Source organism: Canis aureus, chromosome 13 (genome assembly GCF_053574225.1).
Source record: "Canis aureus isolate CA01 chromosome 13, VMU_Caureus_v.1.0, whole genome shotgun sequence".
Lineage (NCBI taxonomy): Eukaryota > Metazoa > Chordata > Mammalia > Carnivora > Canidae > Canis > Canis aureus.
Window position 1 is genome coordinate 15,192,615 of NC_135623.1, and position 144,179 is coordinate 15,336,793.

The following is a 144,179-nucleotide window of genomic DNA, read 5'->3' on the forward strand; positions in this document are numbered from 1 at the left end:
CGAAGACGCAAGGGCTTGGTGGCTCTCCTGTGGGGGCCCCTGCAGACAGGGGGGCGGGATGCTCAGCCCCAGCCCCAGAGCCAGAGAACCCAGCGCCCCCACCCGCATCCCGCCCGTCAGGCCGAGTCGTCGGGGAGCAGCACAGCGCCGCCTGGTGGACGCCGGAGGCGATGACACCGATCCCGCCTCTGACCCCGCAGGTGCATCTCTATCTGCGAGTTGAGCTCACCCGCGGTCCCTCGCAGCTCCACACAGCCTGCCAATGGAGTTTCGAAAATCCTCACTAGAGACGTTTGTCAGAAGCTCCTGGGAGGCAAGTGGCAAGCGGCAGGCGTGGAAGACTTTTTTATTAAAAAAAAAATCAACTAAATTTATTTAAACTCACTAGGAAAAATTTCTGAATATAAAACACCATTTTCCTCAATCATAATAGCTAAAATTTATTTTATTTATTTATTTTCTTTGCTGGGCTATTAATTCACTTTTATTTTTTAAATACTATTATTATTATTTTTAAAAAATTTATTTTTTATTGGTCCAGGGCAGGTCTATTTTTAACTCTTTGAGGAACCTCCACACAGTTTTCCAGAGTGGCTGCACCAGTTCACATTCCCACCAACAGTGTAAGAGGGTTCCCCTTTCTCCGCATCCTCTCCAACATTTGTGGTTTCCTGCCTTGTTAATTTTCCCCATTCTCACTGCTGTGAGGTGGGATCTCACGGTGGTTTTGATTTGTATTTCCCTGATGGCCAGTGATGCGGAGCATTTTCTCATGTGCATGTTGGCCATGTCTATGTCTTCCTCTGTGAGATTTCTCTTCATGTCTTTTGCCCATTTCATGATTGGATTGTTTGTTTCTTTGCTGTTAAGTTTAATACGTTCTTTATAGATCTTGGAAACTAGCCCTTTATCTGACACATCATTTGCAAATATCTTCTCCCATTCTGTAGGTTGTCTTTGAGTTTTGTTGACTGTATCCTTTGCTGTGCAAAAGCTTCTTATCTTGATGAAGTCCCAATAGTTCATTTTTGCTTTTGTTTCTTTTGCCTTCGTGGATGTATCTTGCAAGAAGTTACTGTGGCCGAGTTCAAAAGGGGTGTTGCCTGTGTTCTCCTCTAGGATTTTGATGGAATCTTGTCTCACATTTAGATCTTTCATCCATTTTGAGTTTATCTTTGTGTATGGTGAAAGAGAGTGGTCTAGTTTCATTCTTCTGCATGTGGATGTCCAATTTTCCCAGCACCATCTATTGAAGAGACTGTCTTTCTTCCAGTGGAGAGTTTTTCCTCCTTTATCGAATATTAGTTGACCATAAAGTTCAGGGTCCACTTCTGGGTTCTCTATTCTGTTCCATTGATCTATGTGTCTGTTTTTGTGCCAGTACCATAGTGTCTTGATGACCACAGCTTTGTAGTATAACCTGAAATCTGGCATTGTGATGCCCCCAGATATGGTTTTCTTTTCTAAAATTCCCCTGGCTATTCGGGGTCTTTTCTGATTCCACACAAATCTTAAAATAATTTGTTCTAACTCTCTGAAGAAAGTCCATGGTATTTTGATAGGGATTGCATTAAACATGTAAATTGCCCTGGGTAACATTGACATTTTCACAATATTAATTCTTCCACTCCATGAGCATGGAATATTTTTCCATCTCTTTGTGTCTTCCTCAATTTCTTTCAGAAGTGTTCTACATAGTTTTTAGGGTATAGATCCTTTACCTCTTTGGTTAGGTTTATTCCTAGGTATCTTATGCTTTTGGGTGCAATTGTAAATGGGATTGACTCCTTAATTTCTCTTTCTTCAGTCTCATTGTTAGTGTATAGAAATGCCATTGATTTCTGGGCATTGATTTTGTATCCTGCTACACTACGAAATGCAGTTCTAGCAATCTTGGGGTGGAGGCTTTTGGGTTTTCTATGTAGAGAATCATGTCATCGGCGAAGAGGGAGAGTTTGACTTCTTCTTTGCCAATTCGATTGCCTTTAATGTCCTTTTGTTGTCTGATTGCTGAGGCTAGGACTTCCAGTACTATGTTGAACAGCAGTGGTGAGAGTGGACATCCCTGTCTTGTTCCTGATCTTAGGGGAAAGGCTCCCAGTGCTTCCCCATTGAGAATGATATTTGCTGTGGGCTTTTCATAGATGGCTTTTAAGATGTCGAGGAATGTTCCCTCTATCCCTACGCTCTGAAGAGTTTTGATCAGGAATGGATGCTGTATTTTGTCAAATGCTTTCTCTGCATCTAATGAGAGGATCATATGGTTCTTGGTTTTTCTCTTGCTGATATGATGAATCACATTGAGTGTTTTACGAGTGTTGAACCAGCCTTGTGTCCCGGGGATAAATCCTACTTGGTCATGGTGAATAATCTTCTCAATGTACTGTTGGATCCTATTGGCTAGTATCTTGTTGAGAATTTTTGCATCCATGTTCATCAGGGATATTGGTCTGTAATTCTCCTTTTTGGTGGGGTCTTTGTCTGGTTTTGGAATTAAGGAGATGCTGGCCTCATAGAACGAATTTGGAAGTACTCCATCTCTTTCTATCTTTCCAAACAGCTTTAGTAGGATAGGTATGGTTTCTTCTTTAAACGTTTGATAGAATTCCCCTGGGAAGCCATCTGGCCCTGGACTTTTGTGTCTTGGGAGGTTTTGGATGACTGCTTCAATTTCCTCCCTGGTTATTGGCCTGTTCAGGTTTTCTATTTCTTCCTGTTCCAGTTTTGGTAGTTTGTGGCTTTCCAGGAATGCGTCCATTTCTTCTAGATTGCCTAATTTATTGGCGTATAGCTGTTCATAATATGTTTTTAAAATCGTTTGTATTTCCTTGGTGTTGGTAGTGATCTCTCCTTTCTCATTCATGATTTTATTAATTTGAGTCTTCTCTCTCTTCTTTTTAATAAGGCTGGCTAGTGGTTTATCCATCTTATTAATTCTTTCAAAGAACCAACTCCTGGTTCTGTTGATCTGTTCCACAGTTCTTCTGGTCTCAATTTCGTTGAGTTCTGTCGAATCTTAATTACCTCTCTTCTTCTGCTGGGTGTAGGATCTATCTGCTGTTTTTTCTCTAGCTCCTTTATGTGTAAGATTAGCTTTTGTATTTGAGTTCTTTCCAGTGTTTGAATGGATGCTTGTATTGCGATGTATTCCCCCTTATGACTGCTTTTGCTGCATCCCAAAGATTTTGAATGGTTGTATCTTCATTCTCATTAGTTTCCATGAATCTTTTTAATTCTTCCTTAATTTCCTGGTTGACCCTTTCATGTTTTAGCAGGATGGTCCTTAACCTCCACGTGTTTGTGGTCCTTCCAAACTTCTTGTTGTGATTTAGTTCTAATTTCAAGGCATTATGGTCTGAGAATATTCAGGGGACGATCCCAATCTTTTGGTATCGGTTCAGACCCGATTTGTGACCCAGTATGTGGTCTATTCTGGAGAAAGTTCCATGTGCACTTGAGAAGAATGTGTATTCCGTTGAGTTTGTATGTAAACTTCTGTAGATATCTGTGAAATCCATCTGGTCCAGTGTATCAGTTAAAGCTCTCGTTTCTTTGGAGATGTTGTGTTTAGAAGACCTATCGAGGGTAGAAAGCGCTAGATTGAAGTCACCAAGTATAAGTGTATTATTATCTAAGTATATCTTAACTTTGGTTATTAAGTCATTGATATATTTGGCAGCTCCCACATTTGGGGCATATATATTGAGGATTGTTAAGTCCTCTTGTTGGATAGATCCTTTAAGTATGAGATAGTGTCCCTCTTCATCTCTCACTACAGTCTTCGGGGTAAATTTTAGTTTATCTGATATGAGGATGGCTACCCCTGCTTTCTTTTGAGGACCATTTGAATGGTAAATGGTTCTCCAACCTTTTATTTTCAGGCTGTAGGTGTCCTTCTGTCTAAAATGAGTCTCTTGTAGACAGCAAATAGATGGGTCCTGCTTTTTTACCCAGTCTGACAGCCTGCGCGTTTTGATGGGGTCATTAAGCCCGTTCACGTTCCAAGTTACTATTGAAAGATATGAGTTTAGTGTCATCATGATATCTATTCAGGCCTTGTTTTTGTGGATTGTTCCACTGAACTTCTTCTTAAAGGGGAATTTGAAGAGTCCCCCTTAAAATTTCTTGCAGAGCTCGTTTGGAGGTCACATATTCTTTCAGTTCCTGCCTGTCTTGAAAGCTCTTTATCTCTCCTTCCATTTTGAATGAGAGCCTTGCTGGGTAAAGTATTCTTGGTTGCATGTTCTTCTCATTTAGGTCCCTGAATATATCCTGCCAGCCCTTTCTGGCCCGCCAGGTCTCTGTGGAGAGGTCTGCTGTTACCCTAATACTCCTCCCCATAAAAGTCAGGGATTTCTTGTCTCTTGCTGCTTTAAGGATCTTCTCATTATCTTTGGAATTTGCAAGCTTAACTATTAGATGTCAAGGTGTTGAATGGCTTTTATTGATTTTAGGGGGGGGGACCTATTTCCTGGATCTGAATGCCTGTGTCCCTTCCCAGATTAGGAAAGTTTTCAGCTATGATTTGTTCAAATACATATTCTGGCCCTCTGTCCCTTTCGGCGCCCTCGAGAACCCCAATTAAACGTAGGTTTTTCTTCCTCAGGCTGTCGTTTATTTCCCTTAATCTATCTTCATGGTCTTTTAATTGTTTGTCTCTTTTTTCCTCAGTTTCCCTCTTTGCCATCAACTTGTCTTCTATGTCACTCACTCGTTCTTCCACCTCGTTAACCCTCGTCGTTAGGACTTCTAGTTTGGATTGCATCTCATTCAATTGATATTTAATTTCTGCCTGATTAGATCTAAATTCTGCAGTCATGAAGTCTCTTGAGTCCTTTATGCTTTTTTCCAGAGCCACCAGTAGCTGTATAATAGTGCTTCTGAATTGGCTTTCTGACATTGAATTGTAATCCAGATTTTGTAGCTCTGTGGGAGAGAGGACTGTTTCTGATTCTTTCTTTTGAGGTGAGGTTTTCCTTCTAGTCATTTTGCTCAGTGCAGAGTGGTCAAAAACAAGTTGTAAAAGGAAAAGGAGAAAAAGAGAGGAGAGAAAGAAGGAAAGAAAAGAGAAAAAGAAAAAAGAGAAAGAAAAAGAAAGGAGAAAAGGGTGGGGGAAGCAAACAGAAATCAAAAAGCAAATAAAAAACAAAACAAAACAAAACAACACGGGGAAGCATCTTCTGATTCTGTATACTTTAAGTTCCTTGACTTCCCCTGGAAGTTGTCCTTCTAGCTGGTCTTCTGGGGGAGGGGCCTGTTGTGCTGATTTTCAGGTGTTAGCCCTTGGGGGAGCTGCTCTGCCCCGGCCTGGTTCAGGGCTCAGTGGGGGGTGTTTACCCCGTGAGGCCCCAGGAGGAACCACAGTGGTGGGGCCAGCTCTGGAGCCCTGACTTCAGCCCTCGCAGTAACTCCAGAGCTCTCGGTCTGCATGGCCTGGAGGCTCCGGGGCGGGGCCGCTGATCTGCTCAGCTCCGAGCAGGAGCGTCCTTGCGGTCCTGGGCCCTCCCGGCCTCTGCCTGTCCCGGGGTGAGGCCGGATCCTGGGCTGTGACCCGGCGCCCTGTGCTCTGGGGCCTGCGCTGTTGGATTCGCTCCCGGGCGCGCAGCCCCCTCCGCGGAGCCGCCGCCGGAGCCCACCCGAGCTGCTCCGGGTCCCGCCGTGCGCGCTGCAGCCCTTAGGGAGCTCGGCGCACTCTCCCGGGGCGCAGGTGTCTGTTACTGTCCCAGGGAGCCTGAGGTCATCCCCGCCCTCCTGGGGTCCTGCTCTAACTCCCTGGGAGCCCCTTTCCCCCCGGGAAGGTCGGTGCAGCTCCTGCTTCTCCGGGACGGGGCTCTCCTGTCCTGGGGACACTCGCCCCGGCCTCAGCCCGGCTCCTCGGGGGGGCCCCTCCCCCTTGGAGGCCTTTTGTTTCTTTTTCCCCGTCTCCTACCTTGATAGAAGCACGAACTCTTCTCACTGTAGCATTCCAGCTGGTCTCTCTTTAAATCTCAGGCCGAATTCGTAGATTTTCAGGATGACTTGAAGGTATCTAGGTAATTTGGTGGGGACAGGTGATTTGGGGAACCTACTCTTCCGCCATCTTGCCCCTCCCCTCTCTTTTAAGATTTGTTTATTTATTTATTCAGAGAGAGAGAGAGAGAGAGGCAGAGACACAGGCAGAGGGAGAAGCAGGCTCCATGCAGGAAGCCTTATGTGGGACTCGATCCCAGGTCTCCAGCATCACACCCTGGGCTGCAGGCGGCGCTAAACCGCAGCGCCACTGGAGCTGCCCCCCCCCCTTTTTTTTTTCTGCTTTTTCCATTACAACTCGTTTTTATATCAGACTAAAAATTTCCAATATTTTTTTTCTTTTACCATCTTAACTACAAGATTTTACCACCTCTTCATTGTGAAGTTTCTTCCTTTTTGAATTTCATATTTCTACAATTACATGTCTTAGATATAGTTTTCCCTTTTGGATTCGTTTTCAATGTATTCAATTTAATTTTGGGAGATAGTTGAGATAGGGGTTTTCTTTTTGTTTTTTGTTTTTTTTCTCTACCTCATTTTGTTCTACAATGGTGGAAATTAATGCCTTATAAAACATGACCATCATGCATCTAGAACCAAGTGGTACACAGTGTTGGTTCATTCTGTGAGATTATATTCTCTCTTCCTTCCCACTCTGCCCCTCTTTTACCTTATGTTTTGGTGGTCAATGGTAGGGCCTTCAAGTATTGCTGGTTTATATAAATTTGGTACTGAGCAGCTTCCAACATACAGAACTTAATACAATCAAAACCAAAAAGATCACCCTCTACGACCCCTCAGGTAGATAATGTTCTCTCCACTACAACTTCTTCACCACCACCTATCCCCCAATTTTTCTCTTTTTCCCCTTTTCTTCACTTTCTTTATCTTTATTCTTCTTTATTTGTGGTATTTGCCTCTTTATTTTTACTAATTTGTTTTAAAATTTGTTTTCCACTTTAGTGGTCCTTTTGTTTTATTTTGTTCTGTTCTTTTTTTATTTTATTTTCTGGTCTCTGATGCAAAAATTCTCAACAAGATGCTAGCAAATAGGATCCAAAAGTATGTAAAGAAGATTATTCACCACGACCAAGTGGGATTTATCCCTGGGATGCAAGGCTGGCTCCACACCCATAAAACAATCAAGGTGAAGGATCACATTAACAACATAGAAAAAAAAAAAAGAACCATATGATCTTCTCAACAGATGTAGAGAAAGCATTTGACAAAATACAGCATCCATTCCTTATCAAAACTCTTCAGAGTGCAGGGATAGAGAGAACATTCCTCAGCATCTTAAAAGTTATCTGTGAAAAGTCCACAGCAAATATTCTCAATAGGGAAACACTGGGAGCTTTTCCCCTAAGATCAGGAACACCACAGGGATGTCCACTCTCACCACTGCTATTCAACATAGTCCTAGAAGTCAGCCTCAGCAATCAGACAACAGAAAGAAATAAAAGGCATTCAAATGGGTGTAGAAGAAGTTAAAATCTCCCTCTTCGCAGATGACATGATACTGTACATAGAAAACCCAAAAGACTCCACTCCAAGATTACCAGAACTCATACAGCAATTTGGCAGTGTGGCAGGATACAAAATCAATGCCCAGAAATCAATGGCACATCTATACACTAACAATGAGACTGAAGAAAGAGAAGTTAATTAGGGAGTCAATCCCATTTACAATTCCACCCAAAAGCATAAGATACCTAAGAATAAACCTAACCAAAGAGGTAAAGGATCTATACCCTAAAAACTACAGAACACTTATGAAAGAAATTGAGGAAGACACAGAGATGGAAAAATACTCCATGCTCATGGAGTGGAAGAATTAATATTGTGAAAATGTCAATGCTACCCAGGGCAAGTTACACGTTCAATACAATCCCTATCAAAATACCATGGGCTATCTTCAGAGAGTTTGAACAAGTCATCTTAAGATACTGTGGAATCAGAAAAGACCCCAAATAGCCAGGGGAATATTGCAAAAGAAAACCAGAGCTGGGGGCATCAAAATGCCAGATTTCAGGTTGTACTACAAAGCTGCGGTCATCAAGACAGTGTGGTACTGGCACAAAAACAGTCACATAGATCAAAGGCACAGAACAGAGAACCCAGAAATGGGCATTCAATTCTATGGTCAACTAATATTTGACAAAGCAGGAAAGACTATGCACTGGAAAAAGGACAGTCTCTTCAATAAATGGTGCTGGGAATATTGGACAGCCACATACAGAAGAATGAAACTGGACCATTCTCTTTTACAAGACAAAAAGATACACTCAAAATGGATGAAAGATCTAAATGTGAGACAAGACTGCATCAATATCCTAGAGGAGGACACAGGCAACAACCTTTTTGAACTTGGCCACAGTAACTTCTTGCAAGATACATCCATGAAGGCAAGGGAAACAAAAGCAAAAATGAACTATTTGGACTTCATCAGGATAAGAAGCTTTTGCACAGCAAAGGATACAGTCAACAAAACTAAAAGACGACCTACAGAATGGGAGAAGATATTTGCAAATGACCTATCAGATAAAGGGCTAGTTTCCAAGATCTATAAAGAACTTATTAAACTCAACACCAAAGAAACAAACAGTCCAAACATGAAATGGGCAAAAGACATGAACAGAAATCTCACAGAGGAAGACATAGACATGGCCAACAAGCACATGAGAAAATGCTCTGCCTCACTGGCCATCAGGGAAATACAAATCAAAACCACAATGAGATACCACCTCACACCAGTGAGAATGGGGAAAATTAACAAGGCAGGAAACCACAAGTGTTGGAGAGGATGTGGAGAAAGGGGAACCCTCCTGCACTGTTGGTGGGAATGTGAACTGGTGCAGCCACTCTGGAAAACTGTGTGGAGGTTCCTCAGAGTTAAAAATAGATCTGCCCTATGACCCAGCAATTGCACTGCTGGGGATTTACCCCAAAGATACAGATGCAATGAAACGCCGGGACACCTGCACCCCGATGTTTATAGGAGCAATGTCCACAATAGCCAAACTGTGGAAGGAGCCCAGTGTCCTCGGATAAAGAAGATGTGGTTTATGTATACAATGAAATATTACTCAGCCGTTAGAAACAACAAATGCAGGGGATCCCTGGGTGGCTCAGCAGTTTCGCGCCTGCCTTTGGCCCAGGGTGCGATCCTGCGGTACCGGGATCAAGGCTCGCGTCGGACTCCCAGCATGGAGCCTGCTTCTCCCTCTGCCTGTGTCTCTGCCTCTACATTAATAAATAAAAATAAATCTTTAAAACAAACAAAAAAGAAACGACAAATGCCCACCATTTACTTCAATCTGGATGGAACTGGAGTGTATTATGCTGAGTGAAATAAGTCAATCGGAGAAGGACAAACATTATATGGTTTCATTCATATGGGAATATAAAAAATACTGAAAGGGAATAAGGGGAATGGAGAGAAAATGAGTGGAAAATATCAGAGAGTGAGACAGAACATGAGAGACTCCTAACTCTGGGAAACAAAAAAGGGGTAGTGGAAAGGGAGGTGGGCAGAGGGTTGGGGTGACTGGGTGACGGGCACTGAGGGGGGCACTTGATGGCATGAGCATGGGGTGTTATGCTATATGATGGTAGATCAAACTCCAATTTAAAAAAATACCAAAAAGAAAACAAATTTTTGTGTTTGAGTTCTAGTTTCAAAGTGTTTCAAAGTGTTGTGGTCCCCTGAAACTATGCTGAGGACAATCCCAGTCTTTTGGTATCCGTTGAGACCTGATTTGTGACCCAGTATGTGGTTTATTCTGGAGAAAGTTCCATGTGAATTTGAGAAGTTGTATATTCAGTTATGTTTGGATGGAAAGTTCTGTGTATATCTGTGAAATCTATTTGGTCCAGTGTATCATTCAAGGCCCTGGTTTCTTTGGTGATGTTCTGCTTAGAAGGTCTGTCATTGGCTGAGATTGCCGTGTTGAAGACTCCTACTATTAGTGTATTATTATCTAGTTATCTTTTTACTTTGTTATTAATTGATTGACATACTGGTGGCTCCCACTTTATGGACAATTCGGCAGTTTGGCAGGATACAAAATCAATGCACAGAAATCAGTGGCATTTCTATACACTAACAATGAGACTGAAGAAAGAGAAATTAAGGAGTCAATCCTTTACAACTGCACCCAAAGCATAAGATACCTAGGAATAAACCTAACCAAAGATGTAAAGGATCTATACCCTAAAAACTATAGAACACTTATGAAAGAAATTGAGGAAGACACAAAGAGATGGAAAAATATTCCATGCTCATGGAGTGGAAGAATTAATATTGTGAAAATGTCAATGCTACCCAGGGCAAGTTACACGTTCAATACAAATCCCTATCAAGATACTATGGACTATCTTCAGAGAGTTGGAACAAATAATCTTAAGATTTGTGTGGAATCAGAAAAGACCCCAAATAGCCAGAGGCACTTTGAAAGATAAAACCCATGCCTGAGGGCATCACAATGCCAGATTTCAAGCTGTATGACAAAGCTGGGATCATGAAGACAGTGTGTACTGGCACAGAAACAGACACAGATCAATGGAACAGAATATAGAACCCAGAAATCGGTCCTTAAATCTATGGTCAACTCACATTCAACAAAGCAGGAAAGACTATCCACTGGAAAATGGACAGTCTCTTCAATAAATGGTGCTGGGAAAATTGGACAGCCACATGCAGAAGAATGAAAGTAGAGCATTCTCTTACACCAGACACAAAGATACACTCAAAATGGATGAAAGATCTAAATGTGAGACAAGAGAGGAGCCCTGCGTGGTTTAGGGCCTGCCTTCAGCCCAGGGCCTGATCCTGCAGTCCCAGGATGGAGTCCCACATGAGGCTCCCTATATGGAGCCTGCTTCTCCCTCTGCCTGTGTCTGCCTCTTTCTCTCTGTGCCTCTCACGAATAAATAAATAAAATCTGAAAAAAAAGAAACATAATGAGATACCACCTCACACCAGTGAGAATGGCGAAAATTAACAAGAAACTAGACGATGTGGAGCAAGGGGAACCCTCTTGCACTGTTGGTGGGAATCTGAACTGGTACAGCCACTCTGGAAAACAGTGTGGAGGTTCCTCAAGACATTAAGGACAGAACTACCCTACAACCCAGCAATTGCACTACTGGGTATTTACCACAAGGATACAGACAGAGTGAAACGCCTGAATGCCTGCACCCCAATGTTTATAGCAGCAATGTCCACAATAGCCAAACTGTGGAAGGAGCCTCGGTGTCCATCGAAAGATGAATGGATAAAGAAGATGTGGTCTATGAATACAGTGGAATATTACTCAGCCATCAAAATAGACGAAAACCTACCATTTGCTTCAATGTGGCTGGACCTGGAGGTTATTATGCTGAACAAGTCAATCTTAGAAGGACATTCATCATATGGTTTCACTCATACGTGGAATATAACAAATGTAAAAGGGATTATAAGGAAAAGGAGGGTAACTGAGTGGGAAAAATTAGAGAGGGTGACAAAACATGAGACACTCCTAACTTTGGGAAACAAGCAAAGGGTTGTGCAAGTGGTGTTTCGTGGGGGGATGGGGTAACTGGGTGATGGGCAATTAGGAGGGTACTTGATGGTTTGAGCACTTGCTGTTATACACTATGTTGGCAAATTTAATTTAAATTAAAAAGTGTAAAAAGAAAAATAGTTAAGAAATAAAAGCTTGTTTCTCACATTTAAGTACAGTGCATTTCCAAAGTCCCTCCATACCTACTTTTGAGAGATGTCCTAACTCCCGTATGTGAGAGGCTAGGCTACTTGAAAGCTGCATTCAAGGAAAGCTCAGAGTTAAGTATATCCAATATCCACTGCACCTCCACATCTACTGTTGAAATAGGTTTTATCTCCTTTAAGTGAGAGGATAATGAAAGCTGCATTCTAGGAATGCTTGTTTCTCAGAGTTAAGTACATTGCATTTCCATTGTGCCTCCATTGTGCCTCCGCAGCTACTGTTGAAAACGATCTAACTCCCTTATATGAGAGGCTAGGTAAAAGCTTCACTCAAGAAAAGATTGTTTCACAGAGTTAAGTACAGCTCATTTCCATTGCACCTTCGAGATACTTTATTTTTGCTTTAATTTCAGACCATTCTTGTTTTACTCAATGATACCAACATGCATCATTATACTCTAAAAAAAATGTAATTCCATTTCCTTTGGTAGATCTAAACCTTGCTGCTGCTTGTGGACTGGAGTAACATTTTACCATATCTGAATGTACCAATGATTTGAGCAATGAGTGGTTCAACCCTACTCTTAAATTGTGCTTGAAACAGCACCTCTAAACCACTGCAGAGGTAACCTTGAAGGCACCAAGTACTGTTACATTCCAGTATACTCATGTAAAAGGGAGGCCTAATAGATTCTAACTGTGGACACAGGTCAATTATGCCTCATAATTTTAATATACACATCTACTATATTTTAGCCAGATTCAAGACCTTACAGATGATTCTGTGCCTTAAGTAAGATACATAATTTTAAGAACTATCCCAACCACAAAGGCACTACAATTTTTCTATATGGGATGTGATCAATTATTTTGCTTTTAAGAAATATTCCACCATTACCAATGCTCAAAGTAGTAAATTTAAAATTAATTTTAAGTATTTTTGAGTCTTCATCTATCAAGTTATTCTGAATAATGAAGGGAGTTATTATTTTCTGTATCTTTTTAGCTAATTCAAAACAATTTGTAAAGATAAAAACCTAAGATTAGCCTATAGGGAACATGCATTTTTGTCTTGAACAGGATATAAGAGAAACTTCAAGCCAAACTTCTCAAACAGGTTTTCCCTTAACTATACAAGCTAAGAGACCTGGAGATAGTTAACATAGCTAGCAATTCCAAGCTAGTGTAGGCCATCCTATTTTCTAAATTTTGCCTTAGACATTAAAATCTGGAAAAAAGGGGGAAAGTTAGAAGAATTTTCCACTTCCCCTGAAATAGACAATCTGTGAAAATTTCTTGTGCCTATAAAAATTCCTTAAACCAATTAAGTCAGAAGTAATCCAGAATATGGTTTTTAATGGTTCTAAATACCTGTTTTCTTTTAGTTTAAGTTTTCATCCCTGTGAAGGAGTATGAAATAATTCAAGTATGATTTCTGTGACAGTGGTTTGAAATACATATATCAAAAATGTTATCAGCGTACTAATAAGCCAGCTCCTCTCTAAATAAAAATGCTTCTGAATAATCACCATCATTTTAAACATACCATTTAAATCTCTATTGAAAACATTTTGGCCATCTATGAAGAAAACAGTCATCGGAAATTGTCACTAACCTTATTCACAAACTAAAATTTTAAATGGAAATTAAGTTTCTTGGTGACTTGCTGCCTCCCAGCTGTCATTATTAATATAATGAGAACTGATTCTTTACTATGCTGTAACAAGTATCATAAAGGAAAGGCAACTGTCTAAAAAATAACTCATTAAAAAATATTTCCTCTTATGCACCACAACTAGAATCATTACATTTAACAATAGCCTAGTGCTTCTCATTCAATTTTGGCAGTGAGATATGGACATCTTTCTCTAACATGAGAACGTTAAGATACAGGTATTTTGAAACAAAAGAAAAATTTAACTTCTTGTGACAGAATTTACTGTTGTTAACTGTATTTTAACTGAGCAAGTAATACCATGTGTAATCTCTATTTCACTGAACAAAATGACTTTGAAATAGAGGGAAAAGAAAGGTCAGTTTTAACAAGAGACAATTTTATAAAAATTCACATTTTCACAACAGTATGATGTATAGAGATTCAGACAGTTAATCTTTAACACAGAATGCTGTAATATTTTACACTGTGATGCCTGGGGAAATATTTCTAGAGTAACCAGCAGTCTGTGTAGGAAGCAGCAGCCCATGCTCCCAGGAGTAAATGTGAAGAACAAGCTACTGCTCACTACCTCAGGAGAGGCAGGCTCTGGAAGGATAGCTTGTCCCAGTTTAAAAACTATACTATAAGAGCAGACCTTTCTCCAGTTCCTAATCTCCCCTTACTAGTTTTCTTTCTAATATATTTTTCCTGCCAGCTACCCAGGCTCCAGTCAGTGAGTAGCTTTCAAAGAGGACTCAGATTTCTGTTCTTTCATACTAAGAAGGACATCTTATAAAAGGTACACAGACACAGAATAAAGGCATTTTATACAGAAGCAGTATAAAACTTACAACTGAAGCAGTGCCAGAAATCAGGTTAACAGCTTATCTGAAGCTGCAAATTGACTGGAAGGGACCTTAAGATCAGAAAAGTCTGGCCTAAGGGTTCATGCAAACTTTATCATAAAACTGTAGAATTCCAAGCACAGATAAGTTGAAACACAGAGAGATGTGGGAAATTTCCTAAAAGGCAATGATGAAGGAAGAGATCCTTCTTGCCCCAGAAGTTAAAAATCACAAGACAAATTAGAGACTGTTCACATGGGCAGTACTGTACACCATCAATCCCAAAATGATCTTATGACTCTTGTCATAGAAACCCCTAAAACATCACAGAGGATAAGATATTGCAAATGAACCTATCACAAAAAGGATTCCTGTGATTCAATTATCCAATTACCTATGGCTATCAATTTAGTCTAGCCTGGGGCTGCTTTTTACAGGGAGGAGGTCTCCCATGGCGCACAATGTGTTTTTCTAAGCTGTCCAGAATGGCCACAGCAATCTGTTGGACATGGGGATCAGTCTGTTCATGTTCTTTGATGTTGTATAAATGCTGCAATCCTCCTTCCTCAATCAGCATGCTGCAATACCTTGAGGCTGAAAAAGAGGAGAGACACTTAAAAATTATCCCACATGCAAAAAAGCTTTTTTCATTTAAATTTTAGATATTTTGTTATTTACTACTAACATATGCTACAGCTTGATAAATACTTTTGTAATGATGTTATGTCTATATTGTGAGGCTCCACAAATAATAAAGATTTTCTCATTCCTATATATATGTGTGTGATTCTCATATTCATATATATATGGTTCTCTTATCAAGGCTACCATAACTGGGGCAGGGGCTGTTGGTCCCTCACATCCACAAGTCTCTATTTGGTAAGAAAGGAGAGCAGAAAACTGCTTAGAGAGCTGTTTTAACCAAATCTCCTCCTCCGTATCCTGGGATGAGGAATACAACTGGGATGGAGGAAATAATGGAGGTATGTGCAAATTTAAAGCAGTTATATGGAAAAGCGTAGGCAATTACTTTAGACATGGTAAAAGAAGCATTTCGATGTTCTTAAAATCAGTTTGATAAAAGTACCTTTCCATGGGGCAGGTAGTATGTTGATTGGTTAGGTTGGATAGATTTCTACCATGTATTTTACACAAAAATGGAATTGATAAACCATTTTTTATCAAAAAAATAAATAAAAATCATAACCTTAAAGTGCAGACAATCCAGAAAAGAAGATTTCTTTGATCTCAAATCACAGGTAAGATAGGTACTGTTACACTTTTATGCATTTCCTATATGTTTTTCTTTTAATTTAATGGTATTCATATTACACATGCAGTACCCTTTATTTTTAAATATATTCTTTGCCTTGTTTTCAAGTATTACTTCTTCTTCCATACATGACTTTTTGAAGTTTTTTAATTTTGGGGTGCCTAGGTGGCTCATCTAGGCAGTGAACCATCTGCCTTCAGCTCAGGTCATAATCCTAGGGTCCTGGGATTGAGCTCCTGTCTCTCCTCGGGCTCCCTGCTCAGCAGGGAGGCAGCGTCTGCCTCCCCCTCTGCTCATGATCTCTTTCTCTCAAATAAAATCTTAAAAAAGATTTTTTTTAGTTTTAGTCATATTTATAAAGCATGATTTATATACAATATACCCAATTTAACATATAACTTGATGACTTTTGGCAAATGTATACATTTGGGTAACCACCACCACAATCAGAATATAGGATATTAAAAAAAAAAAAAAAAAAAAAGTTTCCTTGTGTACCTTTGAGGTCAATCTCTTCTGCAGCCTTACCCGGGCAATGACTTTTCTAATTTCTATGATATAGACTATTTTTTGCCTGGTAAATAAAATCATACACTAAACATTCTTTTGAGTTTACTTTTGCTCAGCATGATGTTTTTGAGATGCATCCATATTGTTACATATATATGTAATAGTTTTAGGGTTTTTTTTAAAGTATTTTTAAAAATTTACGTATTAAGTACAAGTATTTTAAGTATTCCAATGCATTAAATATGCTACACGCTTTTTATGTTATTGTACAAATGAATATTTGTTGCATTCTTATCCCCCAGTGTTTCGTTACAATGAGTAAATATTAATTATAATTATCCTTGCACAAGGTTTTGCAGGCTTTTCAATGATCTTGAGGAAATATTTAGAATGCAGGGCAAATGCTAAACATATGCTTAACTTTATGGGAAATCACCAAACTGTTTTCTAAAATGGCTGTATAAGGGAGGAGGGACAAGATGGCTGAAGAGTAGGGTCCCCAAATCACCTGTCCGCACCAAATTACCTAGATAACCTTCAAATCATCCTGAAAATCTAAGAATTCGGCCTGAGATTTAAAGAGAGAACAGCTGGAATGCTACAGTGAGAAGAGTTCGTGCTTCTATCAAGGTAGGAAGGGGGGGGGGGGATAAAGATACTAAAGGCATCCAGGGGGGAGGGGGCCCGCGAGGAGCCAGGCTAAGGCCTGGGGAGTGTCCCCAGGACAGGAAAACTCTGTCCAGAGAAGCGGGAGTTTCCCCAAGCTTCCCGGGCGAAAAGGCACTTGCAGGGAGTTAGAGCAGAACCCCAGGAAGGACGGGGATGCCCTCAGGCTCCCTGGGACACTTACAGAGCAACTGTGAACCGGGGAGAGTGCACCAGGCTCCCTAAAGGACTGCAGCGCGCGCACGCATCGACCCGGGAACAGCTCGGAGGGGCTCGCCCGGTGGAGAGGGGGCTGCGTGCCCCGGGACGAGCTCGGATGCGGCTCCGGCAGAGGAAGATGCTCGGTGGAGGGGGCTGCGCGGCTGGGAGCGCGAATCCAACAGCTCAGGCCCGGGAGCACAGGGCGCTGGGGCACAGCCCAGGATCCGACCTCCCCCCGGGACAGGCAGAGGCTGGGAGGGCCCAGGACATCAAGGACGCTCCTGCCGGGGGCTGAGCAGATCAACGGCCCGTCCCTGGAGCCTCCAGGCCCTGCAGGCTGAGAGCTCCGTTGTTCCTGCGGGGTCTGAATCCAGGGATCAAGAGCTGGCCCCGCCACTGTGGTTGTTCCTCCTGGGGCCTCACGGGGTAAACAACCCCCACTGAGCCCTGCACCAGGCCGGGGCAGAGTAGCTCCCCCAAGGGCTAACACCTGAAAATCAGCACAACAGGCCCCTCCCCCAGAAGACCAGCTAGAAGGACAAGATCCACGGGAAGTCAAGGAACTCAAAGTATACAGAATCAGAAGATGCTCCCCCGTGTTGTTTTGTTTTGTTTTGTTTTTTATTTGCTTTTTGATTTCTGTTTGCTTCCCCCACCCTTTTCTCCTTTCTTTCTTATTCTTTCTCTTCGTTTTTCATCCTTTTTTTTCTTTTTCTCTTTTCTTTCCTTCTTTCTCTCCTCTCTTTTTCTCCTTTTCCCTTTACAACTTGTTTTTGACCACTCTGCACTGAGCAAAATGACTAGAAGGAAAACCTCACCTCAAAAGAAAGAATCAGAAACAGTCCTCTCTCCCACAGAGCTACAAAATCTGGATTACAATTCAATGTCAGAAAGCCAATTCAGAAGCACTATTATACAGCTACTGGTGGCTCTGGAAAAAAGCATAAAGGACTCAAGAGACTTCATGACTGCAGAATTTAGATCTAATCAGGCAGAAATTAAATATCAATTGAATGAGATGCAATCCAAACTAGAAGTCCTAACGACGAGGGTTAACGAGGTGGAAGAACGAGTGAGTGACATAGAAGACAAGTTGATGGCAAAGAGGGAAACTGAGGAAAAAAGAGACAAACAATTAAAAGACCATGAAGATAGATTAAGGGAAATAAACGACAGCCTGAGGAAGAAAAACCTACGTTTAATTGGGGTTCTCGAGGGCGCCGAAAGGGACAGAGGGCCAGAATATGTATTTGAACAAATCATAGCTGAAAACTTTCCTAATCTGGGAAGGGACACAGGCATTCAGATCCAGGAAATAGGTCCCCCCCCCTAAAATCAATAAAAGCCATTCAACACCTTGACATCTAATAGTTAAGCTTGCAAATTCCAAAGATAATGAGAAGATCCTTAAAGCAGCAAGAGACAAGAAATCCCTGACTTTTATGGGGAGGAGTATTAGGGTAACAGCAGACCTCTCCACAGAGACCTGGCGGGCCAGAAAGGGCTGGCAGGATATATTCAGGGACCTAAATGAGAAGAACATGCAACCAAGAATACTTTACCCAGCAAGGCTCTCATTCAAAATGGAAGGAGAGATAAAGAGCTTTCAAGACAGGCAGGAACTGAAAGAATATGTGACCTCCAAACGAGCTCTGCAAGAAATTTTAAGGGGGACTCTTCAAATTCCCCTTTAAGAAGAAGTTCAGTGGAACAATCCACAAAAACAAGGCCTGAATAGATATCATGATGACACTAAACTCATATCTTTCAATAGTAACTTGGAACGTGAACGGGCTTAATGACCCCATCAAAACGCGCAGGCTGTCAGACTGGGTAAAAAAGCAGGACCCATCTATTTGCTGTCTACAAGAGACTCATTTTAGACAGAAGGACACCTACAGCCTGAAAATAAAAGGTTGGAGAACCATTTACCATTCAAATGGTCCTCAAAAGAAAGCAGGGGTAGCCATCCTCATATCAGATAAACTAAAATTTACCCCGAAGACTGTAGTGAGAGATGAAGAGGGACACTATCTCATACTTAAAGGATCTATCCAACAAGAGGACTTAACAATCCTCAATATATATGCCCCAAATGTGGGAGCTGCCAAATATATCAATGACTTAATAACCAAAGTTAAGATATACTTAGATAATAATACACTTATACTTGGTGACTTCAATCTAGCGCTTTCTACCCTCGATAGGTCTTCTAAACACAACATCTCCAAAGAAACGAGAGCTTTAACTGATACACTGGACCAGATGGATTTCACAGATATCTACAGAAGTTTACATACAAACTCAACGGAATACACATTCTTCTCAAGTGCACATGGAACTTTCTCCAGAATAGACCACATACTGGGTCACAAATCGGGTCTGAACCGATACCAAAAGATTGGGATCGTCCCCTGAATATTCTCAGACCATAATGCCTTGAAATTAGAACTAAATCACAACAAGAAGTTTGGAAGGACCACAAACACGTGGAGGTTAAGGACCATCCTGCTAAAACATGAAAGGGTCAACCAGGAAATTAAGGAAGAATTAAAAAGATTCATGGAAACTAATGAGAATGAAGATACAACCATTCAAAATCTTTGGGATGCAGCAAAAGCAGTCATAAGGGGGAATACATCGCAATACAAGCATCCATTCAAACACTGGAAAGAACTCAAATACAAAAGCTAATCTTACACATAAAGGAGCTAGAGAAAAAACAGCAGATAGATCCTACACCCAGCAGAAGAAGAGAGGTAATTAAGATTCGACAGAACTCAACGAAATTGAGACCAGAAGAACTGTGGAACAGATCAACAGAACCAGGAGTTGGTTCTTTGAAAGAATTAATAAGATGGATAAACCACTAGCCAGCCTTATTAAAAAGAAGAGAGAGAAGACTCAAATTAATAAAATCATGAATGAGAAAGGAGAGATCACTACCAACACCAAGGAAATACAAACGATTTTAAAAACATATTATGAACAGCTATACGCCAATAAATTAGGCAATCTAGAAGAAATGGACGCATTCCTGGAAAGCCACAAACTACCAAAACTGGAACAGGAAGAAATAGAAAACCTGAACAGGCCAATAACCAGGGAGGAAATTGAAGCAGTCATCCAAAACCTCCCAAGACACAAAAGTCCAGGGCCAGATGGCTTCCCAGGGGAATTCTATCAAACGTTTAAAGAAGAAACCATACCTATCCTACTAAAGCTGTTTGGAAAGATAGAAAGAGATGGAGTACTTCCAAATTCGTTCTATGAGGCCAGCATCTCCTTAATTCCAAAACCAGACAAAGACCCCACCAAAAAGGAGAATTACAGACCAATATCCCTGATGAACATGGATGCAAAAATTCTCAACAAGATACTAGCCAATAGGATCCAACAGTACATTGAGAAGATTATTCACCATGACCAAGTAGGATTTATCCCCGGGACACAAGGCTGGTTCAACACTCGTAAAACACTCAATGTGATTCATCATATCAGCAAGAGAAAAACCAAGAACCATATGATCCTCTCATTAGATGCAGAGAAAGCATTTGACAAAATACAGCATCCATTCCTGATCAAAACTCTTCAGAGCGTAGGGATAGAGGGAACATTCCTCGACATCTTAAAAGCCATCTATGAAAAGCCCACAGCAAATATCATTCTCAATGGGGAAGCACTGGGAGCCTTTCCCCTAAGATCAGGAACAAGACAGGGATGTCCACTCTCACCACTGCTATTCAACATAGTACTGGAAGTCCTAGCCTCAGCAATCAGACAACAAAAAGACATTAAAGGCATTCAAATAGGCAAAGAAGAAGTCAAACTCTCTCTCTTCGCCGATGACATGATACTCTACATAGAAAACCCAAAAGCGGGGCAGCCCTGGTGGCGCAGCGGTTTGGTGCCGCCTGCGGCCTGGGGTGTGATCCTGGAGACCCGGGATCGAGTCCCACTTCGGGCTCCCTGCGTGGAGCCTGCTTCTCCCTCTGTCTGGGTCTCTGCCCCTCTTTCTCTGTGTCTATGAATAAATAAATAAAGTCTTAAAAAAAATAAAGAAAACCCAAAAGCCTCCACCCCAAGATTGCTAGAACTCATACAGCAATTAGTAGCGTGGCAGGATACAAAATAAATGCCCAGAAATCAGTGGCATTTCTATACACTAACAATGAGACTGAAGAAAGAGAATTTAAGGAGTCAATCCCATTTACAATTGCACCCAAAAGCATAAGATACCTAGGAATAAACCTAACCAAAGAGGTAAAGGATCTATACCCTAAAAACTACAGAACACTTCTGAAGGAAATTGAGGAAGACACAAAGAGATGGAAAAATATTCCATGCTCATGGAGTGGAAGAATTAATATTGTGAAAATGTCAATGTTACCCGGGGCAAGTTACACGTTTAATGCAATCCCTATCAAAATATCATGGACTTTCTTCAGAGAGTTAGAACAAATTATGTTAAGATTTGTGTGGAATCAGAAAAGACCCCGAATAGCCGGGGGAATTTTAAAAAAGAAAACCAAATCTGCGGGCATACCAATGCCAGATTTCAGGTTGTACAACAAAGCTGTGGTCATCAAGACAGTGTGGTACTGGCACAAAAACAGTCACATAGATCAATGGAACAGAATAGAGAACCCAGAAGTGGACCCTGAACTTTATGTTCAACTAATATTTGATAAAGGAGGAAAGACTATTCATTGGAAGAAAGACAGTCTCTTCAATAAATGGTGCTGGGAATATTGGACATCCACATGCAGAAGAATGAAACTAGACCACTCTCTTGCACCATACAAAGATAAACTCAAAATGGATGAAAGATCTAAATGTGAGACAAGATTCCATCAAAATCCTAGAGGAGAACACAGGCAACACCCTTTTTGAACTCGGCCACAGTAACTTCTTGCAAGATACATCCACGAAGGCAAAAGAAACAAAAGCAAAAATGAACTATTGGGACTTCATCAAGATAAGAAGCTTTTGCACAGAGAAGGACACAGTCAACAAAACTAAAAGACAACCTACAGAATGGGAGAAGATATTTGCAAATGACGTGTCAGATAAAGGGCTAGTTTCCAAGATCTATAAAGAACTTACTAAACTCAACACCAAAGAAACAAACAATCCAATCATGAAATGGGCAAAAGACATGAAGAGAAATCTCACAGAGGAAGACATAGACATGGCCAACAAGTACATGAGAAAATGCTCTGCATCACTTGCCATCAGGGAAATACAAATCAAAACCACAATGAGATACCACCTCACACCAGTGAGAATGAGGAAAATTAACAAGGCAGGAAACCACAAATGTTGGAGAGGATGTGGAGAAAGGGGAACCCTCCTGCACTGTTGGTGGGAATGTGAACTGGTGCAGCCACTCTGGAAAACTGTGTGGAGGTTCCTCAAAGAGTTAAAAATAGATCTGCCCTATGACCCAGCAATTGCACTGCTGGGGATTTACCCCAAAGATACAAATGCAATGAAACGCCGGGACACCTGCACCCCGATGTTTATAGGAGCAATGGCCACAATAGCCAAACTGGATGGAGCCTCGGTGTCCATCGAAAGATGAATGGATAAAGAAGATGTGGTTTATGTATACAATGGAATATTACTCAGTCATTAGAAACGACAAATACCCACCATTTGCTTTGAGGTGGATGGAACTGGAGGGTATTATGCTGAGTGAAGTAAGTCAATGGAGAAGAACAAACCGTATATGGTCTCATTCATTTGGGGAATATAAAAAATAGTGAAAGGAAATAAAGGGAAAGGGGGAAAAATAAGTGGGAAACATCAGAAAGGGAGACAGAACATAAAGACTCCTAACTCTGGGAAACGAACTAGGGGTGGTGGAAGGGGAGGAGGGCGGGGGGTGGGGGTGAATGGGTGACGGGCACTGAGGGGGGCACTTGATGGGATGAGCACTGGGTGTTATTCTGTTTGTTGGTAAATTGAACACCAATAAAAAGAAATTTATTAAAAAAATAAAATAAATTAAAATTTAAAAAATCAAAAAACAAAAAAACGAAATAAGGGGAAAAGGAGAAAAAATGAGTGGGAAATATCAGAAAGGGAGACAGAACATGAAAGACTCCTAACTCTGGGAAATGAACTAGGTATGGTGGAAGGGTAGTTGGGCGGGGGGTGGGGTGCCTGGGTGGTGGGCACTGAGGTGGGCACTTGACGGGATGAGCACTGGGTGTTATTCTGTAAGTTGGCAAATTGAACACCAATAAAAAATAAATTTATAAAAAAAAAAGATTATTGCTGGTACATTATCATGGTTCTAGGCATGAAAACTATAGAACACTTGACAAATTTAAGTGTCATTCTTGTGTATAGGCCATGCTAATCTTCTCTTTATCTTTCTAATATTAGTATATGTGCTGCCAAAGTGAGCACTTAAGTTACTTTTCTATTATTACCATTCACTTGGGGTCTACTTTAATCGTCTGATTTTTCTCCTGGTTATAGGTCACATTTTTCTGATTCTTCTTTCATCTAGCAATTTTTTAAAAGATTTTATTTATTTACTTATTTACTTATTTATTTATTTATGAGAGAGAGAGAGAGAGAAAATGCATGCGTATAAGCAGGGGAAGCAGCAGAGGAAGAGGGAGAGAATCTCAAGAAGATGCCCCACTGAGCACAGAGCCCAACATGGGACTCAATGTTACAACCTGAGATCATGAAATGAGCTGAAATCCAAGACCAGATGCTGAAGAGACTGAGCCACCCAGGTGGCAACTTTTATCAGATATCAAACATGTTAAGTTTCTAGATTTTGTCATCTTTTTTTGTAAAGGAGTGCTTAGTTTTTCTCTGACAATAGTTAGCTGCCCACAATTATATGGTCAACTAATCTTCAACACAGCAGAAAAAAATATGCAATGGAAAAGTCTCTTCAACAAATGGTGCTGAGTCTGGGAAACTAACAAGAGGTAGTGGAAAGGGAGGTGGGCAGGCAGTTGGGGTGACTGGGTGATGGGCACTGAGCGGGCCACTTGGCGGGATGAGAACTGGGTGTTATGCTATATGTTGGCAAATTGAACACCAATAAAAAAAATTTAAAAAAATACACACACAAAAACAAATCGTATTGAGAAAACTATACTACTTTCTTACACTACACACAAAAATAAATTCAAAATAGATGAGGGACCTAAATGTGAGACAGGAAACTATCAGAATCCTGGAGGAGAACACAGGCAGCAACCTCTTTGACCTCAGTTCAAGCAACTTGTTACTAGACATGTCACTGGGGGCAAAGGAAATAAAAGCAAAAATTACCTACTGGGACTTCATCAAGATAAAAAGCTTCTGCATAGTGCAGAAAACAACAAAACGAAAAGCCTATGGAATGGGAGAAGACATTTGCAAATGACGTATCTGATAAAGGGTTAGTATCCAAAATCTAAAAAGAACTTATCAAACTCAACACCCAAAAAACAAATAATCCAGTTAAGAAATGGGCAGAAGACATGAAGAGACACTTTGCCAAAGAAGACATTCAGATGGCTAACATACAAGTGAGAACATGCTCAACATCACTCATCCTAAAGGAAATACAAATCAAAACCACAATGAGACAGCAACTCACACCTATCGGAATGGCTACAATTAACACCACAGGAAGCAACAGATGTTGGCAAGAATACAGAGAAAGAAGAGCCCTCTTACATTGTTGGTGGGAATGCAAACTGGTGCAACCACTCTGGAAAACAGTACAGAGGTTCCTCAAAAAGTCAAAAATAGAACTACCCTATGATCAAGCAATTGCACTACTAGGTATTTACCAGAAGTATACAAAAATACATTCCAGGGGTGCATACACCCTGATATTTATAGCAGCCTTATTAACAATAGCCAAACTATGAAAAGAGTGTAAGGGCCCATCAACTAATGAATGCATAAAGAAGATGCAATACACACACATACACATACACACACACACACTGGAATATTACTCAGCCATCAAAAGTAATGAAATCTTGCCATTTGCCATGACATGGATGGAGCTAGACTGTATTATACTAGACAAATTAAGTCAGAGAAAGACAAATACTATAGGATTTCACTCATATGTGAAATTTAAGAAACAAAACAGATGAACATATGGAAGGGGGAAAAAAAGAGCAGAGGAAACCGGTTGACGCAGGGAGGTAGAAGGGGGTTGAGCTACATGGGTAATGGGTATTAAGGAGGGCACTTGTGATGAACCCTGGGAGCTATATGTAAGTGATGAATCATTAAATTCTACTCCTAAAACCAGTATTACACTATGTGTTAACTAACTAGAATTTAAATTAAAATTTTGGGGAAAAAAAGTTAATTTATTTTCAGAGCAACTTAACCATTAGCTATTTCAAGACTTGTTTTTAAGCTTTGTTAGGACTGTCCTAGAGAAGCCTTTATTTCAGGGCTCATTTAATCTTTTCTACCACCTATATTGAATGCCTGGGCTATTAAGTACTCTAATACTAGAGTTTCAAACAGTATTGGAACTCTAGTATTTCTAAACCCTGTGTGAGCTCCAAGTGTTATTTGGTTAGCATCTCCTTGGTATTTGTTCTTTCTTAAACCTCAAGGAGTCTTACCCGAGGCATTCACTGCTCACTAATCAGCCAAAGACTCAAGAAACACTTAGGAAGATTTCTGGAGGCCTTTCTAGATGTAGCTGTCATCTCTGCATTACTTTGCCTCATAAATTCCATAAATTTTGTCCCATACCGCAATCATACCAAACTCTTGATTTCTGTCTCCTCAGTTCAATGAAATTGCCGCACTGTATACTTGGTTCTCTTTCAGGGATGGGAATCTTTGCTTCCTTCTGCATAATGCCTAGAAAAACTTGTTTTGAATCTTTCCTACCCCACATTTCCTATTACAAATGGCTAGAGGGCTAGTCTCGTATAAGTGACTATGTCATGGCTCCGAGAGTGTAAGTTTCTACTTATATAATTTTCTATCATGTCTTTTTCACTTATAATAACATGCAAATATACTACTGTCTGGTTATTTCAACATTATTTAACATTTCTCTATTGCTGGATCACTTGGTTAGAGTTATTTGCTATTGTAAATAATAGTGTGATGAAGATCTCTTACTCAAACAAATGTTTGGATATAATTTTAAAATTAAAAAGGTAGACTACTTAAATGTTTATCAATAGGGAAGTTGCTATTTAAATTACTCCTAAAAAAAATTAAATAAATAAATTACTCCTACATTCATTTATTATTAAGTATAGAGGCATATGTTAAGGGTTGAACTATGTCTCCTAAAAAGAGAGGTTAAAGTCCTACTAATCTCCAGTATTTCAGAATGCGACCTTATTTGGAAATAGAGTTGTTCCTACTGTAGTTAAGATGAAGTTATTAGGGTGGACCTTAATATAATAGGACTGGTGTTCTTTGATGAAAAGGGGAGATTTGAACACAGATATAGAAAACAGTGTAAAGACACACAAGAAGAAGATGGTTATCTGACAGGAGTGATGCATTTACAAGCAAAGGGATGCCAAGGGTTGGCAGCACATACCAGAAGCTAGAAGCAAGGAAGAACCCTCCCCTACAGCTGTCAGAGAAAACATGGCCCTAATAACACCGTGATTTTAGACTTCTAGCCTCCAGAACTGAGAGATAAACATTCCTGTTGTTTTAAGTCACCGGATGTGGAACTCTGTTATGAGTACTAGGAAATTAACACGTCATACAATAAAGATTATGTGATTATTAAAAATCATGTTAAAAAACTTTCTAAAATATGGGAAAACGCTCATCACAATGTCTGAAATAGGTACTATTATTATTCCCATTTAACAAATATGAAAAATGAGATCCTAGGCTTAATAATTTGCCTAGGTTGGCTGCAACATGATTTGAATCCAGGTAGACCCCTATGTGCACTTAACTTCTATGCCATACTATCTCTTAATTATTAAAAGTTGTAAACAGCATTAGAACTCTCAATGCAAACTGAGAAGTCAGTTCTATTTAAATATAAACAAAATAAGCCTGGGAAGCAAGAATGCAGAAACCTGAACTGAGCTGGAGATAAAATACTCTAACATTCACCAAATACAGTGCATTTTACTCATTGTCTTTTTTTTTTTTTTTTTAAGTAATCCCTATTCCCATTGGAGGGCTTCAACCTATGATCAAGAGTCTCATGCTGTACTTACTGAGCCACCTAGGTGCCCCTACAGTGCATTTTATTTATTTTATTTTAATTTAATTAGTTTATATTAGTTTTTTTTTTTTTTTAAGTAATCTCCACACCTAATGTGGGGCTTGAACTTACAACCTCAAGATCAAGAGTTACATGCTCTACCAACTGAGACAGCCAGGCACCCCCATCTACAGTGCATTTTATTTTTTTAATTTTTAATTTTTTTTCAAATACATTTTTTTTTAATGCATGAGAGACAGAGAGGCAGAGACACAGGCAGAGGGAGAAGCAGGCTCCATGCAAGGAGCCCGATGCAGGGCTTAATCCCAGGACCCAGGGACCAGGGACCATGCCCTTGGCCGAAGGTAGATGTTCAACCACTAAGCCACCCGGGTGTTTTTTTTAAGATTTTATTTATTTATTCATGAGAGACAGAGAGACAGAGAAAGGCAGAGGCAGAGGGAGAAGCAGGCTCCCCATGGAGCAGGGAGCCCAATGTGAGACTTGATCCCAGGACTCCAGGATCACAACCTGAACTGAAGGCAAATGCTCAATCAACTGAGCCACCAGGTGCCCCTACAGTCCATTTTAGAATAAATTTTTCAGAGTGGCCAATCCACAGAGTAAACTTAAAAGAACACCTATACCTAAAAAGTAGTCAGAATAATAAACACTTCTATGAAAATACACTATTCTTTGTTATGTTTTATTTTCTCTTATAAAACTGTGAAAAGTCCATTCCTTGAGTAACGAGGAAAAAAGCCTAGAGATTAGAGGCTGAGTATACCATGGGACAGGCCGTTAAAAAAACTAGAGAGTTCTCAGAACCTGTAGGGATAAAAAAAGGAAATTTTTCTATCACAGGCAGCTTATGTTTATAAATGAACTGGGAAATTAGTAGAAAGGGTCAGAAAAGCTTCTAGGTAGAAGTTTAGTTGAGAACAAAGCAGTTTTATATGTCACATCCCATTCCCTAAACCCTCCTCCCCTACCAACTGGACATAAAAGAGCTTTTACTGAGTTGTCTTTTTGAAGTATGCACTGAATTTTCAGCAAAGAGTAAGAAAGTATCTAATAAAATGTTACTGCTATTTCTTACAATACTATTGTTAAAAATAACGCTCATGTTGAGGCCGTTTTTAATATCATCCCTATTGAGGTCCTATAAAAAAAATTTATCTCCCTATGAGGATACGGAATGGTTTTTCCTCCTTATATAGAAAGAGAATCATGTAGCTGATTATTTGCAGCGCATCACAAAAAGAACATGAATCACCATGTATGGTCTACATATTTATATTCTACTATTTTCCTTATAGACTTTAAATTCCTTTTCAAATTATTTTTCCTTGATCTTGATTTCTTTTTTTTTCTTGATCTTGATTTCTAATTTCAAATATTGTAATTAATACTCAATTAAAGTGTTTCTACTATTAAAGTGTTTCTTGTATAATATTTCAAATCATTTATGGAATAAGTTTTTACTAACAACCAACCAAAGAGTTGTAGCACAACCTTCAAAAGAGTGATACAGAATCTGATCTAAATTCTTGCTACTCTAGGGACGCCCGGGTTAAGCAGTTTGCCTTTGGCTCAGGGCATGATCCTGGAGTGCCCGGATTGAGTCCCACGACGGGCTCCCTGTATGGAGCCTGCTTCTCTCTCTGCCTGTGTCTCTGCCTCTCTCTCTCTCTCTCTCATGAATAAATAAATAAAATCTTAAAAAAAAAAAAAGTTTAAATTCTTGCTACTCTAGAGACCATGGGTGCTGAGAGCAATGTCTTAAACAATGGAATTTTACATAGATGAGGGTTGGGCACTGGAATGAACCATAAACATTGGATCACCATAAAATTTTTGCTTAGCCTATGGGTCCACTGTAGGCTCCTAATCTTCATATTCCATGAGGTCAGAACAGTGCCTCATTCAGTGTCATTCAGTATCTAGTGTTACTAAGCTAATTCTAAAAGAATAAATTTAGTTTATACTCTAACATTCTCTCTCTTTTTAAGTAATCTCGCTGCCCAATGTGGGGCTTGAACTCATGACTCTGAGATCATGAGTCACATGCTCTAATGACTGAGCCAGCCAGGCACCCCTGAAGATTCTCTTATACTGTATCTTTTAAAATCTGTGTCCTTAAAAAAATCACTTCAATATACTATTTAAAAATGGTTTTCCTGTCTAAAGAGAATTTCACCGGAAAAAGAAAAGCATAGTTCTTTTTGGTACATACGATTCTTGCTGCAGACATGTTGCATGGCCCAAACTGCCCATAGCTGGACTCCTGGTGTTGTAAAACAGCCAAGTAATGGGAAAAATGGATTAAAGGACCTAAAATTTCAAAAGATAAGAGAAAAGTTATATCCTATACTTAGTGTCATTTTCTAAAGCAATAATTCCTAAGCTTTTCATTCTAGAAATTTCATCCTACCATTATACTAATATAAGTGAACCACAGAACATCTTTTCTTTGTCTTAGCCATTTGAGAAAGAAGTATATTTGGATAAAAGTCTTGGTACAAAAGATGGAAAGTGATCAGAACAAGGTACTAACAAAAGTATTTTTTTTTTTCAAAATTACTCTTTTGGGGGCACCTGGGTGGCTCAGTTAAGCGTCTGCCTTTGGTTGAGGTCATGATCCCAGGTTTCAGGGATCGAGCCCCCCAACCAGACACCCTGCTCAGGGAGAGTCTGCTTTTCACTCCATCCCTCCCTCTGCTCATGCTCTCTCTTAAATAAATAAATAAAAATCTTTTTCTTTTTTTAAAAAAAAAGGACTTTTTTCTTTGGTCTTGAAGATAAACATTTGAAGAGTAGCAGACCTTGATTTGGAAACTTAGATAAGGAGAAGTCAGTTGATAACAAACTGATAGAGAACACCATGACAGTCTAGAATTAGCCTATTTTTACTGGTCTTCTGGTCCAAATAGGTAGAACACAAGTTGGGGGAATCAAAAATGTTGGCAGTATCAGCATTTATGAAGTAGAGAACAAAAATAAGATAGAATAATATTATTTATGTAGCAATATGGAGTACTTCAGGTAATCTGTAACTTAGCTATCAAGTCACCTAGTTGTCATAAAGAGTTAGACATCCTATATGCACCTTAAGAAATTATTATAAACTGTTTCCCCAAACTAACCTACTGCTACTTCTAGTCCTTTCAATGTGTCATCTTATCCTGGACCTCTTTTCATTAACACATATTTCTTCTTCCTAAAATCTCCTGCCCCTTAGTTATCTCTCAAAACTCAGCTCATAATCTACTTCTTCTAGAAGCTTTTTACCACTTTCCAGTGCATTTAAGTTTTGTCATCTTTACTTTCATAGAATTCTATTCATATAACTAGCTTAACAGTGAATTATATCTGATTCACATTTTGTTGTCCCTCACTAGACTGTAAGGTTCTTTTATTTTCTTAAAAAAAGACTTATTTGAGAGTGAAAGCATGAATGGGAAGGACAGAGGGGGAGAGAAAATCTCAAGCAGACCCCACCCTGGCTCCTCACAGCTCAAACTCACAACCCTGAGATCACAACCTGAGCTGAAACCAAGAGTTGGACACGCAACTGACTGTGCTACCCAGGCATCCCAGCTGTAAGGTTCTACTGTGTAGGCAACATATCTTACTCATCTTTGAATTTCAAGAGCACAGAACAAGTCCTTGGCACTTGGCTTCAATAAATGTGGAATGAAGGAAGAATTAATGAATAATAGGTAGCAGAAAAAAGTAAAAATACTTTGATCTTTTTAAAAGCCAATAAAAGGATAGATGCCTGAGGGAAAATGCATTATACATCTAGTAAGAATGATCTCTAAGCAAGCAAAATGACAGTTACTAGCTTTATATTAGTTTTCTTGCTAATTACCTGTATGCTACCATCTCACACTCTGGAGTTGGCCATTTCAAAATAGCTGAATGCTGCAAGACATAAGACATACACACAAAAAATACAATATTTATTTGGCACTGCATTATTGCATATGAGACTCTGATAGTATCGTTTAACTATTATTAATGCTGTTTGTATGCTTCTAGAAAATACCAAATGACCCTACCAGATCATCCAGAAGAGAATTCCTCTGGCTACGGCTCAATGTCCAAGCTTGTTCCCCTCTAGATATTAAATGGGCAATAATTCCAGCTGCGAAGTAACTAACTTCCACTTCAACACTATGTAGGAGGCTACTGATGTGGTCTATAAAATCTTTCCACATTAATTCAGAATGCAATTCTTGTACTTCAGCTATATTATTCTGGAAAAAAAAGAAGATATAAAAATTAAAGTCATATGAATATGATCCTCTGCATTCTAAGAAAAATCCTGCTCTACTAAAATAACTTCACCTTTTGTGCATATGCCAATACATGTTTAAATCATTGCAATCTTAGAATGGCTTCCCTTGGAAGTACATAACAACACCTCTATTCACACGGGAAACAACTGAGGTGGCTTCCAATTTATTTATTTATTTATTTATTTTTATTTATGATAGGCACACAGTGAGAGAGAGAGAGGCAGAGACACAGGCAGAGGGAGAAGCAGGCTCCATGCACCGGGAGCCCAATGTGGGATTCGATCCCGGGTCTCCAGGATCGCGCCCTGGGCCAAAGGCAGGCGCCAAACTGCTGCGCCACCCAGGGATCCCCCGGTGGCTTCCAATTTATGCCATAAAAGACCAATCCAATTCTGTTTGACTATGTAGCATCTTAAAAAGAAAAAAAATTAAAATAAAGCCCCAGAAAAAAAAAAAAAAAAAAAAAAGGTTGATCTTCCAAAGGATGATCTTCCAAAGGTTGATCTTCCAAAGGATGTAACATCTAACTTACTACTCTGGAGATTAATCCTCATTCTTTAAACTTCATTTGATCTACTATGAAATAGTAATTTTCCTCCTAACATGTTGATTCCATTTCTTAAGAACCAAGACCCTGAACCTTTGATTGTTAAGAGACTAGTCACTCCCTCAACTTAAGTCATTCTAGAATAAATCAAAGTGAAAGGCATCTTTCAAGTATATACTTTGTAAGAACTAACAAGTTTTCTTCTTCAATATGAAAAAGAGTGAGGGTAGAAGAGACAAGTTTAACTCTAAGCGTTTTTGAATGTGTATAATCTATTTAAATGTGTATAATCTATTTTCTACCAGCATCAACAGTTAATCATTGCCCTTCTCTAATCTCACATATTCAAATAAGAAAAGACATTTCAGGGGCACCTGGGTGGCTCAGTGGGTTAAGCATCTGCCTTTAACTCAGGTCATGGGAACCGGCCCTGAGATGGGCTCCCTGCTCAGCAGGGAGTCTGCTTCTTCTTTCTTCTCTGTCCCTCCCCACTGTTTATGCTCTCTCTAATGAATAAAATCTTTAAAAAAGAAAAGAGGTGCCTGGGTAGCTCAGTCAGTTAAGCATCTGCTTTTGGCTTGGGTCTTGATTCCAGGGTCCTGAGATCGAGCCCCATGTCAGACTCCCTGCTCAGCAGGGAATCTGCTTCTCCCTCTCCCTCTGCTCATGCCCTCTCAAATAAATAACTAAAATCTCTAAAAAAGGGATTTCACATTCATTTTTCATATTCTTCCCTATTCATATGTTTCACATAGGATTTTTTAAAAGATTTTATTTATTCATGAGAGACACACACAGAGAGAGAGAGAGAGGCAGAGACATAGGCAGAGGGAGAAGAAGCAGGCTCCCTGTGGGGAGACTGATGTGTGACTCGATCCCAGGACCTGGGGATCACGCCTTGAGCCAAAGGCTCACCACTGAGCCACCCAGGTGCCCCCACAGTATTCTTATAGTGACCAAAAAAAAAAAAAAGAAAGAAAGTAAAGAAACAAAGACCCTATGAGAAGGACACACTTTGAACTTAAAGCCCCACAGAAGATGATGCATCACAGTGCTAAGTTACAATTTGCAATGAAAACAATCCATAATAAGTAAGAATCATCAAACACAATAGTAGACTCCCCTCCCCAAACCTCATATGGCTGCAACTCTTTTTAAGATTTTATTTATTTACTCATGAGTGAGCACAAGCAGAAGTGGCAGAGTGAGAGGAAGCAGACTCCCCATTGAGCAGGGAGCCCAATGCAGGGCTCCCTCCCAGGACCCTGGGATCATGACCTAAGCCGAAGGCAGACATTAACCGACTGAGCCACCCATGCACCCTGGGCATGCAATACTTGATCTTGGGATTCTAAGTTGGAACTCCATGTGGGGGTAGAGATAAGTTAAAGGAAAAATAAGGTTCTTAAAAAAAAAATTATGGCCATTCTTTCCTGCCATAAACAAGTTATTAGAAAACCAGACAAAAATATATGGAGAACTATTTTCTGACAGTGAACAACAGGTATATAAATAAGCATGTATATATCTGGGAGAAGGTACTCATATGGGGCAGTTTCCAGGATTGCTGTGCAAGTAAAAAGAGCCGAAAGAGAATATGGCAGTTACTGCCATATTGCCAAGTTGCTGAGTTGAAGAGACAAAGATCTGTGATCAAGGTGGCCAAGGCAGCAAAAATATGTAGAACAGAGTACTAGAAAGGAAAAAGCTCCAGAGAGAGAGAGAAAGACACCTATAGAGGGATTCCCTCAAATCTTGCTGAGTAATGAGGCAGTGAAACTCCATGAGGCTAGGGAAAGAACTATCAGAAAGCAATACATGAACACATCCCCAATCACACAGGGTTAGAACAGTTCACATTCCCATGAGCCAGAGAGAAGACATCACATAGTAAACAAAGCATTGCATAGGAATGGAGCTAAATTATATATCAGTTCTAGGATAAAGTCTAATATGGAGCCCTATAACAAAGCAAATAAATAAGCTTTGAAAAGAACAACTTGATCTGTGAGGAGCTTAACCGCATGCCAGAAAATAGTCCAAGACTCTTTAAAGAGAAACAATAAAATCCAGTGATAATCAATGTAAATTCCACAATGGCATCCAGCCAAAAAATTATCAGGCATACAAAGAGTCAGGAAAATATGATCCAAAAAATATATATATATGATCCAAAACCAAGAGAAAAATTAATCACTAAAAATGGACTCAGAAATGACAGGGATAATAGACTTAGCATACAAAGACTTAAATCAGCTACTACAAATGTTATAAATATGATTCAGGATGAAAGGAAAAGATAAATGTGAAGAGAGAAAATGAAGCTATAAAAAAAGATTTAAATGTAGCTTCTAGAAATAAAAAGGATACATATAATCTGAAATGAAAAATATGCCAGATGAAATTAGCAACAGATGAGATGCTTCAGGAAAAAAAACCCCTAGTGAAATAAAAATCATAGCAATAGGAAACATCCAAGCCAAAGCACAGAAAGAAAAAAAAAACTGGGAGAAAGGCCAGTAGGTTATTTCGCAACCAATGAGACAATAATAAGCAATCTCACATACCTTTTTTTTTTTTTTAAAGATTTTATTTATTTATTCATGAGAGAGAGAGAGAGGGAATGGCAGAGACACAGAGGAGAAGCAGGCTCCATACAGGAAGCCTGATGCGGGACTCGATCCCGGGACTCCAGGATCACGCCCTGGGACAAAGGCAGGCGCCAAACCACTAAGCCACCCAGGGATCCCAATCACATACCTTTTATTGGAGTCCCAGAAAGAGGAGATGAGACAGGGTACCAAAGCAAAACAAAACAAAGCAAAACAAAACAACCCACATATATATTTAAAGAAATAAGGGCCAAAATTGTTCCAAATTTGATGAAAATCATAAGCCAAAAATCCAAAAGAAAAAAACAATGTCCATTTAAATCTCAATAGCCAGCAGATATCCCATGTCCTTTTTTTTTTTTTAAGACATGTATCTTTTGAAAATAAAGCAAGGTTCTTTTTTATACAAACAAAACCTGAGTGGAAAATTCATTGCCAGCATACCTACACTAAAAGAAATATGTAGGTAAATAGAAAAGACACATTTCTCTTTTTTAATTCTATTTGATGGAAGACTAATGAGGATACCTACTTCTGGCCAAAATGAAGTAAAGGGGGCCAGAGTTACTTTTCTATCTGAAACAACTGGAAAAACAAACATCAAACAAGTTTTCAAGACACTGGACATTAGGTAATAAGATATATTGACCTTTAGATATGGAAAACAAGGTGAGATCTGCTTTGAGTTCCTAGGCTGTGGCATATGGATGTAGAACTGAAGCAGAACCCATGGAGTTGAAGAGATGGAGCTGAGAGTTCAGGGAGACCAAGGCAATTCATAGGACAGAATGCCAGGTAGATGAGAACTACACAGAGACAGAATCCAGAGAGCCACAGAGAACACCATTGAAACCATCTGAGAGCAGGAAATGATAAAAATTTACCCGTAAGTGACACAGGTGCTATAATTAGCAGAGTAGAATGGTGAAACAGTTATTGTATTTCTTACGTTCAAAAGTTAAGCAGAAACATGAAAGATATAATAAAGACCCAAACTGAACTTCTAGAGAAGAAAATGACAATGTCTAAGATTTTTAAAAAATCCACTGGAGGGATCCCTGGGTGGCGCAGCGGTTTGGCGCCTGCCTTTGGCCCAGGGCGCGATCCTGGAGACCCGGGATCGAATCCCATATCAGGCTCCCGGTGCATGGAGCCTGCTTCTCCCTCTGCCTGTGTCTTTGCCTCTCTCTCTCTGTGACTATCATAAGTAAGTAAGTAAGTAAGTAAGTAAGTAAGTAAATAAATAAATAAATAAATAAATAAAATCCATTGGATGGTATTAATAGCAAATTAGACATTGCAGAAGAAATGATTACTGAATTAGAAGGCACAGCAATGGAAACTATCCAAATTGGAACGTACACAGAAAAATGAACAAAGAAAATTAAGAGCACCAATGAATTATGAGACAATTTCAGGCAATTTAATATATGAGAAACTGTAGTCTCAAAGTCTCCAGTGAGTTGGGGGCAAGAAGAGCAGTACAAAAAAAATTTTTTTGAAGAAATAATGGCCAAAAACTTTTCAAACCTGATGAAACTATAAACCTATAGATCAAGAAGCTCAATGAATCCCAAATACAGGAACCACGGATGTAAATTACATCAAGACACATCATAATCACATTACTCAAAATCATTGCTAATCTATATCTTAAAAGTAGCCAGAGGAAAAATCATGTACATAGAGAAGAATAAAGATAATAATGACATTAAAATTTTCATTGAAAATGAAAGTAAGAAAAAAGGTAATCAGTATCTTTAAAGTCAACTTAGAATTCTATATCTGGCAAAGATGCCTTTCAAAGATGAAGGTTAAAAAAAATTATTTGTAGGGACACCTGGGTAGCTCAATGGTTGAGCATCTGCCTTGGCTCAGGGCATGATCCTGGAGTCCAGGATCGGGTCCCAAACTGGACTCCTTGCAGGGAGTCTGCTTCTCCCTCTGCCTATGTCTCTGCTTCTCTCTCTGTGTCTCTCATGTATAAATAAATAAAATCTTTTAAAAAATAATAAAATAGGGATCCCTGGGTGGCACAGCGGTTTAGCGCCTGCCTTTGGCCCAGGGCGCGATCCTGGAGACCCGGGATCGAATCCCATATCGGGCTCCTGGTGCATGGAGCCTGCTTCTCTCTCTGCCTATGTCTCCGCCTCTCTCTCTCTCTCTATCATAAATAAATAAAATTTTAAAAAATAATAATAATAATAAAATAAAATAAATGTAAATGATCTAAATAGCCCAAATAAAAAGATTTTTAGACCAGATAAAATAGTAAGATGCAAAGTACACAGCTGTCTACAAGAAACACATTTTTTTTTTTTGAGAGAGAGAAAGACCGTGTGCGTGTAGGTGTGTATATGTATGTGTGTGTGTGACACATCTGGAAGGAGGGGCAGGGGGGGAGAGAATCTTCAGTAAGCTCCATGCCCAGCACAGAGCCCAACAATGTGGGGCTCGATCTCATAATCCTGAAGTCATGACTTGATCTGAAAGCAAAAGTTGGACACTGAACTGACTGAGCCACCCAGGTGGCCCTCAAGAAACACACTTTAAATTAAAGGCATATACATGTTAACAGTAAAAGAATTGAAATATTAGTATTAGTTAATATTAGTCAAAAGAAAGCTGGGAGGACTATATTAAAGGAGACAGGAGATTTCAAAGTAAAGAATATTGCCAGGGATAAAGAAGGTCATTTCATTACTTAATCAAGAGGGCATACAATTCTAACAGCTTAAGAACCTAGTAACAGAGCTCAAAATACACAAAGCAAAAATTGATAGAACTGTAGAAGAAAAAGATAAATCAACAATTATAGTTGAAGATCTCAAAATTCCTATCAATAACTGCTAGAACAAGCAGGCAGAAAATCAGTAAGGATTCTTGAACAATAACAACCAACTAGACTGACTGACATTTATAGGACATTATATTAAGAACATACACATTCTTCTCAAGTGCACATGGAACATTTACTGAGATAGATCATATTCTGGGCCATAAACAAGTCTCAATAAATTCCAAAGGATTCTAATCAAAGTAGTGATTGGAGGCTGGGGATAGAGCCTTAAGCTTTTTAAATACACTTCTGTACTATTTTGTTAGTTATAAAAGCATGTATTCTTTTTGGAATTTAAAAAAAAAAGCAATTTTAAAGCCCTATGAAAACTCTCTAAATACTTAAACTCCACTTCTCCTCTTGAGTGACATGAACCAATTTTTGTATCTAATAATCCTGTGAATCCTGAATAAAATGATCAAATACTATGATCTATTTAATACTTCCCAATTTCTGGGCATTTAGGTCTTTTTATATTTTCTACTTATATAGCTAAAGCTATAGTGAATAGATAATTCACTATAATTCTTTAAATGCCAGCCCTTAGCTTTCCCAAAAATCCACTCATTGTTCAATATTTCATACTCTTACATCTGTAAAACAAACATTAAATCTATATCATTTTTTACTCATTCATCTATGCCTTCTATTATCTAATTCCTCAAGAGCAGAGAGGTCTACTCTAAAACAGCTTTTACCACACAGGCACTTTTCCTATTGTAGTGATTAAAATTAATGAAATATTTGATTCTTCACTTTTGCCTCAAAATCCTACAGGGCTCCCTTTAATCTATATCCAATATATTTATGAAATGTCTAATTTGTTAAGCAGTCTTTTAAGTAGTGATTATTAATTACCAGACACAGCATGTAAGAATATGCATAGGTTGGTGACATTTTTAAAAAGATTAATCATTTATTTCTTTGTTTGTTTGTTTGTTTATTTATTTGCATGGGGGCGGGTGAGGGGCAAAGGGAGAGGGAGAGAGAGAATCCCATGCAGACTCCTTGCCAAGCATGGAGTCAGGCACAGGGCTCAATCCCATAACCCTGAGATCATGTTATGAACTGAAATCAAGAGTCTGATGCCTAATTGACTAAGCCACCCAGGCACCTCAGTTAGAGACATTTTTTCATGAGATTTTTTCTTCTGTTTATAAAAGTAAAATTGTTCACAGTGAAGCTTTGTATTATACCAAAAAATATATATAATAAAGTATATAACATGTTTTTCCTTTTCATGTGTTGAGAATCTTAAGTGTACGCATTGCTTAGAGTCTACTTTTCTTATTTTATTATATTGTGTATATTTTCTAATGTCATTAGGTGTTTACAAATAGAGAAGCAACTTTTTTTCCTTTTTCAGATTTATTTGAGAGAGAGTCAGGGTAAGGGGGTGGTTGAAGGGCAAAGGGAGAGAGAAACCTAAGTGGACTCTGTGCTGAGCATGGAACCCCACATGAGGTTCAATCTCACAATCCTGAGGATCAACCTGAGCTGAAACCAAGCATTAGTCACTTAACCAACTACACCACCCAAATGTCCCAAAAAACAACTTTCAGTGTATTGCCTCAGAAGAAGAAGAATTAATTACACCTTGGAATTTAGCAGGAAATGTTTATATCTTACCAAAAGTCCTAGGACTTTCTGTTGAATGGATGACTCAGTTGGGAAAGACTATAAAAAGAAAGAGAAACCTATAACTACCTAAAGAATCAAATATGGTAAGTGAATACTTAAATCAATCAAGCAATGGCAAAACTATAGGCTAAATTCCCATTCTAACCTCTAGAACCCGCATGAAGAGTTCTAACCCTTGGTTTTCAATAAAATGTCTGCAAGTGGTTGGAGATTCATCTGTGAGGTTCCAAAGTGCACTCAAAGTAAACTTCAAAGTGGTGTCCACTGAATTTTGATTGGTTTTTTGCTTCACTATTTGAAGAAGTTGCTGAAAGAAGGAAAATAAAATGAATTTCTCATCATGAAACTCTTATTATAATTAGTAGGGATAATGATGTCATGAGGATTGGTCTCATGGCTTAAAACATTTCCTATAAAGGTTATTTTACGTACAAGAAACAGCTTCTTAGATTAGATTTTTCCTTCAACAAGAAAAAAGTAAGGGATCTTCAGAAATATTTTATCACTCTGATGATACCTATAATCTAATACCGTGTAAATAAAATAAAAAGCAAAATGATTAAATCTTAGGAAAACTATCTTACCCCATCAGTCAAAACATATATTCAGTTCAGATCCTGGGATAAAAAAAATTAGAGGGGCAGAAGAGGAAAGGAAACTAACATTTATTAAGTATCAGTAAAATATATCCTATATTATAGTATTGTTATGTCCATTTTGGGGGAGAGGAAACTGAGTGTGAGAAATATTAAGTAATTTGATCCTAGTCAACTTAGTAAGAGAAAATAAGAATTGGAAGAACTACTTCTAATTCCAAGTTTTCCTTAAGAAAAAAAGGAATGGACAAGTTACATACAAATAGTAAGAGAATTAAAGTCTATATTGAATTTGAAAAGACAATAGCTTTGAAATTCCATTTGTAAATTATTTCTATCATAGCCTTAACCTGAGAAATTTAAGTTTCAAAGATAAATGTTTTGAGACCTAGATAAGGCAACCATAATTCCATTTTTAGATTATAATTTGGGGGGTAAAAGGAAGTTCTGCTCAAACAGATATAAGAAAACATCAATGATCACTATTACATAAAGTTACACACAATTCAGGAAAAAAATTTTAAGAAATGAAAACATTTAGGTACAATTCTTTAACTCAATAGCACAGTGGCTAGGAGTGTGGCACTAGAATCTGCATCTGCGTAACCTTGTTTGCCAATTTAATCCTTTGTTTCCTCATCTGTAAATTGTGAGTGAAAATTAAGAGATTAAAAAAGCTAGTGATCATCATAATCACTACTACTACAGCTGCTACTAATTCCTGCTTAAACTAAATTTTCCCCAAAACCATATAAGTGGACTTAAAATCTTCCTTAAAATCTTTGAATATATCTCCAACCAAAATTACTAAAACAACATATAGAGCAATAAAAAGCTATATTTAAGATTAAAATGTCATCCCTGAAAATAGTAAAAAATAAAATTAGTATCCCTTTTCTATTTATCTAACATATTTTGTGCTAAGCACTTAGCATATATTACTTCAATTAATTTTTTTTTTAAATAAGCTCTATGTCCAGTGTAGGGCTTGAACTCACGACCAGGAGATCAAGAGTCACATACTCTACTGACTGAGCTAGCCAGGTGCCTCCCCTTCAGTTAATTTTCTTTTCCTTTTCATTTAATCTTCTATAAGGACTGTATAAGGTAGTTTATCACCCCTAAGTAAATTTATGTGACTGCCCAAGCTAGTAAGTGATAGAATTGGGAATAAATCCAGACACACTGGCTCCACAATTCCTACTCTTTCCATTATACCACCATATCCTTCTCCTCTCTTTACATTACTCTGTTCATTCATATTGCTATTATTATACTTATTAGACTATATTACAACCAACTACATAGCTATTCTCTCTAGTACTTCTTATAGACAGAAATTATAGATATAATTCAATGTGAATCCTAACATCTAATAAGGTGGTGGGTACCTGATAAGTACTCTACACATAATTATCAAAGAAATGATCTTCTCATTACAGACATAATATATAAATCATAGAAAAAGGGAGCCTTTTGGGGCACCTGTCTGGCTCAGTTGGTGGAGCATGTGACTTTTTGATCTCAGGGTTGTGGGCTCAAGCCCCATGGTGGGTGTAGAGATTACTTAAAAATAACATTTAAAAAGAAAAAAGAGAGAGTCTTTCATTTGACTTTTCTATCTATCATTATTGTTCAAACACTTCATGCCAGGATTTAGCAAGAAACTCTGAAGTGGATTTTTTTTTTAACTCCAGTCCTCCCTTGTTTAGATTTATTCTCTTTAAAGCTTTTTAACTTTTCACTGTTCATTGTATCATCTCCTTAACTGTAAGCAAATAAAATAGTTTGTCAGTTATTTAAATCATCTTTCTCCCCAAAGCATCTAGAGCGATTTTATGCCTACAACAGTCTCTACATTTTCTTCACAAATAACAAAATAACAGAATTTTAGGTCTAGATAGGATCTTAAGGCTTATTTAGGCTCAGTGGTTCACATAATTTGATAAGTACACAAACTGAGGTTACAGTTAGATCCTAGGTCATCTGACTCCTACTTCAGAGCTCTTTCCATCTCAGTTAAGGAATAAAGTTGCCTCTACAAAAATAAACGAAGATAATGTTTTGAAATATAAAATGTCAGAAGATATACAATACTGCCTGAAAACAATGAAAATGAAAACTGTCTAGTGGTCTGCACAGAAGATAATAGACTTACCCTGACAATGAAGAGCTCAGCACCAAGCTGTGCAGTTTGTTCTGTAGAAAGCTGAAAGCAAGCAAAAGACAAAGTAAATGTCCAAGAACTCACTAGCGTGACTTTAATACCATTCACTGTAACAGACTCCAAAGGTCAAACTAAAATCTCTGATCAACATGGAATTCTGCAATATTGAATGGAGCTTGAATAAACAGGCTGGCAAAAAGGCTTACTAACTTTTCCTGCACATAGATTTTGAGGAAAATAGTAATTGTTAACAGGAAATAGGTGCCTATAGAAAATTGTTCAATAATAGGAGTTCAGGTACCTTGGCAGCCAAGATGGAAATGATAGCAACTGCCATCCTTTGCATGTTTTGATCTTCATGGTTGCAGAGCCACTGCATGACAAGCTTGGCTGCTTCAAACCTGAAAATACACAAAGGGTTTCATGAATGGATCCTGGAGGTACAGGCAGTTTCATAGCTCTAGCTGGGAACTGATGCTACAATTTAAGTAGGTAAAAAGAAAGTGGAAACTCCTCTTAACCAATAAAGAATAACAATTATACTTGAGTGTTTTGGAGACGGTGCCTCACTGTTAATTCTGACATTTTGTAAAGCAACAAGATTTTGGGAAATATGATTAAAACTATCTGGCATTTATCTTCTAGAATTTTAACATATTTCTATTCTATAGTAATTTCTATATTGTATTATTTTCTGGATCCCTATAGTACCTATCACAATAGAAATATTCATTTATTCATTCAGATTTATTGAGTCCCTGCTTTGTGCCAGATAGTGTTCCTGACACTAGAGATATAGTGAACAAAACACAAAAATCTCTCTACTCTCATACAGCTTAGTATGGAAGACAGATAATAAATCTAACAAGTAAGTAATATATGTGGTATATGCTATAGAGAAAAAAAATTAAGCAGGTAAAGAGAGGATATGAAATGTTGAGTTAAAAAAAAAAGAAATGTTGAGTTTTAGGTAACGTGACTAGGCAATGCCTCACTGAAACTTCTGAGAAGTAAGAGAGCTGGCCATGTGGCTATCTAGGGAAAAGCATTCTAAGCAGAGGGTTAGAGACATAAGAGACCCTGAATTGGGAGTATGCCTGAAGCTTCTGAGAAATAGCATGGAAGCCAGTGAGAACAAGAGCAGAGGGAACAAGAGTAGTACTAAGAGATGAGGTCAGAGGTAAAAGTGAAGCCAGGTCATAGAGTCTTTGTAAAGAATTAGCTTTTACTTGGAGACAGAAAGCCATAGAAATATTCTGAGCAGATATATGGCATGAACTGACTTATGTTTTTAATAGGATTATTCTATTAGCTGTGTTTAAAATAAACTTGAAGAGGGCAAAGAAAGAAGCAAAGAGAGCAGTTCAGAGGCTACCACAGTAATTTAGGAGAGAAATCACTTTTAGTCTAGTCCAAGTGGTAGAAATGGAAATGAAGAGAAATGGTTGAAATTCATGATATATTTTGAAGACAGCTGGATTTGTCAAAGGACTGAATGCGGTGTATGAGATAAGGAGAGAAATCAGGATGACACCAAGGAATGTATCTGATTGTCTTATCCATAATTTCATCTTTCAAGACTTGGCTCAAATATCACTTCCTCTGAGAAGCTTTCCTTGACAAGTTTATCACTGCTTTCTCACTGCTCCTTAGCATTTTTATGTAACTCTGTCAGACAGCTGTAATTATCTGTAGCCCCACCTGAATCCCCCATTGGCCCATGAGTTCCTTGAGGTAAAGGACCATATCCTATTCAGCACTCATACCAAGAACCCAATACAGAGCTTTATACATGGATGATATTAATATATGTTGGCTGAATTAGAGAAATATAAATTACTCCTCTGCAAATTTCCTCAAATTTACTATTACCTCCTTTCTAGTCTCAAAGCCACCTCAGATTCTTTTACAATAGATTCCTAAGGAGCCATTCTGCCTCCACTGTTTTCCCTTCAATTTGTGCCCACACAGTGGTAATATATAAATCTGTCAGAGAATTTAGGTAGGATTTCATTCCTGAAATCACAGTATTTTTGGACTCTAACAATGGGCCGGTACTTTCAAACTTTTTTCCTGCCTACCCTGTGCTTACTGCAAAATGGATTGCCCACAATTATGATTAAGATAGTCTGACTGTTAAGAGCACGGATTCTGAAGCTCCTTGTATTTTGGGGTTTGAATTCTCGTTCTACCTAATGTTGTTGATAATAATAAAATACATTATTTTATCACAGGAAGCAATGCAGGAAAGTCCTTAAGAATATCACACACTCTGGAGACAGCCCAGTTTTAAATATCACATCTACCACTTACTAACTTTGGGAACCTGGGGCAATTTCCTTAATCTCTCTGAACTTCAATTTTCTCATCTGTAAAATATAAGATCTATTCAATAGGATTGTTGTGAGGATTAAGTAATATTACACATAAAACTTAATACAGAACTTAGCACATACCAAGATTTTGATGAAGGCTTTTTTTTCTAGTATTATTAACTTCCTCTGTGCCTATAATGGTGCAGTTCCTATAACATAAAACACTTCAACCAGCCCTCATCTTCAGAGCAACACAGCAGGGATGTAAAAAGTAGAGGTTCTAAAGTCATTCTGGATTTAAATCTAAACTTGGTACTTCCTATCTTATCACCTGGAGAATTACTAAACCTCTCTGTGTCTCTGTTTCTTCATCTATAAAATGAAGACTACAAGAGTAACAATTTCACAGGACTGTTGTATGGACTGAATAAGCATATATAAAACACTTAGCACAGTGCTTGGCAATAGGAAGTGCTTTATACAGGTTAGTTGTAATCTTTATTATCTCAAATGCCGTCACTAACATGAAATCTTTAATGATCACCAATCAGATGAAATCTTTCCCTCCTCGTTTGGGGGCCCAATGCATTGTGTCATCCTCTTCTATGAAAAATTCTGTCTTCTGTCATACTCATTTTTCATTCATTCATCCATCAAACATCCACTTAAGCACTAGAGACAAAGAGATTAACCAATCACAGTCTCTGACCACAAAAAAGCTCAAGTCTAGCAGAGTGTATTGGCTATATCAGAGGTAAGTAAACCACAGCCTACATATAGTGATTTTATAGCTGTGGGGCCAGCTGCCTCTCTTCTAAAGTTTTACTGGAACATAGTAAAACCATTTGTTTATATAAACTTCATCTACTGTTTTGGAGGTACAATGGCAGAGTTAAGTAGTTGCAACAGAGACTCTATGGCTAATAAGCCCAAAATATTATTAGTTAACCCTTTAAAAAGTTTGTCAACCCCTAGATTAGTCGACAAGTTTCTTTAGGAGAGTGACTATGTCTTTCCTACATATAATTTCATGTAACCAGTACAGATGCTCAGTATTTATAAAATAAAATTCGTAACCTGCATGAGATATATGTAGTTATATTTTTATCCAAACTATTTATTTCAAATAGTAAATAGTAAACGAAACACTTCATTCCTCAGCTGTGTCAGGTAACAGTGTACTGTTACCCAAATAAATCACAGTAAAATTGCTGCTTGAGAAATACACTTTTCATTAAGTCATTTTTTTAATACCATCATTAAAAATTACATTTAAACTAGTAAGATGACAAAAATCCCTTTTAGCTCTCAAATCACATCTTAGACAAGGGAAGAACACTTTATACTTACTTGAATCCAGCTATATAGCCTCCCTTAACCTCCATTTAAAATTTTTCTTCTATAATTCAGTATCAAATAACAGTAATAGTAAGAGGTATGATACAGAGAAATGACGCTGGACCTAGAACTAGAAGACTTGAGTCTTTCTAGCCTTGTAGTTCCTAGACACAAAACTGTGGGCACTGACATTGACTCTCTATGCCTCAGTTTCTTTAGCCTACAATAGTGTGTGGATATTCTAAAAACTGTAATATAAATTTTTAGGCAAAGGGCTATGAAAACAGGGGTCAATCTGCTATCAGGAATGTCAAAGCACTAAATTAAAGAAAATAGTCAGTATTCTAAGGTAATGCAGAATCCCACCCACTTGATTAATTGTGGACGTGAGACACCAAAAATATGCCAACTGGTAAGAAATGGCCCAAGACACAGTTCTATTTTGCCCCATTTTAAGTTCTAGGGCTATCACTTGCCTGTTGAATGGAACATCTTGAAGGATCCGGTCACTGCAAAGTGAAAGGAGGCAATTCTTCTGCAACTAAAGAACCAAAAGGAGAAAAAAAAAATCCTGAATAAAATACTGTTTTGTGGGTTTTATTGTTTTTGTTTTTTTTTTAAGATTTTATTTACTTATTCATGAGAGACACACACGGGGTGGGGGGAGGTGCACAGAGACACAGGCAGAGGGAGAAGCAGGTTCCACACAGGGAGCCTGATGTGGGACTCGATCCTAGGACTCCAGGATCACGTCCCGGACCAAAGGCAGGCTCTAAACCGCTGTTTAAAGGCTACCCTGTTTTGGTATTTTTTAACTAGGGGGTAGCCTTTTATAAAAAAAGGAAGATCAGTGATGAAACACCAATAATTTCTTACATATTTTGCTCTGCCTACCTACTACTGAAAGATTGACTTCTACTAGACCCATATAAGTTTACTTGCACATATTCTTTGTCTTTTCTATTTGATGAGACAGGATAATAAATAAAATATCAGCTTATCTCCTTCCCTTCTGGTGGTCTTTGGGTGGGTCCTGCTTTGTCCTCTATCCACCTGTCATGGTCTCAGGGTCCTGGGATCAAGCCCCCTGTCGGCTGCACTCTCAGCTGGGAGTCTACTTGAGGTTCTCTCTCTCTCTCTCCCTCTGCCCCTTCCCCCACTTGTACAGGTACATGCTCACTCTCTCTCTCTCAAATAAATAAATCTTTAGGGACACCTGGATGGCTCAGCAGTTGAGCATCTGCCTTCAGCTCAGGGCGTGATCCCAGGTCCAGGGATCGAGGAGCCTGTTTCTTCATCTGCCTCTATCTCTGCCTCTCTATGTGTGTCTCTCATGAATAAATAAATAAATAAAAGATTTAAAATAAAAATAAAAATTAAAATTAAAATTAAAAAAATATCTTTTTAAAAACCAACCAAAAAAAATAAATAAATAAAAGCTTAAAGTTCATCCAGTTTGGCAAACTACCCTCAAGAGGGAAGCTGGCTTTAATGATCCACTCATCAATCTAGATTGCCATTTTCAGTTGGTTTTTGACCTCTATTTTTTATTAATTTGCCAATTGGCTGCTAAGTTTTAAGAATTAAAAATATAATTTGGGGGATCCCTGGGTGGTTCAGCAGTTTAGCGCCTGCCTTCAGCCCTCAGGGCGCCTCAGGGCGTAATCCTGAGGTCCTGGAATCGAGTACCGCATCAGGCTTCCCTGCGTGGGGCCTGCTTCTCCCTCTGCCTGTGTCTCTGCCTTTCTCTCTCTCTCTCTCTCTCTCTCTCTCTGTCTCTCATGAATAAATAAATAAAATATTTTTAAAAATAAAAATATAATTCAAGCAGCATTTTTAGTTTTCATCCTGAGGATAGAACAGGTTATGTAGTACCATACAACTAGAAGTAGAAAATCCACGTCTTGCTCATTTCTGTATTCCAGTACTCGATAGTGCCTGACCCAGAAAAGATGTGCTATGGCTATTTGCTGAAAGTACCACAACCTCAAGATTGAGGTGGAAGATGAGTTTTTTTATGGTCTGCACTATTTCCCACTAACAATTGGATTTAAATACTTTTAGGCAGGAAGTATATTCTTTACTTTTCTAGTTATCTGTTTTCCTATACTCAGTCATACCATAAAATTATTACTTTACAACCTGCAAAGGCATTTGAATTTCCAGCCTTGGTCTACTAAATTGAACTATAATGGAGGATGGGACAGGATGGGTAGGGGACACTAAAAGGACTATGTGAATAGGAATCCCCACATGCTTACCTGCTGGTGATTGGGAAAATGTTCCATGGCTTTGAGCAGCAAATGGGTCACATCAGCCAGGAGTCGGACAGGCATTCCTGCAGCAAGATCCTGTTTAGTTAAGTTAAACACACAGGCACTTGCAGCAAGTTGTACTGGCAAATTCATAGGGTGGTTTCTCATCCCAGTAACCACAAGCTGGAAAAAAAATTAGTTCTCTTTACTCACATTATTAATACAAGATAACAGGGTGGTTAAGTCACTTCTGGCTCTGCCACTAACTTACTGTTATTTAACCTCAAAGATCTTTAGGTACACAATTTGTAAAATAAAAGATAAAACTATTTCTTGGGAGTATTGTGCACACTAAATGAGGCATCAAATACAATACAGTCCTACTACATTCACTGGTTTCAAATGTGTATTAGGATTATCTTGGGGGATTATTAAACATGCAAATTCCTGTACCTCATCCAGTCCTACTGAATCTAAATTTCTCAGAGTGGGATTCACAAATATGCTTTTAAAAATAAATAATATTCCAGGACCACATTCTGATAAACACGGCCCTAAGCAATCAACAAAAATTAAGAATCTTCCTTTCCTGCTCTTCAAAAGCTATCTTGGTTAAAAGATTTTAATTGGGAAATATCATGAATTAATTATGAAAGCACAGGTGGGTCATAAGCAGCATGGGAAGGTACCTTATGGAATTCCAATATTATACTTCTTTTAAAAGTCTATATGGAAGCAATAGAATGCAGCACCATGATTCCAGTCCTAATACTTCCATTTTCTACTGTAAATGGTGAAAAAAAAAAAAATCACAGTGGTCACTGGTTTTAGGTAAATATGAAGTGGAACGCATTTATATTGCTTACTGAGACTACTATAAAACGTTAATAACACTATACAACTATCTTCTCTCTCGTTTATGGTTAACAACTGAAATCATACATCATCAATCTCATTATCAAAAAAAAGCAGGAGACTAAATTCAAATTTTCACTGATTTTCTTCACAAAGCCATCATGTGTATCTAGGGAAATAATTTCAAAATTTTCATATCCAGTTTCTTACTCTTACCTTTAAAATTTCTGGCTTTGTTTTTTCCATCACATGAGTCAGGCTAAAAAGGTGAAATAGAGCTTCCCGGACGAAGAATGCCCGTTCACTGTACCGCTTCAATGCTTCTGCAATTTGAGTTTCATTGGCTTCTCCAGACACCTTTGAACACAGCCAGAAGATTAGCTTTTAGGATTTCTTCTGCCTTCTAACTTTCTCTTTCTCTATATGTATAGATGGCATCCAGAATAGCTATGTAAGGCTTGAAACAAATGGGAATGATTACTTTTTCAACCCACCCAGAATAGTCATCCTATCAAGGTATACATATGCTAAAGAGATGTATGTTAGATAGGCTTAGACTCTGCTATAAGCTTGTGAGTAACATTTTCACATTTTCACCTAAAGAAAATCTTTTTTTTTTTTTACCTAAAGAAAATCTTAAGATATTTCACACTATAAAGCCTTACCACATGATTAGGCTCTCATCTGTCTCAAGGTAACTCCTTAATTTCCCTTAACTCATATTAAAGCTACATTGGCCTTTGTTTCCTGATCTTTCAATAAACCAAGCTCTTTCCCAGCAAAAGGCCATTGTATGTTTGTTTTTAAAGGCCGTTATATGTAACAACCCTCTCTGACTGAAACCTTCCTCTCTCTGACTAATCTCTACTCATTCTTCCCAATTCAAATGAAATGACACTTCTTTAGAGAAGCCTTCTCTCTCTGACCCACCAATCTAAATCAGGTCCCCCTGAAACATCTCCTTCATAACCATTATCATAATCCCCCCCCCCCACTCAACTGACCCACTCACCACTGTACCAGAACAATTAGCAATATCTGTGGTTCAGAATAATCACTCATTAAATATTCATCAAATAACTGTTAATTAATTCCCCCAGATTTATCTAGCTCCCATCCAGCATCAAGATTCTGTTCAGGGACACCAGGCTGTTCAGGTAGAGTATGACTCTTGATCTCAGTTTTGAATTTTAAGCCCCACATTGGGTGTAGTGTTTAGAAGAAAGAAAAGAAAAAAAGAAAAAAAGAAAAGAAAAGAAAAGAAGAAAGAAAGAAGAGAAAAGAAGAAATTCTGTTCAAAATTAGGTCTATCAGGCAGCCGGGTGGCTCAGTGGTTTAGTGCCGCCTTCAGCCCAGGACGTGATCCTGGAGACCCAGAATGGAGTCCCACATCAGGCTCCCTGCGTGGAGCCTGCTTCTCCCTCTGCCTGTGTCTCTGCCTCTCTCTCTCTCTCTGTGTATGTGTCTCTCATGAATAAACAAACAAAATCTTTTTAAAAAAATTAGGTCTAAGGAATGTCCCATTTCACAGATTCATACATTTATCTTAAAATTGTGGTTCACATAGTACTGAGTAACCAAATGTACATAATGGAGAGTGACTTTCCGTAAATGTAATCCAACTAGAAAGTGAAAAATAAATTACTAGAATATCACCACTGATCTCTAATGAATTAATGGAACTAGTGTCAACAACCACTAACATCACAGAATAAAAAAAACCACCATACATTATGTACTTCCTTACTGAAAGAGCACAATACCTAAGAGAGCTGCCAAAGTGATCAAATATGAGTCTCAATTAAGCCTCCAAATCTAGCTACTAATTTGCAGAAAATACAAAGACACAGAAATATGAATCATGAGTATACAATCAGGAATATCCAGGGGGTGGGGATCCTTGCGCGGCTCAGCGGTTTAGCGCCTGCCTTCGGCCCAGGGCATGATCCCGGAGTCCCGGGATCAAATCCTCTATCAGGCTCCCTGCATGGAGCCTGCTTCTCCCTCTGCCTGTGCCTCTGTCTCTCTCTCTCTGTGTCTCTCATGAATAAATAAATAAAATCTCTAAAAAAAAAAAAAAAAAAAAGGAATATCCAGGGGCTGGCTCAGTTGGGAAAGCATGCGATTCTTGATCTCAGGGTTCTAAGTTCAAACTCCTCACTGGGTGTAGAGATTACTTTAAATAATAATAATAATAATAATAATAATAATAATAATAATAATAAAGAATATCCAGACTGAGACAAAGTCTACAAGTCAAAAATGCTGGAATTTTTTTTAAGATTTTATTTATTTATTCATGAGAGACAGAGAGAGAGAGAGAGAGAGAGAGAGAAAGGCAGAGACACAGGCAGAGGGAGAAGCAGGCTCCCTGCAGTGAGCCTGATGTAGGACTCGATTCCAGGACCCCAAGGTCACACCCTGAGCCAAAGGCAGGCGCTCAACTGCTGAGCCATCCAGGAGTCCTGGGCTGGATTCTTTAATAGACAAATTATAAGGAAAAGAAGGAATGGAAAGGGAATCTGTAAATTAAAGGATATTCAAAAGACATACAATTTTGAAAAATAAGCAAGATTAACTAAATAAATGCCTAGAGATAAACAGACGGGTCATAAATCTATTTAAAAAGCAAGACATGATTATTATTAATATCAGGACAGAAGTACTTTTGTGGAAGAGAGAGCTGTGATCAAGATGGGGCATGTGGAAGAACTTTAGGGCAGCTGAACATTCTATTTATTAACCTGAGTAATGGCCTCAAATGTGTTCATCTTATTTGCCAATTCTTTTTTTGAGGCGGGAGGTAAGGGACAGAGGGAGAAGGAAAATCTTAAGCAGGCTTCATGCTGGATGTGGGCCCCACGCCATGGGGGCTCAATCTCAAACCCTGAGATCATGACCTGAGCAGAAAAAATCAAGTCAGATGCTTAACTGACTGTACCACCTAAGTGTATCTTTATTTGTACTTTTTTTTTAAAGATTTTATTTATTTATTCATTCATAGAGATGCAGAGAGAGAGAGGGAGGCAGAGACACAGGCAGAGGGAGAAGCAGGCTCCATGCAGGGAGCCCGACGTGGGACTCGATCCCGGGTCTCCAGGATCACGCCCTGGGCTACAGGCGGCGCTAAACTGCTGCACCACCGGGGCTGCCCTTTATTTGTACTTCTTAAGCTACACATTTGTTGTTTATGATCTTAGCAATTGTCTTATTTATAAGAAGGTTAAAAATGCAAAAACAACAACAAAAGAAACCTGTCATTCAGAGATATAACCTCTAAACTGGAAGACTCAGACTACAGTACAGATGTGTGCCAACTGACACAAGAGCACATATTAAGTAAGCATATGTAAGATTGTAGAAATAACAATGGAAGTTTCTTTTTTAAAAAGAAATATATTTTTAAACAATCTGTGACCATTCTTCTGTTTCTCCTCACTCAAATAGCTAACACACGTCACCCTTGTAACAACTGCAGAAGCTGACTGAGTGGGGTAAATGAAGCTGGTACTGGGTGTACGGCTGTTCAAGGACCAGGTCAATGTACTACGAAGACAACTCAGTGCCCAGCGAAGTCAGCCCTGAAATGCTATGCCCTCAGGCAGACACCCACATCCTAGCCTAGACAATAATCATTGTTATGTTCACACACCAACTACTAACTGGGTGCTGCCTGGCTGTGAGAAAAATAACTAGCGGTCACTTGAACTGCAAAGCATCTTCTCTCCCTGAGGGCAGAACAATGGATGCTTCTTGACAAATGCCTTTTAAACTATGTGAAATAGGGGCACCTAGGTGGCTCAATCAGTTAAGCATCTGACTCTTGGTTTTGGCTCAGGTCATGATCTCAGGGTCATGAGATGGAGCTCTAAGTGGGACTCCTTGCTCAGCACAGTCTGCTAAAGAGTCTTTCCTCCTCATTCCCCCTCTGCTCCTCTACCTGCTCATGCTCTGATATAAATAAATAAATAAATAAAATATTTTAAAACAAAAACCTATGTGAAATATACATACATACATATTGGTCTTGATTATGTATTCACATTGTAAGCATATTATTATTATTGAATAATAAAAATTTCCCAAGTGTTCAGTTCTTTTTGAATTATCCTGAACTTTTTCTTAGATTTTCTTATATTTGTAAAGACACTGAAATATTATGTGAAATAAAAAAGATTGTAAGAGGGAAAATGTTTAACAATGATCTCTGTAAGCCTTCATTTACCTATATTTGGTTGATTCAACTGCTTTATAATATCTATATAAAATACAGTCTCAAGTTATCTTTGAATATAAAATTAAAGAAGTTTTGTTACTGGAATGTTAATTACTCTAAACAAATTTCATTGCATATATGTTTTATTCAGTGATCAATACTTCTCTAGCCAGTTATAAACCCTCACATCAAGTAGTCTGGCTCCACAGGACACCTGGGTGGCTCAGCGGTCGAGCATCTGCCTTCAGCCCAGGGCGTGATCCTGGAGTCCCGGGATCGAGTTTTAGGCCACACTAAGGAACTCTGGAAAGAGAGACACTGTGACTCCCCAGTATTCTCCCTCTGCCTGTGTCTCTGTCTCTCGCTGTGTCTCATGAATAAATAAATACAATCTTAAAAAAAAAAAAGTAGTCTGGCTCCTCAAATTACAAGTATCTTCATTTCAACCAATTTTATATGCTAGATGTTTAAAAAAAAAAAAAAAAACAACAAAACAAGTACCTGCATGTACTACTTACTGCAAACAATTTAAAACAGAGATGGGGCACCTGTGTGGCCCAGTCAGTTAAATATCCAATTCATGGTTTTGATTTAGGTCATGATCTTGGGGTCATGAAATCGAGTCCTGTGTCGAGCTCCATGCTCAGCACAGAGTCTGCTTAAGATTATTTCCCTCTTCTTTTGCCCCCTCCCCTACTCGCCCTCTAAAACAAATAAATAAAAGAGAAAATTCCATAACCACTAAATTAAGCCTTGTTAATATTTAATATACTGAGTAAAACTGAAACACTGGGAAGTCACAGTGTCTCTCTTTCTGAATTCCTTAGTGTGGCCTAAAATACCAAGGCATATAAAACCAAAAACCCAATCTCAAGTACTTTTTTTTTTTTTAAGATTTACTTATTTATTTATTGAGGAGGGGGTGACGCAGAGAGAGATGGAAAGAAACCCAAGTGGACTCTGCACTGACCGCACAGCCAGATTTGGAGGCTGGGGGTGGGAAGGGGGTTGATTTCATGACCCTGAGATCACAACCTGAGCCAAAACCAAGACTCTGACACTTAACTGCCACTCAAGTGCCTCCTCAACTAATTAAAAGCATTACAATACTAAGACAATCATTTCAGACAAGTTTTTCAACAATTTTGCTAAACTGGATGATTTTTAAAAAGGAGATGTGGAAATCTCAGCTCTCCTCCCTTAACATGACTATTTTTCATTCTCAAATCAGTTGTTAAATGATTTAAAAGGAACATCGATTTTTGTATATAGTTGAACAGGGAAAGTTCCAATGATCTTTTTTTAAGTTTAGGTTTTGTTTTTTTAGTAATCTCTACACCCAATGTGGAGCTCAACTCACAACCCTAAGATCAAGAGTTACATGTTCTTCCAACTGAGTCAGTCAGGTGCCCCGAACGATCTTCTTTAAAAAAAAAAAAAATTTTTTTTAAACAATGATTCTCAACATTGGCTGAATATTGTAATCACCTAAGGAGATTTAAAAAATACTGATGACTGAGTCCCACCTCCCCGTGGTTCTGATTTAATTGTTCAAGCTCCACATGTGATTTAACTAAAAAATTTTCCCAAGGGTGTGTGGCTGCCTCAGTTGGTAGAGCATGTAACTCTTTTTTTGGTGGGAGGTGGGGAGGAGAGAGAATGGGAGAGGAGGGAGGGGGCAGAGAAAGAATCCTATGTCCAGTGGGAAACCCCATATGAGGCTCCATCCTACAACCTGGAGACCATGACCTCAGCTGAAATCAAAAGTCGGAGGCTTAACCTTCTGAGCCACCCAGGTGCCCCTAGAGCATGTGACTCTTGATCCGGGCATTGTGAGTTTGAGCTTCACAGTGGGTGTAGAGTTAACCTAAAAATAAAATCTTGGGATCCCTGGGTGGCGCAGCGATTTGGCGCCTGCCTTTGGCCCAGGGCGCGATTCTAGAGACCCGGGATCGAATCCCACATCGAGCTCCCGGTGCATGGAGCCTGCTTCTCCCTCTGCCTATGTCTCTGCCTCTCTCTCTCTCTCTGTGACTATCATAAATAAATAAAAAATTAAAAAAAAAAAATAAAATAAAATCTTAAAAATAAATAAATAAATAAATAAATATAGATAGATAAATATTTCCCCTTGCTTAATCAAGATATAATTGACATATGACATTATGTAAGGTTAAGATGTACAACATGACGATTTGATACATGTATATGTTGCAAAATGACTACCATGATAAGGTTGGTTAACCTGTCATCTCACATAATTACACCCTAGGTGATTTTAATTGTAGTCTAGGTTGAGAATCACTACTTCAATGTTTACAGAGGTAGAAACTAGATAATGATAGCAAATAAAGTCGGTGTTTCATATTGCCAAGACTTCAAACCAGTAACAGTTCCATTTGTGAAATCAAACTTGTTTCACAGAGGCATTGTGGAATACAGATGTCTTACTAGCCTCAATTTTGTAACTTAGGCTAATTCAGTGGAGGGTTTGTTGGCTGTAAGAAGAAATCAGCAAAAACTGTATTGCTTCTGGGATCATACCTATTATAGGATCTTCCCCTTGAAACCATTATTTAGCTTAACATACCAGGGACACATTCCTTTTATCTTTCAGGATGAAGGTCAAGATCACCTCTTCTGGGAAATTCTCCCTCAACTCCCAGCACACAAGGATTTCTTCCCCTTTTAATATTTATAATTCTTTACTACTAGACCAATTTGTTAGGCAGTTAAGTAACATTACAATTTACATTTTTATACTTTCTTCATCAACAAGCCCTATGCTAAAAAAACTGTCTTGTTCAATAACAAGTTGTTAAGTAAGGTCTGGACACTTCTTTTTGCCCTGCACCTGGCTTATGCGACCCTCAAGCCTGGCGCTGGTATCTACTTTTCCAGCCCCATCTCACTGCTCTGTGACTTCCTACGGTTGAGCTCTAGCTACAGTGCCCTTTCTTTCAGTTCCTTGGATATGCCATGTTCCTTCCTACCACACATATTTTTGTATATATTATCCTCTCTGCCTGGAATGTTCTCTACCAAGCTACTCACCCTTAAGATCTCCACTCATTCATCAATTCTTCAGAGAAGCCTTAAGTCTATTAAACATTCTCATATATAATATTGTGTATCTTCTAGATTGTTAGCACAATACAGTTTAAAGCATATATATACAGGTATGTATCTATAATATTCATAAATATATATGTATGTGATGTATATTTAAATGTATTATATGTATGTACATATTTAAAGCACGTACACTATTGGCACATGGCATTTGATTGATTGACCCTCTCTAAATTACAGGCTCCATGAGGACAAAATCATGCATGTTTGGTCTCACTATCAAATCCCTGTGCCCAGCACAGTGCCCAATGCACACTCTCACTTGATAAAATATTGAATAATAAAAAAGAGTAATTCAAAATCATTTTCTACATTCTATTTTTTAAGGTCTAAGTTTACAAATAACCTAAGAACTGAGATGTTTATATTTACAACTAACCTTTTCTTCTCCTTTTTTGAGTCAGTCATGATTACTCAAAAAAAGATACCATGTGGGTCACAATATCTACTTCTAGGCCATCCCTGACTCTGCTCATGGCAGGATCAAAGGATGCGTCTGCTCAAGCAGTGTAGGTAGTAGGGGGAAAAATGGGGCTCTGGAATTAGATGTAAACCCAAATGTTCGCTCTTATTAACTGTAAATTGTCAAATTTCTTTTTAAAGATTTTATTTATTTATTCATGAGAGACAGAGAGAGAGAGAGACAGAAAGAGAGAGGCAGAGACACAGGTGGAGGGAGAAGCAGGCTTCTCACAGGGAGCCTGATGTGGGACTCAATCCCAGGACCCTGGGATCACGCCCTGAGCCAAAGGCAGATGCTCAACCACTGAGTCACCCAGGCGTCCTGTAGATCATCAAATTTCTGAGTCTATGTTTTTCATCTATAAAATGGGGGCTACTACGACCCAGCAATTGCACTGCTGGGGATTTACCCCAAAGATACAGATGCAGTGAAACGCCTGAACACCTGCACCCCAATGTTTATAGCAGCAATGTTCACAAGAGCCAAACTGGAAGGAGCCTCAGTGTTCATAGAAAGATGAATGGATAAAGAAGATGTGGTTTATGTATACAATGGAATATTACTCAGCCATTAGAAATGACAAATACCCACCATTTGCTTCAACGTGGATGGAACTGGAGGGTATTATGCTGAGTGAAATAAGTCAGTCGGAGAAGGACAAGCATCATATGTTCTCATTCATTTGGGGAATATAAATAATAGTGAAAGGGAATAGAAGGGAAGGGAGAAATGGGTAGGAAATATCAGAAAGAGAGACAGAACATAAAGACTCCTAACTCTGGGAAACGAACTAGGGATGATGGAAGAGGAGGAGGGCGGGGGGTGGGGGTGAATGGGTGATGGGCACTGAGGGGGGCACTTGACAGGATAAGCACTGGGCACTATTCTGTATGTTGGCAAATTGAACACCAATAAAAAATAAATTTATTATAAAAAAAAAAAAGAAACGACAAATACCCACCATTTGCTTCAACATGGATGGAACTGGAGGGTATTGTGCTGAGTGAAATAAGTCAGTTGGAGAAAGACAAACATTTTATGGTCTCATTCATTTGGGGAATATAAAAAATAGTGAAAGGGAATAAAGGGGAAAGGAGAAAAAATGAGTGGGAAATATCAGAAAGGGAGACAGAACACGAGAGACTCCTAACTCTGGGAAACAAACTAGGGGTGGTGGAAGGGGAGGAGGGCAGGGGGTGGGGGTGAATGGATGACAGGCACTGAGGGGGGCACTTGATGGGATGAGCACTGGGTGTTATTCTATATGTTGGCAAATTGAACACCAATAAAAAATAAATTTATTATATAAAAAAAAAAGAAACGACAAATACCCACCATTTGCTTCGACGTGGATGGAACTGGAGGGTATTATGCTGAGTGAAACAGGTCAGTTGGAGAAAGACAAACATTTTATGGTCTCATTCATTTGGGGAATATAAAAAATAGTGAAAGGGAATAAAGGGGAAAGGAGAAAAAATGAGTGGGAAATATCAGAAAGGGAGACAGAACACGAGAGACTCCTAACTCTGGGAAACAAACTAGGGGTGGTGGAAGGGGAGGAGGGCAGAGGGTGGGGGTGAATGGATGACGGGCACTGAGGGGGGCACTTGATGGGATGAGCACTGGGTGTTATTCTGTATGTTGGCAAATTGAACACCAATAAAAAATAAATTTACAAAAAATAAAAATAAAAAATAAAATGGGGGCTAATATCTATCAATGTAAAGCATTTAGAGTATAGTGTATATTAGGAAAATACTAGTTTTTCCTTAAACTTGTCGTAATTCTATCCTTTAAGATCTGACTCAGGTACCACCTTTTCCATCAAGCCCCAAATTCTCTAGCTAGAAGAAATTTCTCCTACTCTCTTACAGCAATTACACTGATCTTTGGCTTTATACTTATTTATGACTGTATCATCATCACTCCTATCAGACTAAGCTGCTTGGAGGCAGATCCTGTATCTTTTTCATCTTTGAATCCCAAGTACCAAGCAGATGAATTTAAACCATTAAGCATGGAAAACCTTAAGAAAAGCAAAATTACATCATTTTTACAGAAAAGATCTCCTTGGAGAACTTGACTTCTCAATATATATCAATTCAACAAGGTGTATCTGATCCATTAGAAATGGCATGTTTCAGTTGTTCAAAATATCAAAATATTACCATCATGAGAACTATCATTTATCCAGGGCCTACTAAACGACCTGTACTTTACACATACAATTAATCTTTAAAAGAATTCTATGCAATAGAATATGTTTTATAAATAAAGAAATGGAAATCCAAAAAGTGACATCATATCTTGGTCTGGGTCATGAAGCAGGTAAGCCAGGATTTTAATTGGGACTCTCTGACTCTAAAGAAGGTTTTTTCCACAATACAATGCCATCTTTCACAGACATGTGCCATATGTTGTTAGACATGCAGCTTAATGTAGCTTTATGCACCTAAGATGTTGGTCAGCCTGATATAATAATACATTTTTAAAGTCTAACCTTCAAATGTCCTTCGCCAGTGAGGATTTCAGAGTAACCTGCATCAGTGGCCAGCAAACCTACAAACTGCATGCTGGGCCGTTGTTGTATAAAGGCTTCAACAGCTTTATCTGTCACATGCTTTCTCCCAGAAACATCTAGGGAGACGAGGTTGGGTAGGATGTCCTTTTGTTCTAGTAAGCGAAGAGCTATGTCTGATGTAAACTGTTTATCATCTGAAATATCAAGATGATTCAGATGTTTTAGTTCCCGAACAACATCCAGTATTTGGGTAGTTGTCATTTTTAAACATTTCAAGTGGTGCATGGTTAGAGACTTGAGTCGGTCTTTGCAGGCCAGCAAAGCTGTGATGTCAGTGATTGAGGTGTTAGAAATATCCAGGCTCTCTAATCTTGGCAATGAGGCAACTTCAGCCAGGTCTTCATTATAAAAGAGAACATTGGTGATGCTTAATGCTCGAAGGCCAGAAAGCCGGCTGAAGCACCGCTCATAAGGATCTTCGAGGGAGAGAGTTAATGAGTTCAGCACTAGGCACTGGAGATTTTGCTGGATCCATTTGTTACTGCCAAGCCCACTGATGATGTCTGTAATCGTGATGTCTGCATTCACACCTGTAGCATCAAGTTCCACTAACTTGTGATGGCAGAAGGCTTTCCGGAAAGCAACAGCAGAGATCTTGGCTTTGCGAATACAAGCACGCTTTAAGCGCATCTGGTTGCCCCTGAAAATACCTACAGTTCCATCATTCAGTAGACCTGGAAAAAAATACAAGCAGCACTTTAATTTCAAAAAATGATTAAAGAATAGCTAAAATTCCAGCATACTTTACATTTTCAGCACATCCATATAACAATACTTCATTTAATATACATAACGATTCCATGAGGTTAGAATATTATTATCTACAAATTTTAGATGAATAAACTGGGACTCAGAAAAGTGGCTTTCCAAGATCACAGAGCTCGCAAGTGACAGTACAGATATTCACTAACATCTAGTTCCACTTGCCTTCCTGGACATGCAGACAACTACATTTCCCAGCCTACCCTTGGAGTTAGATGGGGCCATATGCCTAGTTCTGACCAACGGCCTATAGATTAAGGTACCTGAGAGTCAGTGCATGATTTCCTATGCTATCTTTTCCTGCTATGACAAATAAAGAGTCTTCAAGTTCTAGACAGTACAGATTTCTGAGAGTAGAGCCTCCATCAGCTTGGATCCAAGAGTGACTGGAGCAGAACCCTCCATGGACTTGCAGCATTTATGTACCATGAGCTAGGTATAAACATACTTTGTGTTAAGCTATTGAATCTGGGGATTACACTCTGGAAAACTGTGTAGAGGTTCCTCAAAGAGTTAAAAATAGACCTGCCCTACAACCCAGCAATTGCACTGCTGGGGATTTAGCCCAAAGATACAGATGCAATGAAACGCCAGGACACCTGCACCCCGATGTTTCTAGCAGCAATGTCCACAATAGCCAAACTGTGGAAGGAGCTTCGGGGTCCATCGAAAGATGAATGGATAAAGAAGATGTGGTCTATGTATACAATGGAGTATTACTCAGCCCTTAGAAACGGCAAATACCCACCATTTGCTTCGAGGTGGATGGAACTGGAGGGTATTATGCTGAGTGAAATAAGTCAATCGGAGAAGGACAAACATTTTATGGTCTCATTCATTTGGGGAATATAAAAAAATAGTGAAAGGGAATAAAGGGGAAAGGAGAAAAGAATGAGTGGGAAATATCAGAAAGGGAGACAGAACATGAAAGACTCCTAACTCTGGGAAATGAACTAAAGGTGGTAGAAGGGGAGGTGGGTGGGGGTAAGGGTGACTGGGTGACAGGCACTGAGGTGGGCACTTGATGGGATGAGCACTGGGTGTTATTCTATATGTTGGCAAATTGAACACCAATAAAAAGTAAATTTACTAAAAATTAATTAATTAATTAATTTTTAAAGAGAGAGAAGAAAAGATCAGCTAGGGGCATTGGGACCCAAAAAATGATGCGGTGAAGTTTCTGAGTTTTTCTTGCTCCATATAACTCAGACTTAAAGTGAAAAAGTTGGAAAAAAAAAAAAAAAAAAAAAAAGAAAAAGTTGGTAACCCAGAAATGCTGACATAGACCAAACCCCCCACAAAAAACGAACAAAAAAATACCTCCAAAAAAACCTCCTCATTCTAGCTAAAGAATCAAGAAGGAAGCAGTTTAGCAAAACAGAAAACATCTAGACAAGAACTACTTTACTTCAGCAAACACCACAGAAAAGATTGTGTTCTCATCTTCCCCCACACCAGCAAATGCCAAGAGGGGAGCCCAGACTTTTACCCTTGCTAGTTGTAACTAGTTGCTCCAATCTCCCCTTAGGGAGGTGTTAGAGAAGGCTGAGTAGGGAGCCAGGACTTTCATCTCTGGTGGGTGGTAAGAACCACTCTCCCCTGTACTGTCAACAGATACAATGTGGGGGACCTGGACTTTCACATTCATTTGGCAGTAATGAGGTGCTCCTCCTCCCTGCTGGGTTTCATAGAAAGCCTGATAAAATCAAGACTTTTACTACTGTGCAACAGTAATGAGGCCACCTCACCCCAATATGGTGTCAGTGGAGGCCAACTGGAGAGACAAGTAAAGTACTCACACCTAGGGAGTAATTCTGTAAAATCCTAGTGGGGAACCAAAATGCCATCCCCTGCATCACAGTAAGGAAAAGCCCCATGTCTTGGATGTCAACAGAAGACAAGTGGAAACCAGAACGTTTACCCCAATCTGGAAATAACAAGGCAATGCCGCTACCCTCCACTGCTAGAGTGGTGTCAGAGACACAAACTAAAACAGAAAGGTCTCAAAATACCCTAAATGTCCAGATTAAAAAAAAAAAAAAAAAAAATCACTCATCATACCAAGGACCAGTAAGATCTCAAAATGAAAAAAAGATTATATATGTCAACACTGAGATAAAAGAAATGTTATAATTATTTGACATTGTAAAGAAGCCCTCATCAAAATGCATGTGAGCAATTACAAACATGCCCAAAAGAAATGAAAAACAGAAAGCCTCAGCAAATAAATAAAAAATACAAAGAACCAAATGGGGCACCTGGGTGGCTCAGTCGGTTAAGCATCTACCTTGGGCTCAGGTCACGATCTTGAGGTCCTCAGATTGAGAGCCCTGTGTCGAGCTCCCTGCTCAGTGGGGAGTCCGACTGTTCCTTTTCCTCTGCTGCTCCTACACCTCCACTCCTGCTCGTGCTCCCTCTCAAATAAATAAATAAAATCTTACAAAGAAGAAAAAGAAGAACCACCAAAGGCAAATCTTAAAGCTGAAAATAAAATAATGGTTGGGTTCAACAACAGAATGGAAAGAATAATAGAATCAGTGAACTAAAGGATAAAACAATAGAAATTATCCAAATCTAAATAACAGCGGAGAAAAATAGACTGAAGTACAAATTGATCAGAGCTACTTGTGTCACTTAAGTCCCAGAAGAAGAGAAAGAGGGCAGGGCTTAAAAAATACTTGAAGAAATAATGGCTACCTATCAGAATGATTCAAAAAACAGTAATAATAGCAAATGCTGGCAAATCTGTGGAGAAACTGGATCAGTTATATATAGCTGGTAGAAATATAAAATGGAACTGGGACTCTGGAAAACAGTTTGACAATTTCTTAAAACTTAACATCCAACTACCATACAATCTGGCAATAGTATTCCTGGGAATTTACCCCTGTACATTAACACAAGACCTGCAAATGGATTATTTTAACATTATAATATTCATAATGAGATATTATATTCATAATAGCTAAAAATTGGAAACCCAGATGTCCTTCAGCAGATGAATGTCAATACAAATCAATGTATTCCAAAACATGGACTACTACTCTGCAATAAAAAAGAATGGACTGATAAACTCCATGTGAATCAACAATTATCTAAAAATACAAAGTTTAATGGGACACCTGCCTTGCTCAGTTGGTAGAGCGTGCAATTCTTGACCTTTGAGTTATAAATTTGAGCCCCACATTGGGTGTAGAGATTACTTAAAAACAAAATCTTGGGTTGCCTGGCTGGCTCAGATGTGGGGCATGCAGCTCTTGGTCTCTGGGTCATGAGTTCAGGGACCCATGTTGGGTTTGGAGATTGCTTAAATAAATAAACTTAAAAAAAATAATCTTGGAGATCCCGGGTGGCTCAGTTGGTTAAGTGACTGCCTTCAGCTCAGGTCATAATCCCAGGATCCTAGGATCAAGCCCCAGATCAGAATCCCTGCTCATCGGGGAGCCTGCTTCGCCCCCCGCCCCCCTCCTGCTCTCTCTCAATATCTCTCTGTCTCTCAAATGGATAAAATCTTTAAAAAGAAAAATATCTTTAGGAGGTGCCTAGGTGGCTCATTGCTTAAGTGTCTGACTCTATATCTCAGCTCAGGTCTTGATCTCAGGACCGTGAGTCCAAGCCCTGAGTTGGATTCTATGCAGGGCACGAAGCCTACTTTAAAAAAAAAAAAAGAAAGGGGGGGCAGGACAAGATGGCAGAGGAGTAGGAGTCCTCAACTCACCTGGCCCCACCAACTTACCTACATAACTTTCAAACCATCCTGAAAACCTATGAATTCGACCTGAGATTTAAAGAGAGAACTGCTAGAATGCTACAGGGTTTTCACTTCTAACAAGAATCATCTAGGGTGAAATTTACTTAGGTCATGGTTGATATTCTTGACTCAGCCAGCCCATACAGCCACTCTGCACAGAGCAAAAAGACTAAAAAGAAGAACTCACCACAAAAGAAAGAATCAGAAACAGTACTCTCTGCCACAGAGTAACAGAATTTGGATTACAATTCCATGTCAGAAAGCCAATTCAGAAGCACAGTTATAAAGCTACTAGTAGCACTATAAAAAAAAAAGCATAAAAGAATCAAGAGACTTCATGACTGCAGAATTTAGATCTAATCAGGCCTAAATTAAAATTCAATTAAATGAGGTTCATCCAAACTGAAGGTCCTAACGACGAGGGTTAAGAAGGTAGAAGAAAGAATGAGTGACATAGAAGACAAGGGCTTGGCAAGGAAGGAATCTGAGGAAAAAAGAGAAAAACAATGACAAGATCATGATGAAAGGTTAAGTTAAATAAATTTGAGCCTCAGAAGGAAAAATCTATGTTTAATCAGGGTTCCAGAGAACATCAAGAGGGCCAGAGGGCCAGAAAGCATATTTGAACAAATCATGGCTGAGAACTTCCCTAACTTGGGGAGGGAAACAGGTATTCAGATCCAAAGATACAGAGGTACCCCCCTAAAGTCAATAAAAAATGTTCAACCTCGACATTTAATAGAGAAACTTGCAAATTCCAAAGATAACAAGAAAATTCTTAAAGCAGCAAGAGACAAGAGATTCCTAACTTATATGGGAAGAACTTTTTTTTTTTAATAAGAAATTTAATTTTTATTGGTGTTCAATTTGCCAACATACAGAATAACACCCAGTGCTCATCCCATCAAGTGCCCCCCTCAGTGCCCACCACCCATTCACCCCCACCCCCCGCCCTCCTCCTCTTCCATCACCTCTAGTTCGTTTCCCAGAGTTAGGAGTCTTTATGTTCTGTCTCTCTTTCTGATATTTCCTACCCATTTCTTCTCCCTTCCCTTCTATTCCCTTTCACTATTATTTATATTCCCCAAATGAATGAGAACATATAATGTTTGTCCTTCTCCGATTGACTTACTTCACTCAGCATAATACCCTCCAGTTCCATCCACCTCAAAGCAAATGGTGGGTATTTGTCATTTCTAATGGCTGAGTAATATTCCATTGTATACATAGACCACATCTTCTTTATCCATTCATCTTTCGATGGACACCGAGGCTCCTTCCACAGTTTGGCTATTGTGGATATTGCTGCTATAAACATCGGGGTGCAGGTGTCCCAGCGTTTCATTGCATCTGTATCTTTGGGCTAAATCCCCAACAGTGCAATTGCTGGGTCGTAGGGCAGGTCTATTTTTAACTCTTTGAGGAACATCCACACAGTTTTCCAGAGTGGCTGCACCAGTTCACATTCCCACCAACAGTGTAAGAGGGTTCCCTTTTCTCCACATCCTCTCCAACATTTGTGGTTTCCTGCCTTGTTAATTTTCCCCATTCTCACTGGTGTGAGATGGTATCTCATTCTGGTTTTGATTTGTATTTCCCTGATGGCAAGGGATGCAGAGCATTTTCTCATGTGCATGTTGGCCATGTCTATGTCTTCCTCTGTGAGATTTCTGTTCATGTCTTTTGCCCATTTCATGATTGGATTGTTTGTTTCTTTGGTGTTGAGTTTAATAAGTTCTTTATAGATCTTGGAAACTAGCCCTTTATCTGATAAGTCATTTGCAAATATCTTCTCCCATTCTGTAGGTTGTCTTTTAGTTTTGTTGACTGTATCCTCTGCTGTGCAAAAGCTTCTTATCTTGATGAAGTCCCAATAGTTCATTTTTGCTGTTGTTTCTTTTGCCTTCCTGGATGTATCTTGAAAGAAGTTACTGTGGCCGAGTTCAAAAAGGGTGTTGCCTGTGTTCTCCTCTAGGATTTTGATGGAATCTTGTCTCACATTTAGATCTTTCATCCATTTTGAGTTTATCTTTGTGTATGGTGAAAGAGAGTGGTCTAGTTTCATTCTTCTGCATGTGGATGTCCAATTTTCCCAGCACCATTTATTGAAGAGACTGTCTTTCTTCCAGTGGATAGTCTTTCCTCCTTTATCGAATATTAGTTGACCATAAAGTTCAGGGTCCACTTCTGGGTTCTCTATTCTGTTCCATTGATCTATGTGTCTGTTTTTGTGCCAGTACCACACTGTCTTGATGACCACAGCTTTGTAGTACAACCTGAAATCTGCCATTGTGATGCCCCCAGCTATGTTTTTTTTTTAAATTCTATATGGGGAGAACTTTAGATTAACAGCAGACCTCTCCACAGAGACGCGGCAGGCCAGAAAGGGCTGGCAGCAATCGGAGAAGGACAAACATTATATGGTCTCATTCATTTGGGGAATATAAATAATAGTGAAAGGGAATAGAAGGGAAGGGAGAAGAAATGGGTAGGATATATCAGAAAGGGAGACAGAACATGAAGACTCCTAACTCTGGGAAACGAATTAGTGGTGGTGGAAGGGGAGGAGGGGCGGGGGGTGGGGACGAATGGGTGACGGGCACTGAGGGGGGCACTTGACGGGATGAGCACTGGGCGTTATTCTGTATGTTGGCAAATTGAACACCAATAAAAAATAAATTTATTATTAAAAAAAAAAAGAAAGGGCTGGCAGGATATATTCAGAGTCCTATAGGAGAAGAACCTGCAGCCAAGAATACTTTATCCAGCAAGGTTCTCATTCAGAATAGAAGGAGAGATAAAGAGCTTCCAAGATAGGCAGAAACTGAAAGAATATGTGACCACCAAACCAGCTCTGCAAGAAATATTAAGGGGGACCCGTTAAAAGAAAGAGGAAGCCCAAAGAAATAATCCACAAAGAGGAACTGAATAGGTATTATGATGACACTACATTCATAGCTTTCAATAGTAACTCTAAATGTGAATGGGTTAAATGATCCCATCAAAAGACACACCATTTCAGACTGGATAAAAAAGAAGACCCATCTATTTGCTGTCTACAAGAGACTCCTTTTATTTTTTATTTTTTTAAAAGATTTATTTATTTATTCATTCAGAGAGAGCGAGAGAGAGGCAGAGACACAGGCAGAGGAAGAAGCAGGCTCCATGCAGAAAGCCCAATGTGGGACTCGATCCCGGGTCTCCAGGTTCACACCCCAGGCTGCAGGCGGCGCTAAACTGCTACGCCACCAAGGCTGCCCAAGAGACTCCTTTTAGAGGAAAGGACACCTATAGCTTGAAAGTGAAAGGTTGGAAAACAATTAACATTCAAATGATCCTCAAAAGAATGCTGGGGTAGCCATCACATATCAGATAAAGTTTATCCCAAAGACTGTAGTAAGAGATGAAGAGGGACACTATATCATACTTAAAGGATCTATCCAACAAGAGGACCTAACAATCATGACTATTTATGCCCCTAATGTGGGAGATGGCACATTATATATTTTATCAATCAATTAATAACCAAAGGAAAGACATACTTAGATAATAATACACTAATAGTAGGAGACTTCAACATGGTTGTACTGCATAGGACAGATCTTCTAAGCACAACATCACCAAAGAAACAAGAGCTTTAAATGATACACTGGACCAGGTGGATTTCACATATATTTACAGAACTTTACATCCAAACACAATTGAATACACATTCTTCTCAAATGCACATGGACTTTCTCCACAATAGATGATGACATACTGGGTCACATATCACGTATCAATGGATACCAAAAGATTGGGACTGTCCCCTGCATATTTTCAGGCCATAATGCTTTGAAACTAGAACTCAATCACAAGAAGAAATTTGGAAGAACCTCAAACATGTGGAGTTAAAGAGCATTCTGCTCAACAAAACCAGGAGTTGGTTCTTTGAAAGAATTAATAAGATAACCCATTAGCCAGCTTTATTAAAAACAAAGAGAAAAGACTCAAATGAATAAAATCATGAATACAAAAGGAGAGACCTCAACCAATACCAAGGAAATACAAATGATTTTAAAAACACATTATGAGCAGCTATACACCAATAAATTAGGCAATCTAGAAGAAATGGACACATTTCTGGAAAACCACAAATTACCAAAACTGGAACAGGAAGAAATAGAAAACCTGAACAGGCCAATAACCAGGGAAGAAATTGAAGCAGTCATCAAAAACCACCCAAGACACAAAAGGCCAGGGCCAGATGGCTTCCCAGAGGAATTCTATCAAAAGTTAAAAGAAGAAACCATACCTATTCTACTAAAGCTGTTCCAAAGGATAGAAAGGGACAGAATACTTCCAAACTCATTTTATGAGGACAGCATCACCTTAATTCCAAAACCAAAGACCCCAACAAAAAGGAGAATTATAGACCAATATCCCTGATGAACATGGATGCAAAAATTTTCAACAAGATACCAGCCAACAGGATGCAACAGTACATTAAGAGGATTATTCACCATGACCAAGTGGGATTTATCCTCGGGATGCAAGGCGAGTTCAACACTGGTAAAGCAATGAGCATGAGAGATTATATCAGCAAGAGGAAAAACAAGAACGATATGATCCTCTCAATAGATGCTGAGAAAGCAGTTGACAAAATACAACATCCATTCCTGATCAAAACTCTTCAAAGTGCAGGGATAGAGGGAACATTCCTCAGCATCTTAAAAGCCATCTACAAAAAGCCCACAGCAAATATCATTCTCAATGGGGAAACACTGAAAGCCTTTCCCCTAAGATCAGGACCACGACAGGGATGTCCACTCTTACCACTGCTACACAACATAGTAGTAGAAGTCCTAGCCTCAGCAGACAACAAAAAGAAATAAAAGGCATTCAAATTGGCAAAGAAGTCAAACTCTCCCTCTTCGCAGATGGCATGATATTGTACATAGACAACCCAAAGACTCCATACCAAGATTGCTAGAACTCATACAGCAATTCGGCAGTGTGGCAGGATACAAAATCAATGCACAGAAATCAGTGGCATCTCTATACACTAACAATAAGACTGAAGAAAGAGAAATGAAGGAGTCAATCCCATTTACAACTGCACCCAAGGCATAAGACACCTAGGAATAAACCTAACCAAAGATGTAAAGGATCTATACCCTAAAAACTACACAACACTTCTGAAAGAAATTGAGGAAGACACAAAGAAATGGAAAAATATTCCATGCTCATGGATTGGAAGAATTAATAATGTGAAAATGTCAGTGCTACCCAGGGCAAGTTACACGTTCAATACGATCCTTATGAAAATACCATGGACTTTCTTTAGAGAGTTGGAACAAATCATCTTAAGATTTGTGTGGAATCAGAAAAGACCCAAATAGTCAGGGGAACATTGCAAAAGAAAACCAGAGCGGAGGGCATCACAATGCCAGCTTTCAGGTTGTACTACAAAGCTGTAGTCATCAAGACAGTGTGGTACTGGCACAAAAACAGACACATAGATCAATGGAACAGAATAGAGAACCCAGAATGGGCCCTCAACTCTACGGTCAACTAATATTCGACAAAGCAGGAAAGAGTATCCACTGGAAAAAGGACAGTCTCTTCAATAAATGGTGCTGGGAAAATTGGACAGCCACATGCAGAAGAATGAAACTAGACCATTCTCTTATACAAGACACAAAGATAAACTCAAAATGGATGAAAGAGCTAAATGTGAGACAAGAATCCATCAAATTCCTAGGAGAACACAGGCAACAACATCCTGTTTGAACTTGGCCACAGCAACTTCTTGCAAGATACATCCATGAAGGCAAGGGAAACAAAAGCAAAAATGAATTATTGGGACTTCATCAAGATAAGAAGTTTTTGCACAGCAAAAGAAACAGTCAACAAAACACAAAGACAACCTACAGAATGGGAGAAGATATTTGCAAATGACCTATCAGATAAAGGGCTAGCATCCAAGATCTATAAAGAACGTATTAAACTTAACACCCAAGAAACAAACAACCCAATCATGAAAAGGGCAAAAGACATGAACAGAAATCTCACAGAGGAAGACATAGACATGGCCAACAAGCACATGAGAAAATGCTCTGCATCACTGGCCATCAGGGAAATACAAATCAAAACCAGAATGAGATACCACCTCACACCAGTGACAATGGGGAAAATTAACAAGGCAGGAAACCACAAATGTTGGAGAGGATGTGGAAAAAAAGGAACCCTCTTGCACTGTTGGTGGGAATGTGAACTGGTGCAGCCACTTTGGAAAACTGTGTGGAGGTTTCTCAGAGTTAAAAATAGAACTACCCTAGGACCCAGCAATTGCACTGCTGCGGATTTACCCCAAAGATACTGATGTAGTATCTGTATCTTTGGGGTAGGACACCTGCACCCCAATTTTATAGCAGCAATGTCCACAATAGCCAAACTGTGGAAGGATCCTCAGTATCCACTCGGTGTTCATCAACAAATGAATGGATAAAGAAGATGTGGTCTATGTATACAATGCAATATTACTCAGCCATTAGAAGAGATGAATACCCACCATTTGTTTCAATATGGATAGAACTGGAGGGTATTATGCTGAGTGAATTAAGTCAATAGGAGAAGGACAAACATATGGTTTCATTCATATGGGGAATCTGGGAAACAAGGGGTAGTGGAAGGGGAGGTGGGGAGGTAGTGGAGGTAGTGGAGGGGTGGGGGGGAGGGGTGACTGGGTGACAGGCACTGAGGAGGGCACTTGACAGGACGAGCACTGGGTATTTTATGTTGGCATATCAAACTCCAATAAAAAAAATATACAAAAAAATTAAAAATAAAAATAAAAATAAATAAAGCTTTACAAACAAATACATAATACAAAGTTGAATTTAAAAAATCACTCTGAGGAAAATTTGAAGGCATGCTGACATGGAGTTAAGGCAATTCCATCTGATGACTTCAATTTTCTTGCTTAGAGTAAATGATAGAAAATCTATGAAGAGCAAAGAACATACGAAACAACTGTTAGGAATACTGAGTTGCTAGCTGATCAGGGAAAAATCAAAAACTCCTGGGCAGTGCTGCGAGGCCCTATCTTTTATTATTAACCTGCCTCTTCACCACACAGGTCTCAGCCTAGTTATCACCTCCCTGGAGAAGCTGTCTCTGACCATGCAATCTAAAGCAGACACCTTCTCTTTATTCTCCATGAGAGAACTATGTTCTTTCCTCTCAGAGAACTCATCGCAAGTTGTAATTCCATTAATATTTATTTGCTCCTTAGCTATAGTTAAGAAAGAAGTCCCACCGAACTATGTATGATCCACAAGAGCAAGATTCCTGTGTTCAGTATTATACACTCAATACCTAACATAGTGCCTAGCACACAACAGGTGTTTAATAATTTTCTTCTCTGGAGCTTCCTTCCCATACATTTTATTTCTATTGGGCCTCTTCTGAACTCACTAGTAACTCCTTCCACACATACATTAAGGATTTTGAAGAAGCCTTGTACAAACCAAAAATGGAAACAGACCCTGAGTTAGGATCAACGTTTTCCTATTTACACCACAAAATATATTTACACATATTTTTAATGTTAGTTTTGTCTTTTAAGGATGAAACTTTATAGACTCCTCAGTTAATTAAGACTGATTTTAATCTTATAGTGACTATGACAGTCTTACAAACTTTGTTCTCAAGTCTGATATCATACACATACATGTAGTAAAATAATAGGTTACTCCTGGCCTCTCAGGGTCAATCTACATTAAGTAAATTTTTCTAGTAACTAAGTTTAAGTTTCTACATTTAAGAGTACTAGGATTAAAAGAGCAAAAATGTTTTAAAAGAGCATGAGATATAGAATCAGTCCAATGTTAAGCCCCGGTTCCAACATTTATTTCCTATTTCACAGTAGATAAATTATTCCACAAGGCTAAGACTCCTTATCTGTAAAAGATAAGATTCTTTATCTACTGTGTGCCATGCACCTATGCTAGGTTTTGAATTTCTCTCACAGGGACTGCTGTGAAGATTAAATAAGACAATATATATATAAATCATCTTGGAAAGTGAAAACACCACACAAATGTCATTATTATATCTGAAGGAAATCTTTCTAGATTATCTTCCCCTTCTTTCAAAAATAAACATACTGAAGAATCACTTATCTTTTTTCCAAGTCCAATAAGTACTTGCTACAATGTATTTAAGCTAAATCTTCCATTACTGTCATATTATCTAGTTGGGCTGTTAGTCAGCAGCCTGTGCCCTTTAGATTATTGTTTCTTAATGTGTTATGGTTAAAAAACCAAGGTAATTAGAACCATGTACACCTAAGAATATGCTCTAGGTTATCTACACTGATATGGGTGTTACTAGATTATCTGTGGGATGAGGTGAGCTTTAGGATCCTCCTATTCTGCCATCTTTCTCAGTACTCTCATTTAATAACATGCTCTAAATGAGGGTTCCTCAAGAGCTTCTTTCAAGGAGTGAAGTACAGAAGCCTATATGTAAGGATTTTGCCCCAAAGTATTTTTTGTTTCTTTCTGGTTTAGGCTATAAACAGCTGAGATGACCAGCAATGTGACCTCCAGAGAAGTAGGGTACTACTTTGGGAGTATAAGCCCTCACCTAGAAAATCTAGTTGACTATTCAAGGAGGCAATCCATAATATTTCAAAAGATATTACTCTTTTTTTCCTCCAAAAAGTATTACTCTTTTCAATTTAATCCCAAAACAGAAGGCTAAACACGTCAAGGTGTATCAATTTAGGTTAGGTATACAATATAACACAGAGGCATTATCATTAGATGGCAAAAATCTTATTCTGATTCCTAGCTCTTACACATTTCCTGGAGAACTTTTAGCACCATGACACAGAATAAGCAATGATTGTGACATGAGAATCAAAGATCTTATAAGTAAAACTCTTTAGCATTGGGCTTATTTTAATAAAAACTGCTACCAATATTATTACTCCTTTGAATTGGGCAAATAAGAAAAAAATCTTGAATGTAAATAAGTTAAGATTTTCTAAAATTATTAGAAAAAATATATTATAAATTTTAAAAGTAATCATAGAACTTTTTTCCATTTTATTATGAAAATTTTCAAATACAAAAAAAACTGGTGAAACAACTTTTAAAATTGTGACAAGAATTGGCAGTATGTTCTTTTGCATATTGTCAGTAGTATCTCTACTCTTTTTTCAATTTTTTATATATATATTTTTTATTTTTTATATTTTAATTATTACCTATCTTAATCTACATCTGACAAATTCCTAAATTGAATTTCAAACTTGTTATGTAAGAGTTACCATAAGGCTTTATTTTTTCACAAATTGCTTTTTTAATTTTTATTTTTACTACTGAAGTATAGTTGGCATACAATATTATGTAAGTTTCAGCTGAGAAGTACCTACTCTTGCTTCTTTTGCAAAGAGATTAAATAACTCAGAACACTTTTTGGTGAATAAGGCAGGAAATCACATTGGTATGATACAACTGGGGGCAGCCACTTATTTCTGACTCTCAGTTTCCTTATCTGAAGGCAGCTTGAAAGAGGTATTTCTGACCTTCAGTTTCATTATCTGAAGGCAGCTTGAAAGAGGTAGAAAACACATTCTAATTATGCATATAGTCCCTCCAGGACACCACCCTGGAGGATAATTATTTAGTTACACTTACTTAAAAACTACTTCCATTATTTTACCCATATAAACCATTTGCCACAGTGCTAGTAAATAATAAGTATTCAATAAATGTTGGCTACTATTATTAGCTATCAATAGTTATATTTCAAAAAGAATCCGGTAAAGTTAGACTTTAGTTAACATTTATTTTTTTTTACTTATAAGATTAACATCTCTATATGTATATATATTTAAAATGAATATGTTAAGCACAGTCATTAAATTGAGACCAGAAAGAAATTAAAGCAGTGGCATAATCTCTTAAAATTGTTGTGCAGCTTTGTAAGGGTCTTTTAACCTTACCATATATAGCACCTATTGAAATTAACCCAGTTTCTTTGGCAGGCTGAAAGAATTTAAAAAGACTACAGACTTGAGCAATTTAGTTAAAATCACGGAGTACAAATGTCTTCTTTCCAAAATTATTCCAAAATGTCTCTACAGCCTTACTTCTCCCACCTTTCCTTGGATTTATACTTTATATGTATATATATAGTCACAGCAAAAGTGAAAGTATACACCATTATCTGGCATCTAGGAACAGGGATAGCTCTAATGGGGATGTATGAAGATTGTGTGGCAGTGAAAACACCAAAGATTTGGAATCACACATACTTTCATTTGAACTAGACCTGTACCATTTACTAGCATTATGACCTTTCAGTTACTTTCTGAATTAGTTTCCTCATCTGTATATAAGTAGGATAAAAATGCTATTTTATAGGATTTTTGAGAAAATTCAAGGAAAACATAAAATGCCTGGCATGTAACAGCAATCAGTAAATGACAGTTATTATTATTGCCACATTTTCATTCCATTTTATAGCTGTGAACTAATTTTATTAGTTAAGAGAGTATAGAGTTTATAAACTAGAAATAAAAAAGACATTAACTCAGGATGCCTCAGTGGCTCACTGGTTGAATGTCTGCCTTTGGCTCAGGTCGTGATTCTGGGGTCCTGGGATCAAGTCCTGCATCAGGCTCCCCGCAGAGAGCCTGCTTCTCCCTCTGCCTGTGTCTGAATCTCTCTGTGTGTCTCCCATGAATAAATAAATAAAATCTTTTTAAAAATGGCATTATCGGGATCCCTGGGTGGTGCAGCGGTTTAGCGCCTGCCTTTGCCCAGGGCGGGATCCTGGAGACGCGGGATCGAATCCCACGTCGGGCTCCCGGTGCATGGAGCCTGCTTCTCCCTCTGCCTATGTCTCTGCCTCTCTCTTTCTCTCTCTCTGTGTGACTATCATAAATAAATAAAAATTTAAAAAAAAAAAAGAAAATCTTAAAAAATAATAATAATAAAAAATAAAAAAAAATAAAAATGGCATTATCTCTTTTAACTTAAAACTTAATCAGAAATAACAAAAATCGGGATCCCTGGGTGGCGCAGTGGTTTGGCGCCTGCCTTTGGCCCAGGGCGCGATCCTGGAGACCCGGGATCGAATCCCACATCAGGCTCCCGGTGCATGGAGCCTGCTTCTCCCTCTGCCTGTGTCTCTGCCTCTCTCTCTCTCTGTGACTATCATAAATAAATTAAAAAAAAAAAAAAATAACAAAAATCCTCAATATACACAAACAGAATTTCACAGTAAGAGTTTTCCAATTTATTTTCAAAATTTGTTTTTGTTTTGTTTAATAAATCTTTAAAGATTTATTTATTTATTTATTCATGAGACACACGGAGAGAGAGACAGAGACAGGGAGAGAAGCAGGCTCCTCACAGGGAGTCGGATGTGGGACTCAATCCCAGGACCCCGGGATCATGACCTGAGCCAAAGGCAGATGGTCAACCACTGAGCCACTCAGGCATCCTTTGTTTTTGAAAACAGAAGTACTGAATTAAAACTATGCTTTCCCAATTAAAAGGTCAAAAGCAGAAATTAGTTTTCCCATAATAGTATTTACTTATTTTTCCCACTGCCAGATGAGGATGTAAAGTATTTTATACCAGCAAACTTCTAAATGGATATTTTGAAAGAGAAGTTATTTTTGCCATGAGAAAAGTCGAAAGAAAAGAAAAGAAAAGAAAAGAAAAGAAAAGAAAAGAAAAGAAAAGAAAAGAAAAGAAAGAAAGAAAGAAAGAAAGAAAGAAAGAAAGAAAGAAAGAAAGAAAAAAGGAAAGGAAAGGAAAGGAAAGGAAAGGAAAGGAAAGGAAAGGAAAGGAAAGGAAAGGAAAGGAAAGGAAAGGAAGGAAATGTTCCTAGATTAGAAAAGAAAAATGCTTATTTCAAATTACATAGTAAGTAGCAGGACAGACAAAAACAAATGCATTCCTTTTCCTGGAATTAGGCTCATCTGTCCTTTTCTAAGAAAATAATTAAATGGCCACAGCAGCACTTCAAAATCCAATGCCAATTAACAGCACATAATTCTGGTTTACTCTGCTTATTTTATTTGTTACCATGAAAAGCCATGGTCTGAAGCAGTCGATCAGCCACTTCCTGTGGGAATACTCCAGGTTCCTGCAGACACAATGTTCCATCCTGTCTTGCTGAACAGAACTTCTCAAGGTGAGTAGTCAGGAAATTCAAGCAGATATCAAGTAAGGAATAGGGAGATGCCTCCTCCTTGGAGCCCAGGAAAAAACATAAAGGGAACACAAAAGCCAACAAGTTAGTTTCCAGAAAAGTAGAGAATAAAACATTCATTTACTTATTCAACAAATATTTTTACTCAGTGTCTACCATATGTTAAATACTATGTTAGGCAGTGAGAATATAACAGGTGACCCATGTCCTCAAAAAGAAAAGAAACATTTAAACAGGTATTTACATAACATTTATAAGTATTATATTACATACTATATTAGAGAAAGTAATAGATAGTATGTAAGTACAGGCAGGGTGCCCTAATCAGTCAAGGATGGTCAGGGAAGACCTCAGAGGTATAGCAGATTAATCTTCCTAAATTACTACCCATGACCCTCCCCTGCTCAAACCTTCCACAGACTTCCATGGGCCTGAAGACAAAAGATAAAATTCTTAGACTGTTAGACGATGCCTGAGTCCTTCCAAAATCTAGACCAAATTTACTTTGAAACTTGATCTCCCACAAAATCACCATCCCAATCTGAATGAATCTATTGGGTAAAAGAATTTGCTATAGGTGTTAGCATCCTCAAAATAGAGAAAGGTTAACCCAGTTATTCCGGTTTGAAGAATAAAGAGCTAATCAAACATGCACAAAGATTTAAGAGTAAGGGTTTTAACTACAGAAATAAATACTCTATATGTTAATAATAACAATAATATAATTAAAATATAATTATAGTAGCTATCACTCATTAGATGCTTTCCATATGACTGTACTGAGTATCTTACATGAATTTTCGAATATTTATTCTTTCAACCCTGTCTTAAAAAGTAGTCAAGTATTATCTTCATTTTTAAAGTTTTAATTGAAAACTGGCTGACATTAGAAACAACAAATACCCACCATTTGCTTCAACGTGGAGGGACCCGGAGGGTACTATGCTGAGTGAAATAAGTCAATCGGACAAGGACAAACATTATATGGTCTCATTCATTTGGGAAATATAAAAACTAGTGAAAGGGAATAAAGGGAAAGGAGAGAAAATGAGTAAAAATATCAGTAAGGGTGACAAAACATGAGAGACACCTAAATCTGGGAAATGAACACGGGGTTTTGGAAGGGGACGTGGATGGGGGGTGATGGGCACTGAGGGGGGGCACTTGGCGGGATGAGCACTGGGTGTTATGCTATATGTTGGCAAATTGAACTCCAATAAAAAAAAATTTTTAAAAAAATGGCTGAGAAAAGTAACATCTTTCTCAGCATTCTGTACCTACTGATAAAAGTATATAGTTTCAAATTAAAAGCTGACTCAGGAGCACAACTCTTCTAATATATATATATATATATATATATATATATATATATATATATATATATTCATTCATTCATTCCTTCATGAGACACAGAGAGAGGCAGAGACATAGGCAGAGGGAAAAGCAACTCCCTGTGAGGAGCCTCATGTGGGACTCGATCCCAGGACCCCAGGATCACAACCTGAGCCAAAGGCAGACTCTCAACCACTGAGCCACCCAGGCATCTTAATCACCTTAATTATACATGTGATATTTTAATGAAAGTCATTAAAAATTATAGTTCAAAGATATACTAATTACACAGAAAAGTATTCATAACGGGAAGGTAAAAAAAATAGTTTATAGAACTTCCTCAACATGAAAAAAAGAACTTACTTAACCTGATAAAGATCATCAATACTAAAAGATAACCTAGAGAATGGGAGAAGATATTTGCAAATGACCTATCAGATAAAGGGCTAGTTTCCAAGATCTATAAAGAACTTATTAAACTCAACACCAAAGAAACAAACAATCCAATCATGAAATGAGCAAAAGACATGAACAGAAATCTCACAGAGGAAGACATAGACATGGCCAACACACACATGAGAAAATGCTCTGCATCACTTGCCATCAGAGAAATACAAATCAAAACCAGAATGAGATACCACCTCACACCAGTGACAATGGGGAAAATTAACAAGGCAGGAAACCACAAATGTTGGAGAGCATGTGGAGAAAAGGGAACCCTCTTACACTGTTGGTGGGAATGTGAACTGGTGCAGCCACTCTGGAAAACTGTGTGGAGGTTCCTCAAAGAGTTAAAAATAGACCTGCCCTACGACCCAGCAATTGCACTGTTGGGGATTTAGCCCAAAGATACAGATGCAATGAAACGCCGGGACACCTGCACCCCGATGTTTATAGCAGCAATATCCACAATAGCCAAACTGTGGAAGGAGCCTCGGTGTCCATCGAAAGATGAATGGATAAAGAAGATGTGGTCTATGTATACAATGGAATATTACTCAGCCATTAGAAATGACAAATACCCACCATTTGCTTCAATGTGGATGGAACTGGAGGGTATTATGCTGAGTGAAGTAAGTCAATCGGAGAAGGACAAACATTATATGTTCTCATTCATTTGGGGAATATAAATAATAGTGAAAGGGAATAGAAGGGAAGGGAGAAGAAATGTCTGGGAAATATCAGAAAGGGAGACAGAACATAAAGACTCCTAACTCTGGGAAACGAACTAGGGGTGGTGAAGGGGAGGAGGGCGGGGGGGTGGGGTGAATGGATGACGGGCACTGAGGGGGGCACTTGATGGGATGAGCACTGGGTGTTATTCTGTATGTTGGCAAATTGAACACCAATAAAAAATAAATTTATTATAAAAAAAAAGATCATCAATGAAAAACCCAGTTACTATCATACTTAATTTTATTTTTTTTAATTTTTATTTATTTATGATAGTCACACAGAGAGAGAGAGGCAGAGACATAGGCAGAAGGAGAATCAGGCTCCATGCACCGGGAGCCCGATGTGGGATTCGATCCCGGGTCTCCAGGATCGCGCCCTGGGCCAAAGGCAGGCGCTAAACCGCTGCGCCACCCAGGGATCCCTCATACTTAATTTTAAATGTCTGAATATTTCCCCACTAAAATCAAGAATAAGACAAAGATAGGGGCTTTCACCACTTCTATTCAACACTGTACTGAAGGTCCTAGAATTAAGCAAGAAAAAGAAATAAAAAGCATAGAGATTAGAAAGAAGAAGTAAAACCATTTCTATTTGTAGGTGATATAATTTTGTATAAAGAAAATCCCCCCCAAAAAATTTAAAAAATAAAAAGAAAATCCCTGGAGCATTTGGGTGATTCATCTGCTTTGGGGTCAAGGTCATGATCTCAGGGTCCTGGGATGGAGCCCCGCACTGGGCTCCCTGCTCAGTGGGGAGTTGGCTTCTCCCTCTCTCTCTGCCACTCTCTCTCTTTGTGCTTTCTCTCCCTCTCTCTACCAAATAAAGTATTTTTAAAGAATTAAAAAAATACAAAGAAAGAAAATCCTAAGGAGGGGTGTCTGGGTGACTCAGTTGGTTAAGTGTCTCCCTTTAGCTCAGATCATGATCCCAGGGTCCTGGGATGGAGCCCCATATCAAGCTCCCTGCTCTTCCCTCTCCCTCTCTCCCTCCACTCCTGCAGTCTCTCTCTCTCTCAAATAAATAAATAAATAAATAATATCATTGAAAAGTATTAAGAAAATCCCAAGGAGTTGACAACAAAAACTATCAGAACTTAAAAAAAAAGGTTAAGCAAGGTTGTAGGATATAAGATCTATTTTATTTACAATATATAATATCAATTATGTCTATACACTTATACTGAACAATCTGAAAGTGAAATTATGAAAACAATTCCAGGGATGCCTGGGTGGCTCAGTCAGTTAAGGGTCTGCCTTCAGCTCAGGTCATGATCCCAGAGTCCTGAAATTGAGCCCTACAACTAGATCCCTGCTCAGTGGGGAGTCTGCTTCTCCCTCTCCCTCTGCCTCTCCCACATGTCACTATCTCACTCTCTTTCTCTCAAATAAATAAAACCTTTTTTTAAAAAATTCCATTTACAATAGCATCAAAAAAATAAAATATTTAGAAATAAGTTTAACAAAAGAAGTATAGAATTTTAAAAATAAAGACCTAAATAAATAGAAAGACATATTCATAGATTAGAAGACTATTGTTAATTGGTCTACAGTTTCAACACAATACCTATCAAAACCCAGCTTTTTTTTTTTCACAGAAGTTAACAAGCTGATCCTAAAATTCATATGGAATTTCTTTTTTCCTGAGTTTTAACTATGAGTTCTACCTGCTTTTTCTATTTTCATGTACCATCTTCCTAAATATTTAAAATTCATCAGCCAGATGAAGCAAGCTACACTTTCACCTGAGTTCATAAATTCCAAAATAATCTATTTAGTTTGCAGAAGAGAAAATAAATGCAAGTTGTGTAGCCATCAGAGGGAAGATATATAAACCTTTTGAGAACATATTTTTTTGCAAGACACTTAGCAAAATAAACCCAGGAAGTAATATATGAACACTTAAAATATTTAAGTAATCATTCTTTATCAATTAGTAAAATGTGTTCAACAAGGAGATTTTGGACCCCACAAATTTTCCGTTTCCAAGGAAACTCCACTTTACCTTAATTCCTATTGATAAGCCAAAGAATTTTCTTTCTTTCTTTTTTTTTAAAGATTTATTTATTTATTCATGATAGAGAGAGAGAGAGGCAGAGACACAGGAGGAATGAGAAGCAGGCTCCATGCCAGGAGCCTGACGAGGGACTCAATCCCAGGACTCCAGAATCGCGCCCTGGGCCAAAGGCAGGCGCTAAACCGCAGAGCCACCCAGGGATCCCCAGCCAAAGAATTTTCTATTTAGCTACTCTTCTGTTGGGAAGTGTATCTGCCTAAGAGTTAATAACTTGGGTTTTGGAGCTAGAGTGCACATCCCAAGTTTCCACTTGCTAACTGTGGCACTATACACATTACCCAACCTTTCATTCCTCAGTTTTCTCACTTACGATACTGATAAGCATAATACCTATCTCATGAAGTTTTTGTAAGGATTAAATGAGATAAAGCAGGAACCAGAGAACTTAAAATAATGGCAGTGTGTCTGGAAATACACAGCTTGCAAAGCCAGAACTGAGACCCATGAAATGTGGCTCCAAGAGCCTATGCCCTTATCTACCACACTATACTACCTATTCAACTTTATACACCAGTTTTGAATATAGTATCTCACTTGATACTCAAAGCAGGCCTGTGATATGAACAAGGATAATCACTTCCATTTAAAGATGAAGAACAGAGAGGTTATGTATCAAGCCAGTGACAGAACCAGAACTGTACTTAAGTTATCTGAGACCTACTCCAAAAACCTAAACTGCCATGATTCCCCAAATCCTAGTAATTTAAGCTAACACAGAAGTATTGAGAGATCAGTGTGCTCCTACTTTATTTTTATTTTTTAAAGATTTATTATTTATTTATTTATTTATTTATTTATTCATGATAGAGAGAGAGAGAGGTAGAGACACAGGCAGAGGGAGAAGCAGGCTTCATGCCGGGAGCCCGATGCGGGACTCGATCCCGGGACTCCAGGATCACGCCCTGGGCCAAAGGCAGGCACTAAACCGCTTAGCCACCCAGGGATCCCCTCCTACTTTATTTTTAAACAAATAGCAGCACAGGAAGACTAAAAAAGAAAGGACAAAGCAGAAGCTGGAATTCAGTGTCTAAATAATTCATCTCTCAGAAATTTCTGCTCAGAGAGATTTTCCTCTTTACCAACTAGGTACACTCCAGCCAGAATACAAATACTGCTCCTAGTAAAATAGCAAAAGACAGAGGAAGGAGGTCAAGTCTGACTTCATTTGGATCATTAAGTAAAAGTTCTTTTTAATTAACTGTAATAATGCATTTTACTCAATCCAGCCTAACCCAGGTCTTTAACACACAGCTCTTATTGGTACACTAAACTGTTACTTAATGCAACCCACTACTTAAAATGGTTCCTTAAGCAATGTAACAGGCACTTTGACACCTCTAAGCCTTTTTTTAGATTAGTACTTTTATGTGACAAAATCTCACATGACCTTCAAAATTCAGTCAAACATTACTAGTTCTGTGATGCCTTTGTTGATTTCAAGGCAGAATTTTACTTTCAGCACCTGACAAATTCCAAATTTCACATAATAGCTATTAGGTACTGAATGAAAGCTGTGTGGTACTAGGCACTAATCTAGCTTTATATATGTTTGCAATCTTCAAAAGAAGTTTGTGTGGAACAAGGTAGGCTCAGAAAAATTAATGTACATGTCAAAGATAAAACAGCCAGCAGATAGCAGAGCAAGGATAAAAATTATAATAGCTATTTTTCATAAAATACTAAGCCTTAGGTTCTGGTTCAGAGTTTGTTAGATACCTCAGTTCTTTCCATTTCTACATGCTATGAACCAAGCACCATTATAAGAAGCATTTTAAAAATGAGGAAACTGAGGTTTAGGTTAAATATCTTCCTTTTATTCACATGGGCAAGAGATTGCTAAACTGGGACTCCCAATCAAGAATGAGGCAACAGTCTGTATTTTTAAGCTTTAACCTCTATGCTATATCATAATCATAATTATTGAACTCATATTACCTTTTAATATATGCTATATGCTATAACTATGTTAAGTGCTTTACATAATTTTTTTCATAATTTCATTTACTTCTCATAAAAATTCTAAGTTAAATTCTATCAGTATCCCCATTCTATAAAGATGAGGACACTGAGGTTTTGAGGGGTTAATTTACCTACATTGATATAGCTAAGAAATGCCAGAGCCAGGATGATACCAGGCAATCTGATTGTAGAGTTATTTGTGCTTTAATAAATCACTACATAAGCTTCCATTTATATCTGACTCCAAATTTAGGTTTCTTTTACAATCCCATGTTAACCACTGTTTTTTATGACTGCATGTCTCCCCCACTAGACCATGATGTTCTTCAAGTTCAAGAAACCTAGGGCAGCCTGGGTGGCTCAGTCATTTAAGCGTCTGCCTTGGGCTCAGGCCATGATCTAGGGGTCCTGGGATCCAGCTCCACATCAGGCTTCCTGCTCAGCAAGGAGTCTGCTTCTACTCCTTCTGCCTTCCCCCACCCACACCCCTCTCACTTGTGTTTTCTCAAATAAATAAAATCTTTAGAAAAAAAGAAAAAAAGCAGGGCCAAGACACAACCCAGACCTGTTGATAATGAAGTCCATACGTTTTCCACTATACCATACCAACTCTCAGAGCAATTATTAGTTCGGCACTGATATAAATTCCAAAAAACAATTGGGACCCATTGGTTGTTAACAATGGCTCAGACATGAGGTGATGATGCTGTGGATTAGGGTCGATGCAATGAAAATGGAAAAACAAATCAACGGTGAAAAATAATTTGCGGGAAGAATTAACATGAGGTGAGCATTTCTGAACCCCCGTATCTAGCACAATGCCTAGCTCAACAGGCGAATGTTCTTTGAAGGACTGACCAACACTCATACAGCATACTTCTGACACATATTATCTCAGCCCTCACAACATGGTGTAGTGGACATCATTTTGTACAGGAGGACACCAGAGCTCAGAAAGAGTAACAGACCCAAACTCATCAAGTCAGAATGTGAAAGAATTAAGCCTTGAATCAAGATATTTAATTCCAAACATTACACTCTTCTTCTCATCTCATACAGCACGCTCTAGTGAGGGAGCAAGGGAGGTGGAAGAGGGGAAGCGCAGATAAAATAATAATAATAATAATAATAATAACTCCAAGATTTAAAGTAGAAGTTAACCAGGGAGAAAAAAGTGTGTGTGTAGCAGACGAGCAAGATAAAGCAAATGGGATAAAATGCTACACATTTTAAGCAATTTTGGTGATTGCTACGTGAGAATTCTTTGTATTATTTTTGCCATTTTTTATGTCTGAAACTGTCAAAATGAAAAGTTAGAAAATAAAAATTTAAAGAAATGGTGATTAATACTCCTATAATCTCACTGACAAAACTGGTAAAAAGACTAAGCAAAGGATTATTTCTTCAGAGGAAATTTGTTGTAGTCATGGAGAGTCCTGTCTGCTCAGGCAAATACAGAAAAGGAACTAATGCTCTGGTGAAAGAACTAAGCTGAATGTGCAGATTTAAATAGCATCCCCTAGTGGTGACAGCTGAATGGTAAGAATAGATAAATTCTCAGGAAGAGTGATCTCTTGAGGTAACTAAGCCCTGTAATTAACTATCCCAAGTACAGCAGGCAGAATGACATGGTTCCTGAACAATGGCTAAAAAAAAAAATACCCTACGGCAAATAGGAAAAACAACAATTCCAGTATGAAACAGCACAGCTCTTTTTAAAAAATTTTAAAAGAAAAAAAATAAATAAATAAAAAAATAAATAAAAAAAAAAATAAAAAATTTTAAAAGATTTTATTTATCTATTCACGAGAGACACAGAAAGGCAGAGACACAGGCAGAGAGAGAAGCAGGCTCCATGCAGGGAGCCCGATGTGGGACTGGATCCCACGACTGCAGGTCATGCCCTGAGCCAAAGGCGGATGCTCAAACTGCTGAGCCACCCAGGCATCCCTTTAATTTTTTTTTTTTTTTTAGTTAATGTGGTGTTATCTGGAACAGGATATAACCTTGACATAATGAGTTAGCCCAGAATGGTCCTCTCATACACTACTGGTCAGAGTGTAAACTGGCACAATTTTTCTGGATATGAATATTTTAATAATAATCTTAAAAACACCCACACTCCAATACTTCTTCATCTAAGAATTTACCTAAAAACTAATAAATGAGATATTAACAACAGTATTTACACAAAGGGATAGATTAATTTTTCTAGCAAAAAAATCCATACAGCCCACGAAGCTAGGCGTTGGTGAAGTCCAAGCTGTCCTAGAGGAATAAAAGCTTACGTTTCAAAAAAAAAAAAAAAAATCCATACATACAAACACCTAAAATAGGAGGAAATGGTAAGCAAATCATGGTATATCAATTCTATATAATACTACACAGCAATATGTATGTTTCTGATAATTTTCAATGACACAGCAAAATGCTAAGAGTAAAATATTATTAAGCCAAATAAAAATTATATGTAGCAGGATTTCAATTAAACATCTATACAAGTATAGGAAATTATATTGTCTGAAAATCATTTCAGAAGATTAGAAAGCTACCTCTGAACTAAATATGTTGTGGTATATCTATAAAGAAGAGCAAGGGAAAGATATGAAATAAAAAAGGATAGAAAATACCTTGAGGTCATAGAAAGGGAGGTGGGCAGAGGGTTGGGGTGACTGGGTGACGGGCACTCAATGGGGCACTTGGTGGGATGAGCACTGGGTGTTATGCTATATGTTGGCAAATTGAACTCCAATAAAAAAAAAAAAAGTATGACTTAAGAACCCAAAAATAAATAAAGAATAATAAAGTAAAAAAAAAAAAAAAAAAGATACCTTGAGGGTAAGGGCATGTGGCATAGAGGAACACAGATGAGATGGCAGAGGTCATGTTTTACTTCTTGAGATGGGATGCCAGGTTTTTACATATTTGTTATATTCTATGTTTCATGACTTACATAAATGTTTCATATGGCTTTTTGAATATATCAAAATTTTATTTATTTATTCATGAGAGACACAGAGAGAGAGAGGCAGAGACACAGGCAGAGGGAGAAGCAAGCTCCACGCAGGGAGCCTGACGTGGGACTCGATCCCGGGACTCCAGGATCAGGCCCTGGGCTGAAGGCGGTGCTAAACCACTGAGCCACCCAGGCTGCCCTCAAAAATATTATTAATGCAAATATACATCACCACACACTAGATTAGCCAAATAAAACACAAGTGATACCAATAATAAACTTAAATTAATAACAATTCATAATTAAGATACAAAACTAGCAACCATAAAAAAAACTACCAACTGAAGACACTGGCTGATGTACTTACTACAAAGCTCTAAGAAACTACAGGAATTCCAATAAACTACATTCATACATCTACAGTAGGAGCTTTGCAACAGTTGCAAGTGTCAAACTTCTTCATAAAAGACTGGAGTCTTGGGCAGCCCTGGTGGCTCAGCGGTTTGGCGCCACCTTCAGCCCAGGGCATGATCCTGGAGACCCAGGATCAAATCCCACATCCGGCTCCCTGCATAGGGCCTGCTTCTCCCTCTGCCTGTGTCTCTGCCTCTCTCTCTCTCTCTGTCTCTCATGAATAAATAAATAAAATATTAAAAAAAAAAAGACTGGAGTCTTCAATAAACTCTTAATCTGCTAACTTTAGCTTCATGATTACTAAATTGTAGTAATTCTTAGTAACTTACTAAGTAGTTCTCTAGTATGGAGCCCTTAGTATATAAAAATTAATGTTTGAGGGACTGCATCATTTACCAGCCCCTAGGAGGTAGAAAGGATTTTTAGAACAGTTCATCATCTATCAGAAGGAGCTCAATGCCCCATATACTAAAAAGGACTGGGGTTAAGACTCGTGCCTTATCCATTTTTGCGTCCCCTACTCTGGCACAGAGCAAAAGATCAGTGTCTAGTGAGTATGTGAATAAATGAAGTACCTGATAAGCAGATTCCTTGCTTTTGAAACACTGCTTATTATAAGAACAGGATACAGTTAGGGGTATGGGATAATGAAGACAGGGCAAAAAAAGAATAGCTCCTCAAACCAGCTTTTCTACTTGACTACTTTCTAACAGCAAGGAAATGTCTTACTGAGATATCAACTCTCTCTCTCTCCCTCTCTTCAGAAACGACATGCATGCACTTATAGCAGTGTATCTTTTTGGATGGCTTTCCATTTCTTCAGAACCCAGCTCCATACCTCCCCAACAACTAAAAGGATCTCTTCCTTATCTATTATTCATTAAAATCCTAGGTCCAGTATTCCTTCTGCTAACTACAATGCCTCTGTAAAAGTCATTTAATTTTGTGCCTCGGCTTCCTTTTTCTGTAAAATGACATTTGTAATATTTTCCCCTTCACTTCCTAAGTTATTTTATCGAATAAAATGAAGGATTTGAATATGCTTTGTTTACTCTAAGACATTCTTACCAGGGACATCCATAAAGTGTATTTTCTTTGTAATTAATCAAAAGAGAAACCTCATTACTGAGAGATTCTGGAGGCCACAGGGTCTGGTCTGTCTTTGAAGAATCTCATATTGACCCTCATTAGCTCTTCTTAAACCTTCTCATGGCTTTCTTTTTTTTATTATTAATTAAAAAAATATTTTTTATTTATTTATTTGAGAGGAAAAAGAGAGCACAAGCAGGGGGAGCCAGAGAAGGAAAGAGAGAAGCAGACTCCCCACTGAACAGAGAGCCCAAGGTGGGGCTCCATCCCAAGACCCTGGGATCAGGATCTGAGCTGAAGAGAGATGCTTAACTGGCTGAGCCACCCAGGTGCTCCTCGTGGCTTTCTTTTAATCATTCCTAATTTTTTTCTTTTTTATATTCTCTTTCTTTGAAGTATTTAGTCATCTATACAACACTCAGCTAAAGACATTTTTAGTCATTTCCCCATGACTTAGTTATCTATTTTGTAGGTTGTTTCATGATTTTTAAAGTTTCATCAATTACTATGTTGCCAGGGTCATGGTAAAGCAGCATTTCAATACCCTAAGCAATGGCTCATCTATTTCTACCAAGCGGGGAGGGGGAGGACACTGAGAATTGTCCATATATCACAACAGACTATTCCACAGTCTGTTGGAAGAGACTGGGGCTTCCACTGCTGCTAGTATGACAAAAAAATGAGAGATCAGGCATCTTCTATCCTTGGAACTGAAGCCCAATAAAATGCATCCAATAAATTATTTCTTGAATGAATTAGTAAATTACTAGATTGTAACATGTTTCAAAACTCATTTTATTTCTCCTATTGACACTACTTCAGGAAATATCTGGTATTAAAAGTATTAAAATTGTCTCCTCAGGACAGACCTTGTGGGATTCAGGATCCCTGAATATTGAGGTCTCTCTTTTGGTTAATAATAAGAAAAAAATAGCTTATGGATGATACTGGTAACAATGTCTTACAGTAAACAGAGCAAGCTCACATCCTTTATTTCATTTGATACAATAATCTTATGAAATGAAAGGAGAAATATTACAAATTTCACTTTACAGATAAGGAAGCTGAGGCACTTTGGGACTTTCTGAAGTCCCTTTTCCAGAGGCATTGTAGTTAGTAGGAAGAATAGACCTAGATTTGAATTCTAGGTGGTGTTACACTACAAATTATCTGGGTTTCCTGATCCTCAGTTCTGTCCTTGGTAGAATGGGGATAATATTGGTACTTATCTCATGACGCTATTATCAGGATGAGGTGAGAAAGTGTGTTTAAAACCTGTAACACAATGCCTGACAGAGTAACTACCCAGTAAGCACTCCTTTCCTATTAGCAACCATCTCACAAAGTAATATAAATTTAAATTTCAGGGATCCCTGGGTGGCGCAGCAGTTTGGCGCCTGCCTTTGGCTCAGGGCGTGATCCTGGAGACCCGGGATCGAATCCCACATCGGGCTCCCGGAGCATGGAGCCTGCTTCTCCCTCTGTCTGTGTCTCTGCCTCTCTCTCTCTGTGACTATCATAAATAAATAAAAATTAAAAAAAAAAAAATTTAAATTTCAGACACATAGGACAGCAGGTTCATGGTTATAAATTCTCAAGAGAGTTTTCCCATCCAGAGTCCATATCAAGACAAATAAGCTATTTTGTCTCCCTATACCATCAAGCAGACATTTTTTAGTCTACCTTTTGGGATCCTGGCTTTTTGTAGTTGTCTCAGTTCTAATTCATGTGAAACAGGCTCAAAATCTCATCTCCTACCTGAAATGTTCTTAAACCTGACAAATCCTCCAAGAGAAGACAGAGCTCTAATAGTGCTTTTTTTTTTTTTTTTTTGTATACCTGGATGATTTTTTTTCTTAAGACTGAGCCAGAAACCAGTGAATACAAAGATTACAAACTTGATACTTTTATGATTAAAAACAGTTTATCGACATTTATCTGGAGGATTGTGTAATATTGTTCTGAAAAGTAATGGTATGGGAATCAGCCTTCCTAGTTTAAAGTGCCAGCTCTATTACTTACAAAATGATATAATCTCAGGGAAAGTACCTAATCTCCCTGCACCTCAGTTTTACGAACTGTAAAATGCAGACATTAACAGTATTTACATCATAGGATTATTGTCAGAATTAAATAAATTCTAAGTGCAAGACACTGAGAACAGGGATAAATTAACTACTCAGTAAATACTACCTATTATTATAGAATATAAAGTCTATAGAACAAAGCTGTGTTTTGTTCACTGCTGTATTCCCAGAGCCTAAAATAATCCTACAACATAGTGGGCACTCAATGTTTATTGAATGAACAAATGAACAGTCAAGCACAAATTTATTGATAAGTATATTTAAAATACATTTTCCCCTAGATAAAAAAAGATTGTGTGTCCATAGAGAAATATTAAGTCCTAAGTCTAGCCCTGAAATTAAAGCATGGGAATGAAAGACAGACAAGTGTCATGAGTTCATGGGTATAAGAAACTTCAGGTATTGGACAATCTTTGACTCCTCATTTTAGTAGTAGTCCATGGGAAATCTCTTGTTAGTTTATTGGTTTGGGGCTGGGGGCCGGGGGAGAGGAGGTGTTTTGTTTTGTTTTGTTTTTGTATTTTCTACTACTGATTCAACCACCTCAGACTTCTAGCAATGAACATCTAAGATAACCTTAGATACGATCTAAATCCTTTATCTTCTCCTTCCCCAAACACAACCAGTATACAAATAAGGAAGAAGTTCAAGAAAGTAATACCAAAGGCACAGATATATTGTGTTCAAAGGTACAGATATATCAAACTATTTGGCATGGACTATGGGGACTTATTTTTCTTTTTTAAAAACCATTAACTACTCCTAAAAGATCCCTAGATGCTGATAAAAATGCACGTAAGGCAAGCTTCTTACATGTATCACTTCAAGGTCTGGCCAGTGTGACAAGCAGCTATGTGCTAAAGGGCAAGGAGCTATAGTTCTATCTTTTTAGATCAAGGCCTGGAAAGGTAAATAAATTCCCTTCCCTTCCACCTTAACTCATGTAATAAAACAATCTAAGAAACAAAATAAAAATTCAGGTCAGTAATCACTAAGTATATGAGCAGATCATAGGAATGGCAAACTCAGAGATACTTCAGCATTATTTTTCTCTTAACTGCTAGCATGAGTTTTGAAATACAATACGGTAAACAGAGAAGCCAGGTTAATAATGGAAAGAACTGGGCTTGCAGTCAATTCTGGCTCTGCTACTTACTAGCTGTGTGATCTTAAGAAAATAAATTAACTTCTCAGTTTTCTTATCTGTAAAACTGGTGCTAAACTTCTATCTTGATTACTTCACAAAATGGTAATGAAGAATAAGTGGGATATGCATATGAAAATGCCTTTAAAATGCTAAAGTACTATGCAAATATTAAAATAAAAATTTTTTTGTGTAAAAAGTTAGGTAATATATTCATGGAGATCAGAGCTCAAGTACCCTGCTCCCACAGTACCATAGATAATAGAATGTATCTTTATCTTGCTAGAATCTTGCCATATTTTTTGAAGAGGTGTAGGGGATCATAGAGAAGAAATTTAGTACAATTTTTTCATTTTAGAGATTTTTATATGGAAGCATAGAGAGTGAAATGATTTGCCAAAGGTTAGAAGTTCTATGAAAAGAGAAAAACAAAAAAAAAAGGGATCCCTGGGTGGCGCAGCGGTTTGGCGCCTGCCTTTGGCCCAGGGCACGATCCTGGAGACCCGGGATCGAATCCCACGTCGGGCTCCCAGTGCATGGAGCCTGCTTCTCCCTCTGCCTGTGTCTCTGCCTCTCTCTCTCTCTCTATGTGACTATCAAAAATAAATAAAAAATAAAAAAAAAAAGAAAAGAGAAAAACTGATATTATATAACCAAGAATATTCGGACTTTAAAAATGTCCCTAGCAAAGGAGAATACTACATTGCACAGGTATTAAGATGCTAGAGAGCTAAGAAAAATGTTTGTACAAGGGAGAACTAGAGAGTTAAAAAGAAAAAAAACAGATGATCTTTATACAGAGCTTACAAAATGTCTAAATAATTAACTACCCCTCTAGATTTACGAGTAACTGATTCTTTACTATCTGTGTTTAAATATTCTATTCTCTGAAAAGACATCTCCACAAATTAGACAAATAATTTGAAAGTGGGCAGCCCGGGTGGCTCAGCGGTTTAGTGCCACCTTCAGCCCATGGTGTGATTCCTGGAGACCCAGGATGGAGTCCCGCATCGGGCTCCCTGCGTGGAGCCTGCTTCTCCCTCTCTGCCTGTGTCTCTCCCTCTCTCTCTCTGTCTCTCATGAATAAATAAATAAAATCTTTAAAAAATAATAATAATAATTTGAAAGTGTTTATACAAAAACATTGCTTAGCAATTCATCTCAAAATCATTTGGCTTCCTCCCCAATTCTTCCTCCTTAACTCTTCTAGACAGAAACATACATATAGCCCAGATCAAAAGTATCACTTGGACTAGTAAGAGAAACTATCTGATCCAAAATTTCTTGCCCACCAAACCTCTTTTTTCCCTAAGGGGATCTGCACAAGAGTATTCACCTTTTTTTCTCTCTTTCATTACTCACATCTCAGTTAACATTACCTTATGCTATTCTCTACAAAGTGCACACACTCTTTTACTAAACAAATATTTATCTACTTCTCAGGCATTATGCTAAGTGCTTAAAACATGCAGTTAAGAAAAACAGGAGGCTCCGTTACTGTCCTTGTCCTCAAAGAGCTCACAATCTGAAGAGATAGCCACTTTCCTTAACAAACAATACGAAGTACAGGAGAAGCATATAAAAAGGAGCAACCCAAGGCTGCTTGGAGGTAACCGAAGGCTTTGCAAAGAAGATAGGCCTTAAAGGGATTCTGAAGGTTTAATAGTCAAAGAGTCAAAAAAGGGAGACAGCATTCTTGACAAAAGAAACAGTGTAAGGGGGGTGGGGTAGAAACAGTGTAAGCTAAATTTAAGGGCACAAAAAACTCATAATGTGTGCTCAGTGTTACAGAGCAGAAAATGCAAAGACTTTTTTCATAAAATGATTAGGTCATTAGATTAAAAGATTAGATAAGAGTCCTAGTATACTATGCAAAACAATCATTTTACAACTATTTGCTGAGCCCCTACCATGTGCTAGACACTGCCAAGAACACAGGATACAGATCTTTGTAGACCCACTGTTGTCCACATATATGGTTGCCACCTGAGTTGAGCAGTACAACCTGTGTGGCCCTAGCAATCCTATAAGGCCTCTATAAACTAGGAGGACTCAAACTGCAGGCTCCTTAGTATGGTGGAGTGCACAATACTACACACATACCAAGTATGCTCTCTACACAATAAAATTTTGAAATATACACAACTTTCAATGTTGTTAAAATTAAGAGTGCAGTATCATTTTAAAAGTTAAAAACAGAACTATCATGTTATCTAGCTATCACACTACTGGGTATTTACCCAAAGAACACAAAAACACTACTTCAAAGGGATACATGCACCCCTATGTTTACAGCAGCATTATTTACAATAGCCAAGACATGGAAGCAGCCCAAGTGTCCATCAATTGATGAATGGATAAAGAAGATGTCATAGGGATGCCTGTGTGGCTCAGTGATTGAGCATCTGCCTCTGGCTCAAGCATGATCCTGGGGTCCTGGGATTGAGTCCCACAACAGGCTCCCTTTGGAGAGCCTGCTTCTCCCTCTGCCTGTGTCTCTGCCTCTCTCTCTCTATTTCTCATGAATAAAATCTTAAAAAAAAAAAAAAAAAACAACAAGATGTGATATATGCATTGTGTATGTATACACACATACATACACAATGGAATACTATTCAGTCATTAAAAAAAGAAAATCTTGCCATTTGCAATGCCATGGATGGAGCTAGAAAGTATAATGCTAAGTGAAATAAGTCAAAGACAAACACCAAATGATTTCACTCATGTAAAATTTTAGAAACAAAACAGAGACAGTCAAAACAAAAAACAGACTTTTAATTATAGAGAACAATCTGATAGTTACCAGAGGGGAGAGGATCGGCGTATAGATTAAATAGGTGATGGAAATTAAGGTGTGCACTTGTGATGAGTACCAGGTGATTTACAGGAACTGTTGCCATTACTATACTGTACACCTAAAACTGTTAATTAACTGGATTAAAACAAAGACTTGGGATCCCTGGGTGGTGCAGCGGTTTGGCACCTGCCTTTGGCCCAGGGCACGATCCTGGAGACCCGGGATCGAATCCCACATCGGGCTCCTGGTGCATGGAGCCTGCTTCTCCCTCTGCCTGTGTGACTATCATAAATTAAAAAAAAAAAAAACCAAAACAAAACAAAAAAAAGACTTAAAAATGAAATAAAAAAAAAAACAAAACTAAGAAATGCAGTGATAGTTACATCCAATTTGACTTTAAAAAAAAAAGAGAGATTTTATTTATTTATTCATGAGACACCCAGAGAGAGGCAGGGACATAGGCAGAGGGAAAAACAGGCTCAATGCAGGGAACCTGCTGTGAGACTCAATCCTGGGACTCCAGGATCACACCCTGAGCCAAAGGCATCTGCTCAACCGCTGAGCCACACAGGAGTCCCCAATTTGACCTTTCATTTATTGAAAATGAACAGTCTATTCTTCCAATATTTTATTTGTGGAGACAGGCCTACAAGTAGCAGCCTAAAACTACTCCTTTTGTCATACAGAAATAAAACAGAATAATTTAAAAAAAAACCTTTTGATGTTTTAAGTATAAAAATGTGAGAAATTCACATTTGTTAAAGTCAGTTATCTATTTTAATGCCATAAACATAGTTAAATTCAATCTACATGGTAATATATACTCATTTTAAAATATGACAAATAATGCTTTATCTTACATTAATGTGTCTTGTTAAATAGAAAAAGGCTGAAATTTGTTTTATTATATTTTGTTCAATATACTATTAAGTGAACTACATAAGTAATTTATTTTTTTTACATAAGTAATTTAAAAGTAAAGTATATTTTACTTAAAATTACTCCTTATACCAGAGAAAATCTATTTTAAAAAAACAAGTAAGTTTGTGAAGTGCTGATTCTTTTTACATGACCTAATATATGACCTTTGGGAGACCTGTTTGTAAATAAAAGACTTTGTATAGTAAATTTTCTTTAGAATTCGCATAAATCCCTAATAGCAACATATATGAAAACTGAGGGAATGCCTGGATGGCTCAGCGGTTAGGTACATCTGCTTTCCGCTCAGGGCATGACCCCAGGATCCGGAATCGAGTCCACATCGGGCTCCCTGAATGGAGCCTGCTTCTCCCTCTGTGTCTCTGCCGTCTCTCTGTGTCTCTCATAAATAAATAAATAAATATCTTTAAAAAAAAATAAAAAGAAAAGAAAACTGAGGCTCAGTGAGCAAAACTGCAAAAGCTATTAGTGATTCTGTGCTTCTTCTACAACTCCGTAATAATCCCTCTATGGAAGATTCACTTAGCCAAAAAGTGGTGTACTTTAGCACCACTCTAACTTCATATTTTTTTTTCCTTATATTCTCCTTCCTCCATTTAAATCACCACCACCAGTGGAGATGCAGATCACCATGCATCTCTCATGAATAAAATAAATAATTAAAAATTGAGAAACAAATCACCACCATAACAAGCCTAGGGTGAAAGTTCACACACTTATTTTCACCTGGAGTAGTGTAAAGCTCTTCCCACCCCAAACCATGTTTCATATTGATTTAGAGTAATAACCTTCAAAATCTCTTATTATATTCCTTCAGACAAGAAAACCTTCCAAGATACTTTGAGTCTTTACAGTGAGGCCAAAACTCCTAAACCTATGACTTCTTTTTTTTTTAATTTTTATTTATTTATGATAGTCACACACACACACACACACACAGAGAGAGAGAGAGAGAGAGAGAGAGAGAGAGGCAGAGATACAGGCAGAGGGAGAAGCAGGCTCCATGCACCGGGAGCCTGACGTGGGACTCGATCTCGGGTCTCCAGGATCGCGCCCTGGGCCAAAGGCAGGCGCCAAACCGCTGCGCCACCCAGGGATCCCCTAAACCCATGACTTAAGGTCCTCCATGATCTGACCCTAGCCAAAGCTCAGCTAGTCTCTTCTTCTCCCGTCCCCTCAATACTAGAGCCATCCATTTCCCAGAATACATCATGCCTGTTGTGGTCCCAGTTTTTATGCTTAAGCTGGTCCCTTTGCCAAGAATAACCTTCCTTCCCAAACTCTTAGCCAAACTTAAACCCCGCTTGTCAAAACCCCCAATTCAAATGTTCCTTTTTCAACAATGCCTCCATGACTTTCTGATCATCCCCAAAGTCATTAATTCACTTAGCAAATATTTACTGAGCACATATAATGTACCAGGCACTATGTGTTTTTCTTTTAAGATTTTATTTATTTATTCATGAGAGACACAGAGAGAAGCAGAGACACAGGCAGAGGGAGAAGCAGGCTCCCCACAAGGAGCACAATGTGGGACCCGATCCCAGGACTCCGGGATCATGACCGGAGCCGAAAGCAGATGCTCAACCACTGAGCCACCCAGGTGCCCAGAAGTATTAAAGATACAATGGTGAGCCAAACAAACATGGTCTCTACCTTCACAGAGGTAGTATTTTTCTCACTGGGTTCCAATGAGGGTTAAATGACAGAAAATAAAGCACTTAAAACAGGGCCTATATATATACAATCTTGTTCAATAAATATTAGCCTAATCATACTACCTAAAAGAGTTGCCACTCTCATACCTTTGACCCTTAAACAGCACGGGTCTGAACTATGTCCGCTTATACACAGAGTTTTTACAATATGGTCCTGTAAATGTATTTGCTCTTCCTTATGATTTTCTTAGTAACATTTTTTTTCTATCTTACAAGGGTACAGTTTATAATACATACAACATATGTATTAATTGACTATGTTATTAGTAAGGTTTCTAGTCAACAGTAGGCTATATTAGTAAAGTTTTGGGGGAGGTGAAAGTTATACTGGGATTGTTAATTTTTTTTAATTTTTCAATTTTTAATAAATAAGAATAAAAAGTGTGAACTACATCTTAAGCCTGTGTTCCTCAAAGTGTTGGTTACGGAACAGGAACATCAGCATAACATTAGAAATGCAAACTATCAGGCCCTATTCCAACCTAATAAATCAAACTCAGGAAGTGGTAGTACAAGCCCTCCAGCTGATTCTGATTTATGTTAAAGTCTGAGAACCCTTGTTTTAGATATCTTACCTATCTTACCTACTCAAAACACAATAATGAAAATTTTGAAAAATATAAAATACAAAGCTTTATAATAATAATAATAATAACTCTATTTACTTAGCACTTATTACATATATTACACAAGGAAATAAAAAAGAGTAGCCTCTACCGGTAATTCTCAGTTCATAATAAGCTAATATTATGCATTCTCTTCACTTCTCCCAGACTTATACTCTTATTCTGCATGTATATGTTTTAACAAGTAAAGAAATTCAAGTTAGTTGCAGGCAAAGTTGAAATTATAGTCATGCCTAATGTATCTTTTTGGTCAAACTTTCTACTATACATCCTCATTTCCTCATCTCTCCATGCTAAATAAAGGTAATCTGCTACCTATAATACATCCTAATTACTTTCTACTCACATTCACAACAAAGCATTCTTTGCCTTCCCAGAATGATCTATACAAATCATATTTTTATTTCAGGCCCAGCTCAAATGACACTTTTGGATCCTAAATACTCAAAAACAGTTTAAATCTTCTCCCTCAGTACTCATACATTCATTCTCAGTGGAAAGGCCAATGCTTCCAAAAACCTAGAAATTTGGTATCTGAGGCAGGACAATTTACTTTATTCTTTTTTTTTTTTTTTAATTTTTTTTAATTTTTATTTATTTATGATAGTCACACAGAGAGAGAGAGAGAGGCAGAGACACAGGCAGAGGGAGAAGTAGGCTCCATGCACCGGGAGCCCGACATGGGATTCGATCCCGGGTCTCCAGGATCGCGCCCTGGGCCAAAGGCAGGCGCTAAACCGCTGCGCCACCCAGGGGTCCCAATTTACTTTATTCTAAGGAGATTATCACATCTTACTAAACTTATTTTTTGCACCAAAAATAAAATTCTCCAATTCAGTCTTTCTATGTAGTCCCCTAGTTGTCCCAAATTTCAGTTTAAGACCATACTTGTCAGATAGGAAAATAGATCACGAATCATTCAAGCACGTGTATGGCCTGGCACTGGGTATATCAGGAATAAGCAGGCACAAGGGCTGCCTGGGAAAACCCACATTTCAGAGGGAGAAGCAGGTTACCACAGGGACAGTGTGCTGGATTGTTAGTGAAGGGCTGTTGGGGAGACAGGCACAGAAGAACCTAAGAACGCAGTCAGTTAGGGAAAGCTCACAGATTAAATGATTTTATAATAAACCACTTTCCTAAAAATTAATGAGGTAAAAACAAAAATTGACTAACCTCCTAGAACACAATTACCAGGGCTTGGTTTTGATTAGAATAATCGTACTGCTCCCAGAGAGCAAAATTTAGATTGCTGTCTATGACAGAGCGATGTATTCATCAAATGTACAGCAAATCATGTGCAGCCCAACTCCACAAAAAACCAACTGAAGCCTCCACTTACTCTGAAACTGGGAGGAAAACATTTGCAAATATTCGAAGTGTCTGTCAACTAAAGGCAGAGAGAGCAAGACAAACCAGGTGTCGGAAGGTATCGCAGACACTGTCACAATCGGGCCGCCAGCCTGCTTTTCAGTCTTCAGATGCCCTCCCTGGTCGGCCTCCCAACAAAAACAAACCGTTTGCTCTGAGTAATAATTAAGCCTGAAAATAAACATTTTTGGATTTCCCGACCTGTACCTCTACATTAAAACACGCTCAAAATAAAAATACACTTCAAAACATGTTTGATTATTCTTCAAAGGCTAGCAGCTATCTCAAAAGGTCACGGGACGGACGCGGCCGCCACCCCGCCTCGCTCCTCAGCACCGTAGCCCAGGATCGCCACGACCCTGGGCGGTAAGCGTCCAGGCCCTGCCGGTGCCGGTGCCGGTGCCGGTGCCGCTGCCCCTGCCCCTCGACAAAACCGCAGAGCAACAAGAAAGCCTACGACTGTCTACGTGCCCGCCTCGAGTTGCTCTGCTCCTGGGAGGCAGCCGCGCTCGAGTTGCTCCCGCCCGGACCCGGAGCCGCGGGAGGCCGCGGGGCGAACCCCGAGGGACGGGAGCCGGGCAAGGAGCAGCAGCGAAGGCGGGAGGGAGGGAGGACCGCAGGGGCAGAGCCCAAAACAGGCGAAGAGGCAAGACGGTAGAGGAGAAACGGAAGGTCAGGTTAAAGGACGAGGGGCGGCAAGGGGACGCGAACGCGGCTGTCACCGGGGAGCGCTGGGCGGGGGCGCGCACGCACCCCGGCAGGCCCGGAGCGCGGGAGGACGAGCGGGGCGCCGGCGGGGCAGGGCTGAGGTAAGCGCCGGCCGAGGCGGCCCCCGGGCAGCGACGCGCAGGCCGCAGGCCGTGGGGCGGGGGCGGGGGCGGGGGCGGGCGCGGCGGCGGCGGCGGCGGCGGCGGCGGCGGCGGCGGCGGCTCCGGCTCGGCAGGCCGCGCTCCCTCACCATGGCTGCGCCGGCCTGGTCCTCGGGCACGCAGCCTCCGTCCTGGGCGCGGCGGCGGGCCGGACCCGAGCCCGCCCCCAGGCTGAGCCGGCGCGGGGGCTCCAGGAGGCTCCGGGCGGCGGCGGCGGCGGCGGCTCCGGGCTCGGCCCAGGCCTCGGCCTCCTTCCCTCAGAAGCTGGAAGTGCAGCAGCCGCAGCCGCAGCCCGAGCCCGAGCGCAGACTCCGCCCCCGCGAGGCCCCGCCCCCACTGGCCGGCCGGCGCTTGGCCCCGCCTCCGCCCGCACTGCGCAGACTCCGCGGAGTCCCGACCGCGCGCCTGACCTCTGGGTTCTGCCCGTTGCCAGGCCCTTAAAGGAGCCACAGCCCCTCAAATCCTAGCTTCCCTCTAAAAATTATGGCCTTAGACGTTACGTCATAGCAGGAGATTGGAGCAGTCACTCGTTTAAGTAACCTATAGCCCCTTGCGTTTCCGGTTCATTGTCTTTCGTTACCATTGTCAGGATTTTTGGAGATTTCCGTTCCCAGATAATTCTGGAAGCGCCTTCGCACTTCAGGTTCCTCGCCACTGGGGATCACCCGTCCTCAGCCTCGGTGCCCTGCTCTCAGCCCGGCCCTCGTTACCTACGGTTGCGGCCCATGCGTAACCTCAGTTTTAGTCATTCACCCCTCCCATCACGGCCCCCTTCATTTCTAGCTTTCTTCTCTGAGACCCCAATCCAAACCTTCCTCGACTCCTCCAAGACTCAGAATCCCCTGATCCTACTACCGTTTCACTACTCCTCGCGGTTCTAAAGCTCTCACTTCCGTCCTTGAAGGTCCTTGAGTGTAGACGGTCGTCCAGGGCGGCCCGGGTGGCGCAGCGGGTTAGCGCCGCCTGCAGCCCAGGGCGTGGTCCTGGAGACCCGGGATCGAGTCCCGCGTCGGGAGCCCGCTTCTGCCGGTCTGTGTCTCTCACGAGTATATAAATAATATCTCTAAAAAAAAAATTCCACCAGGAAAATAATCGTCCATCAGGAAAATAATTCCTAGGTATTAGCCTTTCTTCCTCCAATCCTGCTCTCCTTCCCTTGTGCTCACCTGATGAAACTAAGCCTAAACGTGCAGCAAAACCCAAGGACGGTGGGGGGGAAATCCAGAATCATACTGACTCGGCTCTCTTTAAATCTGATAATCTGTTATCCTGAAATAGTCCTCCGATGCTTAGCTACATTTCTCCAGTTTTACACACCGTCCCACCCTACTAGATGACGATCTCGTACCTCTTTTCAAACCTTCCTCCCTCATCCTCACTTAACTGGTAATTTTGTTACTAATTCACTGAGGAAACGAAGCCCCCCACAACAAAGAGAGAACATCCACAAGTTCCCCACCAGCCACCAGGACTTCCAGCCTACCTCTCCTGCTCTGCCTGTAGTTCTACTCCTGGGTTCTGCCTTCCTTTCCTTAGGAGGCATGAGCCATTTCGCTTTTAATTGAGGTCAAACTCTTAGTTCTTCTCAAACTACCTGTACTAAAAGACTTTTTTTCTCTGATCTCAAACCTCATTTTTATAAAATGCAATAAAAATTAATGACTAAAGCAACTTAAATTTAAAAAGAGACCTACAGGGCAGCCCTGGTGGTTCAGCGGTTTAGCGCCGCCTTCGGCCCAGGGCGGGATCCTGGAGACTCTGGACGAGTCCCACGTCGGGCTCCCTGCGTGGAGCCTGCTTCTCCCTCTGTTGTGCCCAAGATTGCGAATCCGAGAAACTACCAAGGAGCCGACACCGATGCAAGGCGCACGAGGGTTTATTAGCAAGCTCGAGCTTGGGTCCAAGTATACCCAACACAGCGGAGCAGGGACTTGGACCCCCGAAGTGGGTTACAGCTGGGTTTTTTATAGGCTGGTCTAGGGGATTTTCAGAAGGGATGGAGGAATTTCTCAAGTTCTATTTACATCCTGATATGGGGCTTTCAAGGGCACTGAGCTCTGTTCTCATTCTAATATGGGACTTTCTACCACGGGTGTGGGCTCCGTTGTCTTTCTGATATGGGATTCCCTGCCGAGGACATTGAGGACATTCTGCAGTTTTTCCTATAAAGTTCAGCTCTTATTCACAGGGGCCTAAGATGGCTGTACTTGTGCTAATGCTAAACTTGAGGTGGAATGGCCTTGATTTTTCTCGGTCTCCACACCTCTGCCTATCCCTCTATGTTCTCATGAATAAATAAATAAAAATCTTTAAAAATTAAATAAAAATAAAATTAAAAATAAAAAGAGACATACAGAATGCAAGCCCAGATTTTTTTTTTACCATATTCACCATTTTTATTTTTCTTATTTTTTTAATTTTTATTTATGATAGTCACAGAGAGAGAGAGAGAGAGGCAGAGACACAGGCAGAGGGAGAAGCAGGCTCCATGCACCGGGAGCCTGATGTGGGATTCGATCCCGGGTCTCCAGGATTGTGCCCTGGGCCAAAGGCAGGCGCCAAACCGCTGCACCACCCAGGGATCCCCATATTCACCATTTTTAACTGTACAGTTCAATGGCATTAATTAAGTGCATTCACATTGTTAAGCCACCATCAAACACCATCCAGCTCCAGAACTATTTTCAACTTGCAAAACTGAAACTCTGTACCCATTAAACAATAAGCCCTTATTCTCTCCTCATCCAGCCCCTGACAGCCACCATTCTACTTTCTGTATCTATGAATTTGATAACTCTATGTCAGACTTTTTGTTATTAAATTCCATAGACAAAATTTTTCTGTTAAATTGCTCTAAAACCTTATAAATATTTATTCTGTTTCTACTGTGAATTGGTAACAAGCTGTCCACAGACCTTCTCTAGTCCACAGATCATACATTCAGTAGCATAATGCTGAGTCCCACATGGTTTCATTTCTTTAAAGACATCTATCCAGGAAGGAATTCATCCTATCTTCTACATCATAATTTTGTTTTTCTTTCCCATTGACATACCAACACAGACTTATTTCTTCCATATCAAAAAAATGAAAACAAAAACACCTCTCTTGACCCAGTTCTGATTCTCCAGCCTGCCTCATTTCTCTGCCCTTCTTTACGCCAAAATCTCATAAAGGTAGCCTGTGCCGTGCTGCTCAATGTCTTGATTTCCTTTCTCCCATATTCTATGGGCCCATCCTCTACCACTCCACTGAAACGTTCTTATCAAGGCCACCAGTGACATAATTTTTAACATCAATTTTCACTCTTACTTGACCTACCATGAGCACTAGAAACAGTTTTCTTCCTCCTTGGCTATCATGGCATTCCACTGCCCTGGATCTTCTATCTCACTGGCTGTTCCTGGCTTCTCCACATTTCTCTGACCTCCTAAACACTGCCTCAGTCAATACTTTGATATTTTATCTTTTCATTTATACTCACTCCTTGATTATTTTTTTTAAAGATTTTATTTATTTATTCATAGAAACACAGAGAGAGAGAGAGAGAGACAGAAAGACAGAGACACAGGCAGAGGGAGAAGCAGACTCCATGCAGGGAGCCCGATGTGGGACTTGATACCAGGTCTCCAGGATCAGGCCCTGGGCTGAAGGCGGCGCTAAACCGCTGAGCCACCTGGGCTGCCCTCACTCCTTGATTATTTTATCCCATCATATTACTTTAAATATGATCTATGTAGGGTTAATCCCCAAAATTACACATCCATTCCAGCCAGACCTCTGTTCTGAATTTCAGACTTAGATATCCAACAACCAACCACACATCTACCCTTATAAGTCTAGTAGATTTCTAATATACATAGTAGCCACCCAATAGACTTCCCCTCAAGTCCTGTAGGCCATAAGTAAGCCAAGAAATAGCAAAGGGAATAAGACTACTAATATTAGCTTTGACCAGTCATGATTTAGTCTCTATGTCTGATCTAGGAGTCACCTTACCTGGAGAGCCGGTGGTAGTGGAGGAAAATCACCATTAAAAAAATTAGGGTTCTGGGACACCTGGGTGGCTCAACGGTTGAGCATCTGCCTTTGGCTCAGGGCATGATCCTACAGTCCTGGGATCGAGTTCCGCATCGGGCTCCCTGCATGGGGCCTGCTTCTCCCTATGCCTGTCTCTGTGTCTCTCATGAATAAATAAATAAAATCTTTTTTAAAAAATTAGGGTTCTGCCACCAAGAAAGAATGGAGCCATAGCTGATCTGTAATCAATGACATAAAATAGAAAGTCCAAAAATATGTTCAAATATTCATAGGAATTTAGTATGATAACAGTAAACTTTTAGGTCAGTTAAAAAAAAAAGGTAGTAGCATTTTTGGTGTTAGAATAACTGCATAGCCATTTAGAAAAAAATTAACTTGGATCTATACCTCACAGTATTTACCAAGATAAATTTCAAATACATCAAAGATTTAAATGTAAAAAAATAAATAAATAAACTGAAAAATACTTAATGGAGCCGTGGGAGAAATTTTTATAATCTCCAAGTGAGGAAGGTCTTTTAAAATATATATTAAAAGGGTGCCTGGGTGGCTCAGTGTTTGAGCGTCTGCCTTCAGCTCAGGGCGTGATCTTGGAGACCTGGGATCGAGTGCCACATTGGGCTTCCTGCATGGAGCCTGCTTCTCCGTCTGCCTGTGTCTGCCTCTCTCTCTCTGTGTCTCTCATGAATAAATTTTAAAAATTTTTAAAAATATAAAATAAAATATATATTTTTTAAAAAGTGGTTGCTATAAAAGATTGGCAAATTTAACTATGTAGAAATAAAAAGTGTTTGTAAGGCAAAAGCCACCTTAAGAAAAGAAAGATGATTATAAGCATGTTTGCATTTCGTATCATAGGAAATTAAACAAAATTTTTTAAAAATCCAAGGGGTAAAATATGCAAAAAATATAAACTGGTAGTTCATAGAAAAAGAAATAGAAAGGGCTCTTAAATGTTCACTCTTACTTGTAATAAAATAAATGCAAATTTTTTGAGAAATGCAAATTAGAATTTGTTTGAAATGCTGTTTTTCATCTATCAGATTGGCAAAGATATACAAAACTGATAAGACGGTAGTGGCAAGGGCAGCTTGATACATACTCTTCTATTTTGTTTGTGGGAGTGTAAATTGGAACAACTTCTATGGAAGACAATTTGAGGGAGGTATTTATCAAACTTTATTTTTTATTTGTTTAAGATTTATTTATTTGAAAAAGAGCAAGAGAGCATGTGATGGAGTGGGCGGAGAGGCAGACAGAGAGAATCTTCAAGCAGACAACCTGCTGAGCCCTACCAGGTGCTCTATCCCAGGACCCTGAGGTACAGGTCTGAGCCAAAAAACAAGAGTCTGATGCTCAACTGACTGAGCCACCCAGGTGCCCCTATCAAATTTTTAAATGGCCATTCCCTTTGACTCAAAAATTCCACTTCTAACAAGCTCTGTTTATAACAAAAGAGTGAAAAAAAACTTAATTATTTATTGATAAACTGTTAAATAACAATGTATTCCTACAGCACATACTCTGCTACCACAAAGAACAAGTTCTTTATGTAATGATATAAAATTGCTTTCAAGCTCTATAGCTAAGTGAAAGAGTAGTCTTAATGTATATTGCATACTATCATTCCTGTAAGAAGTGATGGTAGTAAGACATATACATCATTACTTATATACACAGAGAATATCCCTGGAAGAATTTAAAAGAAACTGATACTATCAATTGTCCTATTGCTGCTGGAAAGGACAACTGGATGGCAAGAGACAGGTAGGAGGAAGAAGCCTATTCATAATATAAAATTTTGTGACTTTTGATTTTTCTAGGCTTTTTAAAATTTTTTTATTATTTATTTAAATAATCTATAGATCCAACATGGGGCTTGAACTCACAATCCTGAAATCAAGAGTAGCAACACTCTTCCAACTGACCCAGCCAGGTACCCCCTGTGTCTTTTGATTTTTTAACCATGAGGCTGTATTATCTATTATAAAAGTAAATAAGATTTGAGATAATCATTTGGAGGCACTTATTTATTTTACAAGTAAAATCATTTTTTACAATGAGGAATGACTTTAACTGATGTTCCTAATTAAAAAAAAAATTCCTACAGTCTTTTATTCTTGTTGAGTTAATGAGAACTAGATCAGTAGTTACTTACCATCAGTTTGATGATTATCTTGAGTTTGGTAAATTGGCCTTCTTTGGCAAATAGTTTATAACTTTAAGTGAATAAATATCATTTTCTACAACAAACATTCTAACTAATATAGTTTCTGATGTCAACTCATCATCTCAAGGTCACAAATAGAGATTCCTTGAAACTATTAAAATAAACCTTTTGATATTATTGGGAAGCTCTGCTCCTTTTGATAAACATTGAAACTCAACTTTATGAGGAAAGATTAAGTATAGCTTTAACTTAAATTAAAAGACAAATGGTATATAGTTGTGTGCTATTTTTTTCTCTGTGTAAACAGAAGTTAATGGTTAATTCAGTGTTTTGCCCTCTCAAAAACACTTGTACCCTTCAAAATTCCTGCTTTGAGTTTGTGGCCTTTTGTCTTAATCTAAGTACAATCAAGGCTTGTGAGTATCTATTTATTTATCCAGAAAGTCAACTGTTTACCAAATAGGGAAGATTTCTTCATGTTCTTGAATGATAGCTGTTATTATTATTATAAAGAGAATATCAATTTATTCCATTTTGCTTTAGAAATTAGAGCCAGAGGCAAAGGGATGTGAAAAAAAGGGGCCAATTGACAGGATGTTGGGGATGGATAAACAGGAGTTCCATGATTAGTTTAAAAATGGACTTGAGGGATCCCTGGGTGGCGCAGTGGTTTGGCGCCTGCCTTTGGCCCAGGGCGCGATCCTGGAGACCCGGGATCGAATCCCACGTCGGGCTCCCGGTGCATGGAGCCTGCTTCTCCCTCTGCCTGTGTCTCTGCGCCTCTCTCTCTCTCTCTGTGGCTATCATAAATAAATAAAAATTTAAAAAAAATATTAAAAAAAAAATGGACTTGACAATCGGAGAAGGACAAACATTATATGGTCTCATTCATTTGGGGAATATAAATAATAGTGAAAGGGAATAGAAGGGAAGGGAGAAGAAATGGGTAGGAAATATCAGAAAGGGAGACAGAACATGGAAGACTCCTAACTCTGGGAAACGAACTGGGGATGGTGGAAGGGGAGGAGGGCGGGGGGTGGGGGTGAATGGATGACGGGCACTGAGGGGGGCACTTGATGGGATGAGCGCTGGGTGTTATGCTATATGTTGGCAAATTGAACACCAATAAAAAAAATTGAAAATATATTTTTAAAAAAACAATTTAATAAAGGGGATGGGGTACCTGGGTAGCTCAGTGGTTGAGTGTCTGCCTTTGGTTTAGGTCATGATCCCAGGGTCCTGGGATCCAGTCTCACATCAGGCTCCCTGCAGGGAGCCTGCTTCTCCCTCTGTCTGTGTCTCTGCCTCTCTTTCTGTGTCTCTTAATGAATAAATAAATAAAATCCTTTTAAAAAATTTAATAAAGGGGAAAACAAACACTGAGTATGACGGAAATTTCAACTGGCTACTCCTGAGTATGAGGTACATTCCAACCACTCAGAACCCAAGATTCGGGGCAGAAGTTCCCAATAAGCATCATCTATTAGGAAAAGTCCACCCTGGTTGGTGGCTGGCTACTCTCTGTGTAGAGCTAAGCACCATCAAAGGGATGTTTTCAGAGCTCAAAGTTGCAATCCAGATACGAACTCTAGCAATCCTCCTCGCAAAGTCAGAGCAGACAGTTTTTTTAAAAAGCAGTTTATCAGCCGGCCTCACATTTAATCCTCATAACAATACCCTGGAGCTGATAGAAGGGGTTACTATCTCATTTGATAGATGGGAAAACACAGGCTCAGAGATAGGAAACCCCACAAGTCAGCCATGAAAGAGCTAAATCTGAGCCCAGAGCTCATTCCACCGCCTCACAGCCTTGGAGAGGACTAGAATTTCTCCTGAGGATAAAAAGGGATAAAAATGGGAACCGAGGGTCTTTTTTTTTTTTTTTTTTAAGATTTTATTTATTTATTCATGAGAGACAGAGAGAGAGAGAGAGGCATAGGGAGAAGCAGAGAAGCAGGCTCCATGCGGGGAGCCCTACGTGGGACTCAGATCCCTGGGCTCCAGGACCACACCCTGGGCTGAAGGCAGACACTAAACTGCTGAGCCATCCAGGGATCCTCCCTGAAGGTCTTTCTAATGAGGAATTAATTTGTTACTATAATGTTTCTTGAACTTTAGTGTCTATCATAATCATCTAGAGCACTTGTTAAAGCAGTTTGCTAGGATGCTCCCCCAGAGTTTTTGATCCAAAATGCCTGGGTTGAGGCTCAAGATTTTGCATTTCTAGCACATTCCCAGGAGATGCTGATGATGCTGGTCCAGGAAGACACTGAGAGAGCCACTCTTTTTTTTAAGATTTTATTTATCCATTTATAGAGACACGAGGGGGGGTGGGCAGAGACACAGGCAGAGGGAGAAGCAGGCTCCACGCAGGGAGCCTGACGTGGGACTCGATCCAGAGTCCCCAGGATCAAACCCCGGGCTGCAGGCGGCGCCAAACCGCTGCGCCACCGGGGCTGCCGGAGAGTGCCACTCTTCCTCTATTTTTCCTTTCAACTGTCTTCTGTCAGATGCCAGAAGCCAAATGAGGATGATTTGAGCAGGAAACAGAAGGGTTTTATACCTCTCTTGCCTGCTGCTGAGAGACAAGTGTGCTACCTCAGAATGAGACTGAGGAGCACTGTGCCAAGAGTTGGGTTGAATGCTAACCTCTGGCTGTGACATTGGGGAGGCGGGATTTAATACCTTTAAAACCATTTGGATGGGGCACCTGGATGGCTGTGTCGGTTAAGTGTCAACTCTTGGTTTTGGCTCAGGTCATGATCTTGAAGTTGTTGGCTCTGTGCTTAGTGTGGAGACTGCTTCAGATTCTCTCTCTCTCTCTCTCTCTCTCTCTCTCTCTCTCATTCGCTCTCTCCCTCTCTGTCAAATAAATAAATAAAATTTAAAAAGTTTTTTTTTTTTTTTTAAATTAGAGAGGGAGACAAACTATGAGACACTTTTAACTCTGGGAAACAAAGGGTTGTGGAAGGGGAGGTAGGCAGGGGGTTGGGGTGACTGGGTGACGGGCAATGAGGAGGGCAACCGATGGGATGAGCACTGGGTGTTATACTGTATGTTGGAAAATTGAATTTAAAATTAAAAAAAAAAAAAGACCCCTTGGAACCCTGAGATGCTGAGGCCTTGGGCAAATCTTTCTTCTCTCTTGGCAGCAATTTGATCATCTGTAAAATGCCCTAAGGGGATGAGTGGTCAGGATGCGTAAGGTTCAAGGTGTCTGTCAGTTCAAACATTCTGGTCTAGCTAGAATCTTGATTTCTATATGTGCCTATGCTTCCAAGGTGGACGGAGAGTAGCTGATATTTAATATAGGCCACAGGACTCTGAGAAATGAGATCCAAAATTTAACTCCTTATCTCTCCCCCAAACATGTTCTCCCCCTTCTGGTGCTCCCAGCTCAGAAACAGATGCCCAGAGTTTTTAAGGGTCACCCAGGAGTCATCTTTGACACCTTCCTTTCCCTCAACCCTTACAGCCAAGAAATCATCCAAATCCCACCAATTTTATCTCATAGGGGATCATAAGTTGGCACTCCAGACATTTTTGTTCCCAGGGCAATATTCTTGCAGTAATATTCAGGATAGGTGAGATGTATATCTTTCCTTTAAAGGTGAGAGAAACATTATTGTCAAAGAGAAGAAATAAAAGGCAGATTATTGGGCAGATTAATTTTAGGAAACAGTGCACATATAAAAGTTGGGGATGTAGAAATTGTTCATGCTCTGCACCCCCTGGAAAGTCTTCATGAACCTCCAGGGGTGTGGGGTTGCAGTAACCTCAGTGGTCACTCTTCCACCCATCTTTTTATATATATATATATATATATATATATAATTCATATGCCATGAAACTCATCCTTTAAAATGTACAACTCAAGGGCACTTGGCTGGCTCAGTTGGAAGAGCCTGCAACTCTTGATCTCAGGGTCATGGCTTTGAGCCCCATGTTGAGTGTAGAGATTATTAAATAAATAAGTAAGTAAATAAATAAATAAATGTACAGTTCAGTGGCTTTTAAGTAAAATCACAAAATTATGCAACCATCACCACTAATTGCAGAGATCCATACCCAACGGCAGTCATTCCCCATTCCTTCCTTCCCCTAGGCCCTGAAAACCACTAATCTCTGTTTTATCTCTATGGATTTGGCTGTTCTGGGGATTTCATATAAATGGTACCATATAACATGTAGCCCTCTGTATCTAGCTTATTCCATTTAACATTATATTTTCTTTTTTTTTAAAGATTTTATTTATTTATTTATTCATGAGAGACAGAAAGAGAGAGAGAGAGAGAGAGAGGCAGAGACACAGGCAGAGGGAGAAGCGGGCTCCATGCAGGGAGCCAGATGCAGGACCTGATCCCAGGACTTCAGGATCACGCCCCGAGCCAATGGCAGGCGCTAAACCGCTGAGTCACCCAGGGATCCCCAACATTATATTTTCAAGACTCATCTATGTTGGAGCATGTATCAGGACCTCATTCCTTTCGTGGCTGAATAATATTCCATGATAAGGATGAGGCATAATTTGCTTATCCATTTGTTAGCTGATGGACACTTGAGTTATTTTCATTTTGGGGGCTATTATGAATAATGATGTTATGAACATGCATGTGGTCTTCATTTCCTTTGGGGGTATACCTAGAGGTAGAATTGCTAGGTCATATGGTATCTCTATGTGTAACTTTGATCAACTGCCAATCTGTTTTCCAAAGCAGCTGCATCATTTTACATTCCCACCAGCAATGTTTGAGAGTTACAATTTCTCCACATTCTTTTTTTTTTCAATTCCTCCACATTCTTTCCCATACTTGATATTGTCCAGCTTGTTTATTATAGACATCCTAGTAGATGTGAAATAGTAACTTGTGATTTGAATTCACATTTCCCTAATGACTAATGCAGTCAAGCATCTTTTCATGAGCTTAAAAGCTGTCTTCAGTCTTAAATCTCTAATTTGACCCCCTTCTGCTACCAAGTTATTTTTTTTTTAACTATATCACACTCCTGTTAGGAGCTTTTTAATGGCTCTATATCTCCTACACAGTAAGGGCCAAACTTCTTCATTTGACAACTGAGGCACTTTCTTACCTGGCCTCTGGCAATACCTTGGGCAACAACACTTCCATTCTGTGTCTCCTAGCTCTGCTGTAGCCATATTAAACTACTCATAGTCCTTGGAATATATATAATGTTATTTTTTTCAAGCCCCTGTGCATTTGCTCATAGCATTCCCTCTGCCAAAAAACCCTATTCTGTTTTCTTCAAATATGCCTTCCACTGGGATGCCTGGGTGCCTCAGTGGTTGAGCATCTGCCTTTGGCTCAGGACTTGATCCTGGGGTCCTGGGATCGAGTCCCGAGTCAAGCTCCTACATGGAGCCTGCTTCTCCCTCTGCCTGTGTCTCTGCCTCTCTCTGCGTGTCTCTCATGAATAAATAAATAAAATATTTTTTAAAAAATGTCTTCCACATACTCTTTGATACTAGGCTTCTCTTTCTGGAAATCTTTTCCTTTTTTTTTTAAATTTTTATTTATTTATGATAGTCACAGAGAGAGAGAGAGAGAGAGAGAGAGAGAGAGGCAGAGACACAGGCTCCATGCACCGGGAGCCCGATGTGGGATTCAATCCCAGGTCTCCAGGATCGCGCCCCAGGCCAAAGGCAGGCGCTAAACCGCTGCGCCACCCAGGGATCCCCTGGAAATCTTTTCCTGATCCATCCCTCCATAATTAAATTAGATATCCCTTACGAGTTTCCCTCTATAGCAGTACTATCAGAGTTGTCTCCTTTGCTTGTATCCTCAACTGGGCTCTGAGCTCCTTGAGAGTATTGACTGGATTCAATTTACTTCTGTTTTCAGGACCCAAAACATGGCATGAATGGAGGAATTAATTTCATGGGATCCTCATGTCCCTCAAATGCCCTCTGGCTCAAGTGCTAAGGACTTGTTCTGGTTCCTCTGGAGAAGGTAAAGCCAGTTTACCTTTAGAGCATCTCAAAATAGCCCAGACTAGTCAGACACAAAATCTTCTTCCAGTGGCAGGAGTATGTAATAATCGAAATATATGACATTTTAAAAATGAATAATATTGGGACACCTGGGTGGCTCAGTGGTTGAGTGTCTGCCTTTGGCTCAGGTCGTGATCCCAGAGTCCTAGGATCGAGTCTCACATGGGGCTCCCCGTAGGGAGCCTGCTTCTGCTTATGTCTCTGCCTCTCTCTCTGTGTCTCTCATGAATAAATAAATAAAATCTTTTTTAATGAATAAAATTAAAAATTGATTAATATTCATCTATTTGGGGCAACCTCATCAACTACAGATAATAGATTACTTTTTTATTGTCAGTATTTATCATGCACTACTAGGAACCAGACACTTTCACTCTCACATAATTATCTTATTAAAGAGGCAACATAGAGCTTGATAAGAGCATAAACTCTGGAGCAAGTCAGTCTGCCTGGGTTTCACTCATAGCTCCATAATTACTAGCTGCATGATCTTGGAAAAGTTATGTGACACTTCTGTCTCTGTTTCTTTATCTATCAGATTTGATTGTACTTACCTGATAGAGTTCTAGTGAGGATTGAGTTTCTTTCTCTCTCTCTCTCTCTCTCTCTATATATATATATACATATAGATCTATATATATATCTATATAACTCTTTCTATATATATAACTCTCTATATATATAACTTTATATAAATAAATAAATAAATATATATATATATATATAGAGAGAGAGAGAGAGATCTTAGAACAGGACTTGCAAGATATGAGTGTCATGTAAGTATTAACTATTATTATAAAATCCTCCTGACAATCCTGAAAGCTAGATATTATTATCCTTATTTTACAGATGAGGAAACTGAAGTTTATTTTTTTTTAATATTTCATTTATTTTTTTGAGAGAGGGAGAGAGAGAGAAAATGAGCAGGGGGAGGGACAGAGGGAGAAGCAGACTCCCTGCTGAGCTGAAGGCGACAGCAGGGCTTCGATCCCGGGACCCCAAGATCATGACCTGAGCAGCAGGCAGTCGCTTAACTGACTGAGCCACCCAGGTGTCCCAGGAAACTAAAGTTTAGAGAGATGGTATAGAATTAACTTGATTCCCAGGCCTGGTAACTGGTCAAGGTCTCATACTTGGTGTGCACATTTTGTCATCTTTAACCTTTCTGCCACTCTCTCTCTCAGGGTGGTGGGGAAAAGAAGTGGCAGTTTGGAACAATCACTCCAATCAGACTACTGAGGCCTTGTCTCCAGTGATCTGTAACAGGTCACCTGCCCATGTCCTCCAAATCACACAAATGCCATGGACTGGGCGGAGGGGTGGGGCATATGTGTGTGAAATCCACTTCCCTAGGCATCCTCGCCTGTCATCTATTCAGTGCCCTAGCTCTTTCCTAGGAGGTCATATGCATGTAAATAATTTATTCTTCAATAAATATTAAATGAGGCTTTGCAAGGCCCTTTCTAAACCTGGAATTCTGTGGATGGCAAATTCCCTGACTAATGATAATTCTTTCACTATACATTCTTTTCACTGGCTTATGTGCCCAATAAATAATGTCTCCTTTGTGTCATGCCATATGCTGGGCACTGAGGACACAAAATGAGTAAGACTCAGTCCCTGGTGCTTAACTCTTACAGAGATAGACAACAGCAAGATACTATCAGCACTCATAAAAGAGGCATAGTGTCTACCAGAGCACAGAGGAGGCATCCAGCCCAGTTGACCTGGGCTTTGAAAGGCAAATACGAATTACCTAAATTAAGAAGGGAAAAAAGGGAACCACGTGTGTAAAGGCACTGGAGGTTTAAACCACAGTGACGTGTTTAGGCTCTACAAATAGTTTTGGATGAGGCACAAAGAGCGTATATATGGTAAGGGAAGAGACAAAGCTGGAGAGGCAGGCAGGGGCAGATTAAAGCAGGGCTTGTGTGCAAAGGTAAGGAGTCTGTAACTCAACTTTAACATTATGTGACATTTGGTTACAACCCTCTTCCGGCACAACAGCTTTTTTCTGGCAGTCAGCATTCAGTTACATTTAGAAGTCCAGATTAATTTACCCATTCATTCATTTATTCAATCGTCAACATGTCCCAAGGACTTGTCAATTATTATTATTATTATTTTTGGACTTGTCAATTCTTATGTAGGGACAGAAGACCTCAGGAATAGACTTTTGGGGTCACAGCCTAAAATCTTCTGAGCTTGCACAGAAGGCACTAAATCTTAGCCCAGGCTTGAGATGATTTACCCTGAAACCCTGCCCCTTCCCTACTTTTGGTATTGGGTCGTTTGGACTTCCCTAAGCACGCTGCCATGAGCCAGGTCCGGGACACAGTATGGGAACAGCTACAATCACAACAGCCGAACCAGTGAGTCTGGGTAGTGGACAAGTGCCTGCTGGACTGAGACGCATGGAGCCTCATGAGTGAGATGGAGAAAGAAGAGAAAAGAGGGATCCCTGGGTGGCGCAGCGGTTTGGCGCCTGCCTTTGGCCCAGGGCGCGATCCCGGAGACCCAGGATCGAATCCCACGTCAGGCTTCCGGTGCATGGAGCCTGCTTCTCCCTCTGCCTGTGTCTCTGCCTCTCTCTCTCTCTCTCTCTCTCTGTGACTATCATAAATATCTCTGCCTGTGTCTCTGCCTCTCTTTCTCTCTCTGTGACTATCATAAATAAATAAAAATTAAAAAAAAAAAAGAGAAAAGAATATTAAGCCCTCACTCTCTGGGAAATCGCGGTCTAAAAATGCAAAAAGTTAGACTTGGAAGACATGTTACAAATCATTAGTCACAGGGGATACATTGAGCTCTTACAAAGTGCCTGACTCTGTGCTGGAACCTGAGACCCAGTTCCTATCCTTAAGGAGCTCACAGTCTGGTAAAATGCATATGGCCATAGTGCTTCAGGAAGTGGGGGAGATAACTGGCTAACCACAGCCCAGTGTCAGCCAGTGAAGGTTAGAAAGGCATCCTAAATAGAGACAAGAGGGGTCTCTGTCTGAGCTGGTGTTATAGTATGAGCTGGGGCTAGAGAGAAGTGGGAAGAGCAACCCACACAGAGAAAACAGCCTGAGGATAGAAAAAGGTAGTAGGTGAGAGTGATTGGTTTGTCTACTATAGGTGGGGAATTGTCAAGTAGAGAGTAAGAAGGGGCCAGATGATAGGGCCTTGAATGCTGAGTTAGACATGTGGTGGAGTCATTGGTTTCCAACATGAGGGTGACATGGTTAGATCTGCCTTTTAGAAAGACAAGTCCCTATCATTGCTGAGCTCCCGTGTGTTCATCTGTAAAATGAAGGAGTTTAAAGATGATCTTCAAAGTCTTTTCAGGGCATGTGTCCTATGAGTCTGACTTAAAGCAGTGCTTCTTAAACTTTATTGTGCATCTAACTCGAGGATCTTGTTAAAACACAGATTCTGGTTTAGTAGGTCTGAGTGGGACCCAAGAGGCTGCATTTCTACCAAGATCTCAAATGCTGCCGACCTTTCGGTAGGAAGGATTTAGAATAAATAATCCTTCCTACTGAAGGATTTAGCATAATCCTCCCTACTTTCAGATCACACTTTCAGTAGGGATGATTTTGAATAATCTCCAACCTATAAATTATATAAATTGTAGATTATATGATTAGACATAGATATCTTACTTAATTTTTACATTGTTTTAAGGTTTGCAAAGAGATATACTTACATTATCTCTTTGTACTGTGTTTGGCAATTCTTCCTGAAAGATAAGATAAGGAGATAGCACTTTTGTGGTTGTATGAAGCATCCTTAAAACTTCAGAATTACAGTTGGTCTGTCACCGGTATCGTGCAGGAGTTGGGATTGGGAGTCTCATCTTACAGACAAGAATGAGGATCTGAAAAGAAAATGGACTTAGCCAAGGCCAAATACTGCAGAAGTAGAAGAACAGTGCACTCATTCATTCATTTAACACAGATTTATCATACACCAACCATATTTCAGACCCACCACAACATGTGAACACGACTGGAAAAAGTGAAATACATAAATGTAGGGGGAGAAGGCTTCTTGGAGAGTGTGGCTTATTGTTGAGCTGTCAGCTCTAAAGATGGATTATATAGGAAAGGCATTCATTCAGGCAAGAGAGATATCAATATTAATAATTATAATTAATATTAATTAATTAATCTCTGACTTCTGTGAGTACATTTATCACATTCTTACTAAGCCCTAACCTGCACCAGGCCTTATGTTAGATTCTGATGGCAGAGGTATGAGTCAGACAAGTCTCAGAGATCTCACAGCTTCATCTAATAGAGCATTTCACTGTTTACAAGCCCTTTCCCCATCATTACTAATAGCTGCCATTTGCTGAGTGTTTAATATGTACAGTTTTGTACTAAGCTTTATACACCATTATCATAATTATCTTAATCCTCAAAAGTCTCATTAAAATGTATACCCCATGAGGGCAGGAGTTTTTGTCTGTTTCATCTACTGTTGTATCCCTAGAACCTAGAAAAGTCATTGTCACATAATGGCACTCAAAAAATTGTGTTAAATAAATGAATAAACAACCCTGTTATGTAAATACAACTATTAGTCCCATTTCACAGATGAGTAAACTAAGGAGCAAGTAGGTAAAATGCTTTGCTTAAGGCCTCTCAAATAGTAAAAGGCAAAACTAGGACACTTTTTTTAAATTTAATTTCCTTTTTAAAATTCTTTTTGTATATTTTTTATTGGAGTTCAATATGCAGAAGTAGAAGAACAGTAGTAGAAATGATGCGAACATATAGCATAACACCCAGTGCTCAACCTCAGTGCCTGTCACCCAGTCACCCCAACCCCGGCCCATCTTTCCACCACCCCGTGTTCGTTTCCCAGTTAGGAGTCTCTCATGTTCTGTCTCCCTCTCTGATATTTCCCACTCATTGTCTCTCCTTTCCCCTTTATTCCCTTTCACCATTTTTTTATATTCCCCAAATGAATGAGACCATATAATGTTTGAAAACTGGGACACTTTTAGAAGAACTCAGAATTGTCCAATCCAAACAGATTTTACCCTCCGTATATCAGTGGTTGTCAAACTGTAGCATGCATCAGAGTCACCTGGTGAATTTGTTAAACCACAGATCGCCAGGCCCCAAAGTTTCTGACGCAGTAGATCAGGGGTGAGGCCAGAGAATATTCATTTCTAACAGATTTTCAGATGATGCTGATGCTGCTGGTTCAGGAACCATATTTGGAAAACCACTGCTCTATTCCAAACTGCCTCCCAAGTTATTTATTCCTATCAGGTAAATCAAGTAGAGGTTAATATCCAGTGGCAGATGAGGAAAATGAGGGCCGAAAAGTGACACAACTTCTCCAAGTTCCCACAGCAAGTGTGGGATTCCAAGGTAGTGTGATTCCAAAGTCCTTATCGTTTTTTTAAATAAACAGTTTCTTTTATTTTTATTTTTAAAAATATTTTATTTATTTGACATCGAAAGAGAGAGAGAGGGGCAGCTCCGGTGGCGCAGCGGTTTGGCGCCGCCTTCAGCTCAGGTCGTGATCCTGGAGACCCGGAATCGAGTCCCGAATCGGGCTCCCTGCATGGAGCCTGCTTCTCCCTCTGCCCGTTTCTCTGCCTCTCTCTCTCTCTGTTTCTCCCATGAATAAATAAATAAAATATTAAAAAAAAAATAAAGAGAGAGCACAAGCTGCGGGGGTAGCAGAGGGAGAGGGAGAAACAGGCTCCCCACTAAGCAGGGAGTGATGCAGGGACTGATGCAGGGATGATGACCTGAGCCCAAGGCAGGCGCTTAATCTACTGAGCCACCCAGATGCCCTGTCCATATCATTCTTGATAAACCTTGCTGCTGCAGATGATGATACACAGGCAAAAAACACAGAGGAACTCTGAGGCAGGGAAGAGAGAGGATATTTGTCAGGAGGAGGTGACGATAAGGTTAGAAAGGTTACCATCCAATTTGCTTCCCTGGAGGAACAGTCCATGCCAATGTTATTAACTTGCTCTGTGCCCTGAGCCAAGCCCCTTCCTCCGTCTGGACCCCAGCCCTCCGCAGGAGCCTTTCCAGCTTGAAGCACAGTGGGGGCGCCCCAAAGACAGGCAAGGAAGTAGAGGTTGCATTGAATCCTGTTTCCGACTGCATTGCTCTGGCTGGAGGCCCGAGGCCCGGCAGGTCAGGCGGGGACTCTGTGACATGTACTCACCGCTGAAACGCGGAGTCTGAGCAGGGTTGCCACCTGTCACTGCTTTTTCCTGATTTCGGGGGGGAGGGAGGCTGGGAGCGCTGTGGACAATGCGGGACGGGCTTAGGGGATTGACTGGCCACAGCAGGAAGGTCAAGACGCCTCCACGGCTCACTATCACCTGCTAAGGGTCCGCAGGAGACCCGCAGAGGACGGAGCACTGGTGCCGGAGTGACCCGGGGAACCACCCCAGCCCCCCAGCCTCCTACCCGCCCCCCCGCCCCCCGGCGCAGCTGCCCGGGACCTGTGCACGCTAGAGCCCCAGCCCCGGCCTTCACCGAACCGCGCGGCCGCCCTGCTCGCCGAGGGGCGCGGAAGGCCTGGCGGGCTGCACGACCTTGAAGAAAGCGCTCTATTTCTCTGGACCTCGTTTATAGAATAGATATATTAGTGCTTATCCTGAAATGACCCATAAGACTGCGAACATGCCTAGGGAAGACATCGAGTCTTTAAAAAAACGCTTTTATTATTTTGTTTGCTTACAAACGTAGTATATCATTATAATAAAAATAAAGATGGAATACAAACACTGGAAGTTCCCTGTACATTATTCCCGTCCTCCTTTCCAGCTCTTAGCTAACTATTAACAGTTCAAAGGGGTGGTGGAAGGGGAGGTGGGCGGGTGGTTGGGGTGACTGGGTGACGGGCACTGAGGGGGCACTTGGCGGGATGAGCACTGGGTGTTATGCTCTATGTTGGCAAATCGAACTCCAATAAAAAAATACGGAAAAAAAAAAACTATTAACAGTTCAGGGTATCTTCCCTCGGATTTTTTTTTTTTCTGTGAACCTACAGAAGGTTATTTTTTAAACAACAAAAAATTGTTATACTATAAAATGTTTTGGGTTTTGCTTAACAATGCACTTGAACATCTTTCAATGTTGAAATAGATCTATTTCATTCTTTTTAATGTCTACATTGAATTCAAATCCCCTAATCTTGGATATGTTATTTCTATTGTAACAACAGTGGCAACAACAAAAACTGTAGCAAATATTTACTTGTGTAGGAATTTCTATAGGATACATTCTTAGAAGTTGAATTTCTAGGTCAAAAATATACGCACATTTTAACATCAAAAGCACAGTCAACAAAAAAAAATAATCTAGTACATCACACTAGAAATTGCACTGGGGCACTTGGCTGGCTCAGTCTGTAGAGCATGGGACTCTTTTTTTTAAACTTTTTTTTTCTTAAAAAAAAAAACAAGAGCATGGGACTCTTGATCTCAGTCATGAGTTTGAGCCCCACTTTGGACATAGAAATTACTTAAAATAAGTTTTTAAAAATATCTGCAATGCAAAGAAATCAACAGAATGAAAAGGTAATCTATGGAATAGGGAGGAATGTTTACAAACCCCATATCTGATAAAGTTAATCCTGGTGATTAACCCCTAATCCTCAAAGAGCCTGCTTCTCCCTCTGCTTATGTCTCTGCCTCTGTGTGTGTGTCTCTCATGAACAAATAATATCTTTTTAAAAAATTAAAAATAGAATTACCCTATGATCTATCAATCCCACTTCTGGCTATTTATCCAAAAGAGTTGAGATCAGCATCTTGAAGAGATATTAGCCTCCTCATGCTCATTACAGCACTATTCACGGTAACCAAGATGTGGAACAATGTAAATTAAATGTCTTTGACAGGTGGACAGATAAAACACACTGGAATACTATCCAGACTTTTAAAATAATGAAACTCTTCAATATGCTACAACATGGATAAAACTTGAGGACAGGGGCACCTGGGTGGCTCAGTCGGTTAAGCGTCCCTCTTGATCTCAGCTCAGGTCTTGATCTCAGGGTCATGAGTTCAAGCTGTGTATTGGGTTCCATGCTGGGTGTGGAGCCAATTAAAAAAAAAAAAAAAAAAAAAAGCAAACAACTTGAGGACATTGTGCTAAGTGAAATGAGCCAGTGACAGAGAGACAAGTACCAAGTAAGTCCACTCCTATGAGTTATCTAAAACAGTCAAATTCTTAGACTCAAATTGCAGAATGGTGGTTGCCAGGGGCTAGGGAGAAGGGGAAATAGGGAATTACTAATCAAGGGTATATAGTTTCTGTTAAGCAAGATGAATAGGCTCTAGGAATCTGTTTTACAACACTGTACATTGTACTGACAGTCGACATTAATGTATTGTATACTTAAAAATTTGTTGAGAGTAGATATCATGTTAAATGTACTTACCACAATAAAATAAAATGCAAGCAAGCAAACAAAAAAGGAAGTGGTTACAGAATTTTGCATTCCCACCAGAAATGTATATAAGGGTTCCAGTTTTTAAACATTCTCATCAACACTTGGTATTATTTTGTTTATTATAGCCATTCTAATAGTTGTGCAGTGATATATCTGTGTGGATTTTTCTTTGCATTTTCACATGCTGGGTGTCTTTTTGTGTGCTTCTTGTCTATCCTTATGTCTTTGGTAAAACATCTACTCAAATACTTAGCCCATTCTTATTATTTTTTATTTTTTAAAATATTTTATTTATTTATGCATGAGAGACATATATAGAGAGAGGCAGAGACACAGGCAGAGGGAGAAGCAGGCTCCATGCAGGGAGCCTGATGTGGGACTCGATTCCGGGTCTCCAGGATCCCACCCTGGGCTGAAGGCGGCGCTAAACCACTGAGCCACCGGGCGCTGCCCACTTTGCCCATTTTTAAAACCATTCCCTCTTATTGTTGAGTTGTAAGAATTCTCTATATGTTCAGGATGCAAGTCATTGTGGGATAGGCTTGCAAATTTTTCTCCCACCCCCAAAAGCATATAAAAGACATTAAAACATTAATAAATATTACCAAATTGCTCTCTAAAGAGGAGGCATCAATTTACATTCCCACCAATAATATATTAGAAAGCCCATTTCTCAACATTCTTTTTTCTTTCAAAGCCATTTAGGGGATCCCTGGGTGGCGCAGTGGTTTGGCGCCTGCCTTTGGCCCGGGGCGCGATCCTGGAGACCTGGGATCGAATCCCACATCGGGCTCCCTGCATGGAGCCTGCTTCTCCCTCTGCCTGTGTCTCTGCCTCTCTGTCTCTCTCTGTGTAACTATCATGAATAAATAAATAAAATCTAAAAAAAAAAAGCCACTTAGGTTTTGTTTTTTTTTTTTAAGATTTTATTTATTTATATGAGAGAGAGCGAGAGCATGATGGGGTGAGCAGCAGAGGGAGAAGCAGACTCCCCACTGAGCAAGGAGTGAATGTGGCTCCAACCCAATCCTGAGACTCTGAGATCATGACCTGTGCTGAAGGCACACCTATCTCTGCATTCTTTCAAACACAGGATGCCAATCTTTGTTGACTGAAGAGATAAAAAATGATTACCATTCTTTAATCATTAGGAGGAGCATCTCATCACGTTTATTGACCAGTGTTTTCCCTTTTCCAAGAGGTGCATGTTTTTAAGCATCCAGGGAACTTTTGTTGAATGAATGAAGAATAAATGAGATAATGAACCTAAAGCACTAAACTCATTATTAATGATCAATTAATAATAGTTGACTCTAGCTCCGGAGTCAGGAGTTGAGTGCTATAATGCTCTTCAATTCCTCCCTCCAAGATCCAGGATGGTTATTGTGAACTCTAGGATTCTAAGAGAGCAGCTGGTTTCTCCTTCTAGTCCTCTCACTATGTGTTCAAGTAAATAATTTAATTTCTCTGACCTTCTATTTCTCTGTAACAGTCTAAACAATGTCTACAAGCTATATCATGCTTAATGAAAAGGAATATTAGATGAAAAATATGAGATTAATTCACAATAAGCACGTATTCAGGTATTACTTGAATAATTAATTTAAAAAGTAAATGTGCACATTTGTGGCCTGTCCCTCTCTAAATTTGGCTATCTACATCACCCTCACCAAGCTTTGCTCTATTCTTTGTTTGTTTGGCTTGTTGGGTTTTTTTTCCTTAATATTTATGTATTTACTTAGTTATTTGAGAGAGAGAGAGCACAAGTGGGGGTATATAGTAGGGGCAGACGGAGAAGGAGAAGCAGACTCCCTGGTGAGCAGGGGAGCCCAATGCAGGCTCTATCCTAGGACCCTGGAATCATGACTTGAGGTAAAGACAGAGACTTTTTTTTAAAATAATAAATTTATTTTTTTATTGGTGTTCAATTTGCCAATATACAGAATAACATCCAGTGCTCATCCCGTCAAGTGCCCCCCGCAGTGCCCACCACCCAGTCACCCCCACCCCCTGCCCTCCTCCCCTTGCACCACCTCTAGTTCGTTTCCCAGAGTTAGGAGTTTCTCATGTTCAAAGACAGACACTTAACCAATCAAGTCAGCCCCACTTTGCCCTATTCTTGACCCTGTGACTGGCAAAAGGGATACAGAGTGCACAGTGTCACGGAGGACACAGACTTTCATGCCATTATGGGCATGACAAGAAACATTTTGGAAACAGGAATGACTCTGAGCCAGGCACTCTGCTAAGCACAACTGCATAGATGAACTTTTAGTCCTATTGACAACCACAAGAGATTTTCATTTACAGAAGAGAAATCAGGCTCATAATTGTGATTGGTTCAAGGTCACAATTTAGTAAACAGGGGACATGAATTCTTTTTTTTTGTATATTTTTTTTATTGGAGTTCGATTTGCCAACATATAGTATAACACCCAGTGCTCATCCCGCCAAGTGCCCTCCTCAGTGCCTGTTACCCAGTCACTCCAACCCCCCCGCCCAACCTCACTTTCCACTACCCCTTGTTCCTTTCCCAGAGTTAGGAGTCTCTCATGTTTTGTCTCCTTCACTGATATTTCCCACTCATTTTCTCTCCTTTCCCCTTTATTCCCTTTCACTATTTTTTATATTCCCCGAATGAATGAAACCATATGTTTGTCCTTCTCCGATTAACTTACTTCACTCAGCATAATACCCTCCAGTTCCATCCACGTCTAAGCAAATGGTGGGTATTTGTCGTTTCTAATGGCTGAGTAATATTCCATTGTGTATATAGACCACATCTTCTTTATCCATTCATCTTTCGATGGCACCGAGGCTCCTTCCACAGTTTGGCTATTGTGGTCATTGCTGCTATAAACATTGGGGTGCAGGGGGACATGAATTCTTATTAAGATCTGTCTATCCTCGGGGATCCCTGGGTGGCTCAGTGGTTTAGCACCCGCCTTTGGCCCAGGGCGCGATCCTGGAGTCCCGGGATCGAGTCCTGCGTCGGGGTCCCTGCATGGAGTCTGCTTCTGCCTCTGCCTGGGTCTCTGCCTCTCTCTCTCTCTGTCTCACATGAATGAATAAATAAATAATCTTTTTTAAAAGGAAGATAATAAGAATCCCTACTCAGTAGTGTCACAATGAGGGTCATAGTGAGAATTGAATTGGACTTTGTATCTTAGAATAGAATCTGGAACAAAGTTCAACACGGTTTAAGCGTTTGCTATTGTAACAGAATCATTACAACCTCTGCAGCTGCCGTGCTGCGGTCATCATCTCCCCACAGCCATTCCTTTCTTAGGTCGTTCAGGTTGGGGACGGGAGGATGGGGGGGTAGACCTGAGAGGAACGCACAGATGAACCAGACTTCTCATTTCATTGCACTAGAACAGACTTACAAATATTGGTTTCTGCAACCACACCTGGCCCAGAGTAGTTGCTCAGAATGCTTGCTGAATGAATAAACAAATGTCTTCCTACCAAACCGCAAGCTCTTTAAAGGCAGGTACTACTTCCTGGCTGTTGTATTACTGGGACCAAGGACGGTGAGGCACCCAGCAGGCACAGAGATCATCCAACAAAGGAATGAATGAAGAAATAAATGACTGCAGACAGAAAATCATTAAGGGCGCAAAGGTGGCGCAGAAGTAGTCCTGCAGGAAGGCTGTCGCCGGTTTGAGGGAAGGAGGGAGAGTAGCAAGAGAGGCGGCGGCCGAAGGTCTTCCACGTTAGGTCTGCCGCGCTCCGGCTTCGGGAATGGCTGAGCCGCCCGCGCACTCGGCGGCACGCCCCGCCCCCGGCCCCGCCCCCGGCCCCGCCCAGGCCCCGCCCCCGCCCCAGGCCCCGCCCCGCCCCGCTCCTCACGTGACCGCGCGGCGGGCGTGCGGAGCGGCGGGCTGAGCTCGGCCGGCGCGCAGGGGCCATGGCGGGCGTGGTGGACTTCCAGGACGAGGAGCAGGTGAAGTCCTTCCTGGAGAACATGGAGGTGGAGTGCAACTACCAGTGCTACCGCGAGAAGGACCCCGACGGTGAGTGCCGCCGGCGCGGGCTGCGGACACGTGGGGAGGGACTTGCGTGTGTCGGTGGCTGGGACGCCCATAGAGGCCGCCCAGAGCGGCCAGTACCTTTAGCTGGTTTTCTCCTTCCTACTTCATTTTTATACGGGGAAAACATGGCACTGGCCTTCCCTTCTGATAGCCTGCAGCCTGTTTTCTAGATTAGGATGTAGCTATTTCTTGATGCTGACAGACTGACCAGGGTTGTTGTGCAGTGCGATGGCTGAGCCAGGGTGGCTCGGTCCTGGGAAGAGTGGGAGTCCCTAGGAGCAGGACAGCGGGGAAGGACTTGTGGGCGAGGGCGGGGAGCGGGGGCCGGGGGCGCAGACGAGGTCGGCTGAGTGGAGGCCAGGGCGGGAGAGGAGACGGCTGCCTCCCAGGTGCTGCCGAAGGCTGCCGTTAGAAAGAAGGTTGAAGAGGGAACCCGGGCTGCAGTGTATCAGGTAAGGCACTTAGATTTCATTGTGTAGGCAGTGGAGAGCCTTAGGTGTTTTTTTTTTTTTTTTTTAAGATTTTATTTATTTATTCATGAGACCCAGAGAGAGAGAGAGAGGCAGAGACACAGGCAGAGGGAGAAGCAGGCTCCACGCAGGGAGCCCGACGTGGGACTCGATCCCGGGTCTCCAGGGTCAGCCCTGGGCTGCAGGCGGCGCTAACCCGCTGAGCCACGTGGTGCCGCCCGCAGGAGAGTGCGCTGAGTAGGGCCGCGGGGAGGAGGGCTGCAGCGCTCGGGAGGCTGCAGTTCCTGTAGCTGCTATCCTTTGAAGCCTTCCTGACGCTCCCCAGAATTACTGAGATAGCTGCCTAACCCGACTGTTTGCATGCTCACTCCCTAAAAATCTGTTCTCTACCCTCAAACTGATAGTTACATTTTCATCTGTCCTATTAAATGCTATCTTATTCGATGTTTAAACGACAAGACAGCCCGTTTGTTGTTGTCAGTGCAGAGTGTACCCCCTCCAGCATTTTGTTCCATATTCATCCTGACATATACAAACATACGCTGGAATGACCTTTTAAAATGCAAATTGAATCATATCACTGCTCTTCTTAAAACCCTCCAGTGGTTTGCCTTTGACCTGCAATAAAATCCTAAGTCCTTCCTGTGTTCCACAATGCCCTGGTCCCTGCCTTTCTCTCCTCATTTCCTTTTTTTTTTTTTTTTTTAATATTTTATTTATTTATACCTGAGAGACAGAGAGAGAGGCACAGGCAGAGGAAGAAAGAAAGGCAGAGGAAGAAGCAGGCTCCACGCAGGGAGCCCAATGCGGGACTCGATCCTAGAACCCCAGGATCACACCCTGAACTGAAGGCAGAAGCTCAACCACGGAGCCACCCCAGCGTCCCTCTCTCATTTCCTACGCGTTTCCATCTCCATCCACATTATTCCGTATTTGTACTAAGTTTATTCCCTCTTTGAGGCCTTTTAATTTATTGTTTCTTGTGCCTGAGACTTTCTGCCCCCTTCCATTTCATTATCTTTAAATAGCTAGTTCATTCTTGTTATTCACATTTAAACTTACACATGGTCCTTAGGCCCTCCTTGATTGCCCAGTTTATGGTAATTATTCCCCCAGCGTGCACAACAAACTATCTTATCCTGTTTATTTCAATCATATAACGTTTATTACTGTTGAAATGCGTCTTAAAAAAATAAATCTATCTTGCTCACCTATTTACTTATTTCTTCCCCCTCCTGTAGAATGTAATTTTTAGGAAAGCAAGTGACTGTATTCCTAGCATCTACAACAGTGTAAGGTACGCAGTTGCACATAGATGCTCAAACATTTGTTGAATGAAAGTGAATGAGATGAGTATTATTTGAGATGAAGAAGAAGGAACAGAGACAGAGGGGAGAGATATTGGGAGGAGGCTCACTGGGACTAGAGACTGCCAAAGAGAGTCTGTTTCTAACTCTTTTAGTAGCTTCTATTCCTAGTCTGTCTTTGGACTTCTCATTCTCAGCCTGGCTGAGGAGTATAGTCATGGGAGCACCCCTTTCTTGCTACAACAGAGACTAGCCCATAGACCATTTTGGTTTCCAGTGTTTTATTGCTGAACTTCCTGGGAAGCCCCAACCAAAGGCAGCAAAGTTTCAGTCATGGAAGTCTGAGTCTTTGGCCTTGGGTGACAGGGAACAGAAGGGCTCCACCACAGTGGCTGGTGAGTGGCAGAGCCAATAGAGCGGCCGTGGTCTCTCCAGCCTGTATGTGGCTCAGTCCCTGGCTGAGGGCAGATGACACCATTTGTAGGAATGGCTGGACACCACTTGCATTCTTTGTGGTGAGATCACCTTGCCACACCTCAGGAGAACAGAGGCTGGTCCTAAATGAAAGACACACTCTGGCCTGCCACACCTCAGCCCTCCCCACTGCTGTGCAGCAGCACCAGACATGAAGAGCAGGTCTTGCTTTTTCCTCACAGGATGCTATCGCCTGGTGGACTATTTGGAAGGGATCCAGAAGAATTTTGAGGAGGCTGCCAAGGTGCTGAAGTTCAACTGTGAAGAGAACAAACACAGCGATAGCTGCTACAAACTGGGGGCCTATTATGTGACGGGGAAAGGTAAGGAGGCGCCTGCTTTCTTTGGTCATTATCATGGATAGTAATGCTGGCATCACATCCTGTTCTTCATACTGTGCCCTCTTCTCAGAAGGGTCCTCACAGGCCCTGGAGAAGCACGTTATAGGAAGATTTGGACAGTTCTACAGAGGGATAGAGGGAAGAGCACAGCCTTCCAAGTCAGGCAGACCTTGGGGAACGCTATTAACAGTAGTAGGACATTGAGCCAGTCGCTTTAACTGTGCCTCCGTTATATCACATGTAAGATGGAGAAAAATACCACGTGCTTCATAGGGCTGGTGTGAGGATTAAATAAGGTAATGCAGATAAAGGCACCAGCATGTGCCTGGCACAGAGCAAGGGACCAATCATTATTTCACTACCATCTTATCATTTCGCCTCATGCCCTAATTGCAGTTATCACTGGAGTAGTGAGTTTAAATTATCACTAAATAAGAACTTATTCCAACAAACTTATTTCACATAGTTTCTATAGGTGAGGAATTTGGGCTTGGCTTACCTATATGCCTCAGGTCTCTAATGAGGTTGCAGTTAAGACATTAACCAGGGAGCTAGAGCTATAGTCATTTGAAGGTTTGACTGGACCTGGAGTTTCCAATTCTTTTTTTTTTTTTTTTTAAGATTTTTATTTATTTATTCATGAGAGACAGAGGGAGGGAGGGAGGGAGGAGGGACACAGGCAGTGGGAGAAGCAGACTCCATGCAGGGAGCCCGATGTGGGACTCCATCCCGGGTCTCCAGGATCACGCCCTGAGCTGAAGGTGGGCACGTAACCACTGAGACACCAGGCATCCCTGGAGTTTCCAATTCTAAGATGGTTCAGTCACATAGCTTGTTAGGAAAAGCCTTTCCAACTATTATCGGGAGACCTCAGTTCCTTATGAGAGGGACCTCTCTGTTGGCTGCTTGTGTGTCATTATGGCACAGCATCTGGTTTCTTCCATAGTGAGTGATCCAAAAGAGAGAGCATGATAGAATCCAGAGTGTCTTTTATGACCTACCCTTAGAAGTCACATGTTTTTCATTTCTATCACAGTCTGTTTGTTAGAAGTGAATCAGTAAGTCTAGCTCACACTAATAGAGAACTAACATCCTACCTCTTGAAGGAAGGGATATCAAAGAACTTATGGGCATATTATAAAAACACCACAAATAGGAAATATGATCTTTGACAGGCAGCTATTTTTTTGGTCACTATAGTATGAGCTTCTTGAGAATTATCACTTGTTCCCAGTGCCCAGCGAAGCCTGGTTAGGAGGATATTCAGTGAGAACTTCATGAAGAGTGTGTTGTTTTAATTCTCTAGAGTTGTGTGAACTATTCCTGCTTTCACATAAGATGTGGGATCTATGGTAGTCTCTATTTTGAAGTTTAGCATTAACAGGAATATCAGCTTCCCTTGATGGAGCAGAGATACATTTTTTTGACCTAGTAGTTCTGCTAGTATCCTATCCTGAGGAAATGACTGAAAATGCAAATAAAAGTTAATGTGAGGGACATCTGGGTAGCTCGGTCAGTTAAGCATCCACCTTGTGATTTCAGCTGAAGTCATGATCTCATGGGTTGTGAGATGGAGTCCCATGTGCGGCTCCACACTCAGTGGAGAGTCTGCTTGGAATTCTCTCTCCCTCTGCCCCTCCCCTGACTTGCGTACATGCACTCTTTCTCTCAAATAAATAAATATATGTATGTGTATATATATATATATATATATATAAATCTTAAAGGGGCCCTTGGGTGGCTCAGTCAGTTAAGTGTCTGCCATCAGCTTAGGTCAATGTGGAAAGATGCCCTGGTCTTACTTATCTAGCAAAATTTTATTTTCATTGACTTACAATTTACAAGTAATACATAACTGCATTATATTAATGATTTAAAAAAACCCAAAACCTGTGTGCCAACAGTAGTAGCTTCATTAAATTATGTTATGTCCACTGGAAGGAATGTTATTTAGCCCATTAAAAAATGTTCCTAGAGAATTTTTGTAGCTATGGGGAAAAACTTACGAAATATGATATATATATTTTTTTAGTGAAGAAAGCCAAATACAAATTTATATATATGGCGTGAACTCACCTATATGATACAGCATGCAAAACCAAAAATATTCTAGCTATTAAGTGTCTGGATTTGTGTCTTGGTAAAGTATTGGGTTCTTTTTGTCTTTATTCCTTTTTTTTTTTTTTTTTTTTTTTTTAATCTCCACACCCAACTTGGGGCTCAAATTCACAAAAATGAGATCAAGAGTCACATGCTCTGTGACTGAGCCAGCCAGGCCTCCCCACCCCCCTCCCTGCCTTTCTAAAAGTAATGTTTATACCATATTTTACAGTATTTCTTACAAGGACTTTGAGTTCCTCACTGAAGTAGGGAAAACAAAAGTGGCTTTACAGTGATTTTCTCTTATAAGACAACTTTATGTGATTACTGGTTGTACATTGAAGACTTTTTTCCTTCTTAAATGTTCCTTTATTGAGCACACTGTTACTACCTTCAATGAAACAATGAATTAGATATGGACCAGGAGCAGGAAAGGACACCAATACCTGTTACACCTGGGAAAGCTTGATAAGCATCTTCAAAGAGACACATACAGTCCTGTGGGGGTTCAGTGCTGATGCAGGGGGTACTGTCACAGAGTAGGCATAGGCAGCATTGAAACTGAGACTTGAAGGACAGAGTGGAGTTTGGTGGAGGTGGAATAGAGTCGTCTCAGGCAGAGACTGTGTCAAGGTGAAAGAACACAGAGTGTTTAGAGATTGGTAGTTAATCCTGTTAAACTGACTTTCTTAAATAAATTTCTCTAGCTATTCAAACCATAGCAGTCACAGAAGATTCTGTAGCTGATCTTTGCTACTTAAGCCCTTTAGGAGTGCTGTTTAGCAAATCTTGGACCCTGACATGTCTAAAAGCCAAAACTGTGAGGCACCTGGGTGGCTTACTTGCTTAAGCATCTGACTCTTGATTTTGGCCCAGGTCATGATCTCAGGGTTGTGAGATCAAGCCCCATGTCAGGCGCCACGCTCAGTGGGGAGTTTACTTGATTCTCTTTCCTCTGTCATTCTCCTCTGCCACTTGCCCCCACTCATGCATGTTCTCTCGCAAATAAATAAATATTTAAAAAATAAGAAAATAAGGAACTCCTGGGTGGTGCAGACTCTTGATTTTGGCTCAGGTCGTGATCTCCTGGGTCACAGGATTGAGCCCCATGTTGGGCTTCATGCTTAGCATGGAGTCTGCTTAGGTTTCTCTCTCCCATGTGGTGGCTTAGTCAGTTGGGCATCCAACTCTTGGTTTTAGCTTAGGTCATGATCTCCAGGTTGTGGGATCAAGCCCCATGTCGAGCTCTGTACTGTATGTGGGGCCTACTTGGGATTCTCTCTCCCTCTGCCTGTCCTCCTCCCTGCCCACTCTCTCTTTCTGTGTCTAAAATAAATAAATAAATATTTTATAAATAAATAAGTAAATAAATGACAAAACTGTTGACTTCCTCTGCCTAGTTCTGATCCAAAAATTTTCCACTCTTTTTGCTTTTGCCTTCTTTTCCTTAAAAAAAAACAACAAAAAAAAAACCCACCTAGTGTCTTTTCTTGACACAGACTGGTTACTAAGGTAGCTCGGGGTAAGGGAAAGAGTCTGAGGCCAAAGAACCCACTTTTAGAAGGTGTAACATCAAGCAAGACATTTTCCTTCCCTGAGCCACAAATCCTTTGTTGACAAAATTAGGGTAATTTAGTCTGCTCATACCTTTCTTTCTGAACATCAAATGAGAACAGATGTGGCTGCTTTGTTAAATTGTAAAACGTTCTGGGTGGCTCAGTTGGTTAATCATCTGACTTCCACTAACAACATGATCTCAGAGTCAGAGTTGGGCTCTGCCCTCAAAGAGGGAGTTTACTTGTTTACTTGTTCTCCCTTTTCCTCTGCCCCTCCCCCTGCTGTGCTCTCTCCCTCTGTCTCTCAAAAAAATAAGTAAAATCTTTAAAAAAAATTGTAAAACATTCTATCAATGTGAACAGGTCTGACAGTTTGGTTGCTGCAAAAGTTACTTTGGATTGTATACCTAGGGTGTACATACCTAAGGAATGTTTTAGCCAAATGTTTTCATACATGAAATCAGCCTTGAAATATTTTTTGAAGCAATCTAAATGTCCTATGAAAAGAAATAGTAAACTCTGACACACAATTCTTTGAGGAAATATTATGCAGCCAATAAAACAGAAATTAAGAAGGGTTTCTAACAGGGAGTGAAGAAGGCTCATGGTTACCTGTGAAAACAAGACCAAATTGGGGTGCGTGGGTGGCTCCGTTGGTAGAGCATGGGACCCTCATCTTGGGATTGTGGGTTCAAGCCCTGTGTTGGGTGTAGAGATTATTTAAAACAAAAAAGCAAAACCAAAGTACATAGCTAAGAGGAAATACACCAAAAATGAAGTAGTGGTAATCTTTAGGTGGTACTAACAGTGGATGATTTTTGTTTCTCTTCTATTTGATTAAGAACCCTCAATTTGGGGGCGCCTGGTGGCTCAGTCGTTTGGACATCTGACTCTTGGTTTTGGCCCAGGTCATGATCTGGGGGTTGTGGGATCAAGCCCCATGTTGGGCTCTGCGTTGGGCATAGAGCCTCTTGGGGTTCTCTCTGTCTCCCTCTGCACCTCGCCCTGCTGCTCGTGTGTGCTGTCTCTCTCTTTCTCTCAAAGAAAAAAAAAGTCCTCTATTTGCTCTTCTAAAAAGTGGAATTACTTTAGAGGACAAGATGAAAGTTCAGATTAAGTTGATGATAATGCAAACAAATCTTTAATCTAGATCATTCTTATATGCTTCAGACTGCTCATAGCTGATGTTTATTAGACATTCCTACTTGGAGTTCTCATTGGCATCTCAAACTTAACAAATCAAATATGGAATTCTTTTTTTTTTTTTTTTTTTTAAGATTTTGTTTATTTATTCATGAGAGACACAGAGAGAGAGAGAGAGAAAGGCAGAGACACAGGCAGAGGGAGAAGCAGGCTCCATGCAATGAGCCCGACATGGGACTCAATCCTGGGTCTCCAGGATCAGGCCCTGGGCTGAACGTGGCGGTAAACCACTGAGCTACCTGGGCGGCCCCCAAATATGGAATTCTTAATTGTTTTCTTCTCCCCCACCCCCAATATATTATGTCCCTATTATCTTCCAAGAGATACCCTTAGCAAGTGTTATCTCTCTCTACCTAATAGCTCAGGGCCAGCTTATCGCCAAAATATGTCTCAAATCTGTCCTATCTCTCTCCCTCTCTTACCATTTTTTTTTATTGGAGTTCAATTTGCCAACATATAGCATATCACCCAGTGCTCATCCTGTCAAGGCCCCCCCTCAGTGCCCATCACCCAGTCACCCCATTCCCCCACCCACCTCCCTTTCTACCACCCCTTGTTCGTTTCCCAGAGTTAGGTGTCTCTCATGTTGTCACCCTCACTGATATTTTCACTCATTTTCTCTCCTTTCCCCTTTATTCTCTTTCACTATTTTTTATATGTCCTCTTACCATTCTTAGGCAAGCCACTCTCCTCTCCTCCTTGGATTACAGTTAGGAGATTAATGCAAATCCCTGATCCTCTTTCCATAAGGCAACTAAAATGACTTTTAAGAATATAAACCATGGACACCTCTTGGTACTGAGCTATAGTGGATGTGTTTGAAGGCAGCCAACCCACAGCCTATACTTTCTGTGGAAGTCTGAGCTGGCCTTTCTCCCATTGTGTCATAACCAAGTCTACCAACAACAGTCCCAATTCACCAGCTGCCCACCTTAACAGATTCAAGAACAAGGGGGAAGACAGTATAAAAATGAGGCGTTGCTTAGTAGAAGTTAAGGGGGACCTGAGAAAAGCTAAGAAGGAAGACTTTGCTGAAAAAGAAATGTAAGTTCATTTCTTGATAATGCTACTTCTCCACTGCAGGAAAACTATAACAACCAGGCATTGTAAATTGGTCTGTTGATAACATTGTCAAAGACAATAAATAGCAACAATTTGGAAAGCCACCTGCAGGCTACTCAAGATGCTAAGAAACTGCTTTCTGGGGAAACGCAGCCCATATAGACATAATCTGGGCTGGTTTGATTCTAAAATTTGCATCCTTTTGGGGCAGAACTGTTCATAGTCCCATTCAATTGAATCTGCTTGAGCCCTCACTGACATTGCTTCTGGGATATCAGACAGACCACGGCTGTGGTAGATAGAGGTGCTATCCTAGCATTCATTTCTCCATTGACATCTTCCCTTGCTCACATAAGTGAACAAGCTGTATGAGCTCTAGGAAACATTGTACGAAATAGTTCAGTTTTCTGAGACTTGGTTATCAAATATGTTGCATTTGACCCACTCTTGGCCCTTCTTGCAGTTCCTGATATGTCATCTTTAGCATGTGGTTACTTAGAAAAGCTTATCTGGATACTTTCAAATTTTTGTTGCAGCAAGGATCCTGCACTTCTCTAGATGCTATTGAGCAAATTCTTCCTACTTTAGTTCATCTCCTGCATTGTAGTGACCCAGAAGTATTAGCAGATACTAATGTTAGAACCATTTCTTACCGTACTCATGGTCCAAATGAACAGATTGAAACGGTTGTGAAAAGAGAAGTTGTGCCCTAACATGTGAAGCTTCGAGGAGCTCCTAAATTGCTAATTGTGACCTCTGCACTAAAAGCCATAGGAAGTATTATCACTGGGACAGATAAACAGACTTGTGTTGTAATAGGTGTTGGAGCACTTGCCATCTTTCCCAGCTTGTAATGCGTCCCCAAACTAATACTCAGAAGAAAGCAATGTGGACGGTGTGAAAGATGACATCTGGCTTCTAGGACCAGACACAGTAAGTTGTGAATCAAGGATTAATTCCATTTCTCATTGGCATTCTAAGGAAGACTTTAAGACACAAAAGGAAGGAGCCCCTGGGTGGCTATCTCTTGGTTTTGGCTCAGGTCGTGATCTCAGGGTCATCAGATCAGATCTCAAATGGGGCTCCACATTTAGCATGGACTCCACTTGGGATTCTCTCCCTCTCCCCTAACTCACTTTCTTTCTCTCTAAAATAAGTAAACAAAATATTTTGTTTTAAAAAAAAAGGCACAAAAGGAAGCTGTATGGGCTGTGACCAACTATACAACCACTGAGCCACCCAGGCTGCCCATTTAGATATCTTTCAAGCTGCTAAGAAACTAGGTGAGATTGAGAAACTTAGTGTAATGATTGAAGAATGTGGTGGTTTGAACAAAATTATAGCTCTACAAAACAATGACAATGAGTTGTATGCAAAGCTTCATTAAGCTTGATTGAGAAGTATTTTTCTGTAGAGGAAGAAGATCAAAATGTGCCAGAAACTACCTCTGAGGGGATCCCTCGGTGGCTCAGCAGTTTAGCTCCTGCCTTTGGCCTTTGGCCCAGGGCGCGATCCTGGAGTCCCGGGTTCTAGTTCCACGTCGGGCTCCCTGCATGGAGCCTGCTTCTCCCTCTGCCTGTGTCTCTGCCTCTCTCTGTCTCTCATGAATAAATAAATTAAAAAAAAAATCATACATTGTGTGGTTGTTAAATATCTTGTTTCATTAGACTATAAGATGCGCGAGGCTAAGGACAGTGTCTGTTTATTGTCCAGAACCTAATACAGTAGTTGGCAAATAATTTGTATTCATTATACATTGAAATTAACGAACATTGAGCAAAGTGCTTATAACATCACATGTTCTTGCTGTAACCCATGAGGTAGCTATTATAATCTCCTTTTTACCTCCTTTAGGGATATCCTGTCTCAGAAGATATCATTTGAACAAAAAATTCCAAGGCTAAAGGAACTGGAACGTTTGTGCATCATACTGGGCCACCTTCCTTTCGTGCTGCCTTAGCTCAAAATATATGAACTTTATTCAGCAATTATTCTCTAACTTTGGCCTGAGACATTCAGGTTCTGCCCTGGCTTGCGTTTATTTTCTTTTCCCCTTTCCTTCCCCCCAGGTGGACTAACCCAGGACCTGAAAGCTGCCTCCAGTTGCTTTCTGATGGCATGTGAGAAGCCTGGAAAGAAGTCTGTGGAGGCATGTCACAATGTCGGTCTCCTGGCACATGATGGACAGGTCAATGAGGACGGCCAGCCTGACCTGGAGAAGGCTAGAGACTACTACACAAGGGCCTGTGAAGGCCACTATGCCTCCAGCTGCTTCAATCTCAGTGCCATGTTCCTGCAGGGTGCCCCTGGCTTTCCCAAGGACATGGGCCTGGCATGTAAATACTCAATGAAAGCCTGTGACCTGGGCCACGTCTGGGCCTGTGCCAATGCCAGCCGCATGTACAGGCTAGGGGATGGTGTAGATAAAGATGAGGCCAAGGCCGAGGTACTAAAAGATCGGGCCCGGCAGCTGCACAAAGAACAGCAGAAAAATGTCCAGCCTTTGACCTTTGGGTAGTGTGGGCTATATTTCTAGGCAACAGACCGCTTGAGGCTGGCACCTCCTATGTCTCCTGCAGCCCTTGAAGGTTAACCTGCTGGAGCAGGAAGACTTGGGACTTAATGTCAGTAGCTCTGGTTACAGAAGACCCATTGCCCCAGAGTGTCACCTACTGGGTTGTAGCCTAAAATGTTTATTTCAGTTAGTATGCTTTTTCTCCGTTGTGTTCTGTGAAGACACACACATTTATGGGATTTTCACTCTCAAAGTCTTACAGCTCAGTGAGAAACAGCAACCTAGAGAGCCATGGAGATTGTGGGGGGTATGGAGGGGAGAAAAAAAGCCGGAAGTTGGAAAAATCAGCAGCTACTGGTGCCTGAGGGAATCAGATGTTAGTATTATTATTTTAGTTGAGAGGGCTTGAAAATCAAAGTATCTTGATTTACATAATAGAGGGCTTGAGGCGCTAAGAACAAGTCAAATAGTCACGACTGCCACCCTCTGGCTTCTGTAATCATTGGTGTCGGCTTCCTTTTTGCCTTTAGTCAGATCCTCAGCAAATTCATAGAGATTGGGAGGGATGTGCAACATAAAAGTTAGCGGTAGTTTGTGTCAGGATTGCCAAAGAGGATGAAATACAAGCCTTCCCTTAGTTTTGCAATTTGCAGTTGACGGCATCTCCAGTCCACTTCCCTGGCATTGCTCATCAACCTGAAGGAGCGGATGATTCCCAAGGCAGCTTCCACTAGGGATTTGTAAGTAAGGGTTTTGTGACACATTTTGTCCCTTGGAACTGAGCCTTTTTAACTGTCCCTGTGAATAAACTATTTTGATCGATTAGTCTTCTGTGTTATTAGTTTCTCTCCAGATTCTGGATAGGGTGGAGATTATGTTCTTCATGGTTCTGCTTTTTCTTTTAAACATTTGCTTTTTAAATTAACGTCCTAACATGTCACTAGGGGGCGATCTTGTCATTTTCCTGCAATAACAAGTCTGATCTCACCACCTAGTATTTCCCCGGCTTCCAGTTGTGCAGCTGTCCTAGGAGGAAGGTCTTGCTGTGTGGATGAAGGTTTGTAAGCACAGCCTGCCAGCTTCTCAAGTTGGTAGAAGAGAGGGACTTTCCCAGGAGCGGACAAGAAGTTTTATTTTTTTATTTTTTTTTTTTTTTATTTTTTTTTTTATTTTTTTTTGGACAAGAAGTTTTAAAAAGTGAGTTTATGGGCAGCCCCGGTGGCGCAGCGGTTTGGTGCCGCCTGCAGCCTGGGGCGTGATCCTGGAGACCCTGGATCGAGTCCCGCATCAGGCTCTCTGCATGGAGCCTGCTTCTCCCTCTGCCTGTGTCTCTGCCTTTCATTCTCTCTCTGTGTCTCTATAAATAAATAAACAAAAATCTTTAAAAAATAAAAATAAAAAAAATAAAAAGTTCATGTTTTAAATGTGAAGTAGCTTTTGTGTAATGTTTAAAATAATCTCTGTAAGCCAATAAACATGATGCTCAGCATCACTACTAATTAGGGAAATGCAAATCAAAAGCACAATGAGATAATTACCCCACACCTGTCAGGATGGCTGTTACATGTGTATATATATATTTTTAAAAGACAAGCATTGGCAAAGATGGGGAGAAATTAGAACCTTATACATTGTTGGTGGGAGTGTAAAAACATATAGCCACTATGGGAAACAATATAGTGGTTCCTCAAAAAATTAAACATAGAATGGCCATAGGACCCAACAATCCCATTTATGGGTACACCTATGTTCATAGCAGCATTCACAATTGCCAAAAGGCAGAAGCAATCCAAAGGTCTATCAGTGGGTGAGTGGATAAACAGTATGTTTATACATACAATGAAATATCACTTGGCCTTAAAAGGAAGGAAAATCTGACACATGCTATAACTTGGATGAACCTAAAAGACACACTAAGGGAAATACCCATCACAAAAAGACATAGTGTGTGATTACATTTACACAAGGTGTCTAAACTCAGAGTAAAATAAAAATAAATAAATAAATAAACTCAGAGTAGATAGAATGGTGGTTGCCACAGGCTAGGGGGAGGGGAAATGCAGATTTATTTAATGGGTATAGAGTTTGAATTTTGCAAGATGAAAAAGTTCTGGAAATTACTTGCACAGGGATCCCTGGGTGGCGCAGCGGTTTGGCGCCTGCCTTTGGCCCAGGGCGCGATCCTGGAGACCCGGGATCGAATCCCACGTCGGGCTCCCAGTGCATGGAGCCTGCTTCTCCCTCTGCCTATGTCTCTGCCTCTCTCTCTCTCTGTGTGTGACTATCATAAATAAATAAAAAAAAAAAAAAAAAAAAAAAGAAATTACTTGCACAAAAATGCGAAAGTTTTTTTTTTTTTCTAAAGATTTTATTTGGGATCCCTGGGTGGCGCAGCGGTTTGGCGCCTGCCTTTGGCCCGGGGCGCGATCCTGGAGACCCGGGATCGAATCCCACATCGGGCTCCCTGCATGGAGCCTGCTCCTCCCTCTGCCTGTGTCTCTGCCTCTCTGTCTCTCTCTGTGTGACTATCATGAATAAATAAATATAAAATCTTTAAAAAAAATTAAATAAAGGTTTTATTTATTCATGAGAGACAGAGAGAGAGTAGAGACACAGGCAGAGGGAGAAGCAGGCTCCATGCAGGGAGCCCGATGTGGGACTCGATCCCAGGACTCCAGGATCATGCCCTGAGCCAAAGGCAAACAGATGCTCAACCGCTGAGCCACTCAGGCTCCCGAAAATGTGAAAGTTCTTAACACTACTGAACTGTGCATTTAAAAATGATTGCTGATGGTAAATTTTATGTCTATTTTACCACAATTTTTAAAAATGTAAACATTGAATTTTTTTTAAAATGCAAGGTTTGAAGTTTTTGTTTATAAAAGGAGTATGTTTTTATGAACTACAACATGGATTGGGACATGGCAGAGAAAACAATTCTTGCAGTCCTGTACAACCTGCTAGCATTCTTTGGCTAGAATGCACTACCAATGTGGTGCTTAATACTTTTTAAAGAATCACATCTTTTCAATTAAATCATTAGGTTTGTAATTTTGAAGAGTTAATTTGATTTTTGGTGGCAGATGTGCTGGGTTATTTTTTTATGGAGCAGTTCCTGCCTGGGACCCAAGGTGCCTGCCTTCTTTGGATCATATATTGAGATGGGACTGGAAACAATGGTTTAGCATTAACAGTTTCAAAATGTAACATTTCACAGAAGTTATTAAAATGTAAAGACTAATAATTTACTGTCCAGAAAGGTTGCTCTGGGAAGGAATGGGTAAGAGCCAGCATGGTTGAGTTTTTCACTTGTGCAGCCTTTGAGACAAGGTTTGAAAGTGGGTTTTCAGATTCTAGTCACAGCAAGCGACTCATTACTGTGTCCTCTGGCTAGCAGGCATTTGAATCATCATTAGCAACTACTTCTGATGTTTTTCTTCGGTGCCAGGCTTGGGCTGGATAGTCTAATGAAGAAGTTGTTTCATAATTGACTAGTGGTTTCATTAGTGACTAGTGTTCTCACTAAAATATCACAGTGCAGTGCTCAGCGTTATGAGAAGGGGAAGCAAGAGTCTCAGAGAAGGAGAGGAAGACGGGAGGGTCTGGTGATTGGGATTTTATCTTGTGGGTCATGCAGAGTCACTGAAGGGTTAGGGGCAGGAAATTAGATCACCCTAGTGGAGAAGGTAGACTGGAGAGCAATGTGGGGGTGGGAAGATGGTGGAATCAAGCTTGGGGTTAAAAAAAGAACCCAAACTCATAGCCTGGGCACTTGGGTGGGCAGAGAGTGCCATTCATATGGATTTGGAGCCTGTGAATGGGGATGGGGACAAAAACTTTTTTTGAACTGTTTGGTTTCTTAATTTAGAAATTTCATTTTAATTTGTTGAAGTTTTATGAAATTGCTTGAAAAAATTTTAAGAGGTAGGGGTCCCTGAGTGGCTCATTTAGTTAAGCATCTGACTCGATTTTGGCTCAAGTCATGATCTGGGGATCATAAAATTAAGCCCCCCCCCCCCCCATCAGGCTCTGTGCTCTGTGGGGACTCTGCTTGAGATTCTCTTTCTCTCTTTGCCTCTTCCTCTGCTCTCTTTTTAAAATCTTTTCCCCGGGATCCCTGGGTGGCCCAGCGGTTTGGCGCCTGCCTTTGGCCCAGGGTGTGATCCTGAAGACCCAGGATCGAATCCCATGTCGGGCTCCAGGTGCATGGAGCCTGCTTCTCCCTCTGCCTGTGTCTCTGCCTCTCTCTCTGTGTGACTATTATAAATAAATAAAAATTAAAAAAATAAAATCTTTTCCCCTCTTTTTAAAATAAATAAATTAAAATCTTTTCCCCTCTCTCTTTTTAAAATAAATAAATCTTAGGAAAAAAAAATTATCTCCTTCTGCCCCTCCCCAGCTTTCTCTCTCCTTCTCTTAAAAAAAAAAAAAAAAAAATTGAGAGGTAACATGGGAGAGGGACAATGCCTAGATTTCAGATGCTACAGATATGGGCAACTCTGGATTCGTCAAAGGCATATTAAGCATGAGTGATTAGGGCACCTAACAAAGAACGAGAAAATATAAATTAATGGAATTATTTTTATATTTTGTATTTTATTTGTACATGTATTATGTACAAATCACTGTAGGGAAAAGTGAAAACTTTTTTTCACTTCTTGACATTGATTTTACACTTTAGATTTCTCATTTTAAATTATTTATTAGGGGACGCCTGGGTGGCTCAGCAGTTGGGCATCTGCCTTAGGCTCAGGGCGTGATCCCAGAGTCCCAGGATCGAGTCCCACATCATGTTCCCTTCATGGAGCCTGCTTCTCCACTTCTTATGTCTCTGCCTCTCTGTGTGTCTCTCATGAGACAAATAAATAAATTCTTTATTAGGATTGGCAGGATGGGGGTACTAGTCTTTTGCAAGTTCTTCGGTCTAAAGGTGTTTTGTTTTGTTTTTAAGATTTTTTAATTTGTTCATTTGAGAGAGAGCACAAGCAGAGGGAGAGGCAAAGTAGACCAGGACCTGGAGATCACGACCTGAGCTGAAAGCAGAGAGTTAACTATCTGAGCCACCCAGGTGCCCCGTTAGGTCTAAAGGTCTTAATCTGGATTCTGATCTGGATTTTTGCCTTTTATTGACTTTGTGACCTTGCACAAGTTACCTGACCTCTGAGTCTTGGTTTTGTCACCTATCACATGGGGATAGCAATGCCTTCTAGGGTTGTTAGGAGAATTAAATAGGAGCTCTCTCTCTCTTTCTTCTTTTAAAGATTTAGTGTGCACAAGCAGGGGGAATGGCAGGAAGAGGGAGAAGCAGGCTCCCCGCTGAGCATATCCATGCAGAGCTGGATCCCAGGACTCTGTCATTATGACCTGAGCTGAAGGCAGATGCTCAAACAGCTGAGCTACCCAGGTGACCCTAAATAGGCGCTCTTATTAAAGAATGAAAAATTTTAAAGCTTTTTATGGGACCATATTTTATAATTAGATAATTGTTTTCTTTCCATGTGGCAGTGTTAACTTGTGAGGGAGTCTAGCTTTTAAGACAGCCTGCCTTTGCTGCCATTTTTTTAATATCCAGGGAGCTGATGGTGAGGCTCTCCAGAGGTATTCAGGGCATAAAACAGCTGCTGGAGACGGGCCTGGAGAAGAGGTGGGGGTGGGGCCTGCCTCCTGCCTCCTCCTCCTCCTCTATTGCCCCAGTGGAGAGTCAGTGAGAAGACTTGCACCTGCTGGGATCCGGAGTGGAAACTATTCCCAGCTGGTGCCCCTCCCCAGGCTTAAGGAATGGTGATTGTATTACAGTTTATAAATCAGGCCTCCCCACTGTCTAAAGGGGAAAGGCCAAAATTCTTTGCCTAACATATAAGTCTCCCCACCCCCATGATACAGTCCTGGCCTCCATATTTAGCTCCATCTTCTTCCTAGCTTGGGAGCTGCTTGTAGTCTCTGTACTCCTGCCAAACAAAAAAAGAAAAAAAGAAAAATGAAAGAAAAAAGTGACAACAAAGCACCCAGGCTGTTTCTTATTGCCATGCGTTTATGATCCTGGCTGCTCTCTCTGGAATACCCTTTTTACCTTTTATTTTTTATTTTTATTTATTTTATCACCCCTTCCAAGTCCTGATCCCCACCCCTGACTGCCCGACACTGAGGATGGAGAGCAAGGGTCCCTGCCTCATTCTACCCTCTAAGTAGAATACTCTTCATCTTTAACAGTCTGGAAACATTCCCTTCATCACTTAGACTGGTTAAAGGCTTTCTCTGCCCTGAATTTCATCCGTCACAGTGCTGATCACTGTATTATCAGCCGTGTGTTGATGGTCTCCGCTTTTCACAAGACTATGAGTTCCTGGAGAATAGGGATTTGATTGGTCTCATCTCTATCCTCAGTGCCCAGAATGAGGCTGGGCACATGCTAGACCATCTCAGCTGCTTGCTGAGATGAACAGCACAGTGGGCACCCAAGCATTCTCTGACCACAAATCAGGTCCAGGCTCATCTTTGTATCTAGGAACCGGTGTAAGCCACGGGGGTGTACTGTTTTTGAAGCTGCTTATCAAGAAAAGTTCCTGTCTAAGCTGGAATTGACACATGATAGCTTAGTATTTTTTGGAGGGCTGTGTTCAGGAGGGTGTCCTTTTGTTTTCTTTATTTTCTTTATTTTTTTTTAAAGACTTCTTATTTTAGAGCACAAGCAAGAGGGGCAGAGAGAGGGAGACAGAATCCCAAGCAGACTCCCCGCTGAGCACGGAGCCCAAAATGGGGCTCAATCCCGAGATCATGACCTGAAGGGAAAATCAAGAGTCAGTCAACTGACTCAGCCACCCAGCCGCCCCAAAAATCTGGATTTTAAATAAGTAAAGCCCAGGAGATTCTTGCACATAATAAAGCAGATGATCCACTCACGTAGTTTATAGTCCTAGCTCCTTGGTTTGGCACTACAACCCTCTGGAGTCTGGGCTCCACAGCTTCAGGGCTTTGTTTTGTTTTGTTTAAGGTTTCATTTACTTATTTGACAGAGAGAAAGCACAAGCAGGGGGAGCAGCAGAGGGAGGAGGGGAAGCAGGCTTTCCATGGAGCAGGGAGCTGGATGTGGGGCTCCATCTTCCATGACCTGGGACTGTGACTTGAGCTGAATGCAGACGCTTAACCAACTGGGCACCCAAGTGCCCTTTCAGCTTTTTATGCAGCAGTTCCACCAAAACATCTGCTATCTTTCCCCCCTTGATACAAGCCTAGGCCATTCCTAATAGTCCTTCAAAACTCAGCCCAAACATCACTACCTCCAGGAAACCCTCCTTGATCCCCACGGTCTGTGGTGCTCTGACAATGCTTGTACTTCTCGTTTTTTTTTTCACTGGGTTTGGGACAGACTATAAGTGCTTCAGGGGTACAGGGATTATGTCTGACTCATCACTATTCCCAGTCCCTAACTCAAAATCTAGTATAGATAAGATACATAAAAAATTTTTACTAAAGGAAGGGGAAGGGGCTCTGGGGCACAAATTCTATTCTATTCTATTTCTATCCACAAATTCAGTGGATCCATTGAACACTGAAAAGGTAGCAATTTGGAGAAGAATATGGATTTAAATAATTTCTCTGCCATATATAAATGTGTTATGCTACCTCTCTGATCCTCTTTTTCCTTATCATTGAAGTAGGAATAATGTTTACTTTTCAGGACTAATGTGGAGGCTGAAGAGTTAAATGAGATAAAGTAAAGGACATGCTTAGTTCAATGCCCAGCATATTATAATTGTGTAATAAATCACTGGAAGACTATTTTTTGGAAGTGGAGCCAGACTTGTTCTGTACAGTTCCAGAGAGCAAAACTAGTCCTGGTGGATGGAAGCGTCAGGAGGAGGTGAGCTTCCTATCAGAAGGTTATGCAAACCAAGAGGAGATGCCCACCTGTCACGGTGGTTGGGGAAGAAACGGATTCCTCATGAAGATTGGGGTCAGGGGTGAGTGTGGTGAAAGATGGGAGCCCTATAAGGCATTTCCATTCAGTGCCCTCCATAATTCATCACCCATTCATTCTTTTTAGATTTTATTTATTTACTCATGAGAGACACACAGAGAGAGAGAGGCAGAGGGAGAAGCAGGCTCCATGCAGGGAACCTGATGCGGGACTCGATCCTGGGACTCCAGGATATGCCCCAGGCCGAAGGCAGACACTCAACTGCTGAGCCACCCAGGCGTCCCAATTCATTACCCATTCAATCAGCATTGAGAATGAGCTGAATGTGACAGGTTCTTTGTCATTTAGGAGCTCACATCTACTATGTACCAGATGCTCTAATCCTCTCAGCAGCCCTCTGAGGAGCTCTCAAAGAAACTGAGGCTCACATAGACAAAGTGATTTGTAAAGAGACACAGACCCAGAAAGTAGCACAGCTGGGATTAAACTGGAGTCCTGCCTGTCTCCTGACCCTTTTCCCCACTTCCTGAGGCTGCCTGTTATCCAAAGGTTGAAAACTCTTTGCAATCTCTAGATCTCCGAACACCACCCAGGGCTCATCTGGGCACCAATTAGATGCCAATGAACAAGAGTTAAAAGGCTGAAGTCAGCTCTAGGAAGACGTGGTCTCCCTGAAGAATGCTCTGTGCCCCAAGGTTCTCTCCAGTCGGGGCCATGTGGAGAGCCCAGGAGAACATGCTGAGGTCAGATTTCACTGCTCATATAACCAGCCAAGCTGCCTGGGCCAGGGCTTTCTGAGGGAACTTGAAACCCAGCTGAATTCCATCAGCTCCAAGAATAGCAGCTGACCCTACCCTCCCTGGGCCAATGGCCTTCAGTCAGGTTTTAGGAGGCCCCAGCAGACACCAGACGGTGGCAGCACGCTTGGACCGTGAAGCAGCACTGGGCTAGAGTAATTACAGCTATATTCACTAAGGGCCCACTGTGTGCAGGGCACCTCCTGGAGGAGGGGACATCCAGGGATGTCTACGAAGTATGGAACCCATTTTTCAGATGAGGAAATTAGAGGCTCAGAGATACTGAGAAATGCCCAAGGTCACAACAGTATGTAGCAGAGCAGGATTCAAACCTATGCCAGTGACCCTGCTTTTGTGAAGAGAGAAGAGTATTCTTGAGGCCCGAGAATCTTGGGAAGAGATGACAAATTGCATTAGCTTTCAAAGTGATATTACTCCAGCAGGGTGGGGCCCAGGCACTTAGAACCACAAGGTCGGAGAGGCAGTAGAGATGATGGAGAGGATCTCCATTTGCTTGAACAATGGTTTCCTCATCTATAAAATGAGAATCACACCCATATGACAGGTGGAAAAGAATAAGCATAGACTTTGAGCCAGGTAGATGTGGATCAGAATCCTGACTGTGGCATTTTCTAACTATGAAACTTTGAACAAATCACATCAGTGCCTCTGGACTGTTCCCTTATTCATTTGTTCCACAAGTGGCTTTTGAACACCTGAATATGAGCCAGGTGTTTGTTATTCTAGCAGTTGGGGATATGTCATAAAGAAAAAAAGACAAAAATCAATACCCCTGTCAAATTTAAATTCTAGAGTTCTGAAAAATATTTCATTAAATTGTCATGAGGATCAAACCAAGGAATGTACAATGGTATATAATGTGTCTGGTAATGTAATGGTGTCTGGTGAATCTATTTGATTTTTTAAAGATGTAATTTATTCATAAGAGACAGAGAGAAGCAGAGACATAGGCAGAGGGAGAAGCAGGCTCCCTGTGGGGAGCCTGATGTGGGACTCAATCCCAAGGACCCCAAGATCAGGACCTGAGCCAAAGGCAGACGCTTAACCACTGAGCCACCCAGGTGCCCCTTCTCTTCTGCTTCTGCCTTTAGATACCACAGAGAGGGGGATCCCTGGGTGGCGCAGCGGTTTGGCGCCTGCCTTTGGCTCAGGGCGTGATCCTGGAGACCCGGGATCGAATCCCACGTCAGGCTCCCGGTGCATGGAGCCTGCTTCTCCCTCTGCCTGTGTCTCTGCCTCTCTCTCTCTCTCTCTCTCTCTCTGTGACTGTCATAAATAAATAAAAAATTAAAAAAAATATTAGAAAAAAAATAGATACCACAGAGAAGGACCTTGAAGGAACAAAACAGAGGAAAAGGATGACCAGAATGAAAGGAGGTGTGCTACCCAGGCATCCCATAAATGCTCAATTTAATGATATGATTATTACGATGTGAACATGTCTGGTCAGTGCTCAGTGAAAGAACACTTAATTTGATACTGAACCATTTCATTTTAGTAGACAGGAAAACAGATCAGAGAGGACATGAAATA

At 40.1% G+C, this 144,179-nt stretch overlaps 2 protein-coding genes, 1 non-coding gene and 1 pseudogene across 6 annotated transcripts; 2 read left to right on the forward strand and 2 right to left on the reverse strand.

The window, feature by feature from the left end:
* Positions 1-12,087: 12,087 nt before the first annotated feature.
* On the reverse strand, positions 12,088-98,920 carry ZYG11B (zyg-11 family member B, cell cycle regulator). Of its 4 annotated transcripts, none has more exons than XM_077844889.1 (14): positions 98,781-98,920; positions 75,524-75,689; positions 58,838-59,592; positions 48,743-48,883; positions 47,678-47,854; positions 45,893-45,957; positions 42,065-42,164; positions 41,755-41,805; positions 39,146-39,307; positions 38,989-39,036; positions 31,122-31,319; positions 30,932-30,984; positions 29,294-29,391; positions 12,088-14,815 (listed from the first exon to the last, which is right to left on the reverse strand). In XM_077844889.1, the coding sequence occupies exons 1-14, from the start codon at positions 98,781-98,783 to the stop codon at positions 14,625-14,627; spliced, it is 2,208 nt and encodes a 735-aa protein (XP_077701015.1). In that variant the 5' UTR covers positions 98,784-98,920; the 3' UTR covers positions 12,088-14,624. The 4 variants fall into 4 exon arrangements, with proteins under 4 accessions (XP_077701015.1, XP_077701014.1, XP_077701016.1 ...); XM_077844888.1 differs by lacking the exon at positions 98,781-98,920 and adding an exon at positions 98,290-98,477; XM_077844890.1 differs by lacking the exon at positions 98,781-98,920 and adding an exon at positions 76,558-76,575.
* On the reverse strand, positions 23,182-23,288 carry LOC144282779 (U6 spliceosomal RNA). The gene has a single exon (XR_013351221.1). It is a non-coding gene; the product is annotated as a U6 spliceosomal RNA (small nuclear RNA).
* A 23,776-nt stretch (positions 98,921-122,696) lies between the features above and the next one.
* COA7 (cytochrome c oxidase assembly factor 7) lies at positions 122,697-134,735 on the forward strand. Its single transcript, XM_077844892.1, has 3 exons — positions 122,697-122,864; positions 125,316-125,456; positions 133,465-134,735. Exons 1-3 carry the CDS (start codon positions 122,759-122,761, stop codon positions 133,911-133,913), a joined length of 696 nt encoding a protein of 231 aa, XP_077701018.1. The 5' UTR covers positions 122,697-122,758; the 3' UTR covers positions 133,914-134,735.
* On the forward strand, positions 129,735-132,899 carry LOC144282685 (importin subunit alpha-1 pseudogene; annotated as a pseudogene).
* Positions 134,736-144,179: the final 9,444 nt, after the last annotated feature.

Coding starts and splice junctions, on each gene's coding strand:
- ZYG11B (XM_077844889.1), bottom strand. Junction 59,593..75,523: donor TCAGACCATGGCTTTTCATG/GTAACAAATAAA, acceptor ATTTTTTTCCAG/GTCTACTGAATGATGGAACT. Junction 47,855..48,742: donor CAAAGCCAGAAATTTTAAAG/GTAAGAGTAAGA, acceptor TTTTTTTTCCAG/CTTGTGGTTACTGGGATGAG.
- COA7 (XM_077844892.1), top strand. CDS start 122,759: ATGGCGGGCGTGGTGGACTTCCAGGACGAGGAGCAGGTGAAGTCCTTC. Junction 122,865..125,315: donor CCGCGAGAAGGACCCCGACG/GTGAGTGCCGCC, acceptor TTTTCCTCACAG/GATGCTATCGCCTGGTGGAC. Junction 125,457..133,464: donor CTATTATGTGACGGGGAAAG/GTAAGGAGGCGC, acceptor CCTTCCCCCCAG/GTGGACTAACCCAGGACCTG.